The sequence below is a fragment of the Chenopodium album genome, chromosome 22 (assembly GCF_948465745.1).
Source record: "Chenopodium album chromosome 22, dcCheAlbu1.1, whole genome shotgun sequence".
Classification (NCBI taxonomy): Eukaryota; Viridiplantae; Streptophyta; class Magnoliopsida; order Caryophyllales; family Amaranthaceae; genus Chenopodium; species Chenopodium album.
Genome location: NC_137855.1, coordinates 33025165 through 33167521, shown reverse-complemented (window position 1 = coordinate 33167521; position 142357 = coordinate 33025165). Strand labels below are relative to the sequence as shown.

The 142357-nt window shown below is 34.0% G+C and overlaps 15 protein-coding genes and 1 pseudogene across 20 annotated transcripts in view; 5 read left to right on the top strand and 11 right to left on the bottom strand.

Annotated features, from left to right (window-relative positions):
* Positions 1-4675, bottom strand: part of LOC145604625 (multiple organellar RNA editing factor 8, chloroplastic/mitochondrial-like) — a 4754-nt gene extending 79 nt beyond the window's left edge. The window contains exons 1-4 of the mRNA XM_081660526.1: positions 4162-4675; positions 1763-1860; positions 1608-1673; positions 1-761 (exon numbers count right to left, since the gene is read on the bottom strand). The exon at positions 1-761 is cut by the window's left edge and continues 79 nt beyond it. Of these exons, the coding sequence (XP_081516652.1) occupies positions 205-761; positions 1608-1673; positions 1763-1860; positions 4162-4571 (1131 nt within the window). The 5' untranslated portion in view covers positions 4572-4675 and the 3' untranslated portion in view covers positions 1-204. The remainder of the gene's footprint in view (positions 762-1607; positions 1674-1762; positions 1861-4161) is intronic.
* Positions 4676-9036: 4361 nt separating this feature from the next.
* LOC145606068 (ABC transporter G family member 10 pseudogene) lies at positions 9037-11231 on the top strand (annotated as a pseudogene).
* Positions 11232-13127: 1896 nt separating this feature from the next.
* Positions 13128-22681, bottom strand: LOC145604715 (cold-responsive protein kinase 1-like). 2 transcript variants are annotated; one of them, XM_081660638.1, is made up of 7 exons: positions 22445-22681; positions 21627-21762; positions 17677-17783; positions 16984-17194; positions 16629-16866; positions 15215-15365; positions 13128-13702 (listed from the first exon to the last, which is right to left on the bottom strand). In XM_081660638.1, the coding sequence occupies exons 2-7, from the start codon at positions 21697-21699 to the stop codon at positions 13334-13336; spliced, it is 1149 nt and encodes a 382-aa protein (XP_081516764.1). In that variant the 5' UTR covers positions 21700-21762; positions 22445-22681; the 3' UTR covers positions 13128-13333. The 2 variants fall into 2 exon arrangements, with proteins under 2 accessions (XP_081516764.1, XP_081516763.1); XM_081660637.1 differs by having other exon boundaries at positions 17677-17789; positions 22445-22680.
* Positions 22682-26173: 3492 nt separating this feature from the next.
* LOC145604504 (protein DJ-1 homolog A-like) lies at positions 26174-33892 on the bottom strand. Its single transcript, XM_081660390.1, has 8 exons — positions 33665-33892; positions 32686-32886; positions 30251-30400; positions 29895-30077; positions 27892-27972; positions 27029-27229; positions 26744-26884; positions 26174-26529 (listed from the first exon to the last, which is right to left on the bottom strand). The coding sequence occupies exons 1-8, from the start codon at positions 33836-33838 to the stop codon at positions 26323-26325; spliced, it is 1338 nt and encodes a 445-aa protein (XP_081516516.1). The 5' UTR covers positions 33839-33892; the 3' UTR covers positions 26174-26322.
* Positions 33893-38610: 4718 nt separating this feature from the next.
* Positions 38611-49820, top strand: LOC145603581 (increased DNA methylation 1-like). Of its 3 annotated transcripts, none has more exons than XM_081659507.1 (9): positions 38611-38960; positions 40790-43608; positions 45292-45415; positions 45839-45918; positions 46105-46346; positions 46762-46848; positions 47015-47114; positions 47327-47537; positions 47625-49820. In XM_081659507.1, exons 2-9 carry the CDS (start codon positions 40891-40893, stop codon positions 49793-49795), a joined length of 5733 nt encoding a protein of 1910 aa, XP_081515633.1. In that variant the 5' UTR covers positions 38611-38960; positions 40790-40890; the 3' UTR covers positions 49796-49820. The 3 variants fall into 3 exon arrangements, with proteins under 3 accessions (XP_081515633.1, XP_081515635.1, XP_081515632.1); XM_081659509.1 differs by having other exon boundaries at positions 45286-45415; positions 47327-47528; XM_081659506.1 differs by having other exon boundaries at positions 45286-45415.
* Positions 49821-52544: 2724 nt separating this feature from the next.
* LOC145605694 (protein trichome birefringence-like 31) lies at positions 52545-54874 on the bottom strand. Its single transcript, XM_081661767.1, has 5 exons — positions 54444-54874; positions 54018-54189; positions 53726-53925; positions 53437-53583; positions 52545-53039 (listed from the first exon to the last, which is right to left on the bottom strand). Exons 1-5 carry the CDS (start codon positions 54836-54838, stop codon positions 52691-52693), a joined length of 1263 nt encoding a protein of 420 aa, XP_081517893.1. The 5' UTR covers positions 54839-54874; the 3' UTR covers positions 52545-52690.
* Positions 54875-56565: 1691 nt separating this feature from the next.
* On the top strand, positions 56566-64337 carry LOC145604743 (tRNA dimethylallyltransferase 9-like). Of its 2 annotated transcripts, XM_081660674.1 has the most exons (11): positions 56566-56870; positions 57769-57822; positions 58160-58202; positions 58637-58745; positions 59065-59263; positions 60248-60461; positions 60773-60867; positions 61396-61490; positions 63506-63581; positions 63674-63813; positions 63899-64333. In XM_081660674.1, the coding sequence occupies exons 1-11, from the start codon at positions 56634-56636 to the stop codon at positions 63999-64001; spliced, it is 1365 nt and encodes a 454-aa protein (XP_081516800.1). In that variant the 5' UTR covers positions 56566-56633; the 3' UTR covers positions 64002-64333. The 2 variants fall into 2 exon arrangements, with proteins under 2 accessions (XP_081516800.1, XP_081516801.1); XM_081660675.1 differs by lacking the exon at positions 60773-60867 and having other exon boundaries at positions 60405-60461; positions 63899-64337.
* A 5228-nt stretch (positions 64338-69565) lies between these two features.
* On the bottom strand, positions 69566-73217 carry LOC145605859 (uncharacterized). The gene is made up of 4 exons (XM_081661924.1): positions 73061-73217; positions 72873-72950; positions 72652-72756; positions 69566-69821 (listed from the first exon to the last, which is right to left on the bottom strand). Exons 1-4 carry the CDS (start codon positions 73061-73063, stop codon positions 69744-69746), a joined length of 264 nt encoding a protein of 87 aa, XP_081518050.1. The 5' UTR covers positions 73064-73217; the 3' UTR covers positions 69566-69743.
* A 1845-nt stretch (positions 73218-75062) lies between these two features.
* Positions 75063-78919, top strand: LOC145603735 (malate dehydrogenase 1, mitochondrial-like). The gene is made up of 7 exons (XM_081659708.1): positions 75063-75374; positions 76235-76408; positions 76532-76700; positions 76881-76942; positions 77078-77199; positions 77606-77723; positions 78542-78919. The coding sequence occupies exons 1-7, from the start codon at positions 75132-75134 to the stop codon at positions 78683-78685; spliced, it is 1032 nt and encodes a 343-aa protein (XP_081515834.1). The 5' UTR covers positions 75063-75131; the 3' UTR covers positions 78686-78919.
* Positions 78920-79460: 541 nt separating this feature from the next.
* On the bottom strand, positions 79461-83913 carry LOC145604772 (transcription factor GTE4-like). 2 transcript variants are annotated; one of them, XM_081660723.1, is made up of 6 exons: positions 83683-83913; positions 81343-83468; positions 81220-81265; positions 81018-81128; positions 80860-80932; positions 79461-79896 (listed from the first exon to the last, which is right to left on the bottom strand). In XM_081660723.1, exons 2-5 carry the CDS (start codon positions 83293-83295, stop codon positions 80883-80885), a joined length of 2160 nt encoding a protein of 719 aa, XP_081516849.1. In that variant the 5' UTR covers positions 83296-83468; positions 83683-83913; the 3' UTR covers positions 79461-79896; positions 80860-80882. The 2 variants fall into 2 exon arrangements, with proteins under 2 accessions (XP_081516849.1, XP_081516850.1); XM_081660724.1 differs by having other exon boundaries at positions 81343-83405.
* Positions 83914-93003: 9090 nt separating this feature from the next.
* Positions 93004-93351, bottom strand: LOC145604218 (uncharacterized). The gene has a single exon (XM_081660155.1). The coding sequence runs from the start codon at positions 93349-93351 to the stop codon at positions 93004-93006; it is 348 nt and encodes a 115-aa protein (XP_081516281.1).
* A 1048-nt stretch (positions 93352-94399) lies between these two features.
* On the bottom strand, positions 94400-95933 carry LOC145606020 (riboflavin synthase-like). The gene is made up of 2 exons (XM_081662083.1): positions 95439-95933; positions 94400-94775 (listed from the first exon to the last, which is right to left on the bottom strand). Exons 1-2 carry the CDS (start codon positions 95931-95933, stop codon positions 94455-94457), a joined length of 816 nt encoding a protein of 271 aa, XP_081518209.1. The 3' UTR covers positions 94400-94454.
* A 9804-nt stretch (positions 95934-105737) lies between these two features.
* Positions 105738-108357, bottom strand: LOC145603760 (small ribosomal subunit protein eS8-like). The gene is made up of 5 exons (XM_081659744.1): positions 108231-108357; positions 108032-108104; positions 106923-107259; positions 106290-106456; positions 105738-105913 (listed from the first exon to the last, which is right to left on the bottom strand). Exons 1-5 carry the CDS (start codon positions 108232-108234, stop codon positions 105838-105840), a joined length of 657 nt encoding a protein of 218 aa, XP_081515870.1. The 5' UTR covers positions 108235-108357; the 3' UTR covers positions 105738-105837.
* A 7694-nt stretch (positions 108358-116051) lies between these two features.
* LOC145604608 (putative transcription factor GLK1) lies at positions 116052-123861 on the bottom strand. Its single transcript, XM_081660509.1, has 5 exons — positions 122860-123861; positions 122452-122592; positions 121259-121609; positions 117496-117618; positions 116052-116571 (listed from the first exon to the last, which is right to left on the bottom strand). Exons 1-5 carry the CDS (start codon positions 123448-123450, stop codon positions 116422-116424), a joined length of 1356 nt encoding a protein of 451 aa, XP_081516635.1. The 5' UTR covers positions 123451-123861; the 3' UTR covers positions 116052-116421.
* Positions 123862-133084: 9223 nt separating this feature from the next.
* LOC145604217 (uncharacterized) lies at positions 133085-133609 on the top strand. The gene has a single exon (XM_081660154.1). The coding sequence runs from the start codon at positions 133085-133087 to the stop codon at positions 133607-133609; it is 525 nt and encodes a 174-aa protein (XP_081516280.1).
* Positions 133610-134437: 828 nt separating this feature from the next.
* Positions 134438-139964, bottom strand: LOC145605746 (succinate dehydrogenase subunit 5, mitochondrial-like). Its single transcript, XM_081661816.1, has 4 exons — positions 139709-139964; positions 136538-136848; positions 136275-136460; positions 134438-134922 (listed from the first exon to the last, which is right to left on the bottom strand). The coding sequence occupies exons 1-4, from the start codon at positions 139887-139889 to the stop codon at positions 134860-134862; spliced, it is 741 nt and encodes a 246-aa protein (XP_081517942.1). The 5' UTR covers positions 139890-139964; the 3' UTR covers positions 134438-134859.
* Positions 139965-142357: the final 2393 nt, after the last annotated feature.

Below are 142357 nucleotides of genomic sequence, written 5' to 3'. Positions count from 1 at the left end.
TCATAAACCTATTGAGCGGCCAAATAACACCTCAGAGGACTGAAACTTAACAAAGAGTTACAGTTCAAATGATTATCACTGCAAAATATTGCATCACCCACCCATTACATCCTATAGTTCACTTAGTACCTCCAAAACAACTACTTAAAAGATATCATAAGGTTCTAGTAGGCATTAAATATCAGTAAATTATCTACAAAAACATCATTGATAGTTTGGTCCATCTCTTCCAGGCACATCTTGCTGATAGGCACCAGGACCTTGCTGCCCTCCCATGTTGCTGTTCTGTGGAGCATAGTTCTGAGGTGCATTCTGATAAGGCATCCCTCCACCTGGTTGTTGGTTTGGCCTGGTGTTGCCTGCATAGCCAGGATTTCCTTGACCCCCATAGTTAGGAGGTGGAGCATTCCCTCTGTTCTGTGCATATCCTGGATTTCCATAACCAGTGTTGGGTGGTTGCATGTTCTGGCCATAACCAGCGTTGGGTGGTGGCATATTCTGGCCATAACCAGCGTTGTTGGGTGGTGGCATGTTCTGTGCATATCCAGCATTGTTGGGTGGTGGCATGTTAGGTGGCGCACCACCAGTGTTTGGTGGGCCCCTTCCACCGCCTTGTCTTCTGTCAAAGTTCCTAGAACGATCGGCATTTCTAGGTCTGTCATTGCGCCTGTTACGCTCCTGTGCCTTTGCATTGTTCCTTACCCATTCCTCATGGTACTTAGGATCATATGGAACAGCTTGACCATCGATAAATGGTTCCCCTGTCAAGAATGCCATAAAAGATCAAAATATTGCAGTATACAACAATTATGAGTCAGGTACCTAAAGCATTTTCATAAGGAAGTGAATACTAGCATTTGTAGAAAGAGAGAGGAAGGAGGGGGTGGAGTGGGTGAGTACTGAGTGGAAAGAAGAGGCCATATCAACCAATACTGTACATCATCATGCTATGACAAAAGCTAATACTTCCTCAGTTGGTTTTTAGTTGCAAGTTTTGAGACTTTACACTTGTCAATGCATAATTTCAACCTTAAAAAACTCTAATTACAGAGAAGTAAAATATATAACAATTTGATATAATAAAAATATATAATTGAGACGAATCTCAAAAGATCCTACATGATTATACTTTGCCCAACATATAAATTAATAAAGGAGGCCAAATGGGAAAATATGAACAGTGCAAATTTCCAAACAAAGAGAGTAATATGAGGAAGTATATAACATTAGAAAAAAAGATGGAACAAGCAATACCAGAAGAGCAAACAAATGACAAGTTACTATGGCCTTCTAAATTTGAGAGACATAGTGGTGTTACAAAGAGGCAATTTTGTGCTGTTTGGTAATCCAACAACCTTATTGCAGTATTGTACCAAGCCTTTATATTATAGAAGCACACTAATAAGAGTAATAATCCCAGCTCCAATAAGCAAAGGGATGGGACAAGGGGTGAGGGTTAATCGAATGGTAATATTCGATATATATATATATATATATATATATATATATATATATATAGGTTAACAGAATAACAGCAATACAAATATTTCAAGTGTCAGTTATACAGCAGAAATTACTTAAAGCTATCAAATTCATCGATATCTTACCCCCATAATCTTTGTTTTTGACATCCAAGTACGAGTCAGGGAGGACCCAACGCACATTGGGCAACTCTGCATAAATCAAAGGATCCAAACCATAAGCTTTTCACAAACATAAATACTTTGAACACCGAATAGGCTTTTAAGCAACAAATGTCAACCTTTAAGTTTGTATGTTAACTCCTCAGACACCAAGGCTCCAAACGCAAAGTAATGTCTGGTTGAGACAGAGTATATTTTCATCCTTGCTTCTTCCTCACTGAAAAATCAATCCACCACATATTGAGAAAAGAAAGCAAAATCAAACAGATGTAACAATCAAAGAAAATACCACATGGAGCAAGAATAAAATACAAGTACATATCATGCAATAAATATGTCACCTCTCAATCAGGTAAAAAGCTAACAATACTGAACAAATGATATGTTCACGTGTTTGCACACATGGATAAATTCTCACACTTTACCCCCCATCAAACCTATTTTCAAGTATGAAGCTCTCATCTGTCTACTAAAACCATACTCTAGCAAGAAGCATGCATTACAGGTATATCAATAACTACTTCTGGAACAAGTAGGCATACAAGGAGGCATAAAACAAGCCAACAATTATGACACTTAAATTCAACCAACACAGCAGCACTTCTAAAGAAGCAATGTAACAGAGGCTAAATCTAATAACACCAGCTAATCCTTACTGCATATTTGTTAAAAAATTAAAATGAAAAAATAAAAGTAAAACTGAACAAAACTGCTCCCAAAATGCAGAAAGAGCATAAATAACCAGGAGCATTTAAATTATTGTACTCTGATGTCTAAACGCAAGATCTGGCAGATAAATCCTTGGACTAAGTCACTAATATGGAAGCCAAAATTAACCACCCCAAACAACCATGACTAACACTACCGACCTTGAAAAATTGCCTCCGACATTTCAAGATAGATTGGATACTTAGCATTGATAAAAACAACAATAAAAAGTAGTGCAGTGCAATTCATATATGAGTCTAGTCAGAAATAAAAAAAACCTACAATTAACATCTGCAAACCCAACTTCCCCAAACAGCCAAATCTCAACACCATTCTTCCTCCTGCCTCCACTTAACCAGTCATATGAAAACAGCTATACTAATAGCAGGACATAAATCTCAAAATGTTTGAATCAACTAGTGCAAGTTCCAGTATCAACTTAAAGTATTCAACCTGCCTCCAATTAACCAGTTCTATGAAAAAGCCTATACTTCCTAACAGCAGACCAAGTCTCAAAAATTCAAAATGTTTGACTTAACTAGTGCAAGTTCCGGAATCAACTTGAAGTATTCCTTCTGCATCCACTTAACCAATTATATGAAAAACGGCTATACTTCCTAGGTCCTAACAGTGGACCTAAGTCTCAAAATGTTTAACTTAACTAGTGCAAGTTCCAGAATCAACTTAAAGTATGCAACGCTAGAAACTCCCAGGCACAGGAACATATGTTTAACATATATGGCAGGCGCAGCAGATAAGCGCCTGACAGTGCAGACATTGCACATATAATTCCAGGGAACTTATGTGAAGCAGATTCAAACAGGAATGAAATTTCATTCCTTTCGCCTGGACTTCTATGCTACCAGGGCCCGTCACAGTGACCTAGTGTTCTAGCCGTCAAACAGCACCACACAACAAAGATAGCATTGCAGATACTGTATACACAATTTATAGATCTTTATCTCCTACCTACTATCCTACAACACCTAACTGACCGACCTTTGACAAACGGTAAACACATACTAAAGAGTCTGAGTAGCATAATTGGGAAACCAGCACACCTTGGCCAATAATAATCACGCGAAAGGTAATTCACTGTGGTGGAGTGTAAGAAAAACCCTCTATTGCTCACAAGATTCTCAACTCGTTATATTGTCGCAATTTGCCTACTCATCAAACAACCATTCATATGACACTCTAAATATCATTTTGGGATTACGAAAATGACCTTTGCAGCTCAGTGCTCTGTAAGGTAGTGCAAATCTATCTAAATTACTCATTTTAATCGGAAAAAAAATATTTTTCATAGGGGTTTTTTTCGTTGTATAAGATTTGAAAGACGAATTTTTCAGATTTCAATTATTAGACTCTTAAATCTTTAACCTCATACCTTCAAAATAACAAATGCGTAACCCCAACAATTTGAAATGGTTATATTTAGCAATCTATATAAAAAAAAGGCCAGAATTTCATCAAAGACCATCTAAAACAAGCCAATTGCGACGTAAAGCGGGTCTACTATAGTCCCCAGAAAATGAAAGCAATAAGCCAGCGATAACAAATATCAAACAAAATTAACACCAAATAGTTTAATTGGTTACGATAATGGGGTTGAACGCAATCCCTCGAATCAAACCCCGTCTACATCACTACCTTTACGACCCGAAAACACAAATACCAAACACACAAAACATCCATCCATCCATCATTTCCTCAAAAATCGTTCAGTACACAACAATCATATTCCAAAAATGCAACACATTATAATAAATCAAATGATAAAAAGGGAAGATGAAAAGAGGAGAAATACCTTCCAATAACTTCAGCTAGGGTTTTAATAAAGGAATCAATAATCTCATCTCTGGTAGCATTTTCAGGGGGAGGCTCAGTAACAACAAGCCAATGCTCAAAATCACACCCATCAAGCAAGATAGTCTCTTTAGGAGGACGATTAGACCAATTAGGGTTATTATCAGAGAGAGAATTCTGAGCCTGACGAGAAGCGAAGGTTCGGAAAGCAGTGGTGGTTAGAGCAGCGGGGTAGCGGCGGAGTGCGGCGGCGGAAGCGAGTGGGCGGAGGCGGAGGAGAGAGAAAGCGGCGGAGGTGGTGGTGGTGGTGGAAGTGGTGGAGGAGAAGGGGCGAGAGAGGAGGAAGGAAGCGAAGGATTGTTTGGTGAAGAGGGTGCGAGAGAGAGGAGAGAGGATTCGAGGAGCCGCCATTGATGAAGGGTTGGAGAAAACCCTAGAGGTTGAAGAGAGGAGAGAGAAAATGGGGAGGAATTGTGGACCAGGGGTTTTAAGAGGGTTTAGAGGAAAGAGAGTGCGTGTGTGATTAAGGGGTGTTTTGATTTTGTTTTCCTAAAAAATGAAATGATTATGGCGGTGGAATATTTGCGATTTTTTCTACTTTTTTTGTTTGTGTAAAATCGAATGTAAATGATCTTTCTATGGTCTACCCTAATACAATTTGAAACTTACATGCAAAATATTCGATTCAGATTTCGGCTAACGTAGACAAAATAATTTAGCATGATTCAAGTTAAAAATATATCAATACGACCCGATGTGAATAAGTCACAAATGTAATACTATTAAAGTACTAAGTACTAAATACAAATGATATCGGGTTGAGCCCTTGTGGTAATTAGATTAAGATTTAAGATATACTCCTCTTTTTTTTTAAAAAAAAAAAATAATAATAATAATAAATAATAACTCCCGTCATTATGAAATGGTTGTTGTGTTTGGCAATTTTACGCGAGTAAATGATTAGATATTACATATATCAAGTACTCCTTGCGTTTCGTAATAATTACAAGAGAAGGAAGGGCACAAAATTTAGGGTGGAGACTAAAAAGAGAATTTTTTTTAATATAAATTATGAATAAAATAATAATAATAATAATAATAATAATAATAATAATAATAACAAAAAAGTTAATAATAATAAGTATAAGTCAGGTTAATAGGAGAGAGAAAGAATAAAAATACTTGTGAGTCCTTTACAAATAAAGAAGTGTTTCAATTAATATAAAACAAATGAAAAAGAAAAGTGTTGCGATTATTATGAAATGGAGGGAGTATTAAGGTATTAAGCCACCGTTAGAAAATGAAATTGTTTGAGCCCTCTTTCTAGGCCAAACTCTGTAAAAACAATGAAATTACCATAATGCCCCTAGATGAACCATAGAATAGGAATATTCCAAAGACGACCATGACATGTATCTCGAGAAATCATAAGATGGCCCAACAGTGCCTCATACGGCCTAAAACAACCAAAAACCCTAATTTGAACCCTAATCAGTTAGGTAGTCCTCCTCTATAAATATTAGTCAACACAGACCAACCGGGATAATTAACTTTCTCTACTCTCTCTCAATAATATTTCTATCTCTAAATGGTTGATTGACTTGATCGTAAAAGGGGATTTCTTAGCACCCTTGAGGCAGTTGACTTTCTACTTTGCAAGACTCAGTTTGACCAGGTCAACAGGCTCCCCCACGCTCATTTCTCAGTTATTTTTTTTATTCAAATTTTTTCTTTCGGAAACAGGAATATTTGCTTCGGAGTAGGTAAATATTTTGGTAAACAGGAATAACTGTTTTGAAAAGTTGGTAAATTTTGTTATATAAGAATAATTTGAATTGAAGTGTGTAAATATGACGGAAACTTTTTACAATAATATCTGTATTGAAAGTAGAAAAATAAACTTAGGGCAAGATTGGCACTAGCTCTAAAGTATCTTTTAATAGTTCGACCAAATCAAATTATTGTTTAATAAAAGAAATGAGCGTTTAGCGACACAGGTTGAGGTAGCTTTTAGTGGTGGAGCTGAGGTACCTTTTGAAAATTTATTATATCTTTTAGGATGAAATAGAGTAGTAATTTTTATATGTTAACAACTACTTACTAAACACTCATATTTTAATTACTTTACTTCACAACTAACATATTGTCGGCAACTAATAGTTACGACTCACACAGCTAACCACTACTACCACAACTAATAGCTGCGTACCTTCATAGCTAAAATTTGACGAACACGCCCTTAATCACCATAGGAACGGAGGGAGTAATTTGTACACTTAAACGTAATACGAAGTAGTGTATATTGTATGTATAGTGGATTCGTGGTTGTTCTTTTTTTGTAAACCTAGGTGCAAGTAGGAATGTCAATGGGGCGAGGCTGCATAGATGTTGGTCTACCTATCTCTATCCCCGCCTAACATTCTCATCCCCATCTCCGTGACGGGTCCAAAATTTATCCCCGTACCCGTCCCTGTGGGTATAATTCCAAAACCATCCTCGCCCCACCTCCACTTAGATATTATCCACACTCACCTAATCCACACCCAAGACCCGCCTCTTAAGTACAACAATACTACACAATATATGTTTCAAAAAAAAAAAAAATACTACACAATATAAATTATAATAAAAAAAATCATTGTTTATATATATATTTTTTAAGGTAAGGAGAAAGACCCTGACCGAACCTCAACCCTCACGGTTTTTTTTTTGTCCGGTATTTGCGGGTTAGACACTTTGAGAGTCAAGGGGAAGGGTAAGGGATCCGCACCCTCAAAGTGTCTCTAGTGGGGATTGAACCCCCAACCTCAAGGTTGGAAGGTGACAATCTTACCACTAGACCAAACTTAACATAGTACATCATTGTTAATATAACTCATTAATTTTCCTTATTATATAAGTCTATTACTAAGTATTTTTTTTTTTTTGGAGAAAAATTACTAAGTATTATATTCACTACTTTATTTTACATATTTTTTTTAAAAAAAAAAAAATAGTATAAAGACATATAATTTTTTTTTTTTTATTTTTTAAAATATATGGATGTGGGTATGGGGCGGATACAAAGCGGGGCGGGTATAAAGTGGGGTAGGGCGGAGATGGGACAGGTACAACCTAAAATCGATCTCTACCCCCATCACCCTTGGCAGGTATGGTTTTTATTTTCACCCCTATCCCACCACCTGCCAAACCACACCCATTGGGGCAGAGATGGGGCGAGTCCCCTATTTGACCATAGTGACATCCATATGTGCAAGGTGCATCATAGGGTGTTTTTTTTTTGTTTTTTTGTTTTTTTTGGTGTTTAGAGAGCCACAAGAGCGAGAATGAGAATCGATCCCAAGATCTCTTGGAACCGGGAGGGGAGCTCTAACCACTTAAGCTATCCTTCACTCTCAGGGTGTTTTTTTTGTTCATTTAATATGTTTTGCTCATATTATAATCTTTAAATGAGGAAAAAAAACATCAAATGAACAAAAAATTATCCTTTGGTATGTTAGAGGGTAAAATGCAATTGTTTTTATTTTTATTTTTTGTGTAGACAAAGTCACAAAAACCAATGATATAGACAGGATTTGATCTCATGTTTTAAGTACTACTACTAGCTTAAAGACTTTTAACCAATTAGACTAGCTGATCATTTACCCAATTGTCGCACTATAATTGGTTGGTCTTAGCTTTTATAATTTTTTTTTTTAATGGTAGCTTTTATAATTTTGTATGCATGAAATTATTGCGTGTAAATGGGTAACTAATTTCCGTTAAAAAGGGAGAAGAAATTATAATGTAATAATGTTAGTATTTATGATGCAAACCGATATTTGGTTTACCTAATTGGCTAATTTATCTCATGTTACAAAATTTGCCTTTAATAGAAGCCCATTAAGTTAATGTATGAACTAAAGCAATACACAACTGTCGTAAGTTGTTCCATTTGATGAAATGAGACTAGATCCCATTAAATGGATTGCTTAAAAAGGTAAAAATTGTGAAGATCAATTACATTTATTAGGACAATAATACATTTATTATGTAAGGTAAAATGTCGTACGAATCGATAAAAAATAATTATGAATTTTTATTTTGTGATTGAAGAATTTTTCACATTTTAAGGGATGGTTCCTTACTAATTTAAGGAATGCTCACTTAAAGTTATTAGTAAGTCTGCTAATCTAAAATTGCTTGATAATGATATAGAGTCATAGGACAAAGTTTACTATAGACAGATTAGATGCTTTATAAATTATACAATCGCTAATTTGTTGATGAACCACACCTAATTTAATCGAGTATCTTAATTTTATATACAAACACGGAGTTCAATACAATAAGCATGTCTTAAAGTGCAAATATTCGAACTTACTTGAATCTTCATACCCGGTGTTTGCTTGTTTCATTGCAAGAGCGTTCGTTCATTCGATCAACAAGCCAAATTTTCTTATTGATCCGTAATTTTAAACAATACAAATTCATTTACACCGAATCATATTATACGTATTTATCCTTTTATTCGAGCAAGCTTCAGAAAGGATAAATATTTTTCCCCTCTCGAGGAAAATACATACCAAACAACTTGACCAACTAAAACTATTATACTCCAATTATACCATGATTGTATTGTATATGACACACGGCACACACCAAAATATCTCTGAATTTGATAAGAATTTCTATTCCCTGAAACCAAACTCTACATTATTGACTTGTTGTTTGATATAAAGGCTCCCACTCTATTGTAGATGGATACGATATTGACTTAGTATTATGCAACAGTTTGGTTAGAAAAAAATGTGTTACATTTACCAAAGTCTGGATTTTCATTAATATAATTCCACAACTATCCCATAAAACTGTATGAAGTAAGATACAACTGCATTAAAAACTTGAATTCAACATTTTCAGAAGACTTGAAGAAATTAGATTTGTAAGCTACAACAAACTTTAACCCTGCATAGTCAAAATATAGCTCACCTGAAAAAAACTTCATGAGTTTCACAAGAAAACTTGCGTCGAAAAATCGATGTTTAAACAAGTAAAACTGGCTTACTAACTTCAGAAACCTAGAAAAAGTAGACAAACAGCCAAAGTTGGTGAGTTTGCTCATCTTCTTTTTATTATTGTATCTATTCAGCTCTCTTAGACTGCATTCTTCTGCTTGATTACTCTACTACCTTCTTCCTTCAAACAATTTTCTCTCTTTCGTCTCCCATCCATGGAGCTCCCAGTTAAGGCACCGGATTCAGGAGGCCGGAGAACAAAATCGTACAAGATTGAGACTGAAAGCCTTTCATACAAACTCCACAGCTCCTCAAATTATAACTTTGGCTGGTTTTCTAATAATGAGGATAAGGAAACATCGTCGAGGCTCATTTTGCAGGATGTAAATTTTGAAGCGAATCCAGGGGAGGTCACAGCAATAGCAGGGCCAAGTGGTGCAGGGAAAACTACACTGCTAGAAATCCTTGCTGCAAAAATCCCCCCAAGCAAGATACATGCAGGAAAAGTACTTATCAACAGCTGCCCTTTAGAGCCTAAATCCTTTCGGAGGTTATCAGGGCATGTTACACAAGAAGATGCATTGTTTCCACTTCTTACTGTTGAGGAAACACTCATCTATAGTGCCCTTCTAAGGTTACCAGGAGATAAAAAAGGAGCTGCTCAGAGGGTCAAAAGGTTGATGAACGAGCTAGGGCTGGATCAGGTAGCGCAATCAAGGATTTGTGGCGGTCCAAATCATGGGATTTCTGGAGGGGAGAAACGCAGGGTATCTATAGGAGTTGAGCTAGTTCATGACCCTTCTGTTTTGCTTATAGACGAGCCAACTTCAGGTTTGGATTCAGTTTCAGCCCTTAATATCATGTCGATGCTTAAAACCTTGGCAATCAGACAAGGCAAGACAATAGCAATAACCATTCATCAGCCTGGTTCTCGAATCCTAGAGTTGCTTGATCGAGTTGTTCTGTTGTCAGATGGCATCCTTGTCCATAATGGTCCACTAAGCCTTCTTGACAGAAAGCTTCGAGCAGTGGGCCATCACATTCCTCCACATGTCAATGCACTTGAGTTCTCTATTGATGTTTTGAGCACCTTGGCTGTGGGGATACAATCCTCAATTGAAATGAGAAGAGCTAGAGAAGCTGATGAGAGGCCAAAGGCAAGAAGTCTGAATTCTATATCCTGCACAGGGAAGAGTGCATCTTACCCAAATTCTCAATATCGAGAAGTTCAAATCCTTGGGGAAAGGTTTTGCAAGAACATATTCAGAACAAAGCAACTTTTTGCAGGAAGAATAATACAAGCAGTTGCAGCTAGTATTGTACTTGGAACACTTTACTTGAAGAAGGAAGATAATGGAGGGGACCTAGAGGTACAAACCCGATTAGGGCTCTTCGCATTTACCCTTACTTTCTTGCTTTCTTCTACAACCGAAGGCTTGCCAATATTCTTGCAAGAGAGGAGAATTCTAATGAGAGAAACATCCAGAGGGGCCTACAGAGTTTGTTCCTATGTTTTAGCAAACACCCTAGTATTTCTTCCCTTTCTGCTCACAGTTAGTCTACTCTATGCTACACCGGTGTATTGGCTAGCTGGTCTACGAGGAGATTTTGGCGCTTTTTTGTACTTCTCTCTTGTGGTATGGATGGTGGTGCTGATGTCAAACTCATTCGTTGCTTGTTTCAGTGCGCTGGTCCCAAACTTTATCATGGGAACATCAGTTATAGCAGGACTGATGGGGTCATTTTTTCTCTTCTCCGGATACTTTATTGACAAAGATAGGATACCCAAGTATTGGACATTCATGCATTATCTGAGCTTGTTCAAGTATCCATTTGAGTGTTTCCTGATCAACGAATATGGAGGTGAGCGAGGGAAGACAAGATGCCTACAGAAAGATTTGAGTGGATGTAGCTTGTATGGAGACGGGTTCTTAAGACAGCAAGGTCTGCAAGAATCACAGAGGTGGACTTATCTGGCTGTAATGTTGGGTTTCATATTTGGCTACAGAATACTCTCTTTTCTGATTCTATGGTACAGATGCCACAGGGGTAGAGATTAGAACTAATACATGAATAGAAAGTTAAGGGAAAAAAAAAGATTTATTTTTCATAGATTAACTGCTGCTGTTCTTATTATTGTTTTTGTCCATCTTTTTCTTTTCTCACATTCCTTACAAAATCATGTTCTTTTTCAAAGGATGAGCAATAAAATTACCTAACAATCAATTCCATCTGTAGCTTGAATTAACAAGAAATAATTTGCCTTCTATGTATCTTAAATCTAATTACTTTCTGAAGGATTTTTCTTAATATGCACTGTGCTTTGAGTTCCTTAGATCCTTAAATCATACATTTTGAAAAACACCCTATCACAATCATCATGGAAATAGGAAGAGGATGCGTGAAGCACGTAACACGCAGCTTCCTTCAGACCTATACACTACAGATTTCAACATCAGAATGATGAAACTTGGGGCTAAGAAGCACAAAGCTTTTAGTGGACTAATTCATCAAACACATACAAAACTTTGATATCTGGGACAACCAGTTTGAAACATACCCAAACAGAAACATGAATGATTCCAGAAAAACAGAGATAGTAACATAGATTATCATACAAATTCTTGAGGAAGAAATATCTTGAAAATATGCTTCAGATATACAAACTACAGTGCCAAGTTATCCCCTAAGTACATGAAATCCAAAAACTGATCAGAAAAACCATTGTTATGTAATTAGATAAAGTTACAGCACTAAAACAGATCTTTCTCCTCAGGTTTGTTAATTTTCTTCACTCATAAGTTAGCACAAAGATTAACAGTAATAATAATACGAAGTATTAATAATAATTTAAAAGTTAAATGGAAAGAGATGTGAGTTGTTGCAATGAAGAGAGAATAAAAAAGATTGATGTGAAGGCGACAAGAGGCAAAAACATTACTTAAACTGCCTTCGGCTCAAGATGGAAACATAAGAAAAACTTAATCTGCCAAAACAGAAGTCATCATCTTGTCACTTTCTCTTAGAATATAATCACTTCTAATCATGATATTAATATTAAAAAAAAAATAACACCTGTTAATATTATTTAGACATCATAAAATACCACCTAGTATCACTCCATATCCAACCAACCAACTTTACCAGCTTAGCATTTTCCAGTCATTTTGTTCAAGGTATGCCATGTCTACACTTCTGAGAAAAATTAATCTTAAAAAAGAAGCAAACCTTTTACAGGATTAATTAGTACTGTGATTATAACAAATTTAACATTTTAAGTTAGGCTATACAGCATCACCCAATACTCTGGTTATTCCTCCCTCCACACCCCCCCCCCCCCCCACCCACAAACTCCCCTCCAGGCCTATTGGTGTTCCGCGGATTAGTTAACACTGCTCATTACATATGCTAAGTGCTTAAGTCCCATTGTTCTAACCTTATCTTGATGACCTAGCTCCTTACGCGAAGTTTTTACCGGATTTTCCTTACCAGGATGTTGGGCAAACAGATAGTTCATTTGGCAAGTTGATCTGATAATGCCATATGGTCAGATATTGTATTTTGCCTTCAAAATAAGTTGCACCACTTACCTCAGTAAGAGAGCAATAATACAACACTAATATAGTGACCGGTGAACTCTTTTCATTCTCCTCCAACTGATCAGAAATTATCACAGAATAACAAATGTGCTAAGAGACAAACCGTTTCTTTTTCTACCAAGTTTCATGGCATTACATCTTTGGGGGAGCACAAGAGCGGGGATCTAAAACTAAAAGAGCAGCAAGTAGGAATGTACAGAGGGGATAGAAGAAAAAGAACAGGTAAGTTTTAAACAAGAATTATGCTGCTGAACTAAAGCAACTGCAATGAAAATGGCCTTTACACAAGGTGGTCAATAGAAACAATAAGAAAATATATATACATATATATATATATATATATATATATATGTAATGATATATAAAACAAATTAAACCCTCAAAAATTCATTATATATTTTCAATTAATAAGTAAGAAGTGGGTATGTTTTTATCCCGTATTAATTTTTACATTCAGGCTCTCTAAAAGAGTTTTTACTGCATATATGCTAATTCTACAAAAAAGAAAGGGAAAAAGAGTATTTCGGAGGGGGAGCGGGGGACAGATAGAGAACAACAAAATCTACCTGTTATTGATTTAACAATTGCTCCGGGTACTTATTGATGTGAATGTTATAGTAGCACAAGTGGGATTTGTGTGCTCTGACGGTAAGGTTGAGGAACCTGAGCTCGGGGAGAACAATGAAGAAGGCTCTGCTGGGCTTTCTTTTGCTTTTAAATCAAATTCTGAAATTAGCCCTGGTTTTGTTATGCTCATTTCATCAAAATCTACTTCTCCTTGAAGCATACTAACCACAGTAGACATCATTGGTCGTAGTTTTGTTACTCCCTGGGTGCAGAGCAGAGCAATCTTCAAGAATCTGCTGGCCTCTTCAATATCAAGATCTCCCCTAAATGCTTCATCTATCAACTCCACAAGTGTCTCTTTTTCAAACATTCTCCACGCCTGCATCAGGTTTAATCCGCTGAGATACTTCATATGCAGAGCATAATCTTTAAAAACTTGGTCATAGATACTAAAGGTGTAGACAGTTAAAATAAGATCATATACTCTCTCAGTCCTTTATTCCAAAACAAAGTCTGTTCGAACCGATTCCTTTTCATTTATAACAAAGTCAATCTACAATGTCAATATACTACCAAATGTCACTTAAATACATAAATACTCCCCCCGTTTTTAAATACTTGATCCACTTTCCTTTTGCGACCGTTTTTAAATACTTGCTCCATTTCCTTATTTGGAAAACTTTTATAATATTTTTTCTCTCAACTAATGGGGCCCAATTTTGTTACTTTTAGATTCTCTCTCCTCCAATTTACCTTCCACTAACCCCATTACCTCTATATTATATTACTTTCTCCAATTTCTCCTAAAGCTCCGCGCATGGAGAAATGGAGCAAGTATTTAAAAACGGAGGGAGTAGCAATGTAGCCTTTGTAGGTCCTTTCACAGCATCAATTACTCCCTGAGTTTTTTTTGGTTGTTCCACTTCTTTTTTTCAAGGTCAATTATAAGATATACCTCCTCCGTTCTTTAATAATCGCAATGTGTGAGTTTCACGCTTGCCAATGCACATTTTATATCATTAATATCTTTAATTATATTTTAGTAAAATAAAATGTTAATCGTTTGAAAAGACAAATCAAGACGAGTCTACCAAGACCCCACATAATTATGATTTTCTAGATGTATAAAATACAAAAGAGGAGTGTGTGTGTGAACAATGTAAACTCTCCAATGTTGCGAATAAAAACGAACGGTGGAAGTATAGTTACAAGGAACCTTGATGGATTCATTTTGATGTAGTTATGAATTATAGACATATTATACTCACACCTGGGGCCACTTTATCAACTGTTTTCTAAAAAAAATCCAAAAAAAAAAAAAAAAAACAAATACACACCCCTCAAAAAGCAATGATCCACTTCCCACAAACTCTAATAAACTACCCCGCTACAACTTAACACGCAATAAAATAAGAAAGTCAATTGTTTGAATAAAAACCTGTGTTGGTCAAACTCGTGCAACTAATCCGGGACGAAAGGAGTAGAGAAAGCGGTCCATTTGTTCTTATTCAAACATTGTAAAGGCAAAGGGAAGGAAAGGAAAGGAAAGGAAAGGAAAGGAAGTTGGAGATACAAATTTTCTTTCCCTTTCTTAAAAGCAATATAATTTCAATGTTGGAAAGATGTGGGAGAAAATGCAAGCCCTCTCCTCCCTTCACGGCTTCACCTCCATAATTACCAAATAAACTCATTATAAAAGAGCAACTATCAAAGCTGATGGAAGGCAATACTGCAGTAAATGATCAAACATATATTCCAATAGTACAACAAACATATTTCTGTTGTTAGAATCATATCGATACTCAACAGCATTAATAAGATAAAGTCTAGAGTCTAGACAGATACGCATGCACACACAACAACAAATACTTCAAGTGCCAATGTGTATTACCCTTTGAAGAAGATGTTGGTCTCCAGGAGGAAGCCGTCTATTTCTATTGCATCTACCACAGACAATTTCCAAAAGGAGAACACCAAAACTATAAATGTCAGCTTTTCTTGTCAACTGGCCTCTAAGAGCATATTCAGGCGCCAAATATCCTCTGCATAAACCAGTCACTGTGTCAGGTGATCCAGGTCACACAGGGAAACTGATTATATTAAATACAAACATAATTTAAGAGACATAAATATCATCTACATTACAGTTAATCCAGCTATATAGCATCCTAGTGCAGCCAGAAAATAAAAAAAATCATATTAGCATTCACATTTCACAATACAGAGAAACATATAACAATATTATAAAGTTGAAAATGAAACCACAAAGATATCTCATTATCAGTTAATAATTGGACATATTAATTTCAATACTCCCCTCTTTTCCGAAAGATGTATCCATATTCTGTTTTGAGGTGTTTTCTATTATTTATTTATTCTTATTTTTTTTGGAGGGATTAAGGTGTTTATATTTGATGTACCCATTTCTACTTTATTCTACTTTCGGTAAGCATATTTTATTATCTTACATCATTACTTAACAATATTTACACTTTCTCACTCTTATTTTATTCTCTAATTTCTTACACCCACCCACCTTACCCTTTCTCTCCTAATTTATCCACATTATTCTTACACCCACTCAACTCACCTAGAAACAAGGTCTACAGCAGATGAGTATATCAAAAGAAAACGGTGGGAGTAGCTAGATACTTAAGAAGACTTAAAGGCTTTGCCGAGATAGGCTTGATGATATGTACATATGTTCTCTAAGAAGCACCTTTCATTAACATAAGCAACAGATAACAGGACCAACTAAAAGAATTTGTATCGGGTGGAGAACGTACGTCATAGAGGAGGTGTTAAGAAGACTTAAAGGCTTTGCCGAGATAGGCTTGATGAAATGTACATATGTTCTCTAAGAAGCACTTAACATAAGCAACAGATAACAGAACCAACTAAAAGAATTTGTATCGGGTGGAGAATGTACGTCATAGAGGAGGTGTTAAGAAGACTTAAAGGCTTTGCCGAGATAGGCTTGATGAAATGTACATATGTTCTCTAAGAAGCACCTTTCATTAACATAAGCAACAGATAACAGGACCAACTAAAAGAATTTGTATCGGGTGGAGAATGTACGTCATAGAGGAGGTGATTTCATACAATGACAAAAGAAGGCACACAATTCAAGAAACACTGCAACATAGATTGCCCTCCACATTTGACCAGCTTTCTAATATTTTATCAAGCCTAGAAATAAAATTGTAATATGAATTCCACATTTCTCAATTTCAGTGCAATTACTCATTTTGCGAAATAAGCAATTGGACAAACCAAAAACAGAAATTAATTACTCTGCAACTCACAGTGTCCCTGCAACCCTTGTGCTAACATGCGTCATGTTAGCTGGTATAAGCTTTGCCAAACCAAAATCTGTAATTTTGGCTGACAAATCTTTGTCTAGGAGAATATTGCTTGCTTTGATATCCCTATGCACGATATGAGGATGGACTTCTTCATGAAGAAATGCAAGCCCCCTTGCAACTCCAATACATATGTTTCTCCTTATCCTCCAATTAAAATCGATTCCACCGGGGTTCTGACCTAAAAGTAAACAAACCTTTATATATATATTTATTCAAATAAAATAAAAATGGAAAGAAAAAGAAGCAAAGCAGGAATTAATCCAACCATTAGACCAGTAATTGAACAGAAAATTACCGAGTAAACTCTGAGAAAGGCTGTTATTCTCAAGATATCTAGAGACCAAAATTCTATTATTTCCTTCTGTACAACAACCTAAAATCCCAACCAAATTTTCATGCTCTACAGTTGCAAGGACAGTCAATTCTGTCACGAATTCACGCAAACCTTGCCTTGATTCTGGTGAAAGCACCTTAACGGCAATCAAAGTTCCATCTTTGAGCCTTCCCTGGTCACAATCAAATTTGCAAGGACTGTTAGTATAATAAGGCATAACGAAGTGGCTGCAATGTTAAGATTTTACAGCATAAAAGACCATCATGCAACATGCTTTCTCAAATTACATTGTTATATTACAGCATAGCTGAATAGCCCATTACAATCAGTCAGTATAAGTTATACATATTAAAAATATTGTAATTCACATTTAGGATATTCATTTTTATGACATAAGGAATTTTTTATTCAATCAATCTATCAAAGCCTTCATAAGGATTTCTTGATTAAAGCAAAAAATTAAGTTACAAATAAAATGTGTACCAGCTGAAATACACGTTGAAATTTATTTTTTCATATTTGTCCAATTCAAGTCATGATGATAACCACTACTGATGCAAATCCAAGATTTATTATCCTAATGACCACCACAACTGCAATTTGTTATGAAAGGAGAGATTGGATGCCTAGAACTTGTGCATCCCCAGAAATTACCTTGTAGACAAGCCCAAAACCACCCTCCCCAATCTTATTTACTTGGCTGAAGTTTCCCGTTGCATGTTGTAATTCCTTGTAAGTATAGAACTTTATATTTTCTACACCTGAAACTACAGGAAGCAGGGACTCAGAAGAATTACATACACAAAACTTAATTCATGAAAAGTCTCACATATGCAGGCATCAAATAACATTCAATCTATAGAATCCTTAAAAGAATGATCAAGGCTTGAAGCTTAAACCCTTTACTCTTTTTGTCACTATTAAATCGTCACATTTTTCATTCACGCTGATCCTGATTTAATTGTCACACTTTCTTTTATGGCACGTGTGCACTAATATATTACTTCTTCCCTTCGAGCCTTCCCACTACCAAAAGTTAGGGCCCACATTCTCTCTCATTCAATTAAAAAGTTCCTCCACTATCTCCCATCACATCTACTTTTCTATTAAATTAAAAATATCGAAATAAGCCAGCAACTTATCACCTAGACACTTAGTACAAACCTTCCTGTGACGATTAAAGTTGGACAAACGGAGTTTTAATTATGTGCATTCGTTAATGTAAATCCTACAAACAAAATATTACAGAATGGCAATGTCCAGATACAAAAGAGCAGTTTCACCATGAAATTGAAGATCATTTACAATGCACCAAACCCAAAATAATAGGTTATCAAGTATAAAACACCAAATCTGTCTAATCAAGACGGCATATATAGGCTCATACAGCATAAGCATAAACCAAAAATTATTTTTCCAAGTTATATACTACCTTTGTTTCTTTAAGTTCTTCACACTTTGACTTTTGCATTATTCACATATTACAGATTTACCATGTTTGTAATTTATACATTTAGATTAATCTCAATATGTATTATTGGGAAATCAACTTTTTATAATTTTTATTGATACATGATTAGAGACATTTTTTGTTAAAGTTTTATATTAACAAGTATGAATAGGTAAAATGTATTGAACTTGAAGAAAAGGAGGTAGTAGCAACAACAGAAAATAAAAAAATAAAAATAAAATTCATAATAGTCACGTTTGATAGCTAGCCAACCCTTACTCAAAAAGAGTGAACCCCAAACCCCCCACCCCCCCACCCCCTAAATTTTCATGGACCTAGATCAGAACACCAAGATCACAAGCTTTTGCCTTCGTTAACCATGGATTTCTAATTCTATTTGGATTCTCATTCAATTTTATCTACTTTTCCCTCAGGTTCTCCACTTCCATTCAATTTTCTCCACTTCTCCCTCAGGTTTCGTAAAGTCATTAGTAATTCACCTGTCCTTACCCAGTAAATGCTTCAAAATCCACCTATAACCTTAATTACCCAGCAAAGCATCCTTATTCCTTAGTAAAAAATTTAACTCCCTTCATCCATCATATTCCCCTTGAAGTGGGAATTGAGTGGTTTTAAATGCAAAAGCCACTAAATTAGGATTTACGATTTCTTTTTTAATCTCAAATAAGAAACTATAGGATTTAAATTATTGGAGTCAAATAGTTTGATAGGGAATTTTAATTAATAGATCCTGCAAACTATAGGATTAAAGTAAATCTCCCTTGGGATCCAGGAAACTGTTTTCTCTTGTACTTCCGAAGGTTCATACTTACAGATGTGCTACAAGCCTACAACAATAATGCAAATAAAGGTGATCCCATCTTATCACCCTCTCTGTTGTTTGAGACTATCTAGCTTGGTTGATCAATACTGTAGGGACAATTATTGGATACTATAAATGGCTTATAAATTGGTTAGAAAATTTTGCTTTCTGTTAAATAATGTTTAGACTCTTTAAAGATGGATTTGTGTACTTACACCATGAGTTAAGAACTTCAATCCTGTGAACATCATTATGTCTTCAACCCTCCTTGATGGATGAAATCCAATCTTTGGTTCTACTAGATTTTTATAAATTGTAGGAAGTTATAACACTAGTGAAAATAGAAGGGGTGTTTTAGTCACTTCAGAAGCTCCTATCCACAATAATGCTGTAATTGCTGTAATGATGGATGGCTCTTTCCTAGAACCGAAAAGGGATGCACAAAAAAATAAATTTTCTAACAAATGGGATGGTATACAGGGGTGACAAAGGTGTAGAAGGATTCTTGTTTTTGATGTACAGATCATTGCTGATAAAAGACTCAGGAAACTAAGAAAACAAACTGTATCAATAAATAAATAATTAAATAAACAAAGATCATGATTATGGGGTAACTGATAGTCTGGTAAGTAATAGGAATGCTGTAATTTTAGTTTTTAAGGCAAGAACCCTGTCTGCATAGTCAGTGAACAAAAAAGGATCAGCAAGTTTATAGGCAATGACATTATTTTTGCAGTTAAAGATAAATCTATACTCTGTAGATGGAAAAAAAGATTGCTTCAGAGGAGTTTTCTCAAGGTAAAGAAAGAAGTTGGATGTTTAACGTTATCTTATGGATTTTAGAACTCTAATGAAAACTCAAAAAGTGCATGAGGGTAAATGGCGCTTTAGTGGAAAACAAGATTGCAAAAGGGGAGTGTCATTATGGTGACTTTCAAGGTGTCTGGCCGGTTTAAAGAAGTTGCCCATGTTAAATTGTTCTATAAAGTATATAAGTTAGAGGGTCTTCATAGTGCTCTTTTCTTGTGGTAACTGTTGCATTTTAATGCCTTAGAAGTTTGTCAGCTTTACGTGTGTGTGTCAGTGTGTGTCTATGGAACTCCCATTTCCACCATACACATGTACTTGATAAGTACAAGTGTGAAGATGTTGTCACACACTGAAAGATTTACTTTAGTCAAGATCCTTCAGCTTATTTCCCTAAACGAAGATGTTTTAGGAAGGAAACTCACTTTGAGAATTTTCTCTTGAGATTTCCATTCCTTTATGTCTTCTCCTCCATATCTTACTAGTTGTGGTATCATGGTTCAGTTGGGCATTTCACACCATGTGACAGGCATTTGGGCTGGGGCTAATGCCACCAGGGCCCCTTTGTAAGTTTGTATGATCTTTTCAGTTTTAGGCTTTTAGCCTTCTAACTAGAAGTAATCTGAGTGCTTTGTTCAAGACCTTAACGGACTCACACTTTTAGGAAAGAATGTTGAAGACAAGTGTAAGTATGTTGTTTAACATCAAAATCGAGTCCTTTTAGTTTATAACCAAAGTGGATTGCTCCTATTTTCCAATTGATGTGTGCATGTGTCTACACATAACTAGCATAGTAGCATGTATACATACATGTATGTTCATGTATTTCATAAGTATAGCTAAGAAGAAAGTATTAATGACTGATCTTTTCCTTCAAGGGCTTTCACTAATTTTCCAACCACGGTATCATTTAATTAAAGATATATGGAAGGATATACTCCCTTAGTTTCATAATGTTAGTTTCATTTAAAATCTTTTAGTAAATTAAAGAAAGGGGAGATTCTTGGAATAAAGTACATTGGGACCATCCTTTTTTGAAATAAAATACATTGGGACCACTAAAGTACATTCGGACCATCTCTTTTAAGTTTGCATAGGGACTATTAAAATGAGGGTAACATGGGAAAATAAAGAGTATATGTGACTATGTGAGGGATTAAAATAGAAAGTGTGATACCTTTTTAAAAAGCCCAAAATAGAAAGTGGGACTAACATTATGAAATGGAGGGAGTAATATACAACATTATCCCAAAGCCTAAAGTAAGTATATTGCAAAGAGGCTCAACGGCCTCAACCTATGAACACTCCTTTGTTACCAAATGTAAAGAGTTCACCATCAATTGTGCCAACCCTTCCACATTAAGTATAACAGGGCATAATATCATATACAACTCCACTCATCAACCAATGCAAACAAAAATTGGTCAAGGAAGCAACTATAAGCAATGTAAGTTGTGACAATTCATGTATAAAAACAAATGATATTGAGACATAAACTGTCCTAGTCTAAGGAAATGCTTCTACCTCCAACAATGTCTACAGTTGGTTCATCAACGGACCGGGCTCCATTTCCACAAATGAAGAGGAAGCAAGTCATTACTAGACTTGCTATGTTAAACTCCTATCAAATCAACCTTGCAAATCCTTCCCTTCAAGAAAACTATTTAAAAAAAAAATTAGCATGTTTCGCATGTTCACCAAATATCCAAACACTCAACTTCAGCTAACCACCCGAAATTTCATTCTACAACCCGAAAGGGTAAATGAATTAAAGAATCATAAAGGAAGATAATGTCTAAAGCTAGCAACTTAATGTTAATTGAATATCCAGCAGAATATTTCCAAATATTAACCTAACATATTCCAAAGTACTGTATAAAAGAATTTGATTAAATTCAAGTATAAATAACATTGCATACAAAAGGATGGTTTTTCTTCAAAAAATATTTCTGAAAACCAAAAAATCAATTCAGCATTTTCTAAATTTAGCATATGACATGAATGATAATTCATTAGAAAACTATCAGCTCACATGAAATGAGATTTAGCAGAATATACAGTAATTAAAATCAGCCCTAGAAAATTGAAAGGCAAATACAAAAAAAAAGCTCAAATTTGACAATAATTCACTTCTGTTCATCTAAATTCAATAAAATTAAATGAGGCTGTTTGAAAATTCAAGTGTAAAAGACTTTCCCAGCTTAATAGCAACAATTTAAAGCATATATATTTATACAACAATCCTAATACCCAAGTTAAATAATGAAAAAAATAATTAAACCCCACAAAAATAAATGATGATTAAAGACAAAATCAGTACAAAAAAAACCCAAAAATCTTACCTGAGATTTGTAGGAGAGAGAAACAATATCTGCACAAACCAGAAAATTATTGGGAGATTATTGAAGATAAGTACATATTAAAATGGTACAGCAAATCACGGTTGAAAAATCCAGAATTTGATCAAGAATTAATTATTAAATTAAATAAATAAAATGTGTATGAGAAAAAATGGTGAAGAAGAGGAGAGAGAAAACGTGGTTGTATGAATTTCTTGACTTTGGGCAACTAAGCGAAGTTTGGATAAATAAATACGAAATTGACTTTTCTAACACGGAGAAAGAGTTAGTCGTACAGTGTTTTGCTGTGTTGAATTGTTGATTCTTGAATTAATTCTTTTTATTCAAATAGTACTAACATAAATATTTTCACAAAACAAATTTTGACTTATTTGGTTGGCGAGGGTTGGATGAGAAAAAATTTAGGGTTTTTCTAAGCTATACCCCTAAGGTATTCGAGTTTTTAAGGTGTACCCATGCTTTTTCAAGTTTCTAAGCCGTGCCCTTCAAAACCTTATCAATACTAAAATGTACCCTTTTTAGTTGTTTAAAAATTATTTGAGAGTGTGATTTTGTGGCTTCAGTTTTCGTTATTAGGGTTGCGGTGGCTAAGATTTCTTTCTCCTACCGTTTCCTTACCTTTTATCATCTTTCTATTAAATTTATAGTTAATTTTAGGTGACGTGGAAGTCCCAAGGAGGGTACCATTTATTAATGATAGTGAGTTGAGGGGCACAACTTAGAAATTTGAAAAAGCATGGGTATACCTTAGAAACTCGAATACCTTAGGGGTATAGCTTAGAAAAACCCAAAAATTTATAAACGGAGTACGTCTGTGTGCAAGGTGTATCTAAAGGTATTTTTTATTCATTTAATATTTTTTTCTTCTCATTTCTAAATCATAAAATGAGAAAAAACTATAAAATGAAAAAAAATTGGAATGGTTGGGTGAAAAAATTTATATACATTCCGGCGTAAAGTATATTTAAGAACATTTTTCACTGTTCCTCAAAAAAAATAAAAAAAATATTTTTCACTTATTTAGGCCCCGTTCTTTAGCTCTGCTCTGCTCTACTCTGCTCTGCTGAGCCCTAATCTGCTCAAATCAAATCTAATCTGCTCAAAAGAAATCTGCTCGACTCTGTTATGCTCTATATTCAAATAATAATTAATAATAACAACAATAATAATTAATATTCAATAATAATAATTAATATTGTATTGATTATCATAATTTATTATTTTGAATAATTATTATAATTATTAATATTAAAAATAATTTTAATAATTATTAATACTAATAATAATAAATATACATTAATCATAATAATAATTATTATTATTAATTATCAATAATAATATTTAATAATTCAAACTATTAAGAATTAATATTTAATAATATTATTAATTAATAATTTCTAATAATTATAACAATTCTTTCAATAAATAAATAATAATAACAATTAATAACAATTTCTTTTATAAACATTTGATATTAGAATCACAATGTGTAGAAACATTTTATGTGGGTATTGATTGTTAGTTCATAAGCTGAATTATTTTTCAAATCTTTCCATACATTTTAAGAATTTAAAAATTAAAAAAATTATATAAAAAAAAAGAGGTTGTTTTCAAGTAGTACTTTGTATATTATTATTATTATTATTAGGGTTAAAAATATATGATTAAGACAAATTTATAAGTAAAATCATTATTACTCATTAAATCATTTTATTTTAAAATATTTGTGAAATAAATATAAGTAAACCGTTGTCTTTTATCTTTCTACTATTAACATATGTTAAATATGGTACACATATTTTTTTTATTTTCGCTCACCTAAATCGTATATGCACTTAATATTAATATTAATATTAATAATTATAATAATAATAACAACATTAATAATAACAACATTAATAATAACAACATTAATAATAATAACATTAATAATAATGTTGAAATCTGCTCTGCTCGACTTGGCTCTACTCCGCACTGCTATCCTGAAATCTGCTCTGCTCTGCTGAAATTTAATCTGCTCTACTCTGCTCTACCCAGAAGCTCAAAAGAAAAGGGCCTTAGTATTTTTTTTGCTCATTTTTAAATCATAAAATGAGAAAAAATATTAAATGAAAAATTTTGGTAGGGTGGGGTTGGGTGAAAAAAATTTATATACATTCGGGTATAAGGTGTAGCTTAGGGTATTTTTTACTCATTTAGTATTTTTTTTACTCATTTTTAAATCATAAAATAAGAAAAAATATTAAAGGACAAAATGTGGTAGGGCGGGGTTGGAAGGAAAAATTTATATACATCTGGGTGTAAGGTGTATCTAAGGGTATTTTTTTACTCATTTAGTATTTTTTTTTCTCATTTTTAAATCATAAAATGAGAAAAAATATTAAATGAAAAAAAAAAAAAAAAAAAAAAAAAAAAAAACCCTCTTTGGTGCACCTATCTCTATTTGCATCGGAGTATGTAAAAGATTTTGCAGGGTTGGGGCCAAGGGTTTAAGAGTTGGGAGTTAAGAATCTTACGACTTATTAGTAACAAGCACACTCGTTTTTAATTTTAGAGCTGATCAAATTAAATTGATTTGAGTTGATTTATAGGATGATTTGGGGTGCAATTTTTTTGGATTGGAATGTATTTTTATGCTTTTGTCTTCGGTTGTGATGGAGTAAATAGTTTTGCCTAAATGTCAAACCGAAATGTGTATCTAGTTCAACTGTTCAAGCCATGTTTGATACATAGTTAGCTCCATTGCTCGATTTTTAATTACCTTACATGCCAAGAAATGGGTTGACTCATTAGTAATATAGTAATGTCATGGATTTTCTTATAAGTTAATGTTTAAAATATAAATAGAGTAACAACGCTCTTTACACTATATGAGACTTATTAAAAATAAAAAAATTAAAAAAAATAAAAGAAAAAAAATAATTGAATTTCAGACATAATTGTTGAAATTATAGTAAGTACTTTATTATTTTGGCTTTGTGAATACCAACTACCAAGTAAATTAGAGAACCCTCTACAAAAACACTAGGTGGACGTTTGGTTCATCTAAGGGAAATGGAATGACTCAAACAAAGGAAAAGGAGAAAATTAAAATGTAACTCCCTTTAATTTACAGTGTTGTTTGTTTTGAACAAGAAAAGAAATCAAAGTCACCACACGACCACTTCAAAACACCAATTCACTTCTTTTTCTCTATTTCTTCGGCCACCGTGAAGATCCCACCACCCATCTACCCATATTGCATCCCCAACTGACCCTCCTCCGCCTTTGTCGGTTTTCCCCGCCCTCCCCCCACCCCCCCCCCCCCCAAAACCACCCTCTCCTTCCCAAAACCCCATCCCTTCCTCCCGAAAAACCCTAAAAGAACCCTTTCCCACCCTCGAAATCCCCAACCGCCCCTCCTCCCACCCCTGAAACCCCAGCCACTAGGGTTTCACACTTGGCAATAAGGGCAGTTGATTCCCTTACCCTTTGATAAATACCCCCAACTAATCGACCCATAAATACTACTTCGTATTTTACTACTATCAATAATTTGGTTCATGGCATAAACAAACTATATGGCACAGGGTGGACAGTGACTTCTATAGATGAAGTGGAGATTGATGCGGCCATGCAAGGGGAACTTTTGGAATAGCAACTTATTCCAAGTATACAGAACAGATAATAATTTGTTTAACTTGAAAGTTGTAACCCAGTCCAACAACTTAGTCAGAAACCATAAATTCAAGATTCTGACTAGCTTTATTAATCGACGCAACAACGTTACAAGGTCATTGCTTATTATACAACAAAGCTCATCTCTCAGAATTTACAGCTCTCGAGAAGTCAGACTACTTCAAAATATAAACACAAGGCTCTTATGGATTCACAAACAGCATCACCTTTGCAAGCTCGATTGCTTTCTGGCGACCGAAAAATTTCTCCACTATGGCAAGTGCAAACTCCATGCTGGTGCCCGGCCCTCTACTGGTAATAAGGTTGCCATCGACCACAACCCTGTTCTCAATTTCACTTGGATCTGATAGCTTATTGCACATAGCAGGGAAAGCTGTCGCCTTCTTGCCCTACATACCAATCAACAATTACATAAACATCCTTATATAAACAGAAGCAAAGCAAATAAAGACGCCTTTTATTTTATTGATCTTTTCAAGTACTAATTCCAAAACACTAATATTATTAGATCAATCAAATGCCTGGGCAGCACCAAGTCCACCTTGCCAACGTGTAGTATAGCTTAGCTTCTTTGGGTACTGTAAAGCAATCTGAATGAATTACCTTGAGCAAGCCATGAGGTTCGAAGACTAGAGCTGGAGATGCACATATTGCTCCATAGGGTTTGTTTGATTCCCTTTGTTTCTTCAGCATCTCAACCAACTTCTCTGAGGCTGCAAATGCCTGGGCGCCTCCAAGTCCACCCTGCCAACATGTAGAGCATCTTATGTTTAAGCCTTTTTTTTTTACAGGCTAATCACTCTCTCTCTCTCATTTTTTTTTTTTTTTTCTTCCAGCAGGGGAGGGGTAGAGGGATAAGAGAAAAAAGTTAAATTGTGCATTACTTACAGGCAAGACAATAAGATCATAAGAAGACTGTGCAGCCTCATCAAGATGCATATCTGCCACTAGTTTCACATTCCGAGAAGCCAAAATCTCCAGCTTTTCTCCAACAGAAGCCACCACAACTTTTGCTTTAGCTCTTCGCAAGACATCAATTATTATGACAGCCTCCATTTCCTCTGAACCATCAGCTATTGGTACAAGAATCTAAGGGCAGAAAATCCACGATCATTTGGAGAAAAAGAGTAAATAGGTAAGAAGAATAAATAAAAAGAAATATTGATTCCAGCAGTTTTGATACAGAATAAATCAGCTGGTCAATTAAGCACTTTGACCAATAATCTAAGCTAGACTTGTCTATTTCAAACCTAGCAGACTAGCATTCCTAGTATCCAATAAAAATGAGTTAAATATCTCACAAATGTCATTTATCCTGAGTCCTGAATTCTAGCCATGATCTAGAGCATTATTTCCCATGTCAGTATTAATTTATTCAAATTTACAGAGTAATAAGTTAATCTGAATCAAAATATGTGAGTGTACACACGTGTACGCATGTACGTGTGTGTGTGTGTGTGTGAGTGTGTGCATGGACGTGTGTGTATGTGCATACGTGCATGCATGTGTGTAGGCCGTGTACGCGTGTGCGTGAAAAATTAGTTGCAGCCGCTAATATAAGCTTTAATGTGGCATGCAAAATCATTCTAGGGCCCATGGGGACAGCCAGCCTATTAAATCTAAGACTTTAGTGAAATGGACCCAAATTAATTATTTGACTAGCTAGAAGAAAGTGACATTAGTGTGGGTGATAATGTGATATGATTGTCCAGATAGCCAAACAGTTGAAACATAAGGATAACGGATCTCACCTGTGGACAATCATTAAATGTCCATTGCATTGAATTTAGCTCCCGGATTAAATATTCGTCCTCGTGATTGGAACGCATGATCTGAACAGATTATGAGAATCAGAATCGAGAATATAACAAGACAAGCAAAAGTGGCATTTCTATTTTGGAAGTGCCAAAAAAAAGGAAGATAACGAGTTTACACCACACATAGGCTATGTGACAGACAATCAGGCAAATAGTACGTAACACTTTTCTTGTCGGCACATTTTAGTAGAACTAAAGTGCCAAGGTTATGACCCAAGAGTATCACTGCTAGGTCAACTACTCAAGTGACCCTTACACTTGGGAGAAGATGATATTCCAGGTCTACATTTTCATTTTGTCCAATTCAACAGAAATAATAACAGACTCTTATAGGCTTTATAGCACACTGTTCATGACTTACAATTTAGCACAATTAAAGCAGTATATCAGTTTATCCATGCATGTAAGACCATCCAGATTTCATCAAATTCTTTGATCAAGTATATATTTCCATTCTTGTTTAAACATGTGAGAAACAATACTCATAACAAGAGTATTAAGTAATCATTTTATAGCAATACAAGTTCTAAGCTAGTTGACAAGAGGAAACACAAACATTCAAAAACAAAAATATGAATAGCAGTGACTGCAAACTATTTCTTCAATATCTTCGAAAACAACCCCACAAAAGAGAAAAAAAATTATACTTCCTCCGTTTCTATTTAGTTGACGCGTTTGATTTAGGCACATATATTAAGGAGAGGAGAGAGAGTGATAAAGAATGAAAAAGCAAGTGAGGTAGCTTATAAATGTAAGGTAAAAAATTTACCCAAAAAGGAAACGTGTCAACTAAAAAGAAATTTCCCAAAAAGGAATACGTGTCAACTAAAAAGAAACGGAGGTAGTATAAAAAAAGGGGGCAAACAAGAAAAAAGGCGCCATTATAAAAGCGGAAAATAATTGCATCTAAATGATACCATGTTCCACTTGTGATCTAATAAGACATTAATGCAAAAAAAAAAAAAAAAAAACATACAGGCAGCCAGGCATTGCCCACAGAAGATACTGTTCTAATATAAATATTATTGGATCAAGGAAAGTTCCAACTTTCTGAGACACAATCCTCAAAATTGAAAGAGTCCCTAAGATTCAATTTGATTAAACAATTAAGGAATTTTGAGAAGAGAATTAGCTCCAATGTGCTCAATAAACCTGTTCAAAAATTAAAATTCAAGACACCTATTTCCACATGGGCACAAGTGTTTGATCTGTAGATGAAGTCTTAAACCTAAGGAACAAAAGACCTCAACATGTAAGAGTCTGTTCCCTTAGGTCAATGTACCAATTACAACTTAGTGTAAGAGTGCTAGTTGCATCGGGATATGACACCAAGTTCCTTCTTCCATGCTATACAAGTGCCTAGGGCCCGTCCTTATCGACATACATACAAGGAGCTACGAGAGATCCAAACATCCCAAAAATGGGAACTGCAGGCAATGAGAATCTCATAGAAAAGGAGTAATCACAAAGCTATTATCGTAGAATTATAATAGCCAAAAGAGCTAATTGATAGTAATTCAAGTCTCATACAAGGTAATACTCTCGTAGGACTATAATTGCCAGAAGAGACGAATCCTAGACCTTCAAGTCTCATACAAAGGTCATATTTTCGCAGGATTATAACAACCAAAAGAGCTAATTGGCAGTAATTCAAGTCTCATATAAGGTCATTCATGAATCATGATCAATTAGATGAGCATAAAAATAGTTGAGAACTACTTCCATCAATCGATTCTCAAAATTTACTTCCATGTATCTTCAACATCAGTAATATATGAACCAACTACTTCAGCATTAGTCTATAAGCAGAAATCACAATCTAAAATTCATTTTTTAAGAATGCACAGATGTATGCATAAAAATTTAGCTAAATTAATCCTGATCAAACATTTAAACACATGTGATTTGCAGAATAGTGTACATATGAGAAAGCATACCAGTGGCCCAGCAACTCCATCAGCCTTTTCCTTCCCATACAATTGTTCAACTAGTGTCACAGAGTATTCCATGGCAGTACCTGGTCCTCGACTTGTCACAACTGTACCATCCTGCTGAACCCTTGATTCAACTGCAGTTGCTGAAGATGACAATTGTTCCATAAAGGAAGGGTAACAAGTTGCCTAATAGACCATGAATGCAATGTTATTTCCAATTTTCCACACATTTAATACCACAGCAACCATAATAACTATATAAGAAGCACATTTGTCGAATTTTCATGAACCCAATAGGTAATAAATTGGCTAAGCAGCACAACTAGATGACCACATATAATGGTAACATCAGATCTTACCTTTAAGCCTTTGAGCAAGCCCCATGAACCCAAGGCAACTGCTGGCGCTGCACAGATTGCAGCATGAAGGCGGCCATCAGCAGCTTGTTTCTCCACCATGCTCTTTAAGGTTGCAGAGTCTTTTAAATTAGAAGCACCTGGCATTCCCCCCTGCCAATAATAAAATACACGTGTTAAATTATTGACATTACTGACAATCTCCAAACAGTTAGCTGACACCTTTCTATTATCACGTTTGCCAACACATGCTTTTGACGATTAGTATCTCTAATTATCAACATTGGAAAATTATAAAAAGTGAATATTACTAATATACACATCGAGACGATTCAAACAAGATCCTACTCGACTATGTTTTATCGTATCTATAAAGCACAAAAGCAAGTCAAAGTGCAATGTGTGAATAGTGTAAAAGTCAAACGGTGTCAACTAAAAAAAACAGAGAAAGTATATTACAAGGAAGAAATGAAAAAGAAGATATTCATCAAAAATCCAATAGTGCTAGAGATTCTTGTACAGATGTACCAACTACCAAGGGGGGATATCTGATAATTTTTGGAGTACCTTCGTCGTGTTAAGTAATGGTGAATCAAACACCTTACTAGAAGACCACAACATAATCAAACTACTTCTTTTTGTTCAAGAAGTATATGGTACTATTTCAAAATGGAATCTAAAGGCAGGCCCTTTCTAATTACTTAAGGTTCACAAAGCCAGATCTGGAAGTACAACTTGACTAATCAGTTCATGCCTTCATGGTACACAACAGCAGGCCCAATATTATTCTTGTACCACAATTCCTTTTAGCATGAACTATACAGTTGAAAAACATACTCCCTATTTCCCTATTTTTTGCTCCATTGGACTTTGCACGGTCTCCAAACACGTTTTGTAACGTAAATAACTTAATAAAATATATAATGAGACGAATCCAACAAGACACCACATGACTATATTACCTCTTATTGATTAATGGTAATTTATGGTCAAAGTTTTTGAAGTTTTACCCCATTATTTGCAACGAGGCAAAAATATAGGAACAGAGGGAGTATTTATTTTCCTTTCCTTGCAAAGTATCAAGATTTCTTATGTTAGTGTACAGAGAAAAGCCTCACTATAACTTTTTCCCTCTTCTTTCCCAGTTAGCACACAATGCAAAGGATTTGAAATAACGATGAGATCCAACATATTTATTTACTTTGTTGACACACACACACACACACACACACACACACACACACACACACACACACACACACACACACACACATATATATATATATATAATGATCCCAAAACTATAGAGAGTATCTATCAAAGAAAAGTGATAATTGGGGAGTTGGGGGTGACCATTTCAAGAAACACAAGATCATGGATATAAAGAGGGCTTCCCAATAAAAATAAAGTGAATTTGTACAAAGCACATCATTAGTCACCAAATGGTGCAAGTAAAAAAAAATTAAAAAAAAAAAAAAAAAAAAAAAAAAAAAAAAAAAAAGACAGAGGAAGTACTGTATAAATTGAAGCAAGCTTCATTATTCATCTTTTATACTTTTTGTATAAATTTATTTTTGCACTCCCGCACCCCCCCCCCCCAACTATTAGGAACCTCAACATCGCATTGCAGTATCAAGCCACTATGACAGCATTATCATTAATTCAGAATTGTACAACTTTAAAGAACTCCAATTTCCAAGATCACAAATGGAAGCATAAGCATATATGCCAAGTGATATTAGATGTTACTCACACAAGTATTACAAGATTTACAACGCATAAGCAAGACTTTAAAAATCTTATACCAAAAAAGACACAAGCTTTCCAGATAAAAGGAAACCTAAATCATTGGGGGCTTTTGGTTCACGGAGTGGTATGGGGTTGGAATCAGGAATGGGGTTAAGGTGGTATCGGGTTGGAACTTGATACTTAATACCATGTGTTTGGTTTAATTCTGGAATGGAATATCTCACTATTCTCTCCTTTTATTTGATATCTAAGGGAATGGAATGAGCCAAACCCACCTCCCCCCAAGGTTTCTAAACCCCATACCTCATGGGTTTGAAGTATGGGTTTGAAATTCATATTTTTGACAACCAAACATATGGTATGGGTTTTAGTCTACTAAACCCATACCTCATACCTATATTTCGTGAACCAAACGCCCTATTATGTTAAATAACATTTGTGATATGTTAAAAACCAAGATTGACGTCATCCCTTTCTTGTCTCCAAATCTCACAATGCTAAATCAAAGGTTTGCAATCAGCTAAGCTACATTAATGACTCTGTACCAAACCAACTGGATTTGAAACTTCAACACCATGGTATCAATAGATAAGCATATAACTATAGTGGCTGGTTTGGTAGGTGACTAGGTGATAGTAAACTCACCACATATACAACTGTAAAAAAAGTGGGGAAGAAATTGCACTTACAGGAAGAGAAATGAGATCAAAAACTGTCTGACTACAGTCATCTATCAATGCATCAGCGACAATCTTCACACTGTGACAAGCATCAACCTGGAGCCCCTTTTCAACGGAAGCGACAGTCACTTCAGCACCAGCTCTCCTTAAGACATCAATGGTAATCACTGCCTCCATAGGCTCTGTTCCATTTGCAATTGGAACTAAGACCTAAAACCCACAAACCCCCAGTATATAAATAACATAAAATGGCATGATTTAGAAAGTTCCATCATTGATACAGCCTCTGTAGTCTGTACCAAAATAAAAGTTCAATTGTTCTTTAAAGCATGCACAATTGTTTTGACCATTGATTAATACATTAAAATTATAAAAAGTTACTCAAACATATTGATAAGACACCTCAACAATAACATAGCAACATTTTTCATGATAACATTTGTATATGAATAGTGCAAACGTCAATTTATTGCAAGTTTTAAAGAAACGGAGGAAGTATGCCACATTAGATTGAAGAATGGGTTGATAAACATTATTTCAGCTTTACCATGCCACTATTTAGTCTTCCTTCAATTTATCAATTCGGGTAAACATATAGTAGTAAGTATTCAAAAGTTTCAACAGTCGAATATCTGTTCCGAAGTCCGAACACTCCCAAATACGGAGTAGAAATGTGGCCTATTATATAAGGTACGGAGTGCAAAAGAGTATAATAACCCGAACAAAAATTACACATGATCACATACTTAAAAGAGAGAATATTGCTAAGAAAAACAAACAATCAAAACCCACAAAACCCCATTAACAATCAACAAAGTTGAAGCAAAAAAATAATAGATTAAGCTTTGATTAGCACCCAAAACCCACAAACACAAAATAAGCAAAATCATGAATTGAAGATTATTACATATATCAAAGAGATATTCATCATTCGAAAAAATGAAACAAACCCATGAACAATAAGAGAGAAATAGATAAGAAATTGTACCTTTTTAGCATTGGAAGCCATGGATGAAGCTGAAACAGAAGCAGAGAAAGTGGGAAATTTTGGAGAAGAAAGAGGAAATCTGGAGAATAAATTGAGAGAAGTTGGAAATGGAAAAATGGGTTGCTTCGAGAGAGTTGTAAACGGGGAAAGAGAGGTCAGGTGACGCGTGGCCATTAGGCTACCTGGGTTGGGGTGATACGGTGAGAAACTCACTAACCATGGATGCCAATTTTTTGCGTCATTTATCCTTTTATTATTAGGCAATATTGTTTTTAAATCAATTTCTATATTAGTATTACTCATATTATATCTTACTAGTTTCGCTCTTTTGTATAGTCAATATGTTTTGACTTTAACATTATTCATATATTTTACTTTAGCAGTGTTCATATACTTGCAATATAGTCATATGATTATATGAGTTCTTGTTAAATACGTTACTCCCTCCGTGTTTTTTTAAGTGATACATTTTCCATTTTCGGCTGTGTTTTTTTAAGTGATACATTTCATTTTTTGGCAAAACAATACATTAAAATATTATATCTCTCTTCTCTCATGCTCCCCACCCAAACCCACTACTACTTTTTTATTATATCTTTTCTCTCACATTCATTACTTTTCAATAAACTATTAACCCCACTATCTTTCTTTAACAATTTTTTAATACTCTACTACCCCACTTACCTCTTATTTTATTTAAGTAAATTAAATTGTCTAAAACTATGTGCCGGTCAATATGTATCACTTAAAAAAAACACGGAGGGAGTATGATATATAATTTTAAAAAATCAACTTTTATATTTCTTTGCTTATCAATAATTAAATATATTAATGGTTGAATGTGTGCATTGACAAATGTGACTAAAGAAACGTGTCAACTAAAAATAAACTAAGGGAGGGTTTTTATATTCCCTCTAGGGTTTCTCCCTTGAGAGGGTTTTTCTAGCCTCCATTGCTAGATTTTTCTTCTTTTTTTGAAGGTTTTCCTTCAATCTTCTCCTTCTCTCTCTTTCTCTTCCATCTCTTTTCTTCTGATCTCAATTGTAAATTTTTGTAAGGGGCTTCCATCGGTATTTTTACCAGTGGTAAGCCCCAAAAAAAAAAATTTAATTGCTTTCAATAAAAGATCACATCTTTATGATGGAGTTTGATCTACTATTAGGTTTAATTTATTTGTTTGTTCGTCTGTCAAAGTTTGAAGATTTAGGGTTTCACAATCTCCAAAAGTGTCTAGAAGGCCATATGAGTTTTTTCACCCAAACAACTATTCATATGTGGATCTCAAGCCGAATTAGTGCTAACTCACAGATTGTATTGCTTCAGATGAAGATTTTAAGGCGATCGTTGATCAAATCTGCGATGTAACTAGTTCTAAGGTGAATTGTATTTGTATTGGAATTTTAGATTTCCTAGCTAGGAATTGTTTGTAAGTGCCGTTTGGCTATCTTTCATTAATGAAATCCTTTCTCTTCTTGTCAAAAAAAAAAAAAAAAAAAAAAAAAAAAAACTAAAAATAAACTAAGGAAGTATCTTACTTTAACTCTCTTGCCAAATATTACCTTGAATTAAATTTTGTTTTTAAACCGGTGCTTTTTCTATATGGTTGGCCACACCGTATGACCAGAATTACTTATTGGGTTGCTCATTCAAGAGTTACTTATAGATGTTAGTTATTCAAGGGTTACTTATTCAGAGGATGTTCTATTCACCTGATTTTTACTTATTTGAACTTAACTTAAATTATTTGAACTAAACTGAACTTATCTAAACTTAGGGCTTGTTCTCATTGATTGAACTCAGCTGAACTGAACTAAACTGAACTCCGCTGAACTGAACTGAACTGAACTCAGCTGAACTGAACTGAACTGAAATGAATATTTTATAAGAGAAGGAAATTAGGAGCTGAACTGAACTGAAATGAATATATTATAAGAGAAGGAAATTAGGAGCTGAACTGAACTGAACTGAACTAAAATGAATATTTTATAAGAGAAGGAAATTAGGAGCTGAACTGAACTGAACTGAGTTGAACTGAGCTGAACTGAACTGAACTGAACTGAATTTCAACGTAAGAGAACAGACCCTTAATTGAACTTATCTTATTTTAGTTGTAGTTTGAACTTGGACAACCCTTATCAGAACTTATCTTTCCTAAAATGAACTTATCTAAACTTATTTTCCTGAACTTATTTGAACTTATCAAACCTGAAATAAGTGAAAATAAGGTGAATATAACAGACCCTTGGGGTTACTTATTCTAGGGTTACTCGTCACTTAACGCAATTTTGCCGAAGTAACTTATTATGGAGTTACTTATTTAGGGGTTTTACTTGTTCTAGATTTAATTAGTCGGTTAGCGCATTTTCTATGCGAGAGTAACCCTTAAATAAGTAATTAACCCCGTAATAAGTAACCCTGGCCACACGGTGTGGTCACTCATATATATAAAAAAAAAAAAATAAATAAATAAATGGAACCTTTACTGTCAAAAAGTCAAGTTTCCGGCATTTGACTTTCATCTTTTCACCGATTTTGGTAATAATGGAGCTTGTGAGAGTCATCCATATGCAAATAAGAAATTCAAACCATTTCTAATTTAATTCTACTATCTCCTCATTCAGTGAAGTGCATCAAACGCGCACAAAGATGAAGGGAAAATGAAAGTCAAAAGCTAAAAACTTGACTTGTTGGCCCGAATCCATCATTAAGGACTCAATGTACCATTATTCTAGGTATTATTTGACCAAAATAAAATTAAAGTAAGGTATATACTTTACAAATTGACTTTAAAATAAGGTATTTTTTTAATAATTTTATGAAACTTGGTAGGATTTAAACCCTATATCTCTAGGATTTAAGGTAAGATAATTATTTAGTAAGTCAACACTTTGTTGGTCTTTCTTTTGAGATATTATTTATTATATACAAATAAATATTGATTCATAATATGATGTATTTGGATTTATGTAAGAAAATTTATTCAGATCGATTTAATTTTTATAAACGTAGGCATATATGCGAACTTAAACATGACATCATTGCCTATGTTAACAATAAAAGAAAAGTTATTCACTTTAAAGTATTCGTATAAGCCGGTAAAAAAAAAAAAGGTATTCGAAGTTAGAAAAAATAGAAGAAAGAAACAAAGATCATTGTTAATGTATAAATAATCATATTTATATTGAGAAGTTTATCTTGCCCTATTTTCGTCATTCCCCACAAAAGACGTATGGCTATATCTGTAATTTTATCCAGCAAGGCAAATTGAATTTGACGGCCGTTGGGTGCTAATCTTGGGTTTGCTACCAAAGTAACCAAGAAAGAGAAAATCGAAAAAATAATTGGATGAACACGAAGAACCCTAACCACGAAGAAGACGAAGACGAAGACGAAGTGTAGTCAAATTGAATCAAAGCATGAACGAAGAAGATATAGTACATAAATAACCTAACCTAAACACAAAAAAGAAGACAAAGTTTAGAACGAACCAAAGACAAACGAAGAAGACGAAGTACAGACAAAGAAGAGGCTTGATATATAGTTTGTACTGTCCTGGTTGGGGTCCTATACAAACATCCCTTCCCTCAGTGTTCATTTGTCAGAGAATTACTCGTATAGTTAATTTCATCTAATGGCAGCTAAGAACCGTTATTTCACATTAAGGGACCATATTAAGTGCTTTTCATTAAACTTTTTCGGCGTAACAAATATTTTATTTAGCTAGCACAAATTAATATGATTATTTTATTTCCCTAGCTTTCTTAGGATATCATGCTAAAGTTTATTTAAGAGATAAACTAGTTTTTGGCCCGGGCGATGCCTCGGGTCATTGTTTGTATATTAAAAATTATAATAAAATAAAGTGAAATATATTGGTGATTTTATAAAAATAATATCTATTGTTAAATTTTGTAAATATAATTGAACATCAAAATTCATTATTTAGTATGCAGTAGTCTAAATGTTATATTGTATCAGTTTGTTTTAATTGTTAAGGGGATTTTTTTTATTATTAATTAGCTGTCATATTAAATTCCTTTGAGTAAATATATTTTGTGGTAAAAAGAAAAACCCTGTAAAATTTCTTTGCATTTTTGGGTTACATATTTTAATTAACACCTATATGAATTATGGTAGAGTAACTGAAAGAAACGAAAATAAATTTGTAATCATATTATTGTTAAAATATCCACATATAAGTTCACAATTATAATTCCATAATTTATGAACATAAATAACTCTTTTTAATACAACTTTATTATCATATAAGATGTGTCATTGGAGTGGTGATCAAAATTCAATTTTAATGCATATAAAGGTTATGGCTTATGGGTTCAAATATTAATGCTAACAAATAATAAATTTTTGTGAGGAAATATTAGTAATTAATATAGGTGACACGACGATATGTAACTAGATTAGCAACACATTACAATCATTGCCATGAGTTTTAATATATACTACGTATACTGATAGGAACTTCTCATTTATATTACCTTGAATTTAATTATCAATTTTAGGTACTTTATAAGCAACTAGTTTTGCCAAACAATAATTAATAATACAAGTTACCTTATCAGTTTCCGCTTCTTATTAGTTTCGAGTGCCAATTTACACTTTCAGCTAACTTATCAGTTTCAACTCCATTTCAGGTTGAGTTGCCAAACACAGCCTATGATAAATTTAAATTACTCGATATCATATCAAATCTTATAAAGTAATTGCATTTTTTTTTTTGAAACCAAAAGTAATTGCATTTAGCAAACACAAAAAGTGTATATTACAATGATGTAGAAACAACATGATTTATTAGAGCAAGTTATGTGCATAATAAAATTCTTAATTACATATAACTTCCATTACCTCAAATTAAGTGCATAAAATAGCAACTTTGTAATTGTAATAATTTACAAAATCATGTACTTCTATGAAAATAACATCAAAGATAAGTGGTCTGAAGATAGAATAGACAATAGTACATGCAGACACCCAACCCAACTCACTTCACCTCACCTATGGCTTAACTTTGCCAGGTTAGAGAGAGAAACCCCATTGCCATTTGTTGAGCTTTCAGCAGAATTCGGGTTCAATAACCAAGTTTCACAATTTTTTTCAATTTACTTCGTATTTATTCACACCTTTTTGCTCAGCTTTCTTGTTGTTGGGTTGTGATTTTGCACTGAAATTTCTGGGCTTTTCGGCAAATTCGAAGAAAAGAAATACCCAATTTCTGAATCCCTAATTCATACCATTTGGAGCTCAATTTGCATGTTATTTTGGGATTTCTCTTAAAAAGGTTAGTAGATCTATTCTTTACCATTTTATTTAAGTGTTGTTCTTAGCTTAATTTCAGATCTTTCATTATACTATTTCTCAATTTTTTTTTGGCTAGATTATGTAATTTTTTTTTAGCAATTTCTGTAACAACTTTATTGTTGATTTTGGGATTTATTATTTTTGTTTGGTGGGTTGATGTTAGATTTTGGAAATATTTTCTGGGTTTTGTTCATAATTAGTGTTTGTAATGAAATGGGAATTCTGTATTGTGATATTGCATGCACAGAAAAGGAAATTTAAGGCTAATGTTATTATGAGTTGTGTTCCATAATTAGTATACTATGATGCTTGTGTTTATATGATATTATATTGCACTTTGCGAAGAAGTTTGTTGCCCAAAAAAAAAAAAAAAAAAATAATTTTTTTTTTTACATATTTAGCTAAATACTGTAGAAAATGAATTCAGAGAAGTAATTGCTACTAAGCTACAGAAATGGTGAAGACTTTTTGGCAATCGATTACGAATTTGCATTTACATTAATACTCCTGATATTGCTTGCTTGAGAAACCAAGTGAAGTTCCTTATACTTAGAAAAAATCTAGAGCTATCTCATGTACTATGATAATGGAGAGAATGAATGCTGCTTATCTGTGAGCTCTTTACTTGTGGCTAGAGTATACTACTGACTAACCGTGGGGGGGGGGGGGGGGGGGACACATTGATCTAGATTCTATGCCTGCAGTTTTTTTTGCAGAGTGTAGTTGTTGTTCTTGGAAATAAATAACTGAAAGTTACTAGAGTATGGCCTTTCGTTGGTTATTTCGTGTGGGTTCTGTGGGATAGTATGTCCTTTATAAGACTTCACTCTTCTTTGTCTATTGTGTAGTGGGATTACCCCCTCCCTTTTTAAAAATACCAATTAGAGATTAAGAATCGTGTTTTTGGGATGATAACTAGCTGAATTGAGCTTAGGTAGGTTGACTCAGCCCAGAGCAAGTTGAGTTGATCTTAGAAGCTTCAGTCTTGGCTCACTATTGCATAAGTACAATCCAAAGCTTACAATTATTGTTGGGCGACACCTTGATACTCAAGCATTTGCATCTTTTGGTTGATATCATAATTTGGAACTGAAATAGTTTTCTCCCTTGAATAGCTGTCAAACATTTGCCTCCATTAATTATGTATTCAACTGCCGAATACATCACAAAATCTCTATAAGTTATGTTGTAGGATATTAGTTTTTTGGGAATTCTGAAGCTTTGTTGAATTATTGTAGTTCATTTTCAAACAGGTGGGTCTGTTTGAGTCAGTTGAGTTATTTGTTTGTATCATTCGTACTACGTAGTATGTAGTATTAAGCTAACTCCTAACTGAATCATTATTGTACGATTTAGTGTAAATCCAGCCTATTCAGGGTTTTAGATGACTTCAACTAAATTTTACTAATCAAAAGTTCTGTTGAGGTGATATTTATAACGAAGTATTAATTTTACTTCAGAAATTAATGCAACTTGAGGACATTTAATATATTTACATCATATTAATCCAGTCTTTTTGAATTGCGACATTACTTTTCTTGGCTTAAGTCATTTCTATCTCTGTTCTAATCACATGGGTTGCTTGACTTGCCTGTCTGACTGTCTCCATCTCTGTCCTCAGCATATGGGCTCTTCGCGCCTCTCACCTCCTCTCCCCTCTGTTGCAATTAAAACGTTAAAAGAAAACAAAGAAAGTAACTATATTATTTTTAAGATGTAAAGACGCCTACAAGATATAGCAATTTAAGATGTCAAAAAATGTTGCTACGGTTAATATGACATTTAATTACCTATATTATTTTGGTGCAGGGTTCAAGATGCTTTACAAAGATTTTGAATCTGACCATTTCAATGTTGCAAGCTGGAGGGAAGGTGCATTCTAGTGAAATGAAAATAGCCTAAGACAAGAAATGATGTTCAGCCAGGATATCTTTGATATAGGAGATGATGGCTTTGAGGACTCAAATGACGAGATCCGCATTTCCCAGGAGGTGTTCTATGGAAATGCTGCAGTTGCCTGTAGTAAAAAATGTGAGATTCCTGGAGTTATCAGCTCCTTAAAGGAGCATGATGAAATGCTACAGATTTCGCCTAGTTCTCACAGTGAAAACTCTGCCGTAACCCATGAAGCTTCCTCAAAAGATCTGAGTCAGAAGGAGGCTGCTTCTGATGAACTCCAAAGGGACTTTCAAGCAATAAGCTCCACAGAAGGGTCTATTATGAATGAAAGGATTGATCATGATGTTCATGCAAAGCGGATGAGATATTCAGTGAACGAGTTGTCTAATTTTAAACCTTACCTTGATAAGGCTGTGGCTTCATCTGTTCCACTGAAGCAAGTTGTTTCTGAAACGTATCGTCCTGTGTTGCCTTCTCCCTGCCAAATTCTTATGTGCCATGTGGTTGAATCGTGCTGTGAAGGCGTGACATCTAGTTGTTACCTGTTAAAGCAATACCCTGAATCAGACCAAGATGGCAACTTAGGAGATAGCGTAACTCTTAATGGTAGCTTGTCAGGCTTGGATGGAAGTGAAGTAAAGCAAGTTGGCTGTAGTAAATCTATAGCCTCACCTATTTCCCAGGAAAGTTCTGCTACCAAACTTTTGGCCCCCAGCCCCACGGCTGTTGCAATCAGTGAGTGTGGGTCACCTGAGCGTGCTGACAAAAGTACCAAAAATGCAACTTATCTTGAATGCGAAGATAATGAAATATTGAATTGTGACAACATGAAGGATGCCCACGCTATTCTTCGTTCCCGAGTATACCTATTGCTTGAAAAAGCTGGATGGTCTCCTGAGAAGCGAATAAGAAATGATGGAAGGAACAGATATGTTTACCGATCACCAGATGGAAAGCTTGTTCGTGAACTTTCAAAAGTTTGGGACTTGGTTGGTCAGAGATTATTTGCCTATGGAAACAGTAAAATGACTGTAGGTGATAAAGAGTGGACTAGTGTTCATCAGTTCTGCTCTGATATGTATGAGACACTAAGGTATATTGACAGTACAATGCCTGATGGGAAGCCTAAGTGTTCATTGAGTTGTCAATGGAAACTTCTGGATCCGTTTGTGAATGTGGTTCTCGTGAACAGAAAGATTCATGCACTCAGAGCTGGAACTGTAGTCAAAGCAAAGCAAAGTTATGTACTTGACATGGACAGAGAAGGTGGGATAGATTTAACACCAAAATCCAGGAAAGGTGATAAGAAGAGGCCTTCCCTGTCTACTAATACTGTGGAGACTCATAATACCAAATCGTTTTATGTTTCTGAAGGAAATAGCATGCGTCTTGTAAAGACAGTTGCTAACACTGAAAATCACTATGTGGGAGCTTGTACAGATGAAAGTATGAATTCATGTCGCTTATTAGCATCTGGTTCTGATAGCAAATGTTTACAGCATCCTGATTATCTGTATGATGTTCCTGTTGGCTCTACCGAGACCCATGCAATCTATAAACATCCTTTATCTCATCAATCGAGTTGTATGAGCTCTCCAAACTTTGATAAACATAACCTGGAATTTATCAAGGAAAGCTCCAAAGATTCGTCAGTTTGTTTGTTGGAGGAAGGAGCTGAACCATTGGAAAGATCTGTCATTAATGCAGGGCTGAAGAAAATGGACGGTGAAACTGAAGGGTTTTCTGGTGTTGAACTCTCCAAGCTATGCCAATCAGAAGCTGATGATACTCGGCCGATCATAGATAGGAGCAGCCAATTGACGTTGGTTGATGTCCAGGGTTGGTCTATGGATTGTGCTGGCAATGATAGAATCTCAGATAGGTTTCCAACCGGCCTTTTTGAGCATCAAAATGGATTAAAAAGGTCTATACTTGGAAAATCTCACCAAAGCAGATATCTTAGTGATTGTTGTTTAGAAAAGCTAAAAGCTGGCCATGATACCAATAAACCCCATGTATATGATGGATCTTTTGAATCTCAGTCCTGCAAGAAAAGCATGAGGCCTAAAAAGCGTCACAGCAGCAAGAGGCGATCAATGGGTTCCCGGCTTAAGGATGACGACTTGTTAATCTCGGCAATAATAAAGAAAAGAAGCTTCAGATCCAGCATTGATGAATGCGGTTCTGTGCCTGGGAAGTTTAAGTTAAAACCTCTGCAGAAGCGCAAGACTCAGAAAGGTAGTTGCAGGTTGCTTCTGCGGGGCACTGGTAAGGGTGGGAAACATGTCACAGATAGGTGGACATTGATTGATAATAGGACGGTTTTGGCGTGGTTAATTAGTGTTGGGGCTATACTTGTAAAGGAAGTAGTTCAATACCGTGACCCGAAGGATGATGCTGTGGCTAAAGAAGGCGTTATTACAAAGGATGGGATTCTGTGTAATTGTTGCAGTGAGGTGTTTTCTGTCTCTAGGTTTAAAATCCATGCAGGTTTTAATCAGAATTGTCCTTGTTTGAATCTATTTGTGGGGTCTGGTAGGCCATATACTCTATGCCAGCTTCAAGCGTGGTCGGCTGAATACAAGGTCAGGAAAAGTGGCCCAAGACATGTGTCAGCTGATAGGTTTGACAAAAATGATGATTCTTGTGGACTTTGTGGCGATGGAGGAGAATTGCTTTGTTGTGATAACTGTCCTTCTACATTTCATCAGTCATGCTTGTCTGCAGAGGTTTGTTTGTGGCTTATTTGCTTATGTTTCTTCCTTCCACTATTAATTATTCCTAATCATGTTGGCTATTTTTTCAAAAAGAAATTATTGGTTTAACTCCTTTAGATGACATCTATTCGGAATAATCAGTTTTAGCTCATGTAGCCAATCCCACTTATGGGATTAAGGCTTTGATTGCTTGTTTGACTCCTTTAGATGACATCACCTGCCCACCAGTTGCAGAATAGCCATATAGAACTGTGTCAAGGGTAGGAATTTAGTGTAATATTAACTGGATAAAATTGTGCTTTCTGAACTTTTTTATCGTTGCTGATGTAAGCTGTTTTAGTACTTCCAGGCTCTAATTTGGATGGGAAATATATATGCATTGTGTTGTTTACGTCACTCAAATTGTTATCAAAATTTTTTTGACTGGTAATAGCTATAATTTATTGACCTGCCTAATGATAGCCTTGATAGGTCTCGGAATGGATTATGCTAAAATTAATATAAGACTCCATTTGCTGTCAGAGTTTCTGTCCACAGCTCTTATTTTGTTAATCAATACCTTCTGAAAATGGAGCAGCCATAATTTAGGCTGGAAAGATCTTTGTATTCATTGACTTGATTGATGAGGGTTCTGAGCACGTATCAATAGATTATTCAGGCTTCACACCATATATAGTTATCTCAATGACTCAATCCCATTTTCCTAGGAGTAAGGGATGCTTTTGGTATGGAAGAATACATGATAAAAAAAGTTTATCTGGCACAAAAACTTCCTGCTATTTATTTGTAAAATGACTTTTAAATACAGATTTCTCAAGTATGGTAAGCTTTTATGCAAAGAGTAACATGAGCTTTGAATTAAAGTAGGGAGCTAGAGACTGTACAAGTATATACATGATTGGAGATGTCAATCTCCATGTAAGAAAATTAAGATCTCCTACCAGGCTACTATGCATATCCTTTTTGCACTTTTTATAATGCTATCCATTTGGTACTTTCAATCTTTACTTTGAATCTAATATGGGTGAAGGTGCAACTGGTACTCTGGTAGCAGTCTTCACCTTCAGATATTACTGGCGTGTTTGTGGCGTAAATCTTGGTATGCTTAGTTTGTCTCTCTAGCCTATATGTGTTTAGGTGTTTGTTTCTTACTTTCTGAATGAGTTGGTCTACTTTCGAATATATGAACTGGTATCAGTATAGAATATAATAGTTGAATCTGCCATAATGATACTTCATGTTAAAAATCATTGGCAGGACTGGTATTTGTGCCTGTGTAAGGAGCATGTGTTGTGCATGCTCCTATGCATGCATTTGTCTTAGCTGTTGAAATCTGTAGAATGTCCTGTGTTCTGGTTTAAGATTTGGTGATTGTGTATATAGTTTATACTTTTTTCTTTTTTTCACTTTGACATATCACTTTTGACAACACACAACTTTAACCTTTAACATCTTTAATTACGTATTAGTAAAATTATAGGGGGGGTGATATTTTAAAAATAAATACGATATATTTTTATATAATGACATTTTTTTCTTTGTTACTCGAGAATGTATGGTCAAAGTAGGGTATGTGAATTGTGAATGATGCTCAAAGTCAGTGTAACACGCAGGGACAAAAAATTATGTTTTGATTTTTCTACAATTTAGCGTCTTCAATATGATGTTATTCTGATTTTCATTTGTTAGGCACAGGAGCTTCCCGAAGGAAGTTGGTATTGTCCAAACTGCACTTGTGAGGTATGTGGAGCTCTAGCCAACGATGCAGGAACCTCAAGTTCTTATGCTGCAGTGAAGTGTTCCCAATGCGATAAAAAGTGTATAATTCTTTTTCTGTTCTAGAACATCCTTTGCTATAAACTTCTTTCTTTTCACCTAAAAAACCCTTTCTGAATAGATTAGTCGGCTAGTCCTTATTTATCTAAAGTTATCATCTAACTTGTTGGTAACTTTTTTGAACTTATTAGGATAAACTGTAGTTGTGAATTGAACAAGGGTAGGCCTTGTTCGATTTTTTTTTTTTTTTTATTCACTGAATTTGTTAATCTTTGTATTAATTTATTAAAATTTATATCTTAGAGAGACAGGAACGAAATTTTGCTATCAACCTTGTGATAGTGGCCTGTCACTAAAATAGACTACACTTACAAGTCTTCCTGAAATTCTCTATATTATGGGCATGATAAGTAATCTATGCTTTCCTCTCTGAATTTTTTTTTATGACTGTCAATTCTGCCAACAGATCATCAAGGGTGCTTGACAGACAAGAGTATGAGTAAGCTTGGTGGTGCACCTTGGTTCTGTGGCTCAAATTGTGAAGAGGTAATCAGGTCTATAACTTTAGTCCCCAACTTTCCCATAAAAAATGTTAATGTTGGCTGTTACATGTAGAACAAATTATGAAAGATAATGTTAGACTGTAAGGTATCCATTTAGACAATTAAATTGTTCATGGATCTTCCTCAATTTTGGTTGACCTTCACAGTCCTTCTGCAAATGATTATGCAGGTCTATGGTGGTTTACAATCTCGTATTGGCTTGTTGAACAAAATTACTGATGACTACTCCTGGACCCTTCTGAGGTGCATTCATGATGACCAAAAAGTTTCTTCTGCTCAACGTTTCGCATTAAAGGCTGAATGCAATTCTAAGTTAGCTGCTGCTGTTACCATTATGGAGGAGTGTTTCCTCTCTATGATCGATCCAAGAACAGGCATAGATATGATACCACAAGTGGTGTACAATTGGGGGCAAGTACCGTTGTTTGGATGTTAATAACAATTTTTTTTCCCCATGTATTGTTACCTGAGTTATGAATGCAGTAGTAAATTTGAGGTCATACTTAATTTATCTACATGATCCACTCCACGTATATTGTCCTTGATGACAATCTAATAGCATGCATATATAGTGTGAAGTTTTCTCTGAGTGAAGTCTCTGATTTATTGGAACAAAGAATGAAGACCAAACATCTCATTAAGCTTCCCCCAACTTCTATAATAGGATTACTCATGAAAATTCAGAGAATATATTCTTTCTGCCCCTCAGTTATTGGATCATCATGCTTTGTCCATCAAATTGCTATTATCTGATTGGCTTGAAGGAAACTACTGTGAGGCACCCTTCGTTCATCTATTTGACTGATTTTGATGTTACTGATGCCAGGTCAGAATTTCCAAGACTAGATTATCATGGATTTTATACTGCTGTCTTAGAGAAAGATGATATACTGATATCAGTTGCATCTATAAGGTATTATAAGTGGTGTTAATGATCCCATAGGCTCATATTTTTTCATTGATTTATTTGAAAGTTACAATTCACTTGCCATGTCTGATCGTCATCATCATATTCTTGGTGTTGTGCTTTATTGCTGTACTTAACAACTAACGATAGTATTTGACCTCAACATTTACAGAGTGCATGGAGTAGCTGTTGCAGAGATGCCACTCATCGCAACTTGTAGCAAATATCGCCGACAGGGAATGTGTCGAAGTTTGCTAAATTCTATTGAGAAGGTATTTTACTTTGTATTTGACTGCCTTCTCTGTGGTGTTGGGTTGGTGATGGGGTTGTTTGACTTGTTTTTGCCCCTGGTATCTATAACTGCAGAAGCCAATATTACTTACTTTCACCAGAATTTATATTAAAATAGTTGAATTCATGTGTCTCCCCACTTTTCATGTATATGTGGAAACTCATTATTTCTTCTATCCTTTTATGGCTGTAGATGCTCATATCCCTGAAAGTTGAGAAGCTCGTGATTACTGCAATATCTGATTTAGTAGAAACTTGGACCGTTGGTTTTGGCTTTGTTCCTGTGGAGGAAGAAGAGAAAAGAAGCTTGAACAAAATCAATTTAATGGTGTTTCCAGGAACTGTGATGCTTAAAAAGACACTTTACGTGAATCAAGCTACAGATCTACCAAATGGTGATTTAGGTTCAATGATAGTCACAGTCATTTATCGTACATGATTTTCTAATTACAATCATATAATGATACTGACCAAAATTGTTCTCAATTCAGGAGTTGAAGATTTCTATGCTGTGGGCAGTGATGAGTCTTGTAAGGTAGGTAATTGCTTGGAAGGGAATCCTGAAACAAATGCCATGTATGGAAATGCTGGAGAGGATCCTTTTAATGGAAATGCAAATGCACTAGAAGTTAATCTAGTGAGCTTATCGAGTATGGAGACAGGTGAAGCTCCAAAGAGTGCTGCCGCTGATGAAATGGATACTGAAATTTTCAATGGTTTGGGTTCTCTGGAACAGGAGGATAGGGTTACAAATGTAACAACAGGTTTTAGAAATGAGGAAGAGGTTTTCCATTTACCAGTTGGGTGTGGAATAGAAACAAATGAGTTTGAGGATAGGAAAATTTTGCAATTTGGTTTATTTAGAACGAGTGAAGGTGATAATAGCCAGATGAAATCCCAATTTTCTGACGTGGGGTCAGAGATTGAACTTGATATAGAAGATCAGAGCAATCGTGTGCAAGCTGCCAATGACCAATACATTGTTAGTGCTGTGGAATGCATGGAAACACCACCTGCCCAGAACAAGCCTAATAGCAGAGCTGAAATATTAACAGCAGATAAATTTTGTGGATTTCCAAAATTACTAGAATATATAAATCAAGACAACTCTCTTTCGAACCAATTCACAAGGGAGAGTCTAGATGATTTTGTCTTCAAAAAAATGGAAAAAAATGTAGAACTTCTGCTTGATGATGCAACTCATGCTGAAAGCATGGTTACGGAAACTGAATCAGTTTTAGAGCTCAGAAGTCATGTGGGTTGTAAGGGTGGGGAAAGTGAGATCACCAATGATGCATGTAAAACGAATCAAAATGTGCAGCGTAAGTTTGAAAGTTCAGAGACAGTGAAGGGAGATGAAGGATTTGCCGAAGCCGTGAAAGTTAATGCTTCAAGTAACATTCGTGAAAATGTGGCAACTAAAATGGTGAAGTTGGAGGCAGAAAAGGAAGATAAGCAATCTCCTGGAGGTATTGAAGTCAGGACTGCAAATAATGTGAGAGAAACCGTGACTATTAAGTCAGATTATATGGAAGTTGCAGAGGAAGAAGAGGAAGGTGCTTTAGGCATTAATTGTGGTGAGCAATCTTCTGGAGCTATTGATGTGAGAGAAAGTCTGACTATTAAGTTGATGAATTTAGAGGCTGTGAAGGAAGATAAATCTGTAAGCATAGATATAGGAGTAGCGAGTGATAGGAGTAAAATTATCGTAAATAGACTGGTGAATTTAGAAGTTGTGAACGAAGAAGAGGAAGCTGAAGTAGGCAAGGAAGCAGGGGTTGCAAGTGCCAGTAACACTAGGGAAAACATGTTGACCATGGTGGATTTGGTGACACTGAAGAAAGATGAGAAAACTAAGCTGGTGAACTTGAAAACAGTGAAGGAAAATGATGAGGTTACAAGTAATCTTACTGAAAGTGTGATGGTCAAGTTGGCTAATTCTGAGGCAGACACAGTGAAGGATGATGGGGCTGTTGGTAAAGGCGCTCCAAATAATATGAGCGAAAATCTGAAATTTAAGTTGGTGAAATCGGATGATTCAGATCCAATGATGGAGGATGATGAAGATACAGAAGGCATGGAAATTGGAGCTGCGAGTATTATGAGTGATAATGTGCCTTTTAAGCTGGCAAGTTTGGGTGTGAAGAAGGATTTCGAGGAAGTTGGGGTCTCAAGTAATTTGTACGCAAATGCAACAGCAAAGTTGGTTAACATGGATTTATCAAAAGAAAAGTTGGTTAATATGTTGGCAGTGAAGGAAGAAGAGGAATCTGCTGAAGCCATGGATTCAGAAGCTGCAAGTAATGATAGTGCAAATATGACGACTAAATTGGTGTATTCGGAGGCAGTTAATTATGTAAAGACTGATGAAAGCATGGAAATAAGCACCGCAAATAACACAAGTGACGTCGTGACTCCTCATTTAACTAATACGGGTACAGTTCAGGAAGATAGCTATGAAGCAGTTGAAGCTATGGAAACAGGTCCTGAACTCATTGACCACGATGAATTTAGTTTAGAAAAGCGTTCATCGGAACTGTATTGTGAATATAATGTAATCCAAGAGGGGGAATCTGGTCAAGAAACCCTGTATGTAAATGTTGCTGAAAACCAGCTTTCTGCGGTTGAACAATCTCAGCAAGCTAGTGTTTTACCTCCGTAGTAATAATATCAGTGCTTATTCTGAATGTTTCTTGTCTTTGTTGCTGCGAGCTCTAACCGAGTTATCGGATTCTGCTTAATCAAATCTTGAGTCAAGGTGAGCTCATATAGACCTATGTCGGGTTCAAGCTTAAGATCAAATATACGGGCCTCAACGCAAAATTGATTTATCCTTGGCAAAAAAAAAAAAAAAAAAAAAAAAAAAAAATATATATATATATATATATATATAAATATACTGGTTACTTGAATAAAACAAATTATATCGTGCATAGATTATATTATTTGTCTTCCCCTAAAAAATAATTATACTACGTATTATTTGTCTAAAATAATGTAATCGGATTTTGTTTATTGGAATTTTTTTTTTTTTAATAGTTTCAAATTTTGTTAATTCAGACTTCTAGTTTGATTAGAACTCGGACTCCTGATCCAACTAAGGGCCTGTTCATATTTACTTAATTTCAGTTCAATTCAGTTCAGTTCAGCTCCAATCAGTTCAGTTCAGTTCAGTTCAGCTCTTAATTTCCCTCTCACATAAAATATTCATTTCAGCTTAATTCAGTTCAGTTCAGTTCAATTCAATTCCAATCAGTTCAGTTCAGCTCCAATCAGTTCAGTTCAGTTCAGTTCAACTCAATTCAGGAAATATGAACAGGCCCTAAAACTCGAATTCCAAATTTTATCTATTTATTTTATTTATTATATCTTGAGAGTTATAATTGAAAAAAAAAAGAAAAAAAAAAAAAAAACTGTTTGAAAGAAAATCACTATATATAATTGCAGAGCTGCTTAGAATTCATTGCTTTGGGAAAACGTTGTTTTTAATCACAGGTATACTCTCTCCTTTCTTTGCTCTTTTCTTTAATGCCATGTCCTTTTTCTTCCTTCCGTGCTTCAAGAATTGATCTTTTTCATTACTACTCGCTCCATCTAATTATAGTTGTCGTGTTATTAGTTTAGATTACACTATCAATAACCCAATGTACTTTTTATGTCGCGTTTTTGCAATGATTGTTATTGTTTTGTTTTTTGTTTTGTTTTGTTTTTTGTTTTGTTTTGTTTTTTTTTTTTTTTTTTTTTAATAGAGTAGCATTCAAGAAAATTAGTATACTGTAGTTTTTGGGTTTCAATTGTTGTTACTATCTAAACTTTGGGTTTGTATTTTTGTGTGATATATGGTGATTTAATAATATGTTAGCTACTTATCTAACAAATTGCACACATCTAAGTAAAGATTAATTATGTCTTAAAAAAAAAAAAAAAAAAAAAGTAAAGATTAATTAGACTATTATTAGGAAGCATAATGCTAGAGTTGACGCTTTAGCGTAACAAAATAAGGTATAGTATTTATTTATTTATTTATTTTTGAAAGAAGGTATAGTATTCATTTTTATAATTATTATTACATTAATACCAGTTTCCTTTTTCTTTTTGAAGGCACATTATTACCAGTTTCTAATTAAGTGCTAACTTCTGGATATTGCAGATTACTTGACTTGCACAAAGTTTGGGAGTGCTGTTAATCTCCATTAAAAGCGCCATCATGTTGAACTCGATATTAAATTGCAGGTGTTTTTCGTTTTTTGATATTATATACGAGACAATCAGTGATATGTGCCGTGAAATTGATGACATAATGATCCAGGTAATTACTCTTCATGTTACTACATTAGTACCTAAGGATGTTCGAGATTTAAACAAACTTGGTTAAATGCTAGGTGCTAGTCGTAATATCTGTTTCACTGCAAAGATCGCGGTTCTTTCAGGCCTTCAATTTACTGATCAATGTTTGATTTTATTCGTTTGTAAATGCAGAATGCTCGTGGGGACGTCACAGACCAAGTGCAAGTGCAGACAACAAGTGAGAATGACAAGAAGAAGTTAGCTGCTGCAATGAAAAAACTACCACTCTTCGATGATGATATTCAAGAGGATGATCTCTCGGTTACATTCAGAAGAGCATATGCCCGCGAATCATATGGAAGTGATTTTGAGGTACTTCCAATTCAAACCTTCTTTTAAAAAGAAAGACAGTTATGAACTATAAATTTGCTATTATTTGATAGTTGAACTTGTATTGAAATTTTCTTAGGCTTGGAATTAAAGTCAAGAATTAGTATTTGTTTCTTAAAAGTGGAATCTCATTTTCTTCCTTTTCTTTTACAAAATGTTTCAGATTCCAACTACGGAGACACTGGAAGAAAGTAAAGAGGTCCAAAAACCATATCGCGCCTGTGATAGAGATTTCAGTCACCTGAGTCAAAGTGCCCAGGACATCCTGAAGAATTTTGAAGCGGAGTATGTTGAAGACATAGAATGGGAGGTTGTCAGTTTAGATGGTATTCATGGTGATAATATATTTTGACTTGTATCTTATAAACTTGGGTAAAGGGGATTGGATTTCGTGGTTAAAGGATTTAGAGAACTATTAGGCAGAAATTTCGATTACTAATACAACTTGTTTAGTACAGCTAGAAAATCTTCATTTTATCTAAATATATGCTTCTCTTTTTTACTCAAAAATATGCTTCTTATTCCAATGCAATTAGAAAGAACAATTAATTGAATTCTAAACTACCAAAAATGTATTGTTTGTGATTTACAGGATAAATTATTAAAACATGTTGTAACTTTGTGCTTTTTATTCATGCCTAATCTCCTAAATCACACAGAATTTTCCGTTCTCTTCTCTGTGTATGCTGGGATTTAACTGGTTCATGTTCAGTTCTCTGCAATAGGGTCTTGAGTCAGGCTTGTTTCACAACCATCTTGAAACATAGACCTCCTGATTTTTTCCTCTCAAAGTCTCATTGCAATATTTCGTGTTAAAACATTTGTTTTTGATAGAATAGAGTATTGTAATATGAATCAAAATTTGATCTTGACAAAGAGATTAGTTATAAAACTCTTGTAACAAATGTGCATACAAAATCTCATTCCATGTATCAGGAACTCCTGGTAAACACCAATGAATGCAATCTGCAAAGTTTTTCGGGTCAGCCTTTTGTTCCTTAGTTAAAAGTTTGCCTTTCCTTTCTGTATATATTGTAGTATGTGCATCTTTTCTGAAGTCTGATAACTGTGTGATGTTCAGAAATGTTACTTCTGTCTTTAGACCTTGTATTGTTTCTTGCACTATATTCATGATTTCACGATTCGTTCCCATCCCCCAGTATGGTCCATGGATGGGTTCCTTTTCATTGAAGCAGTTCCCGTCACTTCCTGGGTTCCATTCTGAGCTCCTGTTATTTGCAAAGAGTAACATTGATTAACAAGCAAGGTAATCCAGCTGCATTGTGGTTTCTAAGAGGGATTACTAGTACATGTTCGAATTTTGAACACTGAATGGTCATTGCCCTGTTTCATTCAGGGGTTAGACAAGTTCTAGACTTTAGACCCGGACAGACTGACCTGGTTAAAACTGCCCGGCTGGAACAACAGGACTCGGACCCAAGCTTAACCTGGTTTGGGTAACCTGAATTTGACCTCATTTGGAATTTTATCGTGCATGGACCAAACTCATTTTTTTTCACTACAATATTTCCCTGAATAGATTAACCCGAACCATATCCAATCCGAAACAACCTATTTAGGACCTCTCAGACTTTGATGCTACTTACAAATAGAAGAAAATCTTACCACAAATGTGTAGGAGACAAACTCATGAAGAAGACTTTCTGTGTCTCAGGATTGATGCTAGAGTCCAACCAGTTTGCCCATGTTTGCAATGCCATTTTGTAAGCTGTAGTAACATTATATTCTTGTATATCATTGAGATTTCCATACCTACAACATATTTATCCATCAATTTCAGCCATCCAGAAGAAAGAAAATCGCGGAAAAATCAATCAGCTAATGTTCAGCAATCAGCATCTATAGTATATGTGAAACACATCATATTGTATATGTAATTACCATAAAGACTTACGTTGCATTTATAATAGGCTTGTACATCCACCAAACATAGCTTTCAAATACCAAAATGTCCACTCCTTCCCAATTTTTGCTGTGATCAGCGATACGATCAAGCTTAACCAGCCTCTTAAGCACTGAATGATTTGTAGAATGGTCCGAATTCGACTCAATTATAAACGGAGCCCAATAGAACTCAACTGTAGCATTATATTCCTGCATGTTACAACCATGACTCTCAAAGTTCCATATAATTAATCTTCTTTAATTTAAATGATATGGAAGTTGTAATAAGTTATTGTTATTACCTGAGCATGGAAAATCTTCTTAGAAGGAACCTTATGAAGTGATTTCTTTCCATCAGGTATTGCAGACTGTAACATGCAAACCATCGAGTCGAATTGACCTCTTTGGATCGAGTCTCCTACGAACATCAAGCGTTTGTTCCTTAGTATTCGCAATAGCTTTACTGCATTAAACCTGCACACATCATATATATTAGTGTTACTGGCTTACTATAAACAACAGTACGTACTGTAGGTCTTGTATACAACAGGTGTATTCAACAATAAGTGTTTTTCTTACCACTTTTCCAACAAAAAACATTAAATGTTATATCATATTGTTAGAAAATTTTACATTTATTGATCTCATACTCTAAAGTCAAATCTTCAAAATAAATTCACATCAATTTTTTTTTTTTTTACCATACACTAAAAAATAATGTAACATACCTTGGTAAATTGCATTCATTAGGCTGCCATCTCCAATTCTGGTAAGATTTATCAGGTCTTCCATTTCTTTGACAAGTAACTTGTTTAACCAAAAAAGGGCAACTCTCTTCACTATACAACGGTCGAGACACATTATCCCAAACCCATTTCCCGTCGAAAACGTTACAATCTTCTATATCTTCATAACTATTATCATCATCATCAAATGCATTAATAATGTACCTATGAAATCCACCCCCTCGTAACCAAAATTGCCATTGGCCAAAAATACTTTCTCGGTTACTCTTTAAGTTGTCAAACACTAGCCTCGCGGTCCCTAGCACAAGTACACAGGCCAACGCGATAGGTAAGATGGAATGGTACTTAGCGCGATTGGGAGATTGTTGTGTCGTCATTTCGGGTTTTGGCTAATCTTGGAGGGTGAAGAGAAGGGAGGAAGAAAGATTTGTACGAGTTTGGTACGTGTTTTGAACATGGTTTTTGCAATGTTTAGCTTTAACTTTAGATTCAAGCATTTTTAGAAGCAACTCGTTACCCATGCAACTACCGGTTGGTGAAGTATCTGAATTAACGTGTCTTTTGCTACTATAATGTTTTGTTAAAATGATTATAAATGTTGTTCTTGGTGATTGTAATTATTTAAGTAGACTTACGTATTGTAAGAGTAAGAGCTAGCCAATCATTGTTAAATGTTAATAAAGATTTTTATTTTTTCTCGGTGGATTTAACGATTTTCAACTCGTCTAATGTGTGATCAGACTGACCACTTATAAAATAACAAAGTAATTCCTATTATACTGACCTAATAATCTCAGATTCTCATAAATACTGACCGAGTAACCCCTATAACACTGATCGAGTAACCTTATAACACTGACGAATGAATTCCTTTAATACTAACCAAGTAGCCCCTATAAAACTAACAAAGTAACCCCTATAATGACTGGGCACACAACCACATATAAGAATTTGTGAACGACTTTGTAACGCTTGTAGTGTATATACTATATTGAATCATACAAAGTTTTAGATTATTACTTTATTAAGTAAAAGCGTTCATAGTTAATATGATAATTATGTATCTTAAAGACACGTTCACCTTGATAAACAATTATTGTTTGTAATATTTTGGGATAAAACCGTTAACACATTAAACGATTTACCACAATAATGGTGTTAACAATTTTACCTCTAAACAATGCAAAATTATGCCATTTGATTACTCCGTTCAACATATGCAAAGTAAACTTCTATTTTGTCAGAAGGAGCCCAGTTAATAATGTGAAAATTGAAAATATGATAGTACACCGGACAAATTTGGTTTTATTACTAAGGCTAAATACAAATAAGTAGTGGTTTTCACATAAATAGTTATTTCAAGTAGCGGTTTTTCACTATTTTACAAAGTTGGTATATATGGGGCTTGCCCCTCGTCTCCACCAAAAAAAAACAAAGTTGGTATATAACCCTTATTGACTTATACTTGTTCCGTTTCTATTTAGATGACACGTTCATTTTAGGCACACATATTAAAGAGAGGAGAGAGAATGAGAGAGAATAATAAAGCAAGTGTGATACGAATACGCTAAAAAAAAAAAAAAGGTATAACACTTACTAAAAAAGGAAATATGTCGATTAAAAATATATTTTCAAAAAAGGAAATGTAAAACTTTTAAATAAAACGGATGTTCAGTAAATTACTGAACATCCATTATAAAGTCACAATAAAATGTGCAAAAGTTACATTAAAACGCACAAAAGTTACCCTGACAATATAAGAGTTATTGACATATATAACCCTTATTGACATATATAAGAGTTATTTATGCTTCATTGATAAATTTGACAAAAGTGACACTAAATTTGACAAAAGTGTATCCGATGTACAGTAAATTACTGAAAACTATACAAAAGTTTTCCAAAGGAAATATGTCAACTAAAAATAAATATTCTTAAAAGGAATTTGTGTCAACTACTCCTTCCGCCCACAATTATATTTAACAAAGGGTATTATTTGTGGTATATAAAGTATTTCTTTGTTGCACATAATTGTGGACGGAGGAAGTAAAAAAACACGGAGTTAAGTGTTAGACTGTTTTTCCATAATGTCAACATAATAGCCAAAAAAAAAAATCCATAAATTATAAAACCCTGGGTTAAAAATCTCTCATCATCAGCCACCTCAAAAAAATGAGCGGAGTAAGCGGAGGTCTACGTCAATGGGGGTTGCGCCACCACTTTCAATACTCTTCCACCACCACTCATCTCCGGCGCCACCTATGCTCCTCTTCTTCCTCATTTCCGAGGAGAGAGAAAAAACAGAAGGTTATTGTCATCTCCGGCCCCACCGGCGCCGGTAAATCTCGCCTCGCCTTCGAACTTGCTAAGCGCATTAATGGTGAAATTATCACTGCTGACTCTGTTCAGGTTTCCTTCTTTATGTTATTTTTCTATCTCAATTTAATTGAATTTGTTTTTGCTAATTGTTGTTTAAAGATGTTTGTTAATTAGAACATTTTAATTTTCTGGATTTTTTTTTAATGGAATTCTTGTTGTATTTTCTTAATCTTTGTGTTATTGTGTCATTTAATACTGTGAGTGAAGTTATAATGTGAAAAAAAAATAATAAATAAATAAAGATACATTACTAATCATATGGACTAAATTTGTTCGTCGTTTGTACTGTGATATTCTGATATGGTTGATATTCGACAAAGTTTGATAGCAGAATTTTACTCGTTCCGTCCCAATTCAATAGGCCACATTATGTTAGAGGTCATTTTTGATGAATTCATTTGACCTGTTATAACTAGTATTGATAATGTAGAATTGTTAAGAACAAACATATTATTATTTGTTTTTAAAGTAAGAGTTTTATGGAAAAATATATACTAATCAGTAAGACTTAGTTTGTTTGCTATGAAAGGTCATTTGTTGTTTTGTCATTTCAAAAAAAAAAAAAAAAAAAAAAAAAAAAAAAAAAAGGTAAGTGGGACGGAGAGAGTAGTATATGCTAATGTCTATTTTGAAACGGAGGAACTGCCACTTAACTTGATTATAACTAAGATTTCCTGATTCGAAATTTAGCTGCAGAGTTAATTGTCCCTATCAGTATTTTGCCATTTTTGGTATTGTTCCTTTCCTGTTTATAATGATTGTATAATCATGTTCTTATTTCTGGAGGCAAGTTGCTCTGAGTTCTCTTTTCTTTTACTTTTGTTGCATATGGCATCTTTTTGTTGTTGATCACTTAATCATGCGTAAATTTTATTTAGTTTTGTTCTGATTATTTTCTCCGTTTTCCCCTTATTTTTGTGTGATACAGGTCTATCAAGGTCTTGATGTTGGGTCTGCAAAACCTTCACCTAGTGAGCGAAAGGTGCCTTTGAATCTTTGATTTGGTTGTTACAAAAAAAAAAAAGTAGTTGTTGGCAATATTGACATGCTATCATAAGATGATTTTGTGTTTAACATACTTTAGCAAATGTGTTGGTCATATTTTATCTTTATCACATAGTAGCTTTTCAATTTTTTTTTTTTTTTTTTTTTTTTTTTTTTTTTTTTTCCGCACTTGTCCTGTTTAGGCATTATAGGAACCCTTCGGTAAGCAGTTGAAATCAACTTTGCTGCAGTTCTTTCGTTACTTCTTTCAACAGCCATTTTTCACTTTTTTTTTTTTTAATTAATGTTTTTTTAAACTTTTTTTTTTTTTTCAGGAGGTACCTCACCATTTGTTGGACATATTGCACCCAGCTGAAGGTAGAAATGAGAGCTACATATGATATCTTCTTAATGAGTTACTGCTATTTAATCTAAAAGATGTGCTTTGGCAGAAGCCTGTAAATCAAATCAATTTTTGTCTACGTCATACTTTTTCTTGTTTCATAACATTTATGGCTCCCCTAAACCAGGCAATTCTGGTTTTCTTGTTTCGTGTTCTTTTTTTCCTTGAGGGAGTCTGCAATTAGCTATTTGATGAAAATTATTTTTTGTGAGGAACAAAACTTCTCTAAAATTTTGAGCTATTGGAGTCTTTTAACATGCATATGTGTCTACACTGGATAAAAATGAACCAATGTGTTAGATGGTAATTAAGCATATGCAAATGATTGATCCTTCTGATTGTAAAATATAATGGTCAATTTATGTTGCTTTGTATCTTCATTTAATTCTTATACCTCCCATATTTGTAGAATATTCTGTTGGTCAATTTTATGCCGATGCAAGGCAAGCAACAAGAGATGTCCTTAACAAGGGCCATGTTCCTATAGTTACCGGAGGAACTGGTTTGTATTTGCGTTGGTATGTTTCTACAATTTCTATTTTTTGTTTGGATGAACTTTAAAAGTTCTTGTGCATTAAGTTTGCTGTCACACAAAAGGCAAGATGCATAATATCTCATGGATCATATTAGCTATACTTATTTGCTACAGTTGAGTAATGCATCGTGGAACCTTGAATGTGAACTATAAGTTTCCTCTATAGATATTGCATTCTCTAATATCATTTTAAGAATTCAACCAAAGCTGAATGTGGTATTTGATTCAGTTGAGCATACCCTGGGTAATTGTAAGAGGATGGGTTCATATAGAGATGTCACGAATTGTTTTTCAAATGCTAGGTTCATATATGGCAAGCCTAATGTTCCAAAAGCATCGCCCAATATTTCTTCCCAGGTGTATGCAGAGCTTGAAAATTATAAATATAATGGGGATTGGGATGCAGCTGTAAAGTTGGTGCTTGAAGCGGGAGATCCGAACGCCCCGTCTTTACCAACAAACAATTGGTATCGCCTACAGCGTAGCCTTGAGATTATTAAGGTTTAATATTTTCATTGTTATTTTATTACCTTGCTGACAATCAAAGTACTTTCTCTAATTTCATGTCCATTTGTATTGTGATGCCAAGTGTGATTTGAGCCATAAAGAAGATAAACTAATTTAGATGAATCACCTTTTCACTTTTTATAGATAAAGAATTAGAGCGAATCATACTGCATAGTTTTTGTTATTGACTTTATGGTGCGTTGTTCTTCTCTAAATTTTCGAACCTTGAAAAAGCTATATTCTCCACTAATAATTTTTATGTTGTGTTTAATCATAACCTGGAAGCTTGGCCTAATAAGCCAGGTCATTGGCTAGTTTAACTAATGTTCTGGAAACATAGGAAGTGCACATGCCTTAACTGAGATCCTATGCGCCTAAAAATCCTCTATATTCTATAATGCTCCTAACCTCTGAACTAGGTTACTAATTCTCTATAAATGAGTCTTCTCAAGTTATATTCTCAAAAATTTACAAACCTTGAAAAAGCTATATACTCCACTAATTTCATTTAAGTTATATTGGAAGCCTTCTCAAGTATTTTAAGGATTTCCATGGTTTCATGTTGAAGGAAAAGGATAGCATATAAGCCTGCCTGATTTCTCCGAGCTTTCTCCTATTTCCACTTTTTTTATATCTCCTGTCCTTTTTTGGTTTTGCTTCTCAACTCCACTTTGATTTTCTTCTAAGAGCCATCTACTGCCATCATTATGTCATAATCTTTCCTTTATTTCCCTGCCAGCATTGCTTGTAAATACCTTCTTCATTTAGTTTGTTAAGTGAAAGCATTCTACATCTAAGTAAAAGCAAGTAGATTTATGAAAAACTGTAAATAAATTCCTTGTAGAAAGTTCGTACCCACCTGTTATAAAATGTATATGTACAAGCTATATTACTTCCCCATGTGAATTAGTAGGGTAGCTCTATACCAACCAAGCAGTTGATAAAAAAATTATTAAATGAATGTTCTTTTACTGGCAGTCTACTGGATCACCTCCATCAGCCTTCCAAATGCCATATGATTCCTACAAACAGAGACTCAATTTTGCTGCAACGGACGATTGTCAAAACATGGATGGAATGCAAGGGGGGCAATTAAAAGATCTAGAATATGATTTCATTTGCTTTTTCCTTTCAGGCCCCCGACGAAATTTGTATAGATCAATTGATTTACGGTGTGAAGAAATGCTTTCAGGTATGGTTTTATTTGTTTTGTTATGTTCTTCATTACAGAACCAAGTAACACATTGTTAAATCAAATATTTTTATTCTAACTTGAGAGCATTAACTGCTCACAACCTCAATTCCCGCTCCTACCCACGAAACAAATAAATGGATGCATCTCAATGCTCCAAATAGTCTGGCAGGTGTATGCATCTGTTGATGATCATAGTTATTGTTTGTGACTCATGTGTGCCATCTCAATTTTTTTATGTGCTTTCTATCTGATGACGTGAATATACTCGTTAGTTCCACTAGTAAGCTGTATACCGCATCTGATTGCAGGTAGTGATGCGATTCTAGCAGAGGCCAAATGGCTTCTAGACATAGGTCTTCTTCCCAGTTCAAGTCCTGCTACCCGAGCAATTGGTTATCGACAGGTGTACTTTGAATTAGCTCTACCTACCAATATTATCCCGCATTTATCAGTTCTGATTATAGATGCATAACTGCTCATACGAATATGGGAGGTGCATGTCGATATGTGATAAATTATGTTTACCTTCATATGTAATTTCGCTAATAGTCTAAAATGAGGCACTTCTTGTGTATGCTTATCTCATCCAAGTTGTTGAGACATACTTTGTACTTAGTAATTCTCAGTAATGTGTGCAAATGGGACATACTAGTTACAGCAGTAATTCTGTTTTCTGGCACAGATTTGTATAACCTCACCTTAAAATTAGGTTATGTCCTTAAACATTAATTGTCTTCTGAAGAGTATAAGGGGTGTTTAGAGCAATTGAAAATTAACTGCTCAAAAAAATGAGTCGACAAAATTGATAATTAGCAAAATCACTTGAAAGGATTGGATGTATGACAACTTGAGAATTTTTTTTTTTACATTTTACTCCATGTTGGTTTTCTATTTAATTAAATTGAGACTCATCCTGTCAGCTAATATTCAGGCCATGGAGTATCTCTTGGAATGCAGAGGACAAGATGGTCAGAGCTCTGCAAAGGAATTTTTTTCCTTTCTTTTTGAATTTCAGAAGGTGTCCAGGTTTGTACAGAACCCAATAATGGATGATATTTATATACTATCTCCGTTTTTATTTAGTTGACATGTTTTGACTTTAGCACTATTCACACACTTTCCTTTGACCGTGTTTTGTGCTTTATACGTAATGAAAAATATAGTCATGTGGGATCTTGTTAGATTCGTCACGTTATACACTTTCAAAATATCAACTTTTCATAATTTTTGCTTATCGATAATTACAGATATTAATGATTGAATAAGTGCAGTGGCAAACGTGACTAAAAAGAAACGGAGGAAGTATTGATAAGTGATAATCGCCTATTTGCATTTGGGGAGGATAAGGTTGTATCAGAATCAGAAAGGCTATTGTTTGAGTTGTAGAAAATCAAGGAATTAGGAAAAAAAATTATGACAAGGAAGAATTTTCAAAGTAGAAGTGGAAATAAATTCTGTTATGAAAGAACTTTATAAAAGAAAAGAATAATGATAAAAAAAACAAAATTGTATGCCAATGTTATAGAGATAGATATGAATGATAAAAATGAGGAAGATGAAAAGGCTAGATGATAGAATAAAGAAATCAAAAGGAGAAGTCACTCCAAGTTCACCTATTAAAATAGCTAAGAACTCAGTATGTATAATTAAAACAATAACAAAAGGTTTAGGATGATTAAAGCTATAAAATTAGTCTCAATGTTAAACCATTGTATCAGTGCAATGAGGCTCTATCTAGGGCTTGTATGGAATACTCCCTCTATCCCAAAATAAAGGTCCACTTTGATACCTAGAACTTTATTTCTTTTTAACATATTTACTCCTATCAAAGGCATATATTACTCCAATCAATCAGATTTTCAAGGAGCATATATAGAAATTCCTGTAGGCATAGCTTTATTGCCTTGAGACATAATTTTGAAGTTTTTTCAGGAACATCTCTGAAGTGCTTTATGTGGAACTTTATTTAGGTATGGCTGGAGTAACTTGTGGTTTATAAATGTTTTCTGAGCTCCACCATGGCAGCACCCTAGACTCTAAGTGGCCTCTGTCTTGTCCTCAACCAGCTATGAATAACTTAAGTTCTATTTCTATCCTTCATCATTTTCTTACCTACTACCTATTAAGGATTTGCATCTCTGCCGCCTGTTGTTTTGGGGTGTGTAGGACAAGAAAATATACAAAATTGGGAACACAATATACTTTCACCATACATTTAAGCCATTTTTTGCTATCATGTGAAAAGGTGGAGGTTCTTACATAGTGCTTTTTATGCCAAGTGCATTGTGTGATATCTTTTACTCGAATAAATGAAATAAAGAGTCTTCTTTGAATGTATTCTATGCTCCAAGACCGATGTGGATATGTGCTTAACGTACTGTTTAAACCCTTTTTTTTCATCTACTGAGGCATCCTGAGCTTGATCACAATCATTGCAAATAGGATTGTGGCCAAGCTGACTGATGGGAGAACAGCCTATCCTGTTCAAGTTTCATAATATAAGTCTTTAACCCTTTATATGTATCTGTAATATATTTAAACATTGGAACATTGCCTTGTTCTCTTGATACTTGGCTTCTCTAAGCACTCTATCTATGTAATTCCGAGTTTAATAATTCAATTTATGACCACCTTTGTTTTGTTTAAAAAAGAGTTGTGTCTCTATCTAGTGGTCCAATACCATCTAATAAAATGAGCGATATTGGATGAATTTAATTTTCATTTTGGCTCCATAAAACCTCTTAAGACGACCTGTTGTTCTAAGTAAAAATTTGGCATTTGCATTTTGACGTTGAAACTTTGACATGGGAATGCTTTATTCATTCATCTCATCTACACAACATATAAATCTGTGGTTGTTTGCTTTTCTTATTTCTGTTTGTCTTGCTTTGCTACTTGTTGAACTAACTGGACTTGATGTCAGAACATGACATTTCAAATTATGAATCGAAAAACTTTGTATAATGGTGTTTACACTGAAGTGCATCCCTATTTATGTCCTATTTCAAGTTTTAACCAGAGAACGCCTCAAAAATATTCAGGAATTTTGCAAAACGACAAATGATATGGTTCCGTAATGATCCTATTTATCATTGGCTTGATGCTTCTCAACCCTTGGTATGTCATCTATTACATGTGCACCATAATCTTTGATTGATTAGATACGTGAGTGTGTGCTATAAGCTTTATTACAAATATTCGTAATGCAGGAGAAGCTTCTGGACTTCATTCATGATGCGTATCATGATCAGAGTACTACTTTAACTGTACCAGAATGGCTATGGATAAAGAAAGATGCACCCAACCGTCAAGAACAAAATGAATATAAGACCTATATGACCAAAAATAGGTACAATTTTTATTGCAAGGAAAAAATTTATCATTGAATGCTTCTATGACAACTTTTAAGCCCTGTATTCTGTTTGCATTTGAAGGTATTTTGTTAAACCCGAAGATTGTGCTGATATTCTGGCGTGGATAAGAACTGAAGGTAATATAGCAGGAACACTTCCTACAAGCCACTGCAGCGCATTATAGAGGAGTTATCTATCATTCAGGAAGAATCATAGTGCCTTGCTAGAATGATTGTCAAGTGTTTGATCCCTGTCCCACGGTTGTGCTTGTGCCTCCCTGAGACCCTGACTGATCCACCTAACAGAACATTCTTGTTTATACAATACAACTACATCTGTTCGCGTTACAAAAGCTTTGATGAGTGTCTATTTTTCCCACTCTTTCACCTATTCTGGTGAAAATCAGTAACACAAGCAATTGAACGTTGCCAGGTACCCTTAATCCCTTATACCATTTTATGTTCGTTTAAATAGCTATGTAAACAAATACTACATGTGTATTTTTTTGCAAAATTTGTATAATTGGAAGGAAAGTTTGCAATGGCAAAATTGCCTAAATAAATAACCGAATTCCTTCTATATGGCTTTCTATATTAAACGTGATGCAGCTTCACTTTTATTAAAAAAAAAATTTGATTTTTTTATTAGGAACTAAGTTACAGAGTGATTTGGGTCACAGAAAAAAAAAATAATAATAAAATAAATTAAATTAAAATTAAAATTAAAATTAAAAAAAAATAAATAAATAATAATAATAATAATAATAATAATAATAATAATAATAATAATAATAATAAAAAATCATCATCATCATCTTAATAATAAATTGTTAAGAGTTGATGTTTGATTCAATCTATAAATTTAGTAATTTTAGGCAATGATACAAGATAAATTGTTAAGAGTTGGTGTTTGATTCAATCTCGAAGTCTCATATTACATGAGCTTAATTATTACACATATAATACGAGTAAGAGAAAACAATAATAAGTGGCTAATTGTCTTCGTTGAAACCATAATATATTAATATGACAAAGAGAAAGTTCATCTTTTTTTTTTTTCCAACTACGAGTACTACTCTTAACTTCTTAAGGGATAAATTTTTTTAAGGAATAGTGACAAATTAGAGAGAAATATATAGAATAGCTCGTTTATTATTCATCAATAGGTAAAGTATTTATACAAAACCTACGAACATAAGATAGGAAATAATCTTTCTAAAAGATATACTAGCATAATCATAAACCCTAGAAATATATTCTCTAGATATCTCAGCATAAGATCATACTAAATATATTATTCTCATAATCTCTAACACCCTCCCGCAATCGTAACGGCAGTAACACGAACGTTGCGATTGGAAATTTTTGCAATTTGTTGAAGTCGAGATGCACACTCTTGTGATGTCGCCTTCAAAAAAAAAAATTTCTTCAATGATGAGAACGTTCATCTTTTCGAAATCTCTTATTGGTTTTTTCAGAGTAAAACCAAACTCATATCCAAAGAAGCAAAATCATGCTCGAATCAACTCACGCCAAAAACAAAAACAAAAACAAAAAAAAAAAAAAAAAAAAAAAAAATTGCACAACGAAATTTTTGGGTAAAATTTATAAATCCCGCCGGTGAGTTTAATTTTCTAACCCACCAGGTCCCAAATTTAACCTGCTCTTGATACCATGAAGATACATACATTACAACAGACGTTACATGATATATTATCAAGATTCCTCATGAGTCAAGACGAATAAAGTGAGGACTGTGTAGACACAACAAGAGGCTTTCACCGGGTCCAGAGGTGGGATGAGCAACTACTTCTGGGCACATCTCACAGCCAAGTTTCCAGTTAACACCATCCAACATAACATAATTACATGGAATTATTTCATTTTTAGAATTCATCTTCAACTCAGCAAACAACACCTTAGAGGAGAAATCGCCGGCGTTCAAGGGAACTAACTTAGGCTTGGCAGTGAAGTTGCAGTGAGCAAGAAAATCATAATCTCGAGCAAAACAGATATCTAGACATTCCATAAGTTCATAGTCTAACATTTTCTTGGTTAAATATTTTCAAGACAGCCTCAGCACAAGGCTTAATGCTCCCAATGCGGTCCTTTTCCAAAGCCATCAGATAACAGTCATCGCGTCCAGGAGGAAATTCATAAGGGGGATCCCAATCAGGTAAGAATGCCGAATAAGTCTCTGAATTAATTTGTTCGAACTCTGCATGCAACTGATCGAGTCTCTGATTCAAGGTAACAATATCTAGCTCAGCAGCCATCCGCCCTAGTTCCATCCTCAAAACTGCGCTTTTGATGAAAAAAGAGGTTTTTTTTGGTGAATAAATAGAGAGAAGATGATTATTCTTATTCTTATTTTATTTTTTTTAATGGGTAATGTTATACATAGCCCTTATAAGCATTAAAAATTCTCTTGAAAATTGTGTATAATTAGGAATTCATGATAAAAACACGCGTAGATCGGTATAATTATATTCATGATAAAAATATATTCTCTAAATAATAACTCAGCATAAGATCATACTAAATATATTATTCTCACAACAATATCTATACAGAAAATATATTATTCTCATAACAATATTATTCTCATACTTAATAAATTATTCTCATAACATATATTTTCCGATATATCATATCTCTAACAAATAAAAATTCTAGTTTTGAGGGAGTTTAACGAACAACTGTAATCTAGATATCACCATTACATAGTTTGGTACTAAAAAAAAAATTCATAATTAAACGCATGCATTATAAGAGTTTGAGATTGAATAAAACACCAACCCTTACAAATTTATCTCATAATATCATTGCCTAATAATATCAATTCCTAATAGTATAAAATTATAAACCCCCTTATTGGTCTTATACCTCACTTCAAAATTACACAAATCAACCTTCATACAATTATTGAGAAAAAACAAACCAAACAAAAACAATGAAGACGGTTATATTCATTGGTTAACTAGCTCTTTTCATAGGAGGAACCTTTGCCCAAGAAGTGCAACCGGAGACATTCCTACCCGCGCCTACACCCACACCCTCACGCTCTCCCTCACCTTAAGCCACCTCACCACCGCATATTCAAGTTAGTTTCCTATAAAAAAAATATAATACATAACATATTCAAGTTAATTAATAAGTGAATTATAATTTTGGCCTAAAATTGGTACCTAAATAAATCATGATAAAGTATCTACTTGACTATAATAAAATCTACACTAATATATTAAAAGGCGTTTCTAACAACATCCACGTGTCACGTAAACTATTCTCATTATGCCATGTCACCTATACAACTATTTATAACGCCACGTGAGTACATGACTCTCCCTTAGCTTTCAATTGTTTTCATTACATGTCATGCACTTATAATAATAATAAAAAAAAAAATAAGGGCCTGTTCATATTTACTTAATTTCAGTAATGTGAACAGGCCCTAAATAAATAAAATTTCACCGCAAGATTTGAACTCATAACCTCTAACTTTAGTACTAATTGTCTTACCACCAACTGCAGTTTCTATCTCAACCAACAACTTTACAAATTAATTCTTTGTATAAATACAATTCTTTATAAATGTCACTTTTGTTGGAGACCAAACGGAAGATTTTGAATTTTACCACCTTCAAAAACATTAAATTTTTTCACTTATTGCCTAAAACCTATATGATGTCACACAAAATTAGGTACTTAATTATGAAATTGGGCTCATAATATTATGGTGTTCTTCCTAGTGTTTAATTTACGAAATTAGGACTTATTTACATCAATTTCATGTATTATATATTCAATTAGTATCAAAATTGATATTATTGTTTATAAACTATGCTTAATTATAGTTAAGAAGAATTAGGGTTCATATACATATTTTGTAATTGATAGTTTGATACATATTTAGTGACTTGATTATTATCTTCATGTGAGCTTGAATTTTATTAAATCAACTACTAAATATTTTCCCGTAACCCAATTTCAATGTGTTGAGAAAAAAAAAAAAAAAGAAAAAAAAAACGCAATATTTAACATGAGTATCGAGGCCTCGAGGGAGAAGAAGCAATTTTATAGAGTCAACATAAAACTATATACGAGATAAGTTTTTTGTTCACATCCCTTCTCTTTCTTACCAACCCTTGAACCCTTGTTCTCATGCCAACAAGACACAAGGAGGGTTGATATTTACGGGATGTGTTAAATTGTTAATGAATACAATCTTTCTGATTTTCGCTTCTTATAAATCTCTATATTTCGTTAACAGTTTTAAAATATAGTTTGAGGGAGTAAAATACTCCCTCCATCTTTAAATATTTGCCCCAATAATAACATTTGGGATAATATAATCACGTGAAATATTATTGAAATCAACTAATGGTATATTTTATTTAAATCAAGTTTTCATAATTTTTACACTTATGGAAATAGAGATATATTCGTTTTAACATACGTTTTGAAAACCATAAAAAGTCAAATGAGGTAAAAAAAAAAAATAGGACAAAGAGAGTAATGTGAAGGCAAATCTAACTACTACGAGTCTACGACTAACATACTACTACCTTTGTTGTTTTAGTTGTATAATTTTTACTTCTGAATTCTGATACTATTCATCCACTTACCAATCAATTGAAATTGGAATCATTGATGTTCCCATGAAGTTGAATAAATAGTTATCCTAAAAAAAGCTTAACGAATTTTTATTTATTTTTCTCAAGTTTGTAAAAGTAGTTGAGAGAATTGGAGGAGAAAAAATATACTACCTCCGGTCCAAGTCACTCGCAACTTTGGAATATTTTATATCTCACAAATAATACCCCAAAGTTGCAAGTAATTTGGACCGGAGGTAGTAAAATTAATTAAATATGATTTACATTAGCTCCACTGGTTGATAGAAATAAATTAAATATTACTCCCTTCATTTCATAATGTTAGTCTCATATGGAATGAATCACATAAAATAAGGAAAGAAATATATTTGGAATCTAACATTAAAGTACAACATAATTCATAATTAGTTTACTAATTTAAATTTTTTGATTTTTTATTAGGAAAACACTGGTCATAATTGCATAATTTAAGGTAAATATTTCCTTACTTAGAATCTTGTCATCAATCCACAATCAATTGCTTATAAAAAAAAAATCAAGTTATAAATAAAATATATTCAGTATAGGTAGATCTTTTTAAAACGCACAAAATAATATATGGGACTAACATTATGAAACGGAGGGAGTATAAAAATTTTCCAAATAAGGAAATAGAGCAAGTATTTAAAAACAGAGGGAGTATCATTTATTTATTTATTTATTTTTTTTAAACATGGCTAGTATCTTAATATCCAACTACTTCGATTAAATTTGTGACTCTTCAAGCTTTATACACCTTAAAATTGAGTTTGGTGGTAAGTAGCCCGGATAAGTTATAGCAATGTTGACAGTTTTTTTTTTTTTTTGAGGGGAGCAATGTTGACAGTTAACACCAACAAACACATGAAACAACCAAAGACCACACAATTCCACCGTACTGATGCATTCAAACCAGGCTCCACCTCGAAAAACTATCTGAAATTACTACTTAAACATTGTTACTATCTTTATATTTTAGTATAGTTTTGAATTTTTGAAAGGCATTATCAAACCAAGCTCTTCCTTTTGCCTATTTCCCCCTTCTGAAAAGGGTTGAGGAACACAACTTTCGGAAATCAAATAACTACTATGTACGGCATGAGGGGAAGGAGGTATAAGGAAGCATAAAGTTCATGCAGAAATTGACTGACAAAAGATGTATGGTAACCACAATACTACTACATTCGTTTATACTTTTAGTTCCCTTTCGAACCAACAATCAAGTAAGCTTACATACAATCACAGTGAAAATAGAACTTGCAGATGGATAATTGCCACCAAAGAAACTGAAGCTTAATCAGTCTTCTGGCTGTGCAGCTCAACCGGCTTTGGATTCGGATCTGCCGTTGAAGAATCGGATTCTACATTCACCTGTAAAGTTCAAAGTAATGAGATAACCTATAGTCCAACTGAATAAAGTCAATAAACTCAAAAGCAGCATGCTCCAAACAGCACTAGATGATTAAAGAAAAGGTTCAAATATAAAACAAAACTTAGTTTAAGATTGCAACTAAATTTGGTGATCCTACAGTGCACATGATCTCATATAGGTAAGAGCATAAGCTAAAACCAAGCCAATCAAACACAAAACAAAATGAAAACATAGCAGCCATTTAAAGTTAACATCACCATTAGCTTTAAGTAAAACATATCCAACTTTGATAAAACCTTATACTTCGATATTTTATTTGCCTCCTAAAGTAAACATGTGTTTCACAACTTGTGTAGTCTTTTTTATAGCCTGTGTATCTTGTTGAAGACAAAATCTCACTGGCCAGAAAGTAAAATTGCTACTACAGTACCTCAAGGCACATTATCAAGAATATCAAAGCTTCCTGCATGAGCTTGAAAGCTTCGTCATCACAATCTTCATGAATAATTCATTTTGAGTTGCTATTGCCTCCAAGGAGGGAAACATCAACTCATTCAAGGCAAGGGGCTTTCCACATGACTCTACTGTGTTTTATACGAGAAATTTTGAACACTAACAATTACGCTAGCTCATATGGCCTCTATAGAAATTCAAAGGAAAGCTACCAGCTACAGTAGATCGGTTTGCTTGTCTATAAGGAAAGTTATAGGAGATATTTCTTCCATACAAATATAAAGTATATAACGAAATGTTCAACTTATTCATAGTAACAGATATAGGCATATAGCGATTGAGAGAAGATATCCAGCATTTGATAGTAAGATACATCAGACACAACACTAGGAGAAATTCAGGTTAAAAAACTAAGCCACACCTTTTCTTACAAACTAAAGTGAAGGTGCTTCACTTTAGCATATATCTGATTATGTGGAAATATGTAGGTTATCATGCATGAAACCTTGAAAATATCACATTCTGTGTATCAAGTGGCACAGGGATTGATAAGATAGGATGCCATCTTTTTAAAGCTATTGAATTACTAATTCAAAAGCCTATCACAAGTCACAGTAGACTAATTTCTTGACATCACAATGTCATCCATAATGCCCTTATCAATTTCACCATCAAGCAAACAAACATATTTTTTATTACTAATTGGCATTACCACAACATATAAAATGATGATAGCATCACATCAGAAGTATTGACAGCCTATGTTTCTGGCATGATGCTGACACTTTAGTCCAATAAAGTGGTGTCATATGCAGACTATATGCATCTAAACAGAATTTTAAGGCCGCAATCAAGTTACTCATAAGTCATATACAAAGTACGAAGTAACAAATTAAAAATTTGGCAGTCATGTAAGTTGGTACAGTTTAAGAAACCAGTCCAACTCTAATTCACGCACATTTAATATGCCGAATTTTAAATCAAACTAGTTCTTATATTAAAGCTCATTTTATCTCCATCAATTTCACCAACCTTTTGTAGTAATTTAAACTGCATGTTGTAACTTGCATACATAAAAAAGCTCAATCAAGCAAGCAATCAAAGCCTTAATCCCATAAGTGGAGATCAAAACCAGAAATTCCTTAAAAGTCCAAATAGCTAAATAAATGAAGATATAAATAATGGATAAATTGATGCAAATATTTTATTGATGAATTAGCCTTAAAACTACAGCAGAACAAGTGTAAGAAAGATAGTATTCATCTAATTATACTTTCTCTTTTGGAACAAGTACACATTTGACAAAATGATCCCACTTTTTAAAATGCATTAAAATAATCCTAACTTAAGTAAGTCCAAAAGACAGGGCATCTATCATCCCTAATGCCAAAATCTCAGCATTTTTTTCAAAAGATAACATAAACAAATCAATAAAGCCTCTCTGGAGGAATTACTTGATTTTGTTGAAGAAATGTAGTCGATGGAGTACATAGCCAAAGAAGGAATTATCGGTTGGTTAGTGTAAAATAAGTGTTTTAAGCCCAAGAAGATACGGGTCATGCACTCGGGAACTTTTAGGGAGGTGCGAGGGAGGCACACAACAGCCTTAATTACACCAATTGTTTTGATTAAAATAATTGTGACACTTAGGCTCTAATCTCTTAAAATTACTAAAACTAATAAGTTTCAACAAATTAGTTTAGTTTAGCAAAGATAAGTAAAGTTCAACAAAAATAAATGAGTCTAGATAAGAAAAAAAAAAAAGTTGAATTTCTCAAAAACTGCGATATACTCAATATCAAGGTCATATGATTAAGTGAGCAATTTCTTAGTCCTTTATTCATTCTATCTAAAACTTCAAAATGGATGTATATGACTCACTTATATTACCAAAAGGGAATAAACTTTGAACAATCAGTTGGTCATTTGGCTTTCTAATGCCAAATAAAACGTATACATGTATTCAAGAAGCTAGGGTGAATCACTCCTCTCAACACCCAGCCCACCGCAATCAGCAGCTAAGAATTTGCAGACAATTTGGAGTCGGAATAGCCTAGAAGTTGACTAATTCTCAAACTACTTTCCACAATTCTTTCCTAAAATATAAGCATATACCATCATCATCATCAAACAATTCTAAAAATCAAGACAAAAAGATCACAAATTCATAGACAACCATCTACCATCATCATCATCATATAATTCTACAAATCAAGAATTCACATCAAAGATCACAAATTTATAGACAGCCATCATCATTGGTTGATTGGTCTACAAACAATCATCACTCTAAATGTTGATTTTGAGATCCAAAAACAACAAAATTATTAATTTATACAGCAAAATCATAAAAATTACTTTAAAAATGCAACTTACCCCAGATTTATTAGTGTTGTTGGACATTCCTGGCTTGAAAGGGCATGCTGGAGGAACCCTCTCAGGTTTCCTATATTCCCACCCTAATAATCGATACACTCTTGCCTAAAATCCCCAAAATTAATTCAATTAACACAATTAAATTAACCAAAATTCAGATTAAATTCATAAAAGATAATTTTTACAAAAACCCATAAATCAAGAACAGGAGAAAGGCTCACCATGAGAATATGATACAAAAGAGGAAGAGCATTAACAACTGGGATCAGAAAAAGTGGCAACAAACATGCCAAACAAACCTAGAAATTATGATTCAAAAAATTAGAAATTGATATAGGAAAAAAATCAAAGAAGATGCAGAACTCAACTAATTATGTTGAAAAATTAAAAGGGGTTAAGATAAGTTTACCATTTTTGCAAATTGTGTAAAGTTGATAGAAGTGAACAAGTTGGATTGTTCTGGTTTTTAGGAAGAAGAAATATGAAGGAGATGAAAATGGTGCGATGCGAGGCTGTTTTATTTTAAGTATTACTTGGATGAAATCACACGATTGCACAGAATGCACACTCGTTGAATTTTATTGATGTCGTTAGAGTTAGAAGTATACCTTTGGGTAATTGGATCTGGTCTATTCTAGGGGTGATTAAAAAAAAAAAAAAAAAAAAAACAAAAAAATTAAGCCATGTCGAACCTTAACATCTTATCTCGTGTATAAATCCATAAAAAGGTACCGGACTTATTAAAAAGAATTTTCTGGCATTTTCGGGCCGAGGGCTTTTTATCTAAAAATGCGTTTTTATGCTTGCTCAAACCTGCCCTATTTTTGAGCCGAGCTAACGGGACAAGCCGATATTGATCACCTCTAGTCATTTTCAAATTTAAGTTGCTCCCTTCGTATTTTTTTTACTCCGTAAGTGTTACACTTTGATCGGCACATAATATTTGGCAATAGTGTTTGACAATCTTTTCCTTAAAGCATCTCCAAAAGTTCGGTTAGTTTTTGACACCTCTTGTTATAGCATCTCTAATGGTTGTAGAAACTTGCTATAATTAGCTTTGTGATAGCTATTTTGACTTGGTCATCGTAATTAGTTATGTTGTGTAAAAGTGTTAGGTAAATATTTGCTAATATTGTTTTAGTGTATAAACAACCAAAAAGGTAAAGGCCTTCTCTAGCACTTAGCTTATATTTGTTAGTTGTTTTGACTAATTGTTAGCCAGTAGATGTTTGCATTAGTTATTTTGACAAGCTTATTGTATCAGTTATTTGTGAAAAAGTGCTTGGTAAATAGTTGTCAACTACTCCATATTAATTATTTCAATGTATAAGCAGCCAAAAAGATTAAAGCTCTCAAAAAAAAAAAAAAAAAAAAAGATTAAAGCTCTCTCAAACAGCTCTTTAACGAACACTTCAAGGTTTTTGATATGTTCGAACAACATTTTTTTACTCCTAAAAGCTCTTAACCAAAAACCCTCCATATCCCAATTTTTTTAATTACCAAAACCAAACAAAATTTTAAAAATAAAACTTTTTTGACGCAATCTTACATAGAGAGTGTTAGGTTAAGTGTTTGGAGCAAAAAGGGTCTTTTTAGATTAAAAAGAGTCATTTGTCCTTTCTAAAAAGCTCTAAGATGTTTGATAAAGAGTATTAGAAAACACTTTTTGGGTCTAATAAGCTCTTTTTTAAATGAGAAAATACATGTTCATAAGTCTAACATACTAATAGTGATAAATAAGACATTTCACTTATCTATTTGTAGGGAAGTTTGTACTTTCTTCCCTTTCTTCCTCCTCCATTACAATCCATCCCACTTTCTTCCTCCTCCATCACAACAACGCCATCACCACCTATGGTGGTTAAAAATTCTGTTGCGAAGAAGATGCTCCCCTTGGGGGTTGATATGACCCTACTTGACACTCTTTGTTGCTAGGGTTTCGTTTTGTTCTGTTACGAAGCGGCTTTGAGGGCTTAAACCATTATTGTTGAAGAAGGAAGAAAAAGAGGACGACGAAAAGGGTTAGATGAAGAGGACGACGGGAAGACAAATAGATCGGTGGAAAGACAGAGAGATGATGGATTTCGGATGGTTAAGGTGGCAGTGACGATGGATTGAAGAAATGGTTTGTTTTATTTCTTTTTTTAAAAAAAAATTAAAAAGAAAAGTATACACGTATAAAATTAATTTTCAGTTAAATAGGCCACAACAGTATTGATTAACAAATTTTGTATTTTTTTTGAAGGAAATTTCTTAAAGGGATTTTTTTTAAAAAAAATAAAAGGCCAAAATAATAATATTAAAAAAAAAAACACATTAAAAAATCTTTTTTTTGGTTTTGATGCAATCTACATCTACATCTAGCAAGAGTGACAATTATCAACATAAATAACCCCACCTTTCTCTCTCGCCTCCCCCATTTCATTTTCCAACTCTTTCTTCCTTCCATTTTCTCTCTCCTCCATTTTCAACCTGCAACAATGAGGTCCCAAATCCTGAGATCCGCTCAATCAGCTGCTCGCAAATCCAACTACACCCGCAATTATGGCTCCGCCGCTAGCCCCGAGCGCAAGGTCACCATCCTCGGCGCCGCCGGTGGTATCGGCCAGTCTCTCTCCATGCTTATGAAGCTCAACCCTCTTGTTTCCACCCTTTCTCTTTACGATCTCGCCGGTACTCCTGGTGTTGCCGCCGATGTTAGCCATATCAATACTCGTGCTCAGGTTTACCTCTCTTTCTCCGTCATTTTTTGATTTTGGATTCTGGGTTGTGTTTATAATTGTTTGTTTGTTCTTGATTGTATCTGATCTTGTACATTTTGATGAATCCCTGGTTTTGATTGTAGATTGATACATTTTCAGGGTTTTTGAATTTTTTTTTTTCTGGGTTTTTGTGATTTATTTCTAGGGTTTTGGTTTAATTACTTATTTGCTTGATAATTAATTGTTTTTTTTTTAGTGTTGTGTTTTACTGCATTATGCGAATTTTATGGGATTTTAAGGGTCATTGGTTTATTTCTAGGGTTTTTGTAAAAAAATATTTTTCTGGGTTTATGTGATTCATTTCTAGGGTTTTGGTTTAAGTACTTGCTTAATTGCTAATGGTTTGGATTATTAGTGTTATATTTTTATTGCATTATGCTAATTTTATGGCTTTTTTAACGGTGGTTATTTTGAAAACTGGGTTTTGTTAAAACCCAGTTCTTTGTTTTGTTTAATTTTGGGTGAATTGGGATTTTGGTGTTTGTATTTTTTAATTTTAGTTGCTAGGTGGTGATATTGTGTAATATCTTTGGGTACAATTAATATCAGTACAATACTACAATGTGTGCATGAGTTGTTTTATTGAAAAGATTGATACTTTTTATTGCTATTACATGGAAAGAATGATACTTTGAGCAGCTTGAATCTTTGCTAAAGCTTCTCACCTCACTGATACAGCGTAATGTAATGTGATAGATAGTATTGACATGATAGCTTTTGATATTATCTGTTGATACCATATTTGTTTCTAATTGATGGTTTTGCAGTGTAGGATGGGTAATAGAAATTTAATTTGTAGGTGTGATTTATATTTTGCACAGGTTTTTGGTTATGCAGAGGACAAAGATTTGGGCAAGGCACTTGAAGGATCAGACGTTGTTATAATTCCTGCCGGTGTGCCTAGGAAGCCTGGTATGACTCGTGATGACCTCTTTAACATCAATGCCGGTATCGTGATGAACCTCTGCAAATCTGTTGCCAAGTATTGTCCTAATGTGAGTTCAAACTTGCTTTTCAATTTTTTTCTTTTCATGTTTAGTTGATTCTGTAATCTGCTGATCAAATTGTGCATCCTATATCTTACTTGGTGATCTTTCTGGTGACTGGCTGTGGATTAGGCACTTATCAACATGATTAGCAATCCCGTGAACTCAACAGTGCCTATTGCATCTGAGGTTTTCAAGAAAGCTGGAACTTATGACCCCAAAAGGTTGTTTGGTGTGACAACCTTGGATGTCGTTAGGGCTAAGACTTTCTATGCTACAAAGGCTGGCCTTCCAGTTGAAGGTATACCATTAAAGTCACATTGTAACATTGTTTGAGGGTCCATGTCAGCTGATTTATATTGTAACATGTTATGCTGGCCTTTTAAATTGTTTCATGTCCATGTAGGGGTAGTTGGCAATATATTGATTATTTGTCAAGTGGTAAGATTTTGCTAATTTATATTTGTCTGCTTACTTGCAGCGGTCAATGTGCCTGTTGTTGGAGGTCATGCTGGCATAACCATTCTTCCATTGTTTTCTCAAGTATGTAAATGGACTGCATTCATCCTTTCCACCCTCCCTCACCCTTTTAACAATGTTGTTTATGGAGGCAGTAATTGGCTAAATATATATGTCTAAAAACTTAATTGGTTCTAAGTTTACTCGTTGCCCTGTTAGGCTCACCCACAAGCCAATCTTTCCAACGCTGACATTGAGCATCTTACAAAGCGAACACAAGATGGAGGAACAGAGGTGGTTATTGCAAAGGCTGGAAAGGGTTCAGCAACACTGTCTATGGCGTAAGTCTGATTTTCCAAGAAACCTCTTATGCTTAATTACTGAGGATTTAGGAACAATATATCGCTTGTTTTCATTCTAGAGATAGGTTTTACTTGAAATATCAATGTCAAATCTAGTTATCCTTTTTTATTACAAATGGAGTGAAAGCTATGGCAACTATAGCCACATACTCGACACGAGTATGATTTCATGTGAAATCAGTTGAGGCTGGCTGAAGTCGCAGAACATTTCTGACCCTTCATACACAGAATATTTGGAGGGTAATATATGACCATTTTGTTAATATTAATTCTGATTTCTCATTCTGATTTAATATTCTTCTTTTCTCAAAATATTAACATGTCAACTGTTGGTTTTGTCTATATGATTGCTGATGCTCCTGGCTTATATCCTTATGCTCTGTAGTTATGCTGGAGCCATATTTGCCGATGCCTGCTTGAAGGGACTTAATGGTGTGCCAGATGTTGTGGAGTGTTCTTACGTAGCATCAACTGTCACTGATTTGCCCTTCTTTGCTTCTAAGGTATTAAATGTTACTGTTTGAGTATCCAGCAGTCGCAGTCACAATTCCGTTTTCCCCTCTTTGAGTACTTGTAATTTTCCATAGCTGTCTTTGCTCTTTCTTGTTACTGGTATGGTCACTCAACGAATCTACTTGTAGAGTTCTAATAGTAGCGTGTGTGGTAGATAAGACTTCACCCTCTATTAGGTTCCACTAAACTACTCAAATCCCTTTATTTCTATTTTAGAATTTACTGACTGTTGTTATGAGCAAGATATACCTAGTTGTTTACCTATCATGTCTGTAATTTAAGTTCTCCACTGCATAGTTCTAAGTTTTTGTTTATTTCTATTTTAGAATTTACTCACTGCATAGTTCTCCAGTCAATTACAGATGTTAAGTTTAAGGCTCGAAAATGGATAGTGTGTGGTTGTATTTGTTTCGGTGCTTAGATGATCCTGTATTCTATGCAGTTCTCTGCTGCGGTTATTTGGGTGCTGTTGTGAGTCTTGTGACTGGATTATTCCTTCAAAGTCGTTGTCCTGTGAATTATTAGCAGTCCCCTTATTTTTGATTAGTCTATAATTTTGCTAGTGGGGTGGTAAAAGGTGCATCATTGTGAGAGGTGTTATGATGTTGAGTACATGTAACTCCTTTGTTAATTTTGGTTGAAATATGCACGGAATCATGAAGTGCTGATACATCATTCTAGTGGGTAGTTTAAGAGATTCAGCTAGCATCATATGGATTTTCTTTTGCTATATACATAGATGTAGGCTATGTTTATGTTTCTATTTAAGTTTTCCTGACATTGCTGTGTGCAATTTCTCTACGTGCAGGTAAGATTGGGGAAGAATGGAGTAGAAGAAATATATGGATTGGGCACTCTATCCGAGTATGAGCAAGAAGGTCTAGAAAACCTCAAGGCTGAACTTAAATCATCCATCGACAAGGGAATTGCGTTCGCCAACAAAAAAGAATGAGAGAGAACATCCCTCTTTTGTGTAGAGGTGAATATAAGTCCTTGTTTTAGGAATTGAACCATAAAAGATTTTTAGTTGGTTCCGGCTCTGTAAACCATATAATTTTGCTCGCTGCCATGTTGTATTGAGTGTGGCACTATTTGAAAATCTCCCAAATGCTCGCCGTTTTTTGTTTCGGCTGGATTCAATTGTCAATAAAGAATCGTGAACCTTACCATTTGTTGGGTTTAGTTCTACTATTAATTGTTACAATAATTTTGTTGGGTTTAGTTGTAAAAGCCTTCTAACAAAATCATTTTGATCAACAAACTTTATTTCGAGACCTGTGAAATCTTTCATGCTTATCAATGCATATTTTAGTAAAAAATGAGCAATTAATAATTAAATGTACACGTTCGGTTGAAATTTAACAAAATTCAGTTGGACTGTTTTTTCTAATTATACAATTTATAAAAAAAACATACGTATGGGTAAGACCATTGTAAAATTTCCAGAATTGTGATTAAAACAGAATGAAAACATCATTATTTTGTATGGGTGAAATTTTTATATCAACTACCAAACAGTTTAACAGTGAGTCCAGAAGGAACAGAAGGCCACAAACCAAATGAAATTTGTTTCAATTATTTCCACAAACCCAAAACGAAAAGTGTTTCACTCCTTCACGAATTGAAAAGGCGAATGGATGGCTTCTAATAACACCCCCAATTTGGCTAAACATGATGGATGGATCTTTAAACTGAGAATGAGCATAATCGACGAACAATCTAGGCACTGAAAGAATTCCATCTATCCTCGTACAACAAAATTAAACTGTACAACAGCTAGAGCTAATTCAAAGATAGAAATTCAACTCCAAGCCTAACCTCCTACACGCCTACAGCAAATCCTTAACTGACCACCCTATATGTACGCCAGTGACAATCAAGTACAGTCATATGGCTTGCCTATCACATACTTAGGCAGAAATGTGAGTAGCAAAATCTAAGGAAAAATATACAATTGCTACACCAGCATCTTCAAACTGCCAATGTATAGATTATGATACAGGTATTATAGAGCCACCAAATAAAAAAAAAGTTCTATTTATGAGGGCTGAGCTGAAATCCCCCAGGATGGGCAGCAACTTCCAAAGGAAGGCTTCATAACACAAAGGCAATTCGGCAATCCATCAACTGCAGCATGCACCATTTGCATCTAACTACCTAACACTGTCAAGTAACAAAAGAAAGTTCATATAAGAATCACATACGAGCAGCATCACTGTTAATAATTATTATATAAAAAACTAAGAAAAACATGCTAGACAACTTTTCACTAGGATTCAGACCAACAATGGGAAATACCACAACAAAACAAATAAAATGAGCCAAAAGCCAAGCACCTTAACATGATGCCAACATGATTCTACATGCGTTATGTTTTTACTTCGTCTCTCTAAATGTCAAATAATTCAAAACTACATAAGCATAACATTTCCAACACTGACATCAGTCTATTCAGTAGGATTTAATTTAACAAATCGAATGTGCATGCAGTGCTATAAAAAGCATAAGTAAAAGCACAGTGACACCTTTTTTTATAATTACAAAGCTTCAAATTATAGCATGGAGCATATTACGCATTGCAATATCATATCAAGTCAAAAGGATTCGTATTATTATGGAAAAACATTAATTAACAAATACTCCAAAGATAACAACTTAGGTTGAAGTGCCCCAAGGCACCTTACAGGCAATCATCTCCAATTAACTCAGTGCCTTGAGCTAGGACAGCTTTCATATTAACAGGGTCCAGATTGAACCTTGTGCCGGGGGCACAACTTAATTACACGGATTTATGCCAGATGTTAAAACATAGGTTATACAATAGATATAAGTTACAACAGAGACACCAGAGGTAATTGTCAATAAAAAGATGAATGCAAAGTAGGGTGAGCCGCTACAAATCATTCCCTATACAAAAGGGCGAGGCCAGTAGAATTTTACTTGGGGTCGTAGGTCTTTAACATATTTGGCATGTAGAATTGGTTATCAAGCTACCATAATAAGCAAGTAAAATCTACATAGTACGAGCTAGCAAACCAAAATTAGCTTCTTAAATGCTAAAAACTCGAATTGTATAGAGATATGAAGAGGAAATTACTGAAAACTTGAAAAGTAGTTGCTACCCACCTTAACAAACATTAGATCCTATGTTAATGGCCTCCATCTGAATCAGAGCTAGAAGAGCTATCGCTATCTGAATCTGCAAGAAAATAATCAGGGTAAGATTGAATGTTCTTTATTTTTGTTTGATAAGAAAGGAGGGTGGTTTGGCACTAGAAGTTTACCACTTGAAGATCCCGAATCACTACCAGAACTGCTTGAGCTACTCGAACCACTTTCATTATCACTGCGTCTCTCTTGCTGAGCAGGAGGAGAAGCGGCAACATTTCCTATATCTAGGAGACATTCATTTAAACCAATTATTCATATGATTAAATACTAACCAAATTAGTGAAACATACTGATTCAAATCGTTTAACTAGTCACCTGCTGTGGTTTCTCTAGGCACTTCAACAGTTGCAGGAACTTGAACCTGAAACAAACGAACATACAATCATTTAGCATACAATTATCGATCTAAGACTGCAAGTAGAGGATAGAAAAACTCACTGTTTCTTGAACAGCTTGCGCTGCTGCTGCTCTAGCCTGAGCAAGTTCAGCTCTCCTCTTATGCTTGCTTAGGCTCTTCTTGTAATTAGTCACAAATCTATCCAGCTCCCAAAGTGTCTCCGCATCAACACTATCAATATCCACTTCAATCTCATCATCATGTTGTGATAGAGCTGAATTCCTCTTCTTAATGATCTGCACTATAGCATCAAGCTTTTCTGAAGGCAAGCTCTGAAGATGAGTGCTAAGCTTTTGCTTTTCGTCAAAAGTCATGTCCCTTTTGTGGGGATCCTTCGCTTTAGGCTTCTTAGGAGCGGGCTTCCTTCCTGCCGAATATGCAGGCCTTGGCCTAGACTCCGGTCTAACAGGCATAGATTGCGACCTCTCCAAATTTCTTATCTCTTGAATGGTTGGAGGGGGGTGAAGAAGCGGAGGTGGAGCGAAGGACATAGGCACTGAGACATGAGCAGGAGCATATGTCTTCCTTGATGTCGGGGTTGGCAAATCGCGAATCATTTCGTACCTCAACTTGCGATCATATTCACTCTCAATAGCAGGCCACTTATCTTCAAAAATATTTAGCAACTCTCTAGCCATGATATGAACATCCTGGCCAGGAGGATTATAGGTTAGAGCATTATGAAAAGTAAGTCTTACATCCTCGGCAAACTCCCTCGGAGTTTTGTACCAATTCTTGGTCAACCTACCCTTTACTGTACCCAAATCCATTGGATGCTTTATAATATCGAAATAATCACGAAGACCAAGCCTCTTCACATCCACAGGTTGATTAAACACCCACCCATGCTTGTGGTTCATTATCTTCTGTAGCAAGCTGCTACATTTGCTAAAAATTTTCTTATCAATTCTGTAAGCAAAATCCATTTCTCCTCCCCCATGCTTCTTACCACCACTTGATTTTGCCTTCCGATTACTCTCAGCAGGTGGGAGCCTATCTTTACCCAGAAGGAACTCTGAATTTCGATAGTATTGATTCGCCTTGGGAGTCCTCTTTTCTTTCTCAACAATCTCACCTCCAACTCCATGGTGATTGTTATCCATCACAGAAACTGACAGTTGCCTGAATGACCTCGAATCACTGTAACCAGCAGAACCCGCTTCTGAATGTATTCTTATACTACCACCCACCCCCTTTTCGACTCCACCATTAACCGGAAAATGCAAGCGCCCAACAACAGGAGGTGTTGTTTCAACAACCATACTCGAATACGTACTAAGCTGATTCTCCTTGTCCTCAAGTTTCTTTGCCATTTTCCTAACTTGATCAAGCTCATCCACTAACTTCCTTTTCAACCCTTTAACCTCCTCTTTCGACCTAGCAGCCGAAACACTAATACTCAACCTATCATCTACTTGAGTAACCAACGGTCTCAGCACCACCCCATTTTCCAAATTCCCATCATGCCCATTCGGAACAGGTGCTGCCTCATCTCGATTAAGACTCGATGAATCCCCCGACAAAGTCCCCAACCGCGGTGAATTCTGCTGGGGTTGTGAGGAATTTGCTCCCTCAGCCGGCAATTCAGGCGGCAAGGACACATTTTCCTGACCATCATCAACATTCTTCTCATTATTACCCTCTTTACCATTGTTGTCTACATTCTGACTGCTGTTGCTGCAGCTACTGTTGTTAATAGCCGCAACACCATTACCATTACCGTTGTCAACACGATCATTTTCGACGTTATTATCATTCAACGCCTCGTTATCGATGTTGTTGGTGGCAGTGACGGTGTTTTCATTTTCCCGGCTTTCGACAGCAGCAGCAGCGGCAGAAGTTGTGGTGGTGGTGGTGGAATCATCAAGATTTTTGACAACATCATTGTTTTTCTTGATGTTATTTTTATACTTTCGAGTATAAACCTTATAATTCTCACTCCAACGATGTCTTTCCCTAGGAAGCTCATCAGCTCCTAAAGTCTCCGAAGCCATACATGTACGGTTTGCTTCCTTAATTTTTCCAAAACCCCTAAAAACTTTTAACACCTCTCAAAAACCCTAAATTCTTCAATCCCTTCGAACAAGATTCCAACTTTAAGGGTCTGAAAAAAAAATTTAGGGTTTTGGATTTGAAATTGGATAGGATTTCAAGAAAACCCTTAACCCTAAAAAATTCATACAAAAGATAAGAACTTTACACCAGATCTCACCATAAACCCTAAATTCAATAATACCCAGATGCAGAATTAAATTAAAAAAAGCATAAAACAAAATAAAAAACGGATCTTTCTGATTTTTTTTATCTCCCAATTAAAAAAAAAAAATAAAAATCAAAACTTTATAAGAAAAAGTACATCAAAATGAAATTAATTTACAAACCTTAATCTTTGATTGATGAAGATTCACCAAGCAATTGAACAAAGGGGTGTTTGTGAATTTGGGGATTTTTTTTTTTTTTTTTTTTTGAGAGAAGAAGGAGGCCGTCGAGGAGAGAGAAAGAAAAAAATTAGGGTTTGCGAAATTGCGAGAATATTTGCAAAGAAGGCCCTTCGAAAACACAGAAATTGAATTAATTTCTTTGTCTTAAAAATTTTCAAGTGTGTATTTATAATTTTCTCTCTCTTATTGTAGTTTTTTTTCTCCCACGCGCCGACAAGGATTTCTTGTGTTCTTGTTGATTAAGGTTTTGAGTTTGAAGGTCACCTACTCATAGTCAATTTAGTCATAGTAAGTTGGTAACACTAACTTAAAAGATTTTAGAGTTGTACAAAAGATTCTAAACTAGTGATATAAGAGAGGAGTTTAAAAGATTTCAAGCTTTTGAAGTTTTCATTATTGCTTTTGCCTTTTGAGAATCTGTGAAATAGCTGTATCGCTGTCTGAAAGCTAAGTGATATTCTGAAATGGTTAAGAGTTTAGAAGAGCTCAACCTTTTGATTGTGTCTCTTTTGTAAACCATTGAATTGGAATACTGTTGTCTGAAAATTAGATACAGTAATAGTGGTAAGAGAACCAACTAGTTTATGCTTTTGATTTTGATTTTTTCCCTTTTTTCGTGTTACAGTGAAATAGTTGCACCGCTGTCTGAAAAATGAGATTCTAAAGCGGTTTAAGATTACCAAATATTTAAGCTTTAAATTATTTCTCTTTCAGAAACCACTAAGTAGTTGTACATTTGTTTGAAAATAAAATCTATAATTACTGCAAAGATAACTAGTGAAATAGTTGAATCAGTGTCTGAAAATGAAATTCTATAGTAAAGTGTTTTAAAGATTTCAAGCATTTAACTTATATTTTTTCTCTTTTGGGAACTAGTGAAATAATTGTATCATTGTCTAAAAAGAACGAAGATTTTAAAATAGTGTAAAGAGTACTAATGATTTCAAGCTTTTGATTCTTGATATATGTATATTTTCTTTTTAATGAGAAATAGTCAAAACCTTATGAAAGAGGAGATTTTAAAATAAGGTTTAGAGTAATAAAAATCTTAAGATATTGCACTTTCAAGAACTAGTGAAATAGTTTTACTACTATCTAAAATGTATGTGATTTTTAAATAGTAGTAAGAGTATAAAAGATTTCAAAATTTTGAGCTTTTAAAACTTTAATCTAAAAATTTAATTTTATCCTTTTTTGGGAGCTAGCGAAAATGAATGAAGATGAATTGAGACATTTATGATCATGATCAGATTACAAATTTAATATCTTATTTAGATAGGCGGTATGAGATATATATTCAACCCCGGAAGTATAAAACTTTGATGATACAATCTATATCCATACTTTATTATATATTTATTATTATATTTTATATATTAACAAACGTTCCTAAAACAGAATATGCTCCACGTGTCACCTTTTTAAAGTTCGACATATCAGCAATATGTGCCACATGTCACCTTCATAATATGTATTAGGTTTGCATCTAAAATTGCTTATAACAAGACTTGAACTCAAGACCAACAAGTTTTAAGTTACAAGTCTTACCATCTTAGCCATTTATTAATTGTGCTTTTTTTTATCCAACAAAATTATAGTTAACTTAGATAAGTTAATTGGTGTTTTATTATACCATTTGTTTCCGTTATGTAATGATTGAGTTAGACAACTAAAAAATATTTATAGCAAGACTTAAACTCAAAACCAACAAGTACAAACTAGCAATCCGAGGCATCGCCCGAGCCACACACTAGTTTTATTCCAAATCATGCTGAGTTTAATGATACAACTTTAAGTATAAAACTTTAATGATATAGCTTTAATGACAAACTTTGATCGCAACATCATCAAATCATGTCGAGTTGATCACCCTTTATGAAGCAGGACGTGAATGTGTATGGCTAAGATCAATGATCAGCAATATATGTAGGCGTCGTTTGAAGCGCACCTACATTAAGCATAGGGTGAATCTTGGCACTCTTAGGAAGTGGGAGTTTACATATGCGATTAGGCACAACGATTAGGGTCAAGGAAAGTAGGGAGCCGCCAACATGTTTTTAAGGAATTTGTAAACCGTTCACGGATCATAAAAGGCAACCACGATTAAGGGACAACGAAAGGCAACAACGATTGACTCGTGAAGGTTACACCCCATTCATAATCCATGAGACTACTAACTCCATATGGTTCGGAACCACGAAAAGAGGATTGGGGATGATGGTACAAAGTGAGTCATGGAGTCACATTCGCCCGTATTGGCCTCTACGGCTCTACCCGATTCTTATTGTGATCTCAAAGGCATACAAACAAAATATTCAATTCTCTCCAAACTATTATTAGGCTAAATTGGTTGAATATTAATGCACACATAATTCTAAAATATTGTGATTACTTGATTAAACAACAAGATTAAAAAGAAACCTAAACCGGTTGTCCAAATTATCTTATTAAGTGTAATATTCAATTATGTATTCCCTTTAACATGAAATATGGTGATCATAATAACAATAGAATAAACATCAATATTGGAAGCAATTTAACATGATAACGTTAGTCAAATCAAATGACAATAATCCTAGTCATGATACTAACAATAAAAATAATAATAATAAGAGTAATTAAGTGAATTAATTACACACTTTCTGCGTTTCCTTGAATTGCTACATCATGAATAAACTGTTAGTAAATTCAATAAAAATATAAATTAAATTAAATTAAAAGTAGAGTTGATTTGGTCCAAACCCTTAGTTAAATATACCTTTCACGTCTTGGTTTAAGGACGGAACCTCGGGTCAAGTATGGACTCCTTGGAGTGCTTAAAGGAAGTACATAGAAGAATAAGTAGGCTAGTAATTAGGCTAAAGAGGGAAAAGAAAAATATTTTTGGTGTAGGGAGAAAGAGAATGATTTTAATTTGGTCCCTCGAAACTGAGGAAATCAAGTTCGTATTTATAGAGAAAAAGAGTAGGGTGAAGCACAGAACCCTAGAAGTGAAGTGCTGCAAAGAAAAAACCCTGAAAAATCACCATGTCACGGTGCAAAATACCGTGACATGGTACACAGTGCTGTGACACGTCAACAAACACCGTGGCGTGGCATTTATGCCGTGACGCGGTAAATCCAATTTTTATGCGTTTTCAAAATTATGATAAGTTTTGATCTGTAACTTGGAATAAAGCATATAATATATCGTTAGAAAACGTATCAAGTCTACTTTCCAACCCAATTAGAATCAGGTCAAAATCTTTTTATAGATTATAAGATATGTTCGTTTTAGTGAAACTGTGAAAAGGTGTCGGTTTTAGGCCGAGTTTACTGTTTTGCTCATATCTTCTTCGTTTTAAATCAGAATTAGGTTTATGATATATCGTTGGAAAGTTTCTTGAAAGGCTATCGTTCAAAATAATAATTGGATCAAAATTATAGGGCCACGAAATCAGTTCAACTCGGCTTTGTGGTGTGTACAAGAAAAGAAGAAAATAAGTAATGGCTAGGGGAAATGGGCTAAGAATTGGGTTGGTATATTGAATGAAAATATGGATTTAAGCACTTCAAAGATTAAATACTGAACCCGATCAATAATAGTGGTGAAAGGTTGTTCATCATCGGATTTGGTTTTGGGGAGACATTTTTAGGTGTATACAATATCCAAGAAGAATGTGGGATGAAAGGAGTAACTGAAAATCCAATCATTATTTACGAAGAAAATACTGTATGCATCTCACAAGTAATCGAAGGATACATCAAAGGAGATATGACTATACACTTATCCAAAAATTGTTCTTTACACACGATTTGTAGGAGGAAGGGAAGATAAATGTCTAACAAATTCAATCATGTGAAAATCTTGCAGACTTGTTTATAAAGTCCTTTCCTTTGAAGAGATTTGAGCAATTAGTCCACAAGATTGAGATGCACCGTCTTCGTAAGCTATGTTAAAATCAGGGGGAGTATTATATGTGTTCGATGAAAAATATTGCCCTCTCTCTGCTGGATGTTGGCCCAGCCTGACAGCCTACTATAAGGATCCCGTATCCAGGGGCTCCGACCGCAATTATATGCACTACACTCTTTTTTCCTTCGATTAGATTTTTTTTTATCTGTTGGGTTTTTTTTGACAAATTTGTTAATGAGGCAGTACACCAATGCATATAACAAAATATTGTTGTACTCTTTTCCCTTAGCTATGGTTTTTATCCCAATGGATTTCACCTAGCAAGGTTTTAATGAGACAACTAATACCCCATTATTGAATGGACATTTAAGGGGGAGCGTTAAAAATTCAGTTAATATGGACATGTAATGTGAATGCCCATACATTTTCTTCTTTGTAATTAAGGCTTAGCCAACCTCCTTACCATCGCCTAAGGCCCAGTTCTTTTGAGCTTGCGGGTAGAGCGAAATAGGACAAAGCAGAGCAAAACAGATTTCAGCAGAGCAGAGTAGAGCAGGGCTAGGCTTCCAAACATTGCGGAGCAGAGTAGAGCAGTTTTCAGCAAAACAGAGCAGAGCACGCAGTTTTCAGCAAAACAGAGCAGAGTAGCTCTAAAGAACATGGCCTAATTTAGTAGCCTACAATGTAATAGTAAATTACCTTACTATAAATAGCCCATGCAAATTCATTTGTATGGTGTATACAAAAAATCACATAAGAGTAATAGCTCACAAGTAGTAATTCTATACATCTAATATAACTCTTATCTTCTTCTCTTAATTTCCTATTTATTTCATACTCCCTCCGTCCCTTTATTAAAGTACCTTATTCTTTTGTTGGCAAATCAAAATTAAAGTCAAATTTTTAGAATCTTTTCTTTTTTAGTAAGTGTTTTTTCTTTACCATTAACCTTATTTTCCTAATTTAATCCCAAAATATCCTCAAATTTTACTGATTTTTTATGCCAAATATTTTTTGCATTTAATGCATTGTAAATAATAGCATCAAATTGGTCCTTTTTTTTTTTTCTTCCATGCATTGATGTATTCTCTTTTTTCTTTTTCTCACTAATTATTTAATGCATTTAATGTAATTTAAACTTTCAATCACATGGTTTAATGAATATACAATTACCATAATTCCCGTGAAAAATGAGGGTCTGTTCTCATTGACTGAACTCAGCTGAACTGAATTGAATTGAAATGAATATTTTATAAGAGAAGGAAATTAGGAGCTGAATTGAACTGAACTGAACTGAACTGAATTGAACTGAATTTCAACTTATGAGAACAAGCCCTAAGAAAAGATACTTTAAAAAAGGAATAGAGGGAGTAATAATTTTAATAAAAATTCTATATTTGCATTTAACTTTTAAATTCAAGTATTATCTATCAATCTATCTATCTATTATATCCCTACCTTATAAAAAGTAGAAAATAACTCTTAGGAATAGTGTGCTACCAATTATACCCTCAAAAATGTGTATCAAATTATGTGCAAAATGTGTATTTACTTTTATACTCTTATTAATATGTTTACTATCATTAATATATTTAATGCCTTTTTTCTTTATTCATATATCATCAATTAATTCAGTTTTTTTTAAACAAAAAACATGTAATGTTTTTTTTTTTAATAAAAAAATTCTAATGTTTTACACTTCATATGATATTATTATTATTCAAAAAGAAAAAAAAATTGTATATACAAAGAGACGGTTTATAACCAAGATACTGTATATTTTTACTCATTTGTAATTGCTCTTCTTATTTAATATCTTGTTGTACTTTAATTACAACTATCGTTAAGGTTTATTAGCTTTTGAATTGTACATATAAAAAACATAATAGAATTTGAATGAGATTCATATTAAATAGTACAGTGATATTAGAGCAGACGATGTTATCAAGAGGTATAAAGAACTTAAAATTTCTAAAATCAAGGGAAATCAATCGATGACAGGAAAAAAAATAGCTGGTATTAATTTTTGAGAGAATTTAAGATAGAGGAAAAATTATATATTATTAAGTTTTTAGCTGCAACATTTTACAACTATTACTCCATAGTCCATATGACCACAGGTTCACAGCTCACACAAAAACCATTTGAAAAAAACACGCTAAAAATATTACACTGAGGGCATGTTCATATTTACTAAACTGAGCTGAACTGAACTGATTGGAGCTGAACTGAACTGAACTGATTGGAGCTGAACTAAACTGAACTGAATTGAGCTGAAATGAATTTTTTATGAGAGAAGGAAATTAGGAGCTGAACTGAACTAAACTGATTGGAGCTGAACTGAACTGAAATTAAGTAAATGTGAACAGACCCTAAGTATTATTGAAACATGCACATCAATTAAGCTAAGAGTTCTAAACTAACACTCGACGCTTAAAATATGAAGGGATGCAAATCAATTAAATATTATTTAATAATAATTTTGAAATAACACTATCAAACATTTAGGATTTTAAAAAATAATTGTCTTAAAATATTTTTTGTGGCTTTCTTATACTATTCTACAAATATACCACATATACATATAAACTAGATAGTGTACGTATTAAAATAACCAGGTCTACCACCTAAACCATTGGGATAAATAGATGTCAATACAAATTCTCCGCAAGAGCTAGCCCCTCCGCGCGCATCGCGCGCGTAGGATACCCTAGTTAAGTGAAAAGGGGTTTTGGGTGATAAATTTCACTTTCCCAATATACTCCTCTCAATGTTGTCTTTTTTTTTATTAAAAAAAAACTACAATTTAAAACCTACCATCTAAACAAAAAAACTACCACATGAAAAAAATTAAAAAAAACCTTTCATCTGAAAAGAAAAAACAAAGAATCGAGCCTGATATACTCACACACGAATTTTCGTGTGTCGCTTAGCTTGTCTATTATAAAGATCCTCCTCATTTATTTACTAGACCGACAATTAGTCTAAGGTGCACCCTTGTGCACCTTAGATAGGTGCAACAACGTAAAAAAAAATCAACACTACGCTCTACAAAATGAACATTTAGTAAAAAAATATGAACGTGAAAAAAAAATGAACATTTAATAATAAAAAATGAATATTTAATACTTATAATGCATATGATTCATAATCATATTATTTACATTACTTCAAATTTTGATGTTCATAAATAAATGCATTATATTCATAATAATATTTTATATGTTCATATATAATTTCAAATATTCATAATGTAAATATGTAGTGTTGTTAATGAAATATTAATTAAATATGCTTATGCATATGTTGTCTTTTTTAAATGTCTATGTTCATATTTTTTTTCACATTATATGTTCACCTTTTAAATGTTCACTTTAAGAAAACCAAGGCTTACGTTCATATTTTGAAATGTTATGTTTACTTTCTGAAATGCATAACTTCATATTTTTTATGCCTATGTTAACTTTTTGAAAAGTTAATGTTCACATTTAAGAAAACCTATGCATATGTTCATATTTTGCATGATTATGTTCACTGATAAAAAAAATGCAGAAAATCAGATAAAATTCAATTCATTAGAATTAAGAAAATTCTCCGTTAACATTTAGTTGCAGCTTTGGAATATTTTATGTCTCTCAAATTAAATAATACCCCAGTTGCAACTAAATGTTGAAGGAGGTAGTATAACCTAATCAATCGAAGTTAATCACAAAGTCACCATATAAGAAATCGAAAATCACACATTTTTATGCCTATGTTCACTTTCTGAAAAGCTAATATTCATACTTTTTTATGCCTATGTTCACTTTCTGAAAAGCTAATTTCATATTATGCTGTTGTTACACCTATTTCTAGGTGCATGAGTGTGCAACTAAGAATATGCGCTAGACCGATTTGAACCATTTATAATTGGGGCGGGTCAGAGCTTTTAATTGGGCTCCAACCCATTGACTTGTCCTAATTGTCAATATTTTTTTTGACGGGAAAAAAAAACGGAGGATAAACGAAGCCTACCTCTCCTCTCCTGCTCTTCTCTCTGTTTCAGTTCTCCATTGAAGCGTTTGAGGCGCCTTCTAATACTTGTATCCCCCATTGATTGAAGCAGCTTCTGCTGTAAGTTGTTGTTTCTTTTTGTGATCATCATATCAATTTCACAATCTAAGGTTTATTTTTAATTTAATTTAATTGTTGTATTTATTGTCAATTTTGTGAGATATATTGTTTTATTCAAGAATTTGTTGATTTACCTTAAACTTAGCTTGATAATTTAAATCAATAATTTTTCATTAAACTGTTATTTACGAATCAAATTTGTTTAAATTAGTGAAAGTAAGTTTTAATCGCTTTAAAAATCTGTAAATTATTGGCTAAAATATGTTTTCAATCAATAACATTCAATTTAGGCCCCATTTACTTCACATAATTTTGACTGATTTCACTGCTTTTCTTCTTGGGGTTGTTGTAAATAAAGGAGTAGTCTATTACAAATAGTATAAAATATTAAGCAAGATCGAAAAATTGATCTCACAAAAATAGGAAGAGTACGGTGTGTCGTGAAGCAAATTCACTGACTTGAAAACGAAATTCCGACGCAACCGGGGTGCTCAATTGTATTCATCGGCACGTTCCCTAAGGTTAACACACCACTTCTACTCAAATGCACTTTTGGGTGGAAGGTTGGAGCCAAGTAACTTATGCCCAATATAGAGTATGTGTTTAGCTTGTGTTTGATATGTATTTGTTTTTAAGTGTATGTAACACAATAAAGAGTTCTTCTATTTATAGAAAAACATAGAGGAAGAATCCCATCAAACGTCAAGGGAGATGAATAATCAAATTGATGGTGGTAATTAATCTCCTTTAACATTCTCATAAAAGGGGAAGGTTATAAGAGTTACACAAGAACATAACGTTGGTGATTTATCACCTTAAACTTCCACTTGAATGAGGTGTTATATGTGAGAATTATTCAAGAAATTAAGAATGGGAAGTAACATCTTGAATTCCCTTTCTTTATTCCAACAGGGGTTACCAATTTTACTGATCAAAACTCATTATACTAATTCTTATTGCTTAAAGGAAAAACTCAATATTTTCACTTCTAATACTCTTATCAAACGCCCAGGGGGCGCTCATTAACTTTTGCCAATTTTAAATTCACAAACAGAAGTTAAAATAAGTTATGTAAATAGTGCACAAATTCAAAACTTGTCAATCAAAAAGAATTAGAGGAAGTATATATTGATATTAATTGAACAATGTAATTGTTGTCCTTCCTTGCATATGACATGACTCTTCTAACACCCAACTCACACAATACAACCTTTTACCAACCCAAAAAAAATAAAATAAAGTTCATTACAATTTTAGGAAAAGCCCAAAGATCTAAGAAGCAAAGCAGAAGAAGCCACAATGAGAGCAGAGAACAAAGTGGGAATGAAAACATCCAACGTAGACCTCTTCAACATGTGGGCAGGCAAGCATACTCTTTCACCTGGCATGTCTAGTGGGATCCTCACGTATCCATCGCCGCCACACGACGGCATGTAGGGCGAGGAACGCGTTATTGCCGCCATGAAGGCTAGCTCCGGGGAGAATGATGCCACCACTACCGTTAAAATCAACATTGTTGTCCATATTCCAGCGTAATAGAGTGTTGGCCGTAGTGTTGCAAGTTGGCGATATGCTGATATGAAGACTAAGGCTAGAGACATTGTTTGATATATAGGTACTAATATATATTATTGTGGAGACTAGTGTAAATGTAGAAGTGTTAAAAATCGATCGATGTACGTTTGGTGACCTACAAGGAAAATAAATATTTAGTTATTTAGTCTCGAGGGTGAGGGTAAAAATATAATAGATCGAGGTAAACCCTTTCGATGACTAAGTTAGTTAAAATCTAATTGTGAATAAGGGAGAACTATTAAACTATGAGTGATTGAGTGAATGTGTTAGTTGGCTATGTAGGACAGTAGGACATACATACTTCATGTCAATTTCCATATATGTGTGGTACATTACTAGAATACTAGTGACATACAATGTAGTATCAATGTGAATGACTAGCGTGTAGAAGTTCATATCTATGTCATAACCTTGGTTTCTCAATAGCTGCATCATTCAATCTTTTTACACCTTTTAATACTAACTTAAATAATGTTTATAGACCAATAAAACAATAACATTTAGTAAAAATAATTTCACTTCAACAAAAATCGTTTAATTAAAAAATATGTGCCTCTTTCTCTTTACTGATAAAAAAAAAATGTACCTCCATTTAGAAATAATGCATTTTTGTTTGACTTTTACATTAGCCAAAACAAAATTTTGATTATCAATTATTGAACACAAAGTCTTATATGTGGCTGGCCACACCGTGTGGCAGGGGTTACTTTATTAGTGTAATAGGGGTTACTTGATCAGTGTTAAAGGGGTTACTTCGTCAGTGCTATAGGGTTACTCAGTTAGTGTTATAGGGGTTACTCAATTAGTATTACAGGGGTTACTTGGTCATTTTTATATGGGTTACTTTGTTAGTTTATAAGTGGTCACACGGTGTGGCTAGCCATACACAAGACGGGCTGATTATTGAAAATAAGAAGGTCGATATTTTGTTAATAATAAACACTGAGATATAAACAAGTATGCCCGTACAATTCTTCTCATTAATTTTACAATGAAACTTACAATAATTCAAGTTGATCACAAAATAACAAAATACAAAACTTAGCATTTAGTAAGTATAATTGTATGCAATACACCCGTTACATACATGATCTTGCCAATGATAAATAAGCTAATAATCATAATCATATTATGATTTTGTAGGATCAAGAAATCCACTGTTTAGGAGTCTTTCCACATATTTTCCTAATATATCAACTTCTAAATTAACTTTTTGACCAACTTTTTTTAGTGGTATCACCACATTTTGTTGAGTGTAGGCAACTAACATGATGTTAAAGCATGCTTCTTTGTCTAACACATCCACCACTGTTAAACTTGTGCCATCGATTGCAATGAACCCTTTTGGTACAATGTACCTAAGTATCTCTGGACTTGTTTTTATCTTCACCCATAAAGAATCACCTTCTTGATCAAGTGATACAATTTCTCCTATCCCATCAACATGCCCCTAAATTAAATTGAAAAATTGGAGTTAATACAATATATTTATTAATAAATTGAAATTTGGAAGCAAATCACACAATTATGTTTACCAAATCATATATTGTCTAGGCAAGTACCAGTTCGAATTATATATTCATAACCCTTATTTCGTACAACCCTTATTTCGTACAGGCTATGTAGTATGAAAATGACTCGAGTTTTAATAACAAAATATTTCAATTCAAAATTGGGAGAACTCAGCTTAAGTCCTATTGAATTCTAAACTTTTATACCGTATTTCATTGAGGTTATTGGGAAACGCAATAGCCTCAAATCCCAAAAAGAATCCTGCCTCATCATAATTCCTCCGTTCATCAAATAATACTAAATTATAAAGAGTTTTGCGCTTCTCAACATATAATTTTGACTATTACGAAATAATATGCTTAATCTATCTGATCCTCAATATGTAAATATTATAAATACTTGATATCTTAAAAGCAAAATATCGAGACAAATTTGACAGAAATCGCATGTGACTATTTTTCCTTCACGTATAAAATCAATAAATAATTAAAGAGAATTTGTGAATAGTATAAAAGTCAATATAGTGCGATATTTGTACAATGAAAGAAGTTGCTTAGACAGCAAGGATAAAAATAAAAGCTTTTATTGAAGAAAAACTAACCTGAACAAAATGACCACCCAACCTTGTAGAAGGCAGAAGGGCTCGTTCCAAATTAACAATCGACCCCGGTTCGAGGTCCATCAACGTCGTCTTCCTAAGCGTCTCAGGCGCTAACCCAAGCGTAAATTCTGAAGCATTAGTATCAAATTCAGTCACAGTTAGACATGTACCATTAACTGCAATACTGTCACCAAGATTAACATCTTGTAGGACAATGTCTCCTTTAACTTTAAGGTGAAATCCACCATCTTCATCATAACCCATATGCTTAACATGGCCAAGCTCTTCAACAATGCCTGTGAACATGGAGTTTATTTGATTCCTTACGTATCGAAATCGTAAGAATTGAGATTTTTGGGTGGTGTTAAAGAGTTTAGAGACTGAGGTTTTGAGATTTGGGTTGAATTTGATGTGCCCATTTGAAGGGTTGTGGTTTTGTTGTTGTTGAGAGAGTTTTGGAGATAATAACAATGAAAGAGATGTTGTGATTGCCATATTTGGTTAAGTTAATGCTACAAATTTTAACCTTAGATTGGTTTAGAGAAGTACGTTGGAATGTATTGTTGTAGACTAAGAAAGTTGAATTTTATGTTAATCGATCTTCTTTGTGAGAAGAGTGGCATGATTTATCGCGCTCTCAATAAACAACCGTAAAAGCATGTTTCATGCGTCGTCCGTATTTCCGCATGTTCGGGCACTCTTTTGTGATGTATAGTCTTTCGTCACCAACTATATATGGGGCGATTTTGACAGAAAACATTAGTGAAGACTGAAGGGGCCCAATTCACATAAGTTAAGTATCAAAATCCTAAAAGAGTAAACCCCATAGTTGTCACAAGGGCCCACAATTATTATGGTTATCACTTTTTTTATTAACTAGAATAGCTCACATTCGACGTACGGATGATAAAATAAAAAGAATTTATAATTGTGTACATTTTCAAGTCATATTATCACTCAAAAAGTCATATTATCACTCAAAATATATAAACTACCTCCGTTACATATTACTCGTAACAAATATTAAAAATGAACGTTATATTACTCGCAACAATTTTTTTCCTTTTATAGTAAGATTTTTTTGTGTGATTTTACAAAATTTCCCTTATTTTTTTAGGAAATTTTGACTTTTGCTATCTCACAAACACCTTAATTTCAATTTTGCTACCTATCAAAACTTTTAATTTATTTTGCTACCTAACACTTGCCCTTTTTAAAAATTTTGCTACCACTGAACGGAATCCGTTAAGTAGGTCCATAACGACACGTGTCGTGTTATTATTGGCCCAAAAAATTAAAAAAAATATAAAAAATAAATAAAAAATAAATAAAGAAATAAAAAGAAAAAACCTAAACTACCCAGCCATCACCCCCTTCCCCCCAACTCACCGCACCCCTCCCCGAAAAATAATATTGGTGGTTTTTGTGGGCGAGGCGGTTGCGGGAAAGGGAGGGGAAGGGTTTCGGTGGGTAGGGGTGGTGGTGCGACGCGGCTGGTGGTTTCGGGGAGGGGTGCGGTGAGTTGGGGGGAAGGGGATGGTGGTGCGGGGGTGGTGGCTGGGTAGTTTAGGTTTTTCCTTTTTTTTTAATTTATATTTTTTAATTTTATTTTTATTTTTTTGGGCCAATAATAACACGACACGTGTCGTTATGGACCCACTTAACGGATTCCTTAACGGATTCCGTTAAGTGGTAGCAAAATTTAAAAAAGGGCAAGTGTTAGGTAGCAAAATAAAATAAAAGTTTTGATAGGTAGCAAAATTGAAATTGAGGTGTTTGTGAGGTAGCAAAAGTCAAAATTTCCTTTTTTTTTTTTAAAAAAAAATCACCTAATTACACTACTGTTATCTTATTAACTTAAACACTAACATTGACTAACTTAACCATTTTCACCAAAATCATTCCCCTTCCATCAATATTCATCATTACCTTCATTGGCAACCACCACCACCAATACCACCGATCTCCACTCTATCTTCATCTACCCAGAAATTCGACCGCAACTTTCTATGGAGGTTGCTACCTTCGCCAGATATCACAACCACCGTCCCCTTGATTGTCGCCGCCTCCGTTTTCTCTTTCTTTCGAATCTTGTTGTTTCGTCATTGCCATGGAAGCTCAAATTTTAAGGTTTTATGGACAAATTTAACCATAAAAACTCTAGATCTAGAATTTTGATGGTTAAATTTGACAACTTAATTGTTGATAGAGAAGGGTTTTAGGGTTCGTTGTTTGTGGATTCGCTGGGTTTTTGTGCGTCGGTTCATGGTTGGTTGTGTGTTCGTGGGTTCGTGGTTTTTGTGGGTTCGTGGTTGGTTGGTTGTGGGTTCATGGGTTTTGTGGGTTGATTGTGGGTTCGTGGTTCATTGTGAGTTCGCTTAGTTTTTCTGGCGGTTCATGTGCTTGATGGGTTCACTGGGTGGTTCGTGTGGTGCTGGGTGGTTTGTGATAGGTGATGGTGTTGGTGTTGGTCCGTGGTTCAGGTCTCAATGTTTAATTTCATGGTGCTAGTTGGTGGTGCTTAGCTTGGTGGTTTGGCTGTGGGTTTGATTGTGAATGGTTCGTGTGGTGGGTGGTTCAATTGTGGGTTTGATTGTGGTGTTGCTGCATGGTGGTACGGTGTTGGGTGGTGGTGCGGCTAGGTGGTGGTGGTGGTATCGTGGTGCTGGGTGGTGGTGTTATTTTAGTTAAATTATTTTTTAATTTTGGGTTTTTCTAAGATATGCCCCTAAAGTAGTCGAGTTTCTAAGGTGTACTCATGCTATTTCAAATTTCTAAGTTATGCCCCTCGACTCACTACTATTAATGAATGGTACCCCTCCTTGGGAGTAGGGTGATCACGGATCGGATATCCGATCCGAAATTGGATTTCGGATCAGATATCCGAATCCGAAAATTCCTAAATCCAATATCCGTATCCGATCCGAAATTTTCGGATATCCGAGATCCGGATATCCGAAAGTTTTCGGATCGGATAGTTCGGATATCAAATACCCAATCATTTTTTAAAAGGTAATAACAATGAACAAGATTAATTGAGAGTTGAGACCAAGAAAATACAGTAGGAATAATAATAAAAATAAATTAACAATAAGTCAATGTTACATTATCATTAAACATTCAAACCAAGATTAAAACGACAGTTCTTAAGCCGATTAGAACGGCCAACTGCTCATCAAATTATTTACAAATTCAACCAAAAAGCAATCCCAACTTTTAAGTAAAATCAAAACACAACAAAATTACTACCAGCAATAATAAATTAACAATGATACACTAAAATCTCTAAAGTAGATTAATTGGAAAAAAAAAAAAAAAAAAAACTACTACTCAAAAAGTTCGAGAAATGTAAACTGATTGAAGCCCCGCTCGTAATTTGCTATGAGGAGGAGAGAGGGAAGCTGCCGTGAGGAGATCTGAGAGGAGAGAGACGATTGTCAGTGAGGAGGGAAGCCGCCGTGAGGAGATCTGACAGAAGGACTACCCGTGAGTATGAGCTCTGAAATGAGGAGAGAGAGTTAGAGAGATATGGGAAGGAACAAGGAAGAGTGAAAGAAAGTGGCTGAGTGAGAGTGAATTGTTTTGTTTATATTTTAGGGTTTGGGTGGGTATTGGGCCTTTTGGGCTGTTGGGCATTAGGTATGTGTTACGAAGTAATTAATAAAGCAGTTGTATATTTCGGATTTCGGATCGGATATCGGATATCCGACTTTTTTTCGGATATTCGGATATCCGAAATCAGAAATTCCGATATCCGATATCCGATCCGATATCCGAAATTTACGGATCGGATATCCGATCCGAAAATTATTTCGGATCGGTTACCCTAAATTTTCGGATCGGATGCGGATCGGATTATCGGATTTTCGGTTTATCAGATAGTTTTGCTCAGCCCTACAGTTGGGACTTCCACGTCACCTAAAGTTAACTATAAACTTAATAAAAAGATGATAAAAGGTAAGGAAATGATCCGAGAAAGGAATCGTAACCACAACAACCCTAATAACGAAAACTGAAGCCACGAAATCACACTCTTAATTAGCTTTTAAACAACTAATAAGGGTACATTTTAGTATTGATAAGAAGTTTAAGGGCACGACTTAGAAACTTGAAAAAGCATGTGTACACCTTAGAAACTTAACTACCTTAGGGGTATAGCTTAGAAAAACCCTTTAATTTTTTATTGGGTTGGATTAATACTAAGTACATCCTCTTATTTTTTGATAATCTCACTCAAGATATCTTGCCTAGAAGTCCGCAATCCTCCCTTTTGTTGCAAGTAATACGTAACGGAAGGAGTATGTGAAATCTTTGTATTAACATAAACCAAACTGCAAAATTAAAGTAATTCATGTGTACAACAAAATTTAATAGACTTTGTAATTAGATGGAGTAATCACATATATACATGATTAATATTTTTTTCCCTTAAATTTAGCTATATGTACCTTAAGACAAAGTACGATATAAAATTACTTTGCCGTTAATATTTAACTTTTCAGAAAAAAAAATGAAAGAGAAAAATAAAGTTAGGCAGGAAAAAATTGAAAGAGAAGCTGACACGTGTACAACTTGAGAAAAGGGATGAGCGATATGCGCAAAAATTGATGTGACGCGCCAAACATCGTTGCGTGGTGCCATTCTGCCATGTGGCATGCCAAATCTGGCGCATCACGTCAAGTCTGTCCACGTTGCGCCATTCTTTTTTATTTCATTCTAGGTTTCCCCTAAAATCTATCCTTTTTTACGACTTCAGCTCTCAAATACCGTAACCTTTATTTCGAGGGTTATGGACACCGATTTCTACTCATTATCTCTATAATACTCTTATTTCTTAATTTTCCGTTTGACTATATATTCTTTCACAATTCCTCCTCCAAGTACTCCTAGACATCGATATTTCACTTGAAACTCTATCGGCGGTCCACAACGTGAAATGTTAATCATAAACACTGGGGGTTTCAATCAAACTCAATTTGATTTTATTTAATTTAATTTATTTTGATTTTTATTTCATTGAAGTTTACAAACAGGTTTTTCATGATATAGTTGAAAAAGACCACAATTGACGTAAGTAGATTTAATTATTATTTTAGTTTTATTACTTCTACAATCTTTATTCCATCTAGCATCATATTTAGAATTTTTATTTTTAATTATTAGTGTATCATTTTTAGGAGTTATATTAATCTTATTAGTATCATGCCGAGGATTGTATTAAAAATTATTGAGTATCATGTTTAGGATGATTTAATTTGTTCCTTTAATAATTATCTAGTTGCTTCCTATATTTATACATGCTTATTTAATCTATTTGATCTATTCTACTTGTTTTGATCATCCATATTGCATGTTTTAATCAAGACCTATAATTGAATATCACGTCCAATTATATAATTTGGACAACTGATTTAGAATAATTAAATTTATGTATGCATTAAATATTCAACAAAATTAGATTAATTAGTTTAATTTGGAGCGAATTGAATCATTTTTGTATGTCTTTTGAGTTGATATTAATACATGTCGCTATAAGTATTATGTAGAAGCCAATACATGAGTACTTATTTAATTTATCAAGGTAACCTCATGTGATCTTTTTATTGGTGTAACCCACATTTCATCAGGTAATCCCATTTAATCATTATCGAAACTAACCCCACTACTTAATTAATTGTATTGTCTTGCTTGTAAAGTAGTCATGCCTCATGCTATCAATCTATAGCTATATATTGAAATTGTCAAGTACATAACTTAAATATAGTAAAAAACTAATGTTCTATTTTTGCACCAAAATAAAAGATTGATATATTTGCATAAACACTGTGCTAATAAAAAATAATGGACAAATTTAAAGGGTAACATTACTAACATAGTAACATATACATTCAAATCATTACAGAGATTGAAGGGGATACATGACTACATGGTGCATGCATGAAGCATGATAAAACAATACAATTTCTATCAAGTTGTAACAATCATTTCATATCTCATAAATAAGTTAAAAAAAAAAAGTTGAAAATAAAAGGAGGATTAATGATCAGTAAAACAGTAATCATGAATTTGGCCAGCATCAATGAGCTACTAAGTTGTTTTCTAAAAAAACAGAACAGCTTGTAGCTCCCTCTCCCCTTTTCTCCCTTGTATATTTGAAGGAACAAAATTGAAAAGATATATATTGGCCACAATTTCAATTTCGGGGTTTCAAAAAATAGTCGTTGAAGTCTTTTGAGATCCGCAAATTTGAAGAGAAGAGGACAATATATACGACTATTAATTTCAAATGGAGGGACTATTTATTCATCTCAACATAAACGTCTCGTTTGTAAGAAAGTAGTTTTTCAAATCGAAACACTTTTTAGGTTATTTGAAAAACCGTTTGAGACGTTTATATTGTAACAAAGACATTAGTAAATACCTTACTAATTAGTGATGTTGAGCAGCTGGACCTCCAGGTGCAACTCTGTCTCTTTGATCCTCTACCATGGATCTTCTACGAAAATATTCGAGCTTAGACTCATCGTAACCAAGTTCCTTAAACACACGGTAGATGTCAATCGTGTCTAGTTTCGTAGGCAAATAATCACGATAAACACGAGCATTAGAACTCGTTATCATCGATCCTAGAACAAACACTAGCAAAAGAACAATGATGCATACAACTCTTTGCTTAGCCATCGTCGATCTTAACTCGAATAAGCTAAACACAAATTATAGTAACTAATTAATTAAATTATGTTAATTAATCAATAGATGGAAGACAAGAATCAATTATATACACTTATGTTTTAGCATGGTATGTAAACATTATATATACACACACACATAAACTAAATCCGATCGTGTAGCACGAAGATACGACGATTATTATACATTATGTTTAGTGCAAATAATTAGTGATAATTTTTATAATATAAGATGCAAATTGCTGCGTAGATTTGAGTACTTTTGACATTATATAAAGCTAAACAGACTAGATATTAACATATATGATGATATAATATAAGGTTTGACATGTATAATTCTATAAATAACAAGGATTAGGATTAGATTAGACGGTCAAATGAGTTGTCATTTTCGTCATACTTTCTATAGTTGAGCATAAACGTAATCAATGATGAAGGGGACCATTAATCCATTAATTAATGATTGAATTAGCCCTTAATTAAGATATGACTCGATACTTAGTAAAAATGCTGCAGCAACACGGAGAGAATTAAGTGGTCCAAAATCAAAGGTCCATTAATTGACAACTTAAGTGCAAGTGCAACCTTTTTCTTTTTAATTACCAACTAATTAAGAATATTTACTTCTTTTGCTTTGCCGACTAATTTTGTTTGAAGCATATATAAGTAGGATCACATATCTAACTAATCTAACCAACCTTTGTTTCCATTTAACAATAGGGTAAAAGCATATCAACTTTTGGAAAATATATCTTAAACCTGTTGGAACCCGTTCATCTAACTTGTTGGGTCGCAAACTCAGTTTACTTCATATTAGAATGACACTGTTCGTTTTGAACCTAATTCGCATGCACAAACTTGATTTACGATAAACTCTCAAAATGTGTCATATTAATGGAGAAAGGTGGAAAATTAGAGCATGTTTTGTATGGACATTTTTTTTTTCTGTTGAAAACAAATTCAATTAAGCCATTATCGTTACCGAGTGTTTGTTTACAAAGTTTAGGTAACAATTCCAATGTTATATTAGATACCCCCTTACATGCAACTCTTTATAACTATTTCCATTGATACCCCAACAAAACGTACATTATTGTACATACCTTAAATAAAGTTGTGTAGGAGAAACTAGAAGTTGATATATCAAACACATAATAAAATTGAGTAGTGTGACATTACACATGTTGTCAAGAACTTATATGTACATGTGAATAGAGTTTGGACATGGGTCATACCTACAGTCACGTTTCGTGAAGAGCTAGCTATTAGTCTGGCACAACAAGACATGGTGCGCCCGTTCACGAACCATAGTGGCGAAGGAAAGCTTGTGGCGAACTCTTTTGCAAAAGACAAAGAGTAAGAGAGCTCAATGGCATAACACATAAAACACATTGTTGAAAATTCCAACCCGGCCCCTAGGTACCCTTAGCTCTCTAGGCTCTTGCAATCTAGGTTATGCTTTACAATAACCCTACTCACTTATTTTATAACACTTTGAATATAAAGTTGAATCTATAAAGAATTTTGAAGGAAAAAAAAAGTAAAGAGGATAGGATAAATATGCAAGTAGGTCAAGGTGTCTTATGGCTTCTAATTAGCTATTCCTAACCTATTACATACTCTACTAATTGTTAATTAATTAAGTTGTAGACCAATATATAATTACGTAGTTGCTAAGACGGCGATGGATGCGCACAAACAGTTCATATATGAATGTCAGCAGCTCCAACTGAGATGTCAGTACAAAATTTAATTTCCAAAGCCATAACCATCCATTTTTTTAACATGCTTTTACATATTATTTTAAGAGATTTTGCTAATTGTGTCGTTAAGCTGACATGCGTACATATCAACTAGAATCATGATCTAGTGGTGTATGATTTCATACGGCCGCACATGTTTGTTTAATTGAGTTGGGCTAAATGGCTGACTGTTAGGGCCTGTTCACATTTATTTAATTTCAATTCAGTTCAGTTCAGCTCTAATCAGTTCAGTTCAGTTTAGTTCCGTTCAATTCAATTCAGCTCCAATCAGTTCAGTTCACCTCCTAATTTCTTTCACTCATAAAATATTCATTTCAACTCCAATCAGTTCAGTTAGTTCAGTTCAGCTCAGCTCAGTAAATATGAACAGGCTCTTAGTGTAGATATGCACTGAATCTTTCAATTTAAATTGACGATATAGAGTTATATTGCTAAGGGCTTTAGTGTGTTTTATACTTATTATTAGATCGATGACTCTTAAGAAGATTCAAAAAAAAGGGAGAGATATTGGTAGCAACTAGCTATTCCACTATTCCATCTAAGAGTACATGAAAATTAAGAATCTATAAGTTTAGGTTGCCAAAACTTTGAAAAAATAGCTTATGTATTGGTGCTATAGAGCTAGTGAATTGAGTCATAAAAGCAATGTGCTTGTGGGTGTGACACATGTCTAGTCGCTTAGAACTTATAATTAGTTTTATAAGGGAAAAAAAAAATCCAGAGATGTTGGATAAGAGATAATTATACATATACAGTCAAATGCTCTTATAATTGGAGGGGATGATGATGCGACAAAGAAGAAAGACTAATAGCCTCGAAAAAGAAAGATTTTCTCTTACTCATGCCCTAAGATATGTAATTTCAACTGAATTCCTTTTATTGTATTTATTGTTTATTTGTTGTGATGTAAATGGACTAAAATGAATATATGTAAGATTTTCTCCAAAAATAATAAAAAATGAAATATATGTTAGACATAAACAAAAGCTGATCATCTAAGAAATGTATAACAACAAAACCAAATTAACCAACGTATATGTGGAGGGAAATTCTTGAGGGAAGTTGTCAATGAAAAACTTTACGAATATTATTTTCTTTGACCAATAATGCCCTTTATATTTAATTTTCAATTTAATTAACCAGTTTTGGGAGCTCTGAATCCTTATTTTTTTTAAAATAATGTAAAAAGGAAATAATGTTCTAATAGCCTTGCGTTAGTACTTTGTATTATGAATTATGATACCTGATACAAAGTACCATGAAGATCTTCAAAATAAATAACACTCTAGCTTATACTCGTCGAACCAATCGAGCGCCACATTGACTCGCCGATAGTGAATGTAGAACTAAACAAACTAGCCGAGGAAGAGCACAAACTTCTTGTACAGCCACTTCAGTCTATGAAAGTGACGACTTGACAAACTAGCTGAGGAGAGCACAAACTTTTTGTACCCCCACTTCAATCCTTCAAAGTTGTTTTAAAGCACTAACCATATTAGCCATCAAAATATCACTGCAAACTTCTATACAAATCCATCCGAATAGCCTAAAGAATTAAAGATATTAATCTACTAAATTTAATTGTCATGCTCTCCTGAATAAACAAATCCTTTGAATTGCCCCTCCACCACGGTTTGGGGTAAGATATCGTGTTAGCTCCATCTTTTGCTCATGATATACAACAATTTCTTATGAAATACCGGTCATCTATAAAAAAAAATGAGTTTGGATGTTGCGAAAACAAATCCATATCCATAGATGATAGATTCATATATCAATTATAGCTCAAACATTGGAACAGAACATTGGAGTCAAAAATGCGAGCCGGAGTTTAGCTAGAGGTGATATAAATATGAAAGTATCACGCTAAAAATTCCAAAACGTTTGGGGGCTAAATCATCAAAATGTAAAAATAAACTCTCAACTCTGACATTCTACAGCAAACACTTAAGCAGCTGACTTGCCCTTCTTCTTCTGGATTTTCTTCATGTAGAATTCCAGCTCCTTCCCTTCCAAAATATATCTGCCATAGACACAAGATATGCTCTATTCATGAGTTACAAAGAAAAGGTAAATTGCCTATATACTTCGTAAGATATACAGCTAGAATAAAGAAAGCTATATGTGCAAATTCAGATCAAACATGACACAAGAACAGGGTTAAAGCATTTCTAAGGGACTCTTCTCGATGACAGTAATGAAAACTAATCTAGCAAGACCTTGCAGAATAGAAATAATATGCCTCAAGACTCTCAGAGCATTTTCTAAGGGAGTTGACAAATTTTAGCTTGATCCTAGCAAATTATATATATCCCTGGTATCTCTTACGTCTATCCCTATTGATTGGCAGGTGGTTTCAATGCTTCTACATATAATGAAACAATGGTTTAGTAGATTACCCATCAGCACGGCCACATTGACCAGGGCGGGATGAAATGCAGGCCAACAAACGACCACCACCGAACTGTTCTTCGATGTGAGAGTCTAATGTACGAGTCTGCTGGCGCTTCTCAAGCTTTCTCGCAACGTGGTTGCTCTTTTTTGTTTCTTCTGTGGTCTCACCCTCCTATAAACAGTAAAAGAAAAACATCAACACACACACAATTTATCACCAGACTAACCAGGTGATCGTTACTAAATACACTTGCAAAAACAAAGAGCTTCAACTCTCAAACAAGGAAAAAATACACTCATGCTAGAAATGAAATTAAAAAGGAAAAAAAAAACATCTAAATAAAGTGATAAATAACTTCATTTCAAAAAAAGGATTATATACATATGGTGCAAAGAGGCGCTATTTCATAAAGGCAAATCCTTGTAAAATCACCAAAACTTCACTACAACAATAAATCACAAGTTTCTTGTACATAAAAATGTCAGAATAAGTTCTCACAGAAAGATAAAAGGCAAATGTAGCCTTCACTAGGCAAAAAGATCACAAAAATGAGTCTAGAATAACCTTGGGACTCGGTCAATCAGTATAGCAAATGAGGCCCGGTAATAATCTACTAGGAAAGGGAAAATAGAAATACCTCTGTTTCTTTCTTGGCAGCAGCGGCAGCAGCCTTCTTTTTACGTCCAATTTCAACTCCATAGTGCTGGAGATACCACTGCTTAAATGGTGCAGCATCAACCTGGACAATGGCACTCTTCACCAAAGTCTGTGTCCTAACCAACTCGTTGTTGGATGCATTGTAAACAACATCCAGAAGACGGGTCTTGCGAGTGACAGCCTCACTACCCCATGAAAAGTTACCGGTATCCAACCTCAGTGCACGCCACTTGACATTACCACCACGAACCCTGACCCTCCTAACAGTCTTGTTGCTTGACAGCTTAGTGTTAGCTGGCTGTCTTCCGAGCTCGTACCTTTTACACGATAAGACAAATCCCATTAATCATGGGTAGAAGACATAAATGGGATGCAAGAATTTAGCAAACACACATCAACCACAATCAACAAACAAAATTAAAAAAGTGAAAAAACCACATCAAAATATCAATTGCCAACACTATGATGAACAAACACAAAACATTAACATTTAAATAAAGATGATGACAATGCAAGTAATAAATCATATAGCTAAGAGTGAGACAGGACAAGGCAATTACATTAGCACACCATAATTTGTAAAATCGATTAAATAGGTTAAAACAATAGGATACGCTTTCCCGAAAGCAATCACCAAGCAATTTATTTTGAACAAGCCGAAGATGTGTGGTGTGCAAAAATGGACCTTCTAACCAGCACATTTAGCCATTTGAATAACTAATGATTACATTTGTGTGCTAACGGAGTGACTGATCAGCAATGGATGGTTTCATAAGCACAGTAACAATGCAGAATTCAAATCGATAAACTACTAATCGGTATATGATAAGCATGACAAATATTTTGAATACAGAAATTCAAAGCTTTGAAGCATCCTAAACTAATTTCCCCAAAACTAAATTCAGCACACTACACAACTTTCATTTCATCAACATAAATCTCACAATAACATAATCAATCAACCAATCCAAACTATATAAAACATTCAATTGCACAGAAATATAATCTAGCCCTGAATTTCAAACTTGAAGATTTGCAAGTTCATATCAAAACCCAGAAATAAAAATCGAGAAAAAGTAGAAAACATACTTTCGCTTCTTCCTCCAAGCCTTCTTCTTGCCACCAGTGGCACGCCTCTTGTGCATAGAATCACGAGAAATACCTATAACAAAAACGCCAAATCAATAAAACCCAACAATTATGAAAATCAAATTAAACCGCCATTAAAGCAACACTTGAAGAAAATCAATGAATCGAAATGGAGGAGAGAAAAATTGAGAATATTTACCCATATTTTCGGTGATGAGAGGACAGAGAAACTAGGGTTTCTGCACTTTCGCCTGAAGAGGTTGGGGGGGAAGGGGGGAGGGGGCAGTGAGAGGGTGAAGAAGAAAAGAGTGAGATAAACCCTACTTACTACGTTTTAATGGGCTACTTTTTGGGTTTTCTGTTTAATGGGCTAGGTGTTACTATATTTGTCAATGGATCCAACCCAAAAATCTTATCGAAAATTTTGGAGTATTGTTCCGAATAATTATATCCCGACTCCCAAGTATACTTGATAAGGGTCGTACTTTCTCCGTTTTTATTTATTCACAATCACAAACTTTCTTATGTAGCTGACAGCACCGTTCGGCCAGTCACTTTATTTTTTTAAAGAATGGTCGATGATATTTGTTCAGGGGTTACTCAGTCAGTCAGGAGTTACTCGGTCAGTTAGTTTTTACTTGATCGGTCAAAGGTTACTCAGTCAGTCAGTTGTTACTTGTTCGATAAGAAGTTACTCAGTTGGTCAGTAATTAGTTAGTTAGGAGTTAATCGGTCGGTCAGGGGTTACTTGGTCAGGGGTTACTTGGTCATGGGTTACTTGATTAAGAGTTACTCAGTCGATCATGAGTTACCTGATAAGAGGTTACCTAGTCAGAAGTTATTCGTGTGTTAGCTGGCCACACCGTGTGGCCAGCTAACACACAAAAGTTACTGATTTGCAATACACCACTTTTATACGTAGTTTAAAAAGATGTTCTATACTCCCTCTATATTTAATTACTTGCTCCGCTTTTTTTTATGACCACATGTTATTACTTTTTTTTTTTTAATTTCTTTTCTTAGAAACCTTTCACAATATTTTACTAACTTCTTTTCCTATTGGGACCCCAACTATAATACTTTAATATTTTCATATTCTCTATTCTCCCAACTATCATACTTTATTTCTTCTCAAAAATTAAAAAAATAATTAAAAAAAAAAGTGGTCTTATAATGAGCTTTTTTTTTTTTTTTTTTTTTTTTAAAAAAAAAGAGCTTTTTCTAAATGTATTTAATACTCAAAAACCTAATTGTTCAAAAAGCTCTTATAATGAGCTATTTCTAAAAGAGTTTTTTACCCCAAAAAGCTCTTTTAATAAGATATTTACTAAACACCAAAATTAACTTTTAAAAATGGTCAAACATCTAATAATAGTGTTCAATATATAAGCTAAAAGCTTTTCGAAAAGCTCTTTATCAAACAAGGCTTATGTCAAATCCTACTTGCTACGTTTTAATGGGCTACTTTTTGGGTTTTCTGTTTAATGGGCTAAGTGTTACTATATTTGTCAATGGATCCAACCCAAAAATCTTATCGAAAATTTTGGAGTATTGTTCCGAATAATTATAGCCCAACTCCCAAGTATACTTGATAAGGGTCGTACTTTCTCCGTTTTTATTTATTCACAATCACAAACTTTCGTATGTGGCTGGCAGCACCGTCCGACTAGTCACTTTATTTTAAACAATGGTCGAAGATATTTGATCAAGGGTTACACAGTCGGTTAGGAGTTACTCGGTCAGTTAGTTGTTACTTGATCGTTCAGAGATTAGTCAGTCAGTTGTTACTTGGTCGGTAAGAGGTTACTCAGTTGGTAAGGGATTAGTTAGTTAGGAGTTACTCGGTTGGTAAGGGATTAGTTGGTCATGGGTTACTTGATTAAGGGTTACTTGGTCGGTCATGAGTTACCTGATTAGAGGTTACCTAGTCATGAGTTACTCGTGTGTTATCTGGCCACACGGCGTGGTCAGCCACACACAAAAGTTACTGATTTGCAATACACCACTTTTATACGTAGTTTAAAAAGATGTTCTATACTCCCTCTATATTTAATTACTTGCTCCACTTTTTTTTTTTTTTTATTGCCACATGTTATTGCTTTTTTTTTTCTTTTCTTAGAAACCTTCCACAATATTTTACTAACTTCTTTTCCTATTGGGACCCCAACTATTATACTTTAATAATTTCATATTCTCTCTTCTCCCAACTATCATACTTTATTTCTTCTCAAAAATTAAAAAAAAAAAATAATAATAATAAAAATGGTCTTATAATCTCTTATAATACTCAAAAAAAAAAAAAAAAAAAAAAAGCTTTTCCTAATTGTATTTAATACTCAAAAACCTAATTGTTCAAAAAGCTCTTATAATGAGCTTTTCTAAAAGAGCTTTTTATCCGAAAAAGCTCTTTTAAGAAAATATTTACTAAACACCAAAATTAACTTTTAAAAATGGTAAAAAATGGTCAAACATCTAATAATAGTGTTAATATATAAGCTAAAAGCTTTTCAAAAAGCTCTTTATCAGAAACGGCTTATGTTATCAAGCATATTTATATATAAATGCTAAGACAAACTAATCTCATCGACAGTTCGACACCTACACACATGTAGATAGAGTTAAATTAGTAAAAGTTCCAATCCAAGAGCATAAACATTATTCACGGCCTAGTGCATATGTTGTTAGTAGATAAGCAAATTAAACGAAAGTACTTATCTCAATGTTGTGTAGACCAATTGATAATTGCCGCGTCGTGGTAAACCACTGACCTAAAAGACGATTCCGCGCTACCCGGGTGCAGTAGACATCAAGCGGTCGCCCTCCAGGATAAGCACAGCGCCGGAATTTGTGTGCACTCACAAACCCGACTGGAACCAGAATACTTGCCCAAAAACCGAAGGGATAAATTTAGAGAGGGTAAAAGATAGCTGATTTTTGTGTGTCTTATGGAAGCAAAGAAACATGAATATATGTATGTATGTTTTAAGAGGTTGGAGCATAGCTTATAAAGCATAGGAAGGTGTGAAAAGGAAGCCAACAACAATGGGTAAAACCATCAGCCATTAAAGGCATAAATGCCATACTTAATCAACATTAACTAGCCATTAAAAGAGCTAATAAAAGGGTAATTCAAGGGAGCATAATTACCGGCTATTAAGAGCAATCTCAACAGCCACACACAATTAATCATTAATGTGACTTTCTTTGTTTAACATCAAGAACTTCCAACAATCCCCCACAGGTTCGAAGATGTGAAAAGAAAGAAAGAAAATTGGTTTTGGGCAAAACAAAACAATTGCATAAGTGTCAATGTCTCGCGACTTGAATTAACACATAGTGGACATCAAGCTATGATCCCTCACCTACCAAGTGACCTTCGTCTTGAACTTAATAGGGAGTTAGGGACCCGTCACATTGAGCCACACAATTGAACATGTATAATATTCTGAAATTCCGCGAATAAAAGTGACGCATTATACTGGCCATACGTCCAGCCTGGATGCTCATAGGTGCTCTAGAGTATTAGCCCACCCAATACTCATAGGAAGCGGCCACACTTCCACACCTAAGTAGGTGAATCCCATCAAGTGTGAGCTACATCACACCACCAAAAATATGGATATGGGTTCATTAAGAGCCATATGCTCAACCTCTTTCCATTTGTAGCAAGCACACATCAAACATCTAGGGATGGACAAAATAAAATTTTGTGCTTCCGAATTATTCCATAATGTTCCCCTTTGAACTCATGATGAGTAGGAGTTGATTACTTGTAATTCATACTTTGGGCTTTAGTCCCATCCCTTCCGATGTTACCAAAACTAGTTTTGTACAAGGCCTTTATTAGTTAACGGATCCGTAACATTCCTTTTAGACTTTTTCTAGTCTAGTGATATCACCCTATTCGACAATTTATCTCTGACATCAACCATTATAGGCATGGTTCAATCAAAAGTAACTTCAACTTGCAAATCACAACGAATTCCCCTACAATGGGATATTTGCAAGCACATTTGCTCATAAGAGCCATATACTCTTGACCATCTTGCCTCATAATAACCTGTCAATTCAAGAGCAATAAATTTAGATTATTCCAAAACAAACATAGCAAAACAAGGTTGCTTTGCACAATTTCCAAAACATAGCTCCACCACTTAGTGGTGCAAACATAACCACTTGAGTTTGAAATCATTGTCGAACATCAAGACCTCATGGAAAATTCTTGCAATAGTGCAAACTCTTATCTTTTGTACTTTTCAAGTACTTATGCATCCTTCTCAAAACTATCTAATGATCATTGCTCGAGTTAAGAGTATACTTGCTTAATCTACTTACATAAAAAGCAATGTCAGATTAAGAATAGTTCCCAAGAAACATAAGACTACTAAACGGACACAAATTTCTCCCATATAATTAATAAATTAAAAAAAACTTATCTGAGCAATGACTCATCTAAATCACAAGTTTAGCCTTAAAAACTTTCAGCAAAACTCAAATGTATTAACAACAAAATCCATAGAAGAAACATCAAGCATTACAATCCTAAGGAAAAGATTGTAGAATTCTACACATAGTTAGACATAACCTAACTCATAATCAAGGACTTCTTCCATGAAAACAATCACTCATGATATTCCACTAATTTAAAGTTAATACTCTAAAGACATAGAGATACCAAAACAAACTTGTAAGGAAAACTCAATCATAAACCATCTCTAGCTCAATTAACCACTTTTAGGCTTTGCATTAAACAATATAAAATTCTAACATTAATGTCACTCATTCCTACTAGATTCAAGTAATCCAGCTTGGATATCCAACCACTTGAAACATAGTAATAATACACATATATGCTCAAATACAATTTATTCAATAAAGAATCAATTAGGATATGCAATTTATCAAGCAAAAACTAAGCAAGACTTTGAGTCCAACACCGATTCTTTATTACTTCCCCCACATTGGACAACAAAGTCCGATTCAAAACCCTTACCAATGCACCCACATTCTCAATGAATGAAATATTTGGATATAAAAACCTCCGTCCAAAAATCACATGGGGTCTTTATTAACATAGATTTCTTATAAAGAAAACGCATAAGTTTATAAAACATGAACCCCCACATGAAAGGACAAGGTTCAAATACCAAAATAGAGCATAAACAAATACATGGTTGGGAAAAAAAAAACCACAACTATGTCATAACACTGGGTATAATAACATATAAAGTGGACAAGAGCAGAGATATTTGAAACATTGAATTAATCAAAGATAATAATTCAACAACACCTCAAAATATTAACTCCCAAGCCACCATATAAAATTCAAGGCATTTACAAATTATTCATGCAATATTCATAAAGAACTATAACACAATAAAGAGTCATAGGCGGTAACATGTGTCATCATAAAAATTGAAAAAATGTAGTCTAATTCCCAAAAAAACTTCACTTGAAAATTCTCCAAAGAGAAAGTCATATAATATCCTTGCAGAAAGATTATCACATAATTTCCCTTTACAAAACTCAACTAGTTTGAGAATTATATATTTTACACATGTTAATGAAATACCGAAAAATAAGGTAATGAATCAAATGAGTTATGAACAAAGCTTCTAAATACGAGTATTTCATATCATGGATTCAAGCAATTGACATATATAGTACATCTCAACTCCATACTCAACACATACATGAATCATGATAAAAGTAGTACCCGGAGTACATACATGCACCTCAAAAAAAAATGTTAAAACATTGCTCAAAAGCATCCTACTGAATAACAAGTTACTCCACAAAATGTAAAACCAACAAATTAAAGGTAACTGATTATATGCAATATAAAGTCATACTCATAAATATCGAAATTATAACTTTTACTTTCTATTAATCATTCAACAAATATTTAGTTGACAAATTGAACATTCTTTGTCAATACTCACAAAAGCATATATCTGTTAAGATGATTACTAGGGATTAAACCAAATGATAAACATAATAACATGAGACTTGGTTTAGAATGAACCTCCCTTGAATTAAATCAAGTGACATGTGTGAAACCTCTATGAGATGTCCAACCATCCTTGTTGTAAATAAGGGCCTTAAGATGTCATCATAACTCCCTAATCTGAGCAGATAGTGAGAATCCAACCGTTGAAAAATAAGCCTCATGTGTCCCAAACATACTCCCAAAATTTCAGCCCAAACCGACCAAGGATGACCTTTGATCGGGGGTCATCTTTGGGACTGCTCCCGAAAATCCGCGAGTAAGAACCTAGTCCTAAAATTTATCTCAAGAATTTTTGAAAAGGTATTAGAAAATAATAACTACAAAGAAGATAAATCTTTGTAATTGGACTAAACCAATATGCAAATCAAAGTTTAGGATACACACGATAACATATGTAAACAAAATCAATCCAATTAAGAGATGCAAAATATGAGAACATTAAGCCCAATACAAAACAAAGATTCTAAAATATCGTGTAACTCAATCAACTTGAGCGTGTAAAATAACAAGTTAATGATAACAATATTTCCCATTAGACAATGCATCAACTTGAAAAACCAACTCATACATATAAGAATCGAAAAATATCAAGCATGATATTGCACAAATGCAATAAATTATTGAAAACACAAAATTACCCACTAATTAAAATTAGGCAAAACCATGTACAAATAAACTAAAGCTTATAAGACACATAGCCAACATATAAAAACAATACGGAGTAATAGATCACAAATCACAATTATAACAATTCCTAGTTTATAGCCTAGGATAATTCATTTCCTAGTTTAAGTATCCATTGAGTAAATTAAGGAAACAAATTATGGGATCAGTTCACGGAAAACTTTTTTGAGAAAAGTCGAGACGGTGAAATCAAAACCAAACTTTCCATAATACATTCACATTATAGGCCTTCTCACGGTAATGTATAAACATCAATTTAATAAATTCCATGAAATCATTCATCATTACAATAGTAATATGACTAATCACATACACAACAAAAGATTGCTCCAAACAAAACCACATCATAACTAACGGATACCATATTAGAATTATATTCCGTGAGTGATATCCTTTGCACTATTGACAATATATGCAATCTACCAAGCTTATCACAGGCTACTAACATAGCTACATTTTAGGCAACAACAAAAATATTCTAGGCTATAATCAAGTAACCGAAATATATACAAAGATATATTCTTGACTAAAATATCTTAATAATCAGAATAAATCAAATCACAACATTGTCTAAATTTCACATATCAAAAATTCAAATATTTAGAAATTATATCATTCGTCTTTTAGATTGTTAGTAGATAAGCAAATTAAACGAAAGTACTTATCTCAATGTTGTGTAGACCAATTGATAATTGCCGCGTCGTGGTAAACCACTGACCTAAAAGACGATTCCGCGCTACCCGGGTGCAGTAGACATCAAGCGGTCGCCCTCCAGGATAAGCACAGCGCCGGAATTTGTGTGCACTCACAAACCCGACTGGAACCAGAATACTTGCCCAAAAACCGAAGGGATAAATTTAGAGAGGGTAAAAGATAGCTGATTTTTGTGTGTCTTATGGAAGCAAAGAAACATGAATATATGTATGTATGTTTTAAGAGGTTGGAGCATAGCTTATAAAGCATAGGAAGGTGTGAAAAGGAAGCCAACAACAATGGGTAAAACCATCAGCCATTAAAGGCATAAATGCCATACTTAATCAACATTAACTAGCCATTAAAAGAGCTAATAAAAGGGTAATTCAAGGGAGCATAATTACCGGCTATTAAGAGCAATCTCAACAGCCACACACAATTAATCATTAATGTGACTTTCTTTGTTTAACATCAAGAACTTCCAACATATGTGTCCATATATTTATTATTGCATACAGCCATACATACTGAGGATGCCGATTACATTGTCCTTTTATAGAGAGATAATAAAGACTGAAGAGCAAAAAAATGCACTACAAACTAGAAGGACAAAGCTAAGATAATCCAGTGAGATATGCAAATGCCTCATAATATTACAAAATTTATTCACAAATAATACTCATACAGATACAATGGAGAGTCCACAAAACAATTTGTTGCAACACACAAACCATTTAATCAGTTGTTGCACGGATGAACCAAATAAAGATGCTGCCTACGTAGAAAGTGACAACTGATTTAGGGTAATGCATGTAAAAAAAAAAAGAGGAGCATGTGCTCATAGATAGATAGAGATCATCTACTAGCATATATGATATGTCGTCAAATTGGGGGTATTTTTGTTGTGTTCGTTTCTTTTGCGAACTTGAAATAAAACACCTTCGTACGTACGTACATCATTGAACGAAAAAGGAAGGTGTTGCGATTATATATTTGATCTAGTTCATGCACAAGAAGGTGGTATCTTCGGAATGCCTTGTCGTTGAAGTTCCACCATGACACTATCCATGGATGGAGGTTTTAAGCCTATGGGAAGCGGCAGCCACGGTTTTGCTAAAACGTCTCCAATGGCTGAATCTATGCTTTCCTTTGACTGTTTAAATTTATCATGTAAACAACAACACTTGTTAGAGTGACTAACATGATAAATTGATTTAAAGGCTCATAGGCAAAATCAACAAACAATTCTATAATTAATGATTTACATAATTTAGTTTATACATAGAAGTAGAGATGCAAACATTTATTAGTAGAACGGACTACGGAGTACAAGTACGTTAGTATAGTATTGTCAATATTTAAATTCAAGTTCACTTTACATATAAGTTGAGCATAGAAAAAAACTTAAAACGTTTGGGTTGAAAAGACTGAGAATTTTTTTTTGGACACTGACCAAACCATAACATTGTACATAATTCATCAATCATTTAGAAATATTTCTAATGGAATAAGGTCCCGTTCTCTTCACCTTATTTTTGTTGAATTGAAACTATTTAACTGAAACAAAATTATATTTGCTGAACTTAAATTATTTTTACTGAACTTAAATTAAATATACTGAACTGAAATTATTTTTGCTGAACTGAAATTATTTTTACTGATTTTCTATTATAATTCTTCTTTAAGAAAACTGATTACTGAACTGAAATTATTTGTTACTGAACAGAACTTAATTTTACTTAACTGAACTTACTTTTACTTAATAATATTTTTTTTTTATGGTGAAGAGAACATGGCCTATACGTGTAATATGGTGTATAATATCATGACTACTTACATACACTAACACCAATTATCATATTGTCACTGGTGTACTTACTTGAACATGTTGATTCATTTAAACCCTATAGTAACAACTAATTGAATTCTTGGTTTTATGTTGTTAAAAAAGGCCAGTTTCTTTTTGCTTATTTGGATCGCGTTATTAAGGAATTTTGATATATTCATGTTTTAACATTTAACGTGGACATCATTCTATATTAAGGTGTAAGCAAAAAATAATGATATAGATGCACACCGGATGAAGGTCAAATGAAGAGTGGGGCCCAGACTGCGCGGCTGGCGGTGGCCGGAGGCCTTGTTGATCTGGTCTGTACATGGTGTGTGGCGGAATCCCTTGCACTGGTGCTACTCCGACTCTCTGCGTACAAAAATGGGTTAATTTATTTCTTTCAAATATTAACATCATACAAATTACATTTGCCTATATATAATACAGCTTGTACGAGAATAATCCATAGAATAATGTTGAATATTCAAACAATATGCTAAATAATCTATGTTATTTAAAAAAAAAATCTTATATATTGTGGTTGAAAAATCGGGACCATTTAGTTAAAATTGACTTTTTGTTTGTATATATTAAGCCTGCATGTAAACAAAATTTGAAAATAACCATTTTGTTTACTATTATGCACAACATAATTTATCATCTTTTCATTTTCAGATCTCATATAAAGATAAGTAGGTGTAAATATGGTTTCAAAAAAAAAGTAGGTGTAAATATTATAGAATAAGAGGGAAGTTAAGGTTAGTACAAAAAAAAAAAAATTGTCAATTTCAAAATAAAAACTAGATGAGAGTATGAGATATACGAAGTATATGCTTGTTAAGCGATGATATAAAAAAATTGAATATGTTAAAAACTTATGAAGCAAAAGTAAAATAAATGAGAAAATCTAATATATATTTTAAGAGAAGTTTTTTCCCGAGTTTTTAGATAGCCACGTATGTAGGATCTAATTTTCTCAGCGCGCCATGTAGGATTATAGATCTTAGTAGTAGCCAATTAAATAAGAGATTAATAATTTCTTTTAGAATTAAAAAATTCAAATGACACGTAAGCAAAATTGGCGAATGAGATTTTTAAGTTCAAATTAATTAAATATTAAATATTATCTTTTAATATTAGGAATTTTATCTAAATATATAACAAATTTTAGCTCATTAAAAAACAAACTGTGCATCGCACGGGCTTCATCTAGTTTTTAATTAAATACGAAAGATGTGAATGATTTAATGTGCATTTATTTTTATATTGCTCTACTTGGTACGGCATAAAACATTTTCACTGAAAAGTGTTTTCCCACTTTACATTGTTTGGTTTGGTGTAAAACATTAAAATGTAAAATTTGGGGTGAAAAATCATTTTCCACCTTATTGAAAACATTTCCCAATTTAAAAGGAAAATGGAAAACATTTTCCATCACAAGTGGGGGGAAAACATTTAACTAAACAATGAAAAATGCTTTAATTGGAAAATCATTTTACATGCAACCAAACAACAAAAAAACTTCATAAAAATGAATTTTCCAATAATGTAAATGGTTTTCCATGAAAAATTATTTTCATCTGAAAATGTTTTACATCCTACCAAACGGGACTTTTCATACTTTGTACTTCGTATTAGATATTTATACTTTTTTCAAACTACAAAATGTGAAACTTTTTCCTTAATCTCAAATAAGTCTTTTTTTTTTTTTTTTTTTTTTTTTTTTTTTTTTTTGAAACAATCTCAAATAAGACTTACATATAATCAAACAAAATAATTTTAGCTTGAATTAATTTTTGCATAAATACTCGTATTTCATTTAAAAAAAAAAAGGGTATGCTCATGCAGTTGTCTCAATTTAAGAATCTTCTAATTAGATATATCAGGAGAAAGAGTGAATAATTATAAGGAGACAGAGAAGGAAGTACATGCTACTTACTATTATAATAATGTTCTCCCTTCGTTCTTTTTTGTTGTACTCACTTTTAATTTTAACTTGTTACTTTTTGTTCTGCTTATTTTACTTTCTTTAATCTTGGCTTATCTCTATTACGTACTATCTAACTCCTTCAAACCTACAATAGTCATATTTTTCTCGTCCTTTCTATCCTAATTTACATTATGGAGTACTTTTTTTATCACACAATCTCATCTTTTAACATTCCACACTCTTACTTTATTATATTTCTTATTAAACCTAATTTCTATATTAACCGGTCGCTAAAATTAACATGTTGACAAGCACATTTATATGCCCGTTGTATACAAAACCCATCGATAAAATACAAGAAGAAAACGGTTATTTACCGATGGCTAAAGTAAACATTTTCGGTTATTACATTTATTTATATATATATATATATATATATATATATATATATATATATATATATATATATATATATATATATATATATATATATATATAAAAAAAAGTGATGGATGAGGTGTTAGTCTTGTTACTGTTGGTGGCGTGGATAGCAGGGCGGTGATGGGGTCAACACACACAGCAATTCAATATGCCGTTTTAGGTTGAGGGACAATGATAGAGACTCCCACACGAGACTTGGATTTATTCTAACACATTATTGGAACTGGATATTATTCCACTTTCTTCTTTTTTTTTTTTTTTTTTTTTTTTTTTTTTTTGTTTGGAGAAGAAAGGCATACAAAGTTATTTGGAAGATTTTCTTTTAAGACTCAACCTTAATTTATCAAGGGAGAAATTACTATCTACAAATAATGGATCTATATTAATTTGCATTGTTTAGAGTAACCTATAGTGAAACAACATAATGATGCTCCATTGACTTCTAGTTAGCTTTTTCGTGTTATTTTTGAAAGCAGATAAACTATGTGTGATTTACAATATCTTTGATCTATTTGTATAAATTAAAATTTCTAATAACACATGCTTGATATAGTTTCTTCACATATAGAACCTTTTAGTTATAAAGGAGTATGCAAATAATACATTTTTTTTTAAGTATATAACTTTGTACATGTGATGTGAGTTAGTATAGTACTAAGTGTCATATAAAGTTCCTAAAAAACTTTATTACTCACACACTCTTCCATTATGGCCGGACCTGTGCTTAGCCAAGTATGTTTTTGATATCTTAATTCTTATAACGATAATAATAAAAATAATAATTATTGTATATTCAGTGTTCTAAATTTTGTACATCAAAATTTAATTATAAAGCAAATTTGATCAAATCAAGTAACATATTCTCCTCTCCTATTTAATTTTACCTTACTTTATCGAACATGAATTTACAAGATTTTTTCAGCTTACTGGGGGCTCAATGATTTGTATTAGAACATGATTTTAAAAACTTATAAATGTTTAGCGTATTATTAAAATATCTTATTTTAAATTTGTTTAAAAGATTTTCTAACGTTTAAAATTATTTTGTTATACACATCTAAGTTTTCCACATTGGTGAAAAAAGAGTAAAATACCACCTTATAACCTAGAGGAGTTATTCTTATTATCATCAATTGATTTTCATATAAGGTTTCAAAAAAAAAAAAAATGATTTTCATATAAAACCTCTTCTAGTCTTTTAAGTGGATTATATATTTTTTATAATTGTTTTTTCTTGTAATATGTAGATTAAATATTTAAATAACTTTATGATAATCAAAATTTACTCCTTTTTTTTTTCTCTTGTCTTCTAAAGAATATTTTTAACATCAAACTCCATTCTTTGTATTATAATTAATTTAATTTTTAGATAATGTATTGTAATATGACATGCCAATATAGGCATGTAGCCCTCTCCATGCTCTTAAAATTTACTCATATTTTTTTTTTTGTTTTCTAAAAGCAAATATATTCTCATATAGATAGTTTGAAACCTCCGTTTTTTCCATTGAATTGTTTTATATAACAAAAAAAAAAATTATTTAAATTTATAGGGTAAAACAAATGATAAGGTCTATGCATGTATCATAAATTTTTTCTTTAAAAAAAAAAAAAAAAAAAAGTATAATAGGAGCTTACACGTTGGTGGGCTGAGTGCCAAAATGATGGATCCGCAGGCGGCGGTGGATGTGGAGGAGGTGCCCATGTTGGTGGTAGCGGCGTAGTTGGAGGAGCAACTTGTTTAGGCCACAAATGCAACCTTGCTTGAGGATTCATGGTTGGATGACCCCATACATGTAGTGGCCTAAAAGGCGGGTGCATAGTCGTTGTCATCGGTGGGAAACCCATTGTTGGTGGATACCATGGGCTAATATTTGCACCACCTTTGCCACCACCTCCCATCGCGACACCATACATTTGTCGTTTTTGGGTCCAACTCGCTGCCTCGGCCTCCCTAGCTAGCAAGTGCTTCCGATGTGATCGATATTTCTGAGAATCATGCATACATTGATTTAATTTTTTAGATTGTTACAAATAGATAATTTTTTTTTTTTTTTTGACAAATACAAATAGATAACTAGAATAATATACAATTGGATAAATAAAGATGTGACTTGGTTGTAATATAATTACATAAACATTGACTTTGTTATAGTAATATAAATTTCATAGTTTCTTTGTAAAAATAAAAGTGATTGAATTTAAATATAAAAGTGATTGATTAGAGAATTTTGTGACTATTGATGTTTAACTAAGATACTTATAAAATAATAACAACCCAAAACTAAATGGAACCCTAATTCTGTAAGTTATAATCATATTATTGCTAGTTAGGTTTTATATAAAATTCACTTCATATTTTCTTGTATATAGCCATGTGTATGAATAGAGCTAGTTTTTCATTTACAACAAGGTCAAGTATATCCTATAAAGTACAAATTGAATTGAAATTTTTCATTAACAATTAAAATTTTGCACAAATATCAAGAACAAAAATGGAAGTATATGAGCAATATGACAAGATAATAATTGCTAATATTTTGTTCCATTCATCAAAAGTAAAATCACCTAGACACCCATATAGAATACTAAGAAAATTCCAGTTGAATCAATCAAATAATCTTACAAATGTTAGCATTCAATAACAATACAGTAAAATGAAATTTTGGTTTTATAAATTCCAACTTTGGACCATTATGCTTTATACTAACTTTTTTTTTTTTTTTACATGTTGCCATCAATTAATGTGAATACTCTGTAAAGTTTGAATTATTGAAAAATATTGCTAAGTAGAAATTGATAAAATACACGAAATATTGAAAAATAAGAACCTGTAAATGGCTGGCTATGTTGTGGCGAGTAAGACAATCTATTCCCATAAGCTCTAAAATCCTCGAAGGGACTGCCTTATCAACTCCTAGTTGCTCCACTGCTTGCACGAATCTTCTATGAAGTTCCGGCGTCCAATCCACCTAATAGCAATCATTGATTTATGCAATGCTTCTAATTAGTGATTAATTAAGAGTTATAGTTCGTTACTTTCATAATAATCCCAACTGTCAATTATTTCAGAATAATCCAAATTATGTGTGTGACTTTTCAAAATTATAGTCCCGTGAACTATTATTTTGAAAAGATCGACAGTATATAGCCAGTGTAATAAATTCAAGATAAGCTATGTTGGCTATTTATTTTGTACTAATACATACATAATTATTACACATGTACTCATTTAGTACCTTTGTTTTTCGTTTCCCTTGATGATTGTTGTTATTATTAGCCCCGGATTTTGAACTCGATGACGATGATTTCTTCGTGTTAATACTCTCTTTCGATGATGAAATCGTTGTTGTTGTAGACTCCGACTTAACATCGTCCTTCTTTACCTCGATCCCCTCCTTTCCCGGTGTCTTCAATCCACGACCATCATCGTCTTTATCAATACCCTCCATCGACGTCTCAAGTACTTCACTAACAACATCATAGTTACCTTCATAACTAGCCTCAAATGAAGCTATGTTACCATCATCATTAGGACTAATAATGTTCTCAACAGACATAGCTGACGACGAGTTATTAAACTCGGATGATTCGTCTTCCCCGGTACTAATGGAGAAGTCTCCCAATATCGACTCCGGATCCAATTCAAGATCCGGCAGCACATCACCATCGTGCATGCCCATAAACAACTCATCAAAATCGATGCTATCGAGCAGATTTGTACCGGAGAAGTCCGGGAAATCGTCCGTTCCCATCGAGAAATTCGCCTCCATCGTACCTCCTTTGTTATTGCCATCTTTGTTACTCCTTAGGGGTGATACTGCAAGCATTACAAAGCCTCCCTAGGCCACTTACTAACCCTAGAAGGATAATAATTAATCTAGATAAGGTTAACTAATAATAATAAACAATATAATAATAATATATTCGAAGATATAATAAAATATGTGTAGGGTTACAATTAAATTATATGTGACGGTTTAATTTATGTATGTTATAGGATGTATATTAAATACCAGAAATAATATTACGTACGAAGTATATTTAATTGAACATTGACGACATGATTATAAGGTTTTCGATGGTAAGGAGGACGAAGAAGGAGATGAAGAAATCGACGGAGTGTCAATTGGTAATGATGGTGAGAGGAAGGAGAGTAGACAAAGAAGGGGAGTGAGTTTGTGCGAAGGAAAATGGATGATGGCCACAATTTGTGAGTTAGAGGTTTATTCAAAATCTCTTTTTAAGATTTTGTATTTATGTCTTTGTTTTGGCTTTGATATATATCAGTGTTTAATTTGGTACTATTAGACTTGTGGACTGCTATTTTCTTACATTTATTAAAATCTTCAAGTGGCCCTTCAAAGTTTAGAGTAACGTCACACACTACTCACACCTGTTTTTACATGTTAAAGAATGTGTGTGGTACGAAGAAGATTTATACAAGTAATAGGTATGGTAAAAAATAAAAATCATTCCTTATATGTTTCAAAATCTGCAACTCTCTCTTTATAAATAATAAATAATGTCCCAATTTGTGATCACTTGCACTATTAATATATACCACTTTAATTAATGTTTATACTTGTAAAATTAGAAAAATCATTGTAACAATCCTAATTTTACCCGATTTTACTTCAAATAATCTCAAATTTCGAGTATTCTGCAATAATTCCAACTTTCACTTGTTGACCCGCGTTTTCTTTCTTCAATCCCAATAGTAGTAGCCTGAAGAAAAGGTTTTAAAAAAATTAAATTTTCCCACGTGTCGCATGTTAATTGGTTCAATAAAATATAAAAAATCAAAAAAATAAAAACAAAAGCAACCCGCCACCAACGTTGGTTGCAACCCCCTTCCCCACCCCCAACCCGAACCACCCTCTATGTTCCCCAACTCCACATTTTCGACCTCTCTCCCTCCCCCCCCACCCCCCCGAAACCTTCCCTAAAATTAACCCAATTTTATTTGCGCTTCAGGTACATGGAGAATAGAAAAGGTGGGGGGTTTGGGTTTTGGGGGTGAGGGCCGGGAGGGAGGAGAGGTGGTTTTTAATTCGGTAGTTGGGGTTTGAGATATGGCTGGTTTCGGGGGTGTAGGAGGGAAGGGGGGCGGTTTCGGGGCGATGGTTTTGGTTGACGATTATGGTATTGAGGGTGGTGATTTCGGGGACGGGGGTTTGATCATGGGTTGTTTTGGAGCTGAGGTGGAGTCAGGGAAGGGCATGGGTGGTTACAAGAGTGGAGTTGGGGAAAGGGGACGTTTTCGGTGGTGTAGCAGGGGGAAGGGTGGTTTTGGGAGTAGAACCGTGGGGCGGGCTAGGGAAGGGGTGGCTTGAATTTATTATTTTCCTTTTTATTTATTTATTTTTTGGACTACTTACGACCTATCACATGTCTGGCAACTTAGAATAACAAGTTATTGACTTTAGTTGACTGATTTGGGATTGTTAAAAACACAAGCAGGTGACGTTTGAGATTATTACAAAATAATCGAATGTTGGAATCTTTAAAATAAATTAGGCAAAATTTGGATTATTAAAATGAATTTAAACATAATTATATGCATGGATGCTAATTAGAATTTTTTTTTAACTTGTATTATATAACTTTTATCATACAAAGTACTTATTTATAGTTAAAGATACTATTGATTAAACTTATACTAACTCCGTACGTTATGTTATAGGACTATCCATTGCAAGGTATGGGACTTGAGTCTCATCACATCGGTCATATGGGGGATTGATGTGGAATTTATGTAGGACAATGAGCTCTCCTCCCCTTGAGCTAGCTTTTGGGTGGCTCTCCTATTGTCCTATATCAATGGTATTAGAGCCGACCTCAAAGTGGTGGCCCACGGAGTTGGTGGCCCATGGAGTTGGTGGCTTGGAAGAAACCAACCGTGGCCAAACATGGCCGTGACCAAACGTGGCCGTGACCAACGAGGACATCGGTCCTTTAAAGAGCCAACCTCGGAGTGGTGGCCCACAGAGTTGGTGGCCTGGATGAAGCCAGCCGTGACCAAACGTGGCCGTGACCAACGAGGATGTTGGTTCTTTAAGGAGGGCTGAATGTTAAAGGACTATCCATTGCAAGGTACGGGACTTGAGTCCCACATCGGTCATATGGGGGATTGATGTGGGATTTATATAGGACAATGGGCTCTCCTCCCCTTGAGCTAGCTTTTGGGGTGGCTCTCTTATTGTCCTATATCATGTTACATGTTATTTGCAACGATTTGACGTAAAGTAAAATGTCTAATCGTTGCAAATAACATGTAACGGAGGTAGCAATTTGTACTTAAAGGCTAGAAGGGTGCAAAAAATGGAAGAGGTCAAGTTAGAAATCCTACCTTGGCTCCTAGTTCCCTATTGATAGGAAGTCGACCCGCTGGGTTAGCTCAACGTAAAGAAAGCTCTTGACATATGTACTTAATAAAATGGGGCATTTAATTTAACACCGATGAAATTTGGCTTTTTAAAAACTAAAATCAAAATATAAATAGATAAATATAAAGATGCATATAAGTTAAATGGGATTTTGTAAAAAAACTAACATATCATAAAGTTAATCGTAAGACTCTCTTTACTTCACCTTAATAGAATAAAATTCAGTAAATTTAATTTCAGTTCAGTATTAATAATTTCAGTTTAGTAAAAATAAGCACAGTTTAGTAATAAATTAGTAACCTTGAACAAGCAATACAACAGAAAATCAATAAAAAATCATTTCAGTTCAGTAAAAATAATTTAAGATTAGCAAATATAATTTCAATTCGACAAAAATAAGGTGAAGTGAACGGGACTAAATAAGAAAAATAAAAATGGATAAAAAAAAATATACTCGTATATGTACTTTAGTGGATTTAGATTTATTGACATTAATAGCCGGCAACAATAATAACGATGCTACAGGATCGTGAAGCTGCTTTCATAGTTTTTTTTTTTTTTTTTTGAAGGACTTAGTTCTTATTTGTATTACACTTATTACATTTGTTGTTAATTTACTCTGATTTTTTCAAAGAGTTTGGACATGGAGTATCATTGTTCTGCTACAAAAATTAAGATTCATATGAAGAACCTTTGAATCAACCTAAGAAGCCTATTTCAAAGGCTGTCGTGTTTTTTTTTTTTTTTTTTTTTTTTTAAAAAAAAACAATATTTAAAATCCGTAATGGGATGATATGATTGAAAACTTACTGGATGACTTGGTAGACTCACAAGAGAATAGGCATGTAAATAATTATAACATTGAGTTAGAACTTAGAAGGTAGTCATAACTCGTAAGGTGTTAAAGCTTAAGGAGCGAGCATGACTGATATGAAACCTTGATATATAAACTGTTTAACTTGTTTTGACTTATTTCAAACAAACAAAGTTCAAATCGATATAAAGAGATCAGATAAATTTAAATAGAATAAAGCCTTTACACCAAAATAAATTTAAATAAGTTCAAACAAAATAAGTGAAATGTAAATAAAATATCTTAATACTTTAAGATGAGCCTTGTTGCCTAAAAGCTTTTTCTTATTTTTAATAATTTTAAGTAGTGAATGGAATAGCGTAATCAACCTGCAAAGTAGCTCAAAGTGTTATATTCGAGTTACAGTAATACATGTTTAAACACCATTTTATTCGCGTGACAAAGTACCTTATTTTTTGGGGTATATGCAAAATGCAATAGCACCAGTCGATCACCCAAGTACGACCCATACATACAATGATACAAGTAAAATTTAAAGATAAAAGGTGAAGGCATGTATTACATGCGCTGTTTATTAGCCATTGATTAAGTCAGATAAATGAAAATGTTTTTCAAATTTGAAATCCATGAGAGTCTGACAATTTGGCTTCAACAACACGAATTTTTAACAAGGTGCACATACATAGCAGCATGAACTTTGACTAGTAGCTATAACAACACAAACTTTTGCATCGGGTACACAAAATAACATAAATGAAACTCGATACTAAAGATTTTATCGAAGACAAGGTATCTTTAATATTTTATTATTATATAAAATCATCTTGGATTACGTGTCTCAATTTTCATTTGTGAAAAATGATCAAACAGTGTTTCAAGATAATTTTAGTCTGTAGGGGTTATTTTAGTGATCAAAATTCGTAATTTTTTTTACCAAAAACGTATCAATGGTGTGTTAGAAAATACTTTGGTTAAGGTCTTGGGTAAATTTGGACCTTAAAGACTAAATATGATATCAAAATTTGCAAAAAAGTTAATAAAATATTAAAGATTTGGCATCTTCAACAAAACCTCCGGTGCTGAATTTTATTTATGATAATTTGTGCACCCGATGAAGAAGTTGATGTTGTTATGCTAATAGTCAAAATTCATGATGCTACTTGCACCTTGTTAAAAGCTCATGTTGTTGAGACCAATTTTGCTTATTTTATACGGAGTATCATAGCCTGCTAAATTTATATGTAAATCAATTAGAGCACCATCTTACAACGAACTAGTTTCAACTTATATATGACTTAGGGCCTGTTCTCATTGACTGAACTCAGCTGAACTGAACTGAACTGAACTGAACTGAACTCAGCTGAACTGAACTGAACTGAACTGAAATGAATATTTTATAAGAGAAGGAAATTAGGAGCTGAACTGAACTGAACTGAACTGAACTGAACTCAGCTGAACTGAACTGAACAGAATTTCAACGTAAGAGAACAGGCCCTTATTCTCCGATTGATCTAAACAAGTACAGAGAAAATAATGCATAAATTTACAGTATTTAGTACAATGCAGGTGGTAGTGAGTGATGATGAGTATTCGGCCCTCCGGGGGACACCCTATCCGTATCGTCTTTCTTCTCCAAGGATTGCCTTCTATGCAAATTAACCTTCAAGTCGTCATACCCAAAATATTCAAAACTAGGATAAATTTTTGCATCTGCAAATCCTACAAACAAAATCAACTAACAACATCAACATGCACGTTAATTTAATATTAGCCATTTGAAAAGTTAAATAGATGCATTTAGTGGCTTGACTTTTCTCTCTTCCATGGCGATTTTCTGAGCTGGTTTTTTCACTCGGTTTGATTGATATGGCTAAGAAGAAGAAGCAAGCAACTACTCCTCAACCCTCAAACTTAGCATCATTGACTTCATTGAATTCTGGTTTGAATCAGATTAATGCTGATGGTTATCTTGCGAATATTTCCTCGATTCCTGAGGAGTCTGATATGGATGAACTGGTTACACCTCCCTCTCATCTGGTGAATCCTTCTTCTGCTGCTGGTAAGATTACTAGAGCTGAACTTGAAGCCCTCGAATTGAATCATCAAGCTGTTCTACCCAGTTTTCTGCAGAAATCCAATGAAACAGTACCTAGGGTTTCACGGGTTACTGTTCCATTGGATGCTGGAGCTATTCAGGGAAATCCAACTCAATTAAATGGTGATAACAGCAATTCTAATGTTCCTATTGCTGGTGCTAGTCTCAGTTTTGGAGATATTGCTCCAGATCTAACTCAGCCAGTTGCTAGGGATCCTCGAGTTACTGTCCCATTGAATACTGGAGCTGGTTCTGTTCCTGTTGATCTGGGTGAGTCTGATAGTGTTGGTGATTATCCTGTGTGTACTGATGTACCTCAGAAAGCTAACCCTTGGTCCAACTCTAAACTTACTGCTAAAGGAGCTTCTCTGTCATTTGTTGCCCCTGTTCTTAAGGATGGAAAATCTGTTGCTCAGCTGCAGAGTGCTGAACTGCAAGCAGGTAATCTTAAATGGAAAAACTCTGTTGTTTTCTATGTTATTGGTTACTACCCTACAATTGCTGCTGTTCATAGATATATTTCTGAAAATTGGACCTCTATTACTAAGCCTGATATATTCTGGCATGATGATGGTTATTTCTTGATTAAGATGCAAAACTGTGATGATATGCATAATTTTATGAATGCTGGACCACATATGTTTTATGGTAAGGCAGCTATTGTTAAACCTTGGAGTGATAAGTTTGATTTTCATGCTGAGGTGCTCAGAACTGTTCCTTTATGGGTGAGACTTCCTAATCTTCCTCTCAACTGCTGGGGGGTTGATACCTTGAGCAGAATTGGAAGTGTTATTGGGGTACCTCTGTATGCTGATGACTGTACTTCTAAGCAATTAAGGGTTACTTTTGCTAGATTGCTTATTGAAGTTGATATTACTAAGGCTTTGCCCCAAAGTGTATGGGTTGAGAATCCAGATGGCAACCTCATTGAACAGAAGCTTATCTTTGAATGGTCTCCTCCTTTTTGTAAGAAATGTAATAAAGTGGGTCATGATTGTAGTGCTCCTACTAAGTCTAAGACTCAGTTTCAGAAGAAACAGCCTGTTGCTAAGGAGCACACTAAGGTTTGGGTTCCTAGGCAGTCTAATCCTGCTCCTACTGCTGTTCCTGTCCCTACTGCTGGTGTGAATGAAACAGTCCATGGTGCTGCTATTATTACTCCTGCTCCTACTACTCACAAAGCTAATTCTGATTATGATTGGAGAGTAGTTGGAAGAAAGCATAGAAGCCATAGTGTTTCTTATCCTGTACCAGAGGTACCTAGTTCTAATGCTTATTCTTCTTTATTTGAAGATACTCATACTGATCCTATTGGGGGTGATGGTAATCCCCCTCTGGGAGGATGATTGTTGTTTCTTGGAATATTAGGGGTCTTAATGACCCTAATAAAGTAGCTTCTGTTAAGAAGTTACTCTTTGAGCAATCTGTTGATGTTATTGGCATTCTTGAAACTAAGGTGAAATTGAAGAATAGTGTCAAGCTACAGAAGAAGTTTGGCAAAGCTTGGTCTTGGTCTTGCAATTATGATCATTCTCATAAAGGTAGAATCTGGATTGGTTGGTTACAGGACAAGGTGAATGTAACTGTTCTCTTTTCTCATGAGCAGTTTATTCATACTGCTATTTGTTCTAAAGACTTGCAGCATCAGTTTGTTGTTACTTTTGTTTATGATCTTCACTCTATACATGATAGGGTCCTTCTTTGGTCTGGTATTAACATCATTTCAGTGAATACTGCTCCTTGGCTTGTTATTGGTGATTTTAACTCTGTTCTTCATGATGGTGATAGGTTTAATGGTATTCCTATTACTGATTATGAGGTGAAGCACTTTAAAGAGTGTATTGAAACAATGGATTTGTGTGAGATTAAAAGTAAAGGCTCTTTTTATTCTTGGAATAATAAAGGGCATGGTGATAATAGGGTTGCTACTAGAATTGATAGAGGTCTAGTTAACCAAGCCTGGATGTCTATTTACAGTTCTGCTGAAGCTATTTATCTCCCTCCCTTGCTGTCTGATCATTGTCCAATTTTGGTGGAGGTTGGTTCTCACTCCCCAGGGAAGGGAAGGCCTTTTAGATTCTTAAATTGCCTTGCTGATCACAGTGATTTCTGTTCTGTTATTGAAGCTGGTTGGTCTAGGGTGTCTAAGAGCAATGCTATGGTTGATATTTGGCAGAATTTGAAAGCTGTCAAGCAAGGTCTTAAGAGCCTAAACACCAAATACTTTGCAAATGTTGATGATAGAGTGGACCAAGCTAATTCTATGTTAACTCAAATCCAGGAGAAGCTTGCTGTTGATATTGCCAATGTTAGTTTGCATTTACAAGAAGCTTCTGCTATTGATCAAGTTAAGCATTGGATGAATATTCAAGAGAACATATACAAACAGAAAGCTAGAGTAGATTGGATCAGACTAGGAGACTCTAACTCTCACTATTTCTATTCTGTTATGAAGCAAAGACAACATAGGAATAGAATTGATTCTATTTTCACTGATTCTGATGTTCTGCTTAAAGATCCTATTCAAGTGGAAAATGAGATTGTTAGCTTCTATAAGGTTCTGCTGGGTACTAGAGCCCCCTTTTTGCCTGCTGTTGATATTCAAACTATGAGAGCTGGTAAACAGCTGGACAAAGTTGCTATGGATATTTTGTCTGCTGAGATTACTTATTCTGAAATTGATGCTGCTTTGGCTAATATTGGTAATGACAAGGCCCCTGGTATTGATGGCTTTAATGCTGTCTTTTTCAAGAAGGCTTGGCATATTATTAAGCATGACATCTATGCTGCTGTTACTCAGTTCTTTCATACTGGTGTTATTGCTAAGCAATGGAGTTGTACTACAGTAACTTTAGTTCCTAAAGTTTCCCAGCCTTCTTATGTTAAAGAATACAGACCCATTGCTTGTTGTACTATGGTATACAAGATAATCTCTAAAGTGCTCACTCATAGAATTGCTCAGATTGTGGGATCTGTTGTTAGTGATTCTCAATCTGGCTTTATCCCTGGGAAGCATATTGGGGATAATATCCTCTTGGCTACTGAGCTTATCAAGGGTTACACTCACAAATTTATCACCCCTAGATGTATGCTCAAGATTGATTTGAGGAAAGCCTATGATTCTGTTGAATGGAGTTTCCTTAAGACTATCCTTGAGGAAACTGGTTTTCCCCAAAAGGTGGTTGGTTGGATCATGGCCTGTGTTTCTTCTGTCTCTTATTCTGTAATGGTGAATGGCTTTCCTTCTAAGCCTTTTCCAGCTCAAAAAGGGTTGAGACAAGGTGATCCTATGTCCCCTTTTCTTTTTGCTCTCTGCATGGAATATTTATCTAGGTGTTTGAAAGAGATGACTCTTGATCCTAATTTCAACTTTCACCCTAGATGTGAGAAGCTGGGTATTACTCATATGATGTTTGCTGACGATTTATTGCTCTTTGCTAGAGCTGATGCTGGTTCTATCCAACTTCTCTTATCTGCTTTTCAGAAGTTTTCTAAGGCCTCTGGTTTGTCTGCTAACCTTAGCAAAAGTGAGGTTTATTTTGGTGGCTTTCTTGAGGCTGATAAAGATAACTTACAAGCTATTCTTGGGATGAGCAGAGGTAATCTTCCTTTCAAGTATCTTGGTGTTCCTCTGTCTTCTAGAAAGTTGACTATTGCTCAGTGTAGACCCTTGATTGAGAAAGTTACTGCTAGGATTGATAACTGGTCTGCTAGACATCTCTCTTATGCAGGAAGGTTGCAACTTATTAGAAGTGTCCTTTTTGGTATTCAAGCTTATTGGGCTCAGATCTTCATTCTTCCTAAAAAGGTGCTTAGAGAAATTGAGTCAAGATTTAGGGTGTTTCTTTGGACTGGAAAAAATGCTTGTTCTAAGAAAGCTCCTGTTTCTTGGAATCATATGACCCTTCCTAAAGTTTGTGGTGGTTGGAATATCACTGTGTTGAGTGATTGGAACAAGGCTGCTGTTTGTAAGATTCTGTGGGATTTAGCTCATAAATCTGATAATTTGTGGGTTTAAATGGGTTCATACATACTATTTCAGCAACAGGAATCTTTGGGCTGCTCCTATTCCAAATAAGTGCACTTGGATTTTAAAGAAAATTTTAGGGTGCAGGGAAGTTATTGATAGCTTTGATGGTTGGTCTGCAGTTACTCACAATGGCAAAATGAGTATCTCAAAAGTATACTCTAAATTAAGACCTCAGGCTGATAAAGTGAATTGGAAGAGACTTGTCTGCAATAATCAAGCTTCTCCTAAGAGTATTTTTATAACTTCGCTGGCTTTGAAGAATAGAATGGTGACTAAGGATAGGCTTATCCACTGGCATATTAGTTGTGATCCTTTGTGTTTCTTTTGCCAGAGCTGTGATGAATGTGTTACCCACTTATTTTTCTCTTGTTCCTATTCTAGTGAGATCTGGCAAAAAATTCTTGATTTGCTGGAAATTCAGAAGACTGCTCAATGCTTTGAGCTTGAACAGCAATGGGCTGCAAGATTTTGCAGGAAAACTAGCAGAAAGTGTAGGCTTTATTTGATGTTCTTTGCTGAAACTGTGCACAGTATCTGGCTTCAGAGGAACAGTTTAATGTTCAATGGTAGCTGTCAGCCTGCTGATTTGGTCTTCAGAGAGATTGTCTACAGGGTTGCAGTTAGATGTTCTGATTCTGACAGGAAATTTCTGTATCTTTGATTCTGGTTTTGTAAGCTTAGGTCTGTTTGTTGGATTTGTTGCTGTTTTTTTTTTTTTGTGTTGTCTGGTCCTTTTCTTCAGAACCCTTCATAGAAGGTGGCTGAAGGTCTGAGTCCAGGTTGGTCCTTGGTTCTGTCTTGCACCCTTCCTAGAAGGTGGCTTGATAGTTTCTTGGATCTTGGGTGTTTGTTTGACTCTTTTGGGTCTTGTGGAGTTTGTTGTTGGTTATATCTTAGCATGCTGTAAGTTGTAACCTTTCTTTTGGTAATAAAATTCTTTATTTACCAAAAAAAAAAAAAATATTAGCCATTTGCATATATTGAGATTTGATGATTTCTAAAAGTGAAAATCCTTTTAGATTTATATAGCAATAAATATGACCAGTGGAATAGAAAACATGGTTATCTTATTCACATGTTAATAAATTTAGACGATTAGTAACAGTTCATACACATAATATGACAGTGACCAAGTAACTTGATAACCTTCAAGGCATTTATATTATATTATGACATCACACCTTAATTTAATCCATAATTGCGTGACAAACGAAAAAGCGATTTTGGCTACTGCTAAATATCATATACATAAGGTCAAAGTTTGGTCAAATTAAACAATCAGAACAGATTAAAGCACAAATAAGGTGAACTAAACAAGCCCTTAATTTTTTTCTAACCTATATAGAAGAGGGTGGCATGGGGGAGGAATGATGCACACAACCAAATTTTTTATTTTATTTTAGGAACCTTTATTTTATTTATTTATTTATTTTTATTTTTTTTTGAGGAAGCACACAACCAAAATTAAATGAGCCTGATCAAAGGAAAATCACGAAAGTGTTACACCTTCATTTGTTAAATCAAAAAGAAAGGAAATCACCGATCTTTGTAATTTACACCGGCATATTTCTACAAATTCTTTCACAATAACATTTTTATCGCAACATGAGACAAGAAACTTCAAGTTTAAGATGCTTAGTTTTCATCCGGACAATCTTTCAGCACTTTATTCAAAACGCTATGCACTCGTCGTAGTTTGGCGATCTAAGGGGCGGGCTCCAACAGAGATTTTCTATCTCGGATGAATACAATCCATTCCTCAACATAAATTTTGAAAACATGGTGCTCTTTGCTCAACATATGAACCGATATTCCAGACAATCTTTCAGCTCTTTATTCAAAATGCTATGCAGCTCCAACAGAGATTTTCTATCTAGGATGAATACATTCCATTCCTCAACATAAATTTTGTTAACATGGTGCTCTTTGCTCAACATATGAACCGGATATTCCAGAAGTGCCAAGGACTGTGACCTACAAGTGAGGAAAAAAAAAAAGTATAGTTGAATAATACGGAATTTGCAGTATACATAAGAATCATGATAAAAGTTATTGTAGAGAGGGATAACAGAAGTCTGTCTTTTGTTAAGGCTCTTCAACCTACAACAGAAATCTTCATCAAATAGTTGAACATTTACTGGTATCCACACCTACTATATCAGGTCTAGATGTGAATATATGCTCAAGTAAAGAATTTCAAACAAATTCCCAACATCAAAAAATTGGATTTGAAAACAACAAACTCCTTTCCCCCCATTTAGGTTCCGTTTGTTTTGATGAAAAACTTTTTTCATGGAAAATCATCTTCCAAAGAAATAAAAATCAGTAGAAAACATAATGGTGAAAAGGATCTTCCTTAGTTTGATAATAGGAAAGCTAATTGAGAATAAGTAAAATGTAGATGAAAGGGAGGAGAAGGATAGAGGAGAGAAAATAGAGTAGTGAGGAGGGAACAGAAAAATGTGGCGTACCTTTCCTAAAGGAAATGGTTTTTTTTCTCTAAAAAGTATATCCACATACGGAAAAATTATTTTCCGCCCTTCAGTAAAACAAACCAAAATTTTTTGCAGAAATGAAGTATAATAATTTTTTGCAGAAATGTTTTTATTAAAACATACGGAGCCTTGTAGTCTATTACACAGCAATTTCATCATAATATGATATTCAAATATCAATTCTGAGGTTGAAAAAGAGGAGTTATTTAAAACCTAAATGAATTGAAAAAAGTTTCTTATTGGCACAATCATTCTCAGATACTTCAAGTATAATAAGTTTCCCAGCAGCTCTTATATCACTTACATCATTAATATATGAAAGCATGATTAATATACTCTCAAGTCACAGCATGAACACAAGCTACTAGCTATAGAAACTGGACACATGCAATTAAGCATAATAGTCATAAGGTACAAGTCTCAAAACTCACACCAAGAATCCATCTCTAACTGGAGGATTTTCCTTTCCTTGCAATCATTTTTTTATGGCAAAACATTTGTCCCAAAATCTGAGTTTCAACTTATTTAGGCCCATACTTATAAAAATAAAATAAATAAATAAATAAATAAATAAAAAGGGTACGAAGTAATCATAAATGACTGGCCAAGACCCATTTTTTCAATTGACATATCTCAGGTGATTATTTTGATATCTTTTTAGCAATTAATTGTGCCCACAACTATTAAGCCACACTTCAATATTTCAGATGTACTTTGGCTTTACTAACCAGTTCACACAGTGGAACACACAAAATAAATGTCCCTTCTAGATATCCTACATATTATTTTAGAAATCCAGGAATAGACGATAAGATTAAATGCTTTTTGTACCTTTCCCCATTGAGAATCAAGACCACCGCACCTCATCTTTAAATGAATCATCCTCCTTCCCAACTCTGACTCTACTTTCTTCTTCAGATAGACTTCATCAGGTCCAAATGAATCCAAATACTTACTATAGCGATCATAAGCTGTCTTCAAAGCCTGAGCATAGTGTTCTGGAAGAGGTTTCACATTCTACACAATAAATTGGGCATAATAAGACAGAAAACTCTACTTATAATAAGCCTGTATTTGATTGTGTCCCATAATACCTCGCCACTCATTCCAACAAGGTCATCAATTGCCATTTTGAAGGTCTCAAGACTGCCGATGAACTCTTCAGATGCTTCAGCTGCACGGAATATGCTTTTCAAGCCCTCCTTGCCAACTTTGTCATCAGAATCTTTTGATAAGACCTTTGATGCATCCTTGACAAGAGAAGATGGGAGTTCCCCCCAGTCTGCAGCCATGAAGTCCTTGAACACAGCTTTTATTTCTGAATCTTTTATGTCAGGCAAGGGAGCCACATCTTTACTGAAAGAACGGATGCTTCCAAATGCCAACCCAAAGGGGGACCTGCAATCTGTCCATAAGCATATAAGATTAATAAGAACCAAAAAGAAAGGAATTGTTTCAAACTAATGTAGTTATCATGGATTCATCCTGAGGCAGTTATCATGGATTCATCCTGAGGACTATGCACAGCAAAAAAAAAAGACTGGGAATTAGAAGTCTTGCAATGGTAACAACAAAGAAGGGTCACCAAGTTTGAAACTATCGTATTTACAATGACCTTGCTTCTTTCTTTACAGAATTGGATATTAAAATTGTTTTTAGGTTTTTATCCTTTTGTTTTTTAAAGAGCTTTAGCGAAAAACTTCTAGGGTTAGGCAATGTCCATTGTACTATGTTCATTTTGTATCAAATGAACATATTTCGTTGCAAGTTTGCAACTTATAAACTGTTGAAATGAATGTTGCAAATTAAATATACATCCCATGATCCCAACGAATTATTCAGGAAGAACAAATTCCCTAAGAAAAATTGTATCACATTGAAAACCTATACTTGCCAACTGCTTAAAGCTAAAGTTCCTCCTATCAATTACCCACCCATTAAGCTTAAAAAACTATGGATTTCGATCCCAATTTACATCTTCCTGACGATACCACAATCATATCAGCAATCAATAGGATAGTATGCCCACACAGAATAACATCGCTCCCAACAATTCAGGTTAATTATAATTTTATTTTAAAAAAGGAAAAAGAGAGAGAGAGAGAGAGAGAGAGAGAGAGAGAGAGAGAGAGAGAGAGAGAGAGAGAGAGAGAGAGAGAGAGAGAGAGAGAGAGAGAGAGAGAGAGAGAGAGAGAGAGAGAGAGAGAGATGGGAGATGGTAAAGTAAAAATACAACACTAGAACTTGCCAAAGTTTGAGAATTGGGAGGAGGAGGTAAAGGTTGATATTATTGTCACGTTAAGAGATTGTTTGGGACTTTGGGGTATATATTACTATATTAGGGCCTTGGGGGTTTCCTTGAGTTGATGTAATCACAAAGAAGACTTGCTAGCAATTATGATTGCACAATTTGGATTTTTATGTTACTACAGTGGCTAACGCGAGTGATTCGCGTTATAGTTAGCTATGTTTAAGGACCTCTTTCGGTTTGACATGATGTCACAAATTTAGTTAATTGATGAGGCAAATATATATAAAAACAAATGTTTTAGGATATAAATGTCTAAATATTCTTAAAAGTTTTTTAAAAAAAAAGATAACATTCTTAAAAGTCTAGGTAGAACAATCTAGCTACTTGAAGCCTAAAAAGTCTAAGTGTAGAAGCCATAACTTATTCTCACACGGTTCCATAAAAGGCTTGATTTGACTATATGCTTGTCAATATGTAATTTAATCCTTAAAAGAAGCCCCAACCTTGCAACATAAGCTTGCAAATTGAAGTATGGGCTAGGTCTTTCTACAATGGGAAAATAAGAAATGGAAAAGGGCAATAGTTACTATTTCAATATGGGACACCCCTATACCAGCAAATCAGCAACCACTCATCAGCCATCATCCGCAGAGACAGTGGACAGTCCAAGAATCAGGTAGAGAATTAATTAATGTTCTAGTAAAGATTACAGACTTACAATCCAAGATCTTAGAACTAAATGTCTACTTTACAAAGTATATACAGCACTGTTGTATATAACATTTCGATATATTTAAAACAACAAACTGTATAGTCCTTCAATCAACTTCAGCTTGATGGGTGTAATACATCTTTCATAAATACTTCCTCCGTAATAAATTAGTTGATACATTTTGACTTTTGACATTATTCAAAATTCTAGTTTGGCTAACTTTTGTGATTTATAGATAAGAAAAATCATCAACATGTGGGATTCTGTTAGATTTCTCTCATTGTTTATTTTTAAACTATCACCTTTTTTTTTTTTTTGGTGTATTATAATGTTTATAGTTCTTTCTTACTGATAATTCGATATAAATAAGGTTGAACTGATGCATTGGCAAGCGAGACAAATCAAACATGTCAACCAAAAAAACGTCTTCTTGTTCCCTACCGTTCCATGATTTTCCTTTACAAAGTAATCAGGTTAAAGTCTTTTTATGCTATTAACAAGTATTCCAAGGACATTGAGGAAACTAAATTCATAAAAGTTCCATTACTAAAATAATTACATTGGCAATGAGTACGTCAAAAAATGAAGATATCAATCCAAGAAGCTACATGATGAAAGATTGAATATGTAAAAGCCATAATTGCCTTCAATGATTCTTGTACCAATCAGTGTTCATCACTCTATAACATTCATACTAAACCACAAGCTTCTTAAATTTTTTCCTTGATTCATATTAATTAAATGATGTGGGGTGGCCGAGGTACAAGAAAACGAGTAATCTATCAAAAACTTAGTTTATCTTCCTGTTTTTTAGTAAAGACTCGAGTAAGGCTTACATTACAAAATAAATTAAGTGCACTAATTTGAACTTAATCTTAAAACTATATTTTTAAAAAGTTACACTGAGAATTTTGCACTTTGTGCCAATCATCTATGATTAACAACATTCGACCAACATAACTTTACCATTGATCCTAAAAATTTGCATTATTCAAGTTAAATAACATAGCCCTAATCAATCACAGGTAGTTCGAATTCTGTAATTTTCACACTAAATCAGATTCATCAACATACATAAAAATTAAAACCAGGTGATCAAAAACCAAAACCAACCTAGAAATTCAAATGAAAAAGCAAATAAATTACAACAGATCAATCGAAAAAACCCAGAAAATCCCAAAAATCATTTTCAATGTTAAAACCCAGAATTCCAATAAACTCAAAATTAAATCCAAAATTTTCCCACAAAAATAAAATCAAAACTAATAGTAATTGAAAAATGGATGAACAAAGAGAAGGAACCTGATGAAGAAATATGATTGAACGGAGTTGACGAAGAACGGGGTGAGAGACTGAAGAAGGAACGAGAAGATTGATGATGGTGGGAAAGTGAGTCATTGAGAATCCGATTACCCAAAACAGCGTAGTAAAGATATGATTTGAAGCTTGAAGAAGAACGATGAAGGGATCTCAGTGACGCCATTGCAGCTTTTGCTCGATTTCTTTCTGTTTCCCCCAACAATAACAAGAATAGGAGAGGAAATTATCAGTCTGTCACGTTAAGGGATTATTTTGGATGTTTATGTTACTACTTACTAGTGGCTAACGCGCGTGATTCGTGTACTGGTTAGCTATGTTCAGATATCTCTTTCGGTTTGACCTGATGTCACAAATTTAGTTGATGACAACATTGATGAGGCAAATATGTTGTTAAATGTTTTAGGATATAAATATCTAACTATTGTTAAAGTTTAAGAAACACTTATGAGAGTAAATAAACATTTTAAAAAGATATAAGGAAAATTTAACAAGAGCACACCAATCTTTGCTTCGTTCTCCCAAAATGCCCCAACTTTCAAATCTACTCAAAATAAACCCAAGTTTGTATTTTTTTTCCTCCCATAGCGAGCCTAGTAGGTCACTTAACGTGTTATACACTTATACCATATTGCGATATACGTGTCATGTCCTCATTTGCTAATTTTTTTAAAAAAACAAAATTGATAATTAACAAAAATTGTTTAATATTAATTTTTTAAAGGAAATGCACCGGATACCTCTTTCAATTTGCCCTAATGTCACAAGTTTAGTTAATGACAGCATTGATGAGGCAAATATGTAATAAAATGTTTTAGGATATAAATGTCTATCAATTCTTAAAAGTTTAAAAAATACTAATGAGAGTAAATTAAATTTTAAAAGGATATAAGGAAAATTTAACAAGAACACACCAATATTTGCTCCGTTCTCCCAAAATGCATCAAGCCATCAATTTTTAAATCTGCTCAAAATAAACCCAAGTTTGTATTTTTTTTCTCTCATAGCAAGCCTAGCAGGTCCCTTAACCTGTTATTCACTTATACCATACTGCAATCCACGTGTCATGTCCTCATTTGTTAATTTTTTTTTAAAAAAAAGAAACAAAATTGATGATTAACAAAAATTATTTAATTTAATTTTATAAATACACTTTATTAATTCCAATTTTGTCCAATTTACTTTAATTAATCTCAACTACAGATTATTGTACAATAATCCCATTTTATTTTAATAATCACAACTATCGATTATTTTACAAAAATACACTTTATAATGATTTTGGGAACAGGTAGAGAATGAGGAATTGCTCAAGTAGTTAGAGCTTCCCTTCTGATTTCAATAGACCTTGGGATTATTCTCAACATCCGCCTTTGTGGCTCTTTAAAAAATAAAAAATAAAAAAAAGTCTAGACGGGCTTAACGGGCCAGTTTTATAATTAGTGTCCAAGCCCGCCCATGTTGCAAGTCGTCCTGTGATCCTGTCCATGAACAGCTCTAATTTCTGACCCGGAAAGACGAGTCGACCCTTTTCTTAATCAGGGCGGGCCCCTGAGCCCTGACCAATGAACGTGTCTTATGTATAAAAGTATAAACACCTAAACCCTAACCCTCTCTTCTTCTTGATACCCTCCTGCCTCAAGCGCCGTTTATTTCATCAGTTTCTCTCTATTTTTCTCTTCTAAACCAGGTAATTGCTGCAAAATTCAACCTAATTTATCATCTTCTAATGTTCTGTATTGCATCTTCTCTAAATTTAATTATTTTTTGCCTCTTGATTTGCGGATTTTCTTCAGTAATGATCAATATATGCTTGTTTTATACATTTTTGGTTCAAATTGTGTGATTTTGTAGAATTTTTATGGTTTCTGAAATTTTTACCTCTTGATTTAATCTGTTTGTTTAATTTATCAGAATAAATATTTTGATTTTACTATTTTTGTTTTTGTTGCTATTGTTTTTGTTAAGATTCGAATGAACTTAGGGTTAGTAAATGTTATTTTAGAGTAACACAATTTCGATTTTTGAGGATCAGATATTCGAATTTATAGAATTTCTCATGTTGTCAATCAATTTGTTGATAATTTGAAATATTATAATAAAGAATTTCGATTTCTGATTTTGATGCTCATACGGTTAATATTGCTGCAATATTCAATTTTTGATGCTTATATTATTAATACTTAGTGATTGTATTGATTGTTTGAATTGAAATATGATCATTTGTATTCGACCAAATAGAAGATATGGTCAGCTTTGTATTCTGTTTTAGAAAATTGAATCTGTATACATAGTTGAAAAAGAACCTGATATTGATAATAGTGGCGGCGTAAGAGCTTTAATATAGAAATCCATGACATTCTGATTAGTAAATAATGGTACTAGTGAAGAACATGAACAAAGCGATTTCAATGAATTGATTATAGCAGTAGTAACTCTTAATGATTGTTATATACATGGAATTTTGATTACTTGTGATAGATGGGTGTCTCGTTTCTTCAAAGCCCGTTCTGCCACAATCCAGTTTTGGTGTACCGCAACAAGACATTGTATTTGATTAAGATATTGATGTGTTTGGTATCTGCGAGGGATGGATTAAAATTGTTGTTTGAAGTTTTGCCAGAAGTTTTAATG

Bases quoted from the DNA above. Each gene is read 5' to 3' on its own strand.
- LOC145604504 (XM_081660390.1), bottom strand. From the start codon at position 33,838: ATGGCCACGCGTCACCTGACCTCTCTTTCCCCGTTTACAACTCTCTCG. The intron at 30,401-32,685 runs GTAAGTGCAATT...TATTATTGGCAG, and splicing joins TTGATCTCATTTCTCTTCCT to GGGGGAATGCCAGGTGCTTC. The intron at 30,078-30,250 runs GTAAGATCTGAT...ATGGTCTATTAG, and splicing joins GCTTGCTCAAAGGCTTAAAG to GCAACTTGTTACCCTTCCTT.
- LOC145604217 (XM_081660154.1), top strand. From the start codon at position 133,085: ATGAGTATCTCAAAAGTATACTCTAAATTAAGACCTCAGGCTGATAAA.
- LOC145605859 (XM_081661924.1), bottom strand. The intron at 72,757-72,872 runs GTGAGCCTTTCT...TGGGGATTTTAG, and splicing joins TTTTGTATCATATTCTCATG to GCAAGAGTGTATCGATTATT. The intron at 69,822-72,651 runs GTAAGTTGCATT...TGAACTTTACAG, and splicing joins ACAACACTAATAAATCTGGG to GTGAATGTAGAATCCGATTC.
- LOC145604218 (XM_081660155.1), bottom strand. From the start codon at position 93,351: ATGTCTCTAGCCTTAGTCTTCATATCAGCATATCGCCAACTTGCAACA.
- LOC145603581 (XM_081659506.1), top strand. From the start codon at position 40,891: ATGATGTTCAGCCAGGATATCTTTGATATAGGAGATGATGGCTTTGAG. The intron at 46,347-46,761 runs GCAAGTACCGTT...TACTGATGCCAG, and splicing joins CAAGTGGTGTACAATTGGGG to GTCAGAATTTCCAAGACTAG. The intron at 47,115-47,326 runs GTATTTTACTTT...TTATGGCTGTAG, and splicing joins TGCTAAATTCTATTGAGAAG to ATGCTCATATCCCTGAAAGT.
- LOC145604715 (XM_081660637.1), bottom strand. From the start codon at position 21,699: ATGACTTGCTTCCTCTTCATTTGTGGAAATGGAGCCCGGTCCGTTGAT. The intron at 17,790-21,626 runs GTAGAAGCATTT...TGCTTCCTGTAG, and splicing joins AACTGTAGACATTGTTGGAG to TTTCAGGTGTAGAAAATATA. The intron at 13,703-15,214 runs GTAATACACATT...AACCTGATGCAG, and splicing joins ACCAACATCTTCTTCAAAGG to GCGTGGAGAATGTTTGAAAA.
- LOC145604772 (XM_081660723.1), bottom strand. From the start codon at position 83,295: ATGGCTTCGGAGACTTTAGGAGCTGATGAGCTTCCTAGGGAAAGACAT. The intron at 81,129-81,219 runs GTGACTAGTTAA...AATGTCTCCTAG, and splicing joins GCCTAGAGAAACCACAGCAG to ATATAGGAAATGTTGCCGCT. The intron at 80,933-81,017 runs GTAAACTTCTAG...ATTTTCTTGCAG, and splicing joins TGATTCGGGATCTTCAAGTG to ATTCAGATAGCGATAGCTCT.
- LOC145605746 (XM_081661816.1), bottom strand. From the start codon at position 139,889: ATGGCGTCACTGAGATCCCTTCATCGTTCTTCTTCAAGCTTCAAATCA. The intron at 136,849-139,708 runs GTTCCTTCTCTT...GCTTATGGACAG, and splicing joins CAATCATATTTCTTCATCAG to ATTGCAGGTCCCCCTTTGGG. The intron at 134,923-136,274 runs GTACAAAAAGCA...CCTCACTTGTAG, and splicing joins TTGATTCTCAATGGGGAAAG to GTCACAGTCCTTGGCACTTC.
- LOC145603735 (XM_081659708.1), top strand. From the start codon at position 75,132: ATGAGGTCCCAAATCCTGAGATCCGCTCAATCAGCTGCTCGCAAATCC. The intron at 76,943-77,077 runs GTATGTAAATGG...TTGCCCTGTTAG, and splicing joins TTCTTCCATTGTTTTCTCAA to GCTCACCCACAAGCCAATCT. The intron at 77,200-77,605 runs GTAAGTCTGATT...TATGCTCTGTAG, and splicing joins TCAGCAACACTGTCTATGGC to TTATGCTGGAGCCATATTTG.
- LOC145604608 (XM_081660509.1), bottom strand. From the start codon at position 123,450: ATGCTTGCAGTATCACCCCTAAGGAGTAACAAAGATGGCAATAACAAA. The intron at 122,593-122,859 runs GTACTAAATGAG...GATTGCTATTAG, and splicing joins AAGGGAAACGAAAAACAAAG to GTGGATTGGACGCCGGAACT. The intron at 117,619-121,258 runs GTAAGCTCCTAT...TTTTGTACGCAG, and splicing joins GGCACTCAGCCCACCAACGT to AGAGTCGGAGTAGCACCAGT.
- LOC145603760 (XM_081659744.1), bottom strand. The intron at 106,457-106,922 runs GTATTTCTATTT...TACTGTTTATAG, and splicing joins CTGCCAAGAAAGAAACAGAG to GAGGGTGAGACCACAGAAGA. The intron at 105,914-106,289 runs GTAATCTACTAA...TGTCTATGGCAG, and splicing joins CAATGTGGCCGTGCTGATGG to ATATATTTTGGAAGGGAAGG.
- LOC145605694 (XM_081661767.1), bottom strand. From the start codon at position 54,838: ATGACGACACAACAATCTCCCAATCGCGCTAAGTACCATTCCATCTTA. The intron at 53,926-54,017 runs GTAATAACAATA...TGTAACATGCAG, and splicing joins AGAAGATTTTCCATGCTCAG to GAATATAATGCTACAGTTGA. The intron at 53,040-53,436 runs GTAAGATTTTCT...TGCAAATAACAG, and splicing joins TTGTCTCCTACACATTTGTG to GAGCTCAGAATGGAACCCAG.
- LOC145604743 (XM_081660674.1), top strand. From the start codon at position 56,634: ATGAGCGGAGTAAGCGGAGGTCTACGTCAATGGGGGTTGCGCCACCAC. The intron at 57,823-58,159 runs GTGCCTTTGAAT...TTTTTTTTTCAG, and splicing joins CTTCACCTAGTGAGCGAAAG to GAGGTACCTCACCATTTGTT. The intron at 60,868-61,395 runs GTGTACTTTGAA...GCTAATATTCAG, and splicing joins GAGCAATTGGTTATCGACAG to GCCATGGAGTATCTCTTGGA.
- LOC145606020 (XM_081662083.1), bottom strand. From the start codon at position 95,933: ATGGCAATCACAACATCTCTTTCATTGTTATTATCTCCAAAACTCTCT. The intron at 94,776-95,438 runs GTTAGTTTTTCT...AATTTAATTTAG, and splicing joins TGGGTGGTCATTTTGTTCAG to GGGCATGTTGATGGGATAGG.